The following is a 144,179-nucleotide window of genomic DNA, read 5'->3' on the forward strand; positions in this document are numbered from 1 at the left end:
TCTGTATACTACAGCATCATCCGCGAAAAGCCGCATGGAACTTCCGACACTATCTCCTAGGTCAGTTATATATATTGTGAAAAGCAATGGTCCCATAACACTCCCCTGTGGCACGGCAGAGTTTACCTTAACGTCTGTAGACGTCACTCCATTGATAACAACATGCTGTGTTCTGTTTGCTAAAAACTCTTCAATCCAGCAACACAGCTGGTATGATATTCCATAGGCTGTTACTTTGTGTATCAGGCGACAGTGCGGAACTGTATCGAACGCCTTCTGGAAGCCAAGGAAAATAGCATCTACCTGGGAGCCTGTCACACGATCGCTGTTTCCGGAATCCATGTTGATTCCTACAGAGTAGATTCTGGGTTTCCAAAATCGACAAGATACGCGAGCAAAAAACATGTTTTAAATTTCTACAACAGATCGACGTCAGAGATATAGGTCTACAGTTTTGCGCATCTGCTCGACGATCCTTCTTGAAGACTGGGGCTACCTGTGCTCTTTTCCAATCATTTGGAACCTTCCGTTCTTCTAGAGACTTGCGGTACACGGCTGATAGAAGGGGGGCAAGTTCTTTCGCGTACTCTGTGTCGAATCGAATTCGTATCCCGTCAGGTCCAGTGGACTTTGCTCTGTTGAGTGATTCCAGTTTCTTTTCTATTCCTTGGACACTTATTTCGAGATTTTGTGAACAGGCGAAGCCCACTTCCATCTGACAGGATATGTCAATACACAGAATTGTTGAACATGAGCAACGGAAAATCCGCACGCATATCAACCAGTACCATTTCATCCTGAAAAGCTCAGTGTGTGGTGCGGGTTTGCGGCATCATTTATCGAAGGGCCACATTTTTTCGAAGAGCCAGGTGCTTCCGGTCCTGTTACCTGCACCGTCACAGGCAAGTGCTATGAGCGCTCCAGTGTCACTCCAGCTCTCCAACAGCGTGGATCATTTTTATGCAAGGTGGCGCACCTCCGCACATTGCAAATCCAGTTAAGCAGCTGCTGAAGTGGCATTTCGGAAATGGTAGAATTAGCAGCCGCCATTTCCCTACAGTCTGACCGTCCCGATCACCTTATCTAAACCGTGTGACTTCTGGCTGTGAGGCTTTCTGAAATATATTGTGTTCAGTGTTCCAACTGCGATCTTAGCTGCAGTGAAGGCGTGCATTGCGCAACACATTCTGAACATGGCCCCGGAAACACTTCGATCAGATGTAGAACATGCTATTTCTCAACAAATGGTTCAAATGGCTCTGAGCACTATGGGACTTATCTTCTGAGGTCATCAGTGCCCTAGAACTTAGAACTAATTAAACCTAACTAACCTAAGGACATCATCACATAGATCCATGCACGAGGCAGGATTCGAACCTGTGACCGTAGCGGTCGTGCGGCTCCAGACTGAAGCGCTTAGAACCGCTCGGCCACTCCAGCCGGCTGCTATTTCTCGATTTCAACTTGTTGCAGAAAACGGTGGACAGCTTATTGAACATTTTTTGCGTCAGTCACACGGAAATTAATAATCCGATTTGATTTTCACTGATGGTTTTTTATGTGGTTTTTGCCTCAGGACAATTAAAAACCGATTTTTCCCATACAATGTGATATGACCTTGCCGTGGTGGATGGGCTTACGTAACTAACACCCATGTGCACTGTGTAGTACAGTTTGTTTAACGTCAAACGTACACCTTAGAGATTGTTGTATGATTCATTTGTCATCGACCATTATTAAATTATGATGCTTACAGCGCCATCTATTGCTACTTTTGTAAATATTTATTTTTCTTCTGCGATACGTTTTCCCCCTTCTCCGATAATATTCCGTTGCAATTTGACATTATACTGGCCAGTGGTGTTGTTTCTACAGCGATTGGAAAGTTTAACTTTAATTATAGTCACCCTGTATTACGCTATACGAATTTCAGTGGTGCAGTGCATAATTACTTAATCCACACAGCTACTCTGCATCTGCATGTAATACGGATAAGTAGCGATCCCCGTGTGAATATTAGCTGACAGTGGAGACATAGCTGTGCAATTTAGTTTAATTCTGCGACAAATGGCACGCTTATATTGGAAAGTGAACGTCACACATAGCTGCATGGAGCGCTGATAATTAGTGCAGTGAGAGCCAGCCACGAGCATTCCCTCAGAAAACGGTACACAAACGAAGCGTGCCAACACCGCTGAAATCACAACGAGCGTTCAAAGTGAACGATGAAACGTATAACGGCAGAGCTCAACAGCGATGTACTGGGCCGTTAAAAGAATGCGACTGATACAACAGCGAATGGGACACAAAGGGCACACGAAAAGGTATCTCTGACACTGAGAACGAACCGAAAGAGTTGCCAGGACCGGATGGAATTTCACTATGGTTTTACAACGTGTATTCCAGAGTCTTATACCTTGACGTTAGTGTATCCAGAAACACATGATTTTTCCTGACCGCTGTGTCAACATAATGACTGATTTCAGAATTACGTGAAGGAATACGGGCTAGAGTCCACCATAAGCAGTTTCCGGCAGTTTGCTCGGTTTTTGTTGTTGTTAGAGAAGTGGTTGCGTTTTATGCAATATTTCGAAATATTTCACGTTCTACGCGTTTAAGTGCTCTATATTACAGTCAGGTGACAAAAATCACGGGGCAGCTACATTCAGACATACAGATGGCGGTACTGTGACGTCTACAAGGTACACAAAGGCAGTGCTCTGCGGAGATGTCATTTGTACTGAGGTGACTCGCGTGAAAAGGTTTGTAAGACGTCCATGACTAAGGAATTTATTGCTAGCGCACTCAAGCAGATGTAATTTCGATGGATTGCTCACGCGCTGCCTGTGATATGTAAGCTACAAGAGAATCTCAGACCAGAGAACAGTATTGTATGCAGTAAGAGCAGTGTCTGTAGCAGTAGCAGTATGTAGTAGGGAGGAGTCGTGTGTATGAAGTTGGTTGGGCCGCTCGTGGGGAGCGATGGCGGAGCCTGAGCGATATAAGGTAAAAGCAGTCTTGCGCATATGTAGTATTGTTATATCAAGTCCCACGTAAATGTTTTAAAAAATCTTTTAATAATAATGTTTTTTATAAAAATTAACTTTTGACAATCATTCATCTGAATTTAAAGAATTTCCTAATTTCTCCAATCCATGGTCATCCCTATTATTGTAAAAAAAAATCAGCTGTTTCCTTTTATACATGACAAATCTATCGGCCAGCATTGCACTGGGCTGTTCCTGAAAAATTTATTATAAGAGGAGATATATTTGGGTTATCCGGCGACCTTATTGAAGTAAGAATTTTCAATTTATTCAGAATGAATTTTCAGGGCCATGACGCAGCACTGCTGACGTCCAAAATTTACCAGTTTAAATCCACAGTCAATTATTGAAAGGTTATAAGTGAGTCACAATTTTAATTAGGAGGTTAGTCGCATTTTTACTATCGGTAGGTTACGGAATTTATCTGCTGGGTAGTTACACTGAATGTGAATTATATAATTATATTTTTTTTTACTGTTGGGAGGTTATTATATAATTATCTTTGGGGAGGTTACAGGTTTTCGACGTGATTATGGCCGCACGACGTGATTTAACAGACTCTGAACGGGGAATGGTACTTGGAGCAGAAACATGGGACATTCCTTTCGGAAATCGTTTGGAAATTTGTTTATTTGAGATCCAGAGTGTCAAGAGTGTGGCAAGAACACCAGAGTTCTGGCATTACCCCTCACCAGGGCTGACTGCCTTCAGTTAACGACCAAGAGCTGCGGCGTTTACGTAGACAACCAGCACTGCGTGAATTAGCCGCAGAAGTCGATGTGGAACGTACGACGAATGTACCCGTTAGGACAGTGCGGCGAAAGCTGTCGTTAATAGGGTGTGGCAGTAGAGGACCGATGTCACTACCTTTACTAATAGCACGACGTCGCCTTCTGTGCCACTGCTGGCCACGTGCCCATATCGGATGGACCGTAGACGACTGGAAAGCCGTGGACAGGTCAGGTGGGTCCCGCTTTCAGTTGGATCTCATGGCAGGGTTCCTAGGTGGCCCATACTCCACGAAGGCATGGACCCAAGTGGTCAACAAGGCACTGTGCAAGCTGGTGGTGGCTCCTTAATGGTGTGGTCTGTGTTTACACGGAACTGACTGGGTCCTTGGCTCCAGCCGCACCGAACTTTGATTGTAAATGCTTATGAACGGCTACTTGGAGACCATTTGCAGCCCTAACAGCATGACAATGCCCCATGTCATCGGACCGCTATTGTTCCTTATTGGTTTGAAGAGCATTCTGGACAGTTCGAATGAATGACTCAGTCACCCATACCGCTCGATATGAATCACATCGAACGTCTGTGGGACGTAACACAGAGGTCAGTTTGTCCACACAATGCCGCACCGGCACCGCTTTCTGGACGGCTACAGGGGGCTTTAACGACTTCTTCACTTCGTGCTACGAACAGCTGCTGTACTCTGTCACGGAAAAGAAGATCGCCCGATATTAGCACGTGCCAATGTCTTTCGTCACCCCAGTGTATATTAAAGTTTTTTGGAAGATACTGATAATTCTTCCGATACGGGATTTTACTGTGGATAGAATCTTATATATTTTTAAAAGTAGTTCTGTAATGTGTGGATGGTTAATCCAGATCTCGTCCCCCGTGGATCATCTTTTGTCTTGAATGGGAAAAAGGTCTTCCACCATGGAACATGTGATACTTGTCAAACACCTTACGGAAATTCAGTCAGGTAATATTCACAGCGACCGCCTATATTTCGGCGGGATTTCACCTCGCCATTTTCAAGGCACAAACTGCGACGAACGGGCAATATACGAGTAAAATTAAAACCTCGGTACTTGGAGTAATTCAGGAAAGACAACACACACACTGAACACTAGAGCCACCAAAGATGACCGAAGTCAGAGCTATCGATAGTGAAAGACTACGAACTAGCACGAACAGAAACTTCCACCCCTGTTTACAAAGTTGCTCTCTAATTTAATCTCAACAGCTTACTTAATACAACTGTCCCAATAGCTGGACGGGCATGCCAATATCTCGGTATCGTTATACAACATAGGATGACCAGTATCTATACAATGTTCGGCAATAGCAGATCTACTTGGCTGCTGTAATCGTGTGTGCCGTTTATGGTCAGTACATCGGTCCTCCACGGTCCTGATAGTTTGACCAATGTATGCCATGCCACAGCTAAAATGAATGCGATATACACCCGCCTTACGCGAACCAAGATCATCCTTAACAGAACCCAAAAGCACTCTAATTTTAGATGGAGGTCAGAAAACACGTCGTATTTCCGTAAAATACCACCGGTATTATTGGAAATGCTTTCTGCGTAAGACAAAAAGGTGGGTGAGGTGACTTAGGTGTCGACTTAGTATTATCATTAGTCACCCGATGCACAGTTGCTCGATATCGCAATGCACGTTCAATCAGTCTTTCACTGTAACAATTCTGACGAATTGTAGTTTTGATATCGGCCAGCTCAGCTGGCAAAGTCTCAGAGTCGGAAATGACATGTGACCTGTGTACCGAGGTACGAAGTAACCCTTCACGCCGAGCTGGGTGGTGACAACTAACAGACTGCTAATACAAGTCAGTGTGAGTACGTTTCCAGCAAACTGCATGTCATAATGATCTATCAACCTTCCTACCAACCATAACGTCAAGATAGAGGAGGGAACCATCCTCTTCCACCGCCATCGCAAAGCGAATATTCATGTGGATGGAGTTCAGATGTTCTAAAAAGGCATTCGAATTCTTCCTACCATGAGGCCAAACAACGTAGCGCTAGGTAGTCAGCGTGCCGTCAGCGGATATCGCACCAATTATTCCCTGTCTGGACACTGCACACCACACAGCCACCGGTTAAGGGCCAGGAGACTTCTAGATCGCAAAATACGGATTCTCAGTCACCCAGATGCGCGAATGTTGCTTATTGACGAACCCATCGAAATGAAAGTAGGCTTCGTTCGCTAAATAAAACCATATTCACATCAAAGTCCTGTTTGCAATTCTGTGGACAATAGCGTTGGCAAAACACAACAGCTCTTCCATAGCGCTGAGCCTTAATGGCTGATAGGGTATAATTTTCTATGGGAAGAGACTTCAAGAATAATTTGTCGCATCTGTTGTGCAGCTCGTCTGATCGATTTCCTGGGGCTGGTTTGAAACAGAACGTGTGCGTTTTCACTCTTTGTGGAGGATCGACAGTGCCAACACTGTCATCTAGAACACTACCCGTTCTCTCAAATCTGCGAATCAAATGGTTCAAATGGCTCTGAGCACTATGGGACTTAACATCTATGGTCATCAGTCCCCTAGAACTTAGAACTACTTAAACGTAACTAAACTAAGGACATCTCACAACACCCAGCCATCACGAGGCAGAGAAAATCCCTGACCCCGCCGGGAATCGAACCCGGGAACCCGGGCGTGGGTAGAGAGAACGCTACCGCACGACCACGAGCTGCGGGCTGTCTGCGAATCAAATTCTTGACTGTTAGCACACTTGGACCGGTTGTGTTCAGCTTGCACTCGGTAGCAAACTTAGTTTTAGCCGCAGCTCGGCTGTTATTGCTAGCATAGTAGGCCTTCATACGTACTATACGCTGACATTTTCACGTGGAAATAGCCGACAGCACAAGCCATTAATACCCATCGTGCCCTGCGGCCAACCGTGCAGTTTGAATGTCCTGACACAAACCGTTCAGAACGTATGACGATTTTATTTCATATAGTTCAATTAATGTCACCCTGTATGCGAGCCGGCCGCTGTGGTAGAGCGGTTCTAGGCGCTTCAGCCCGGAACCGCGCTGCTGCTACTGTCGCAGGTTCCAATCCTGTCTTGGGCATGGATGCGTGTGATGTCCTTAGGTTACTTAGGATAAAGTCTAGGGGACTGATGTTGAGTCCCATAGTGCTTAGAGCCATTTGAACCATTTTTGAACTTTTATGTGAGCGGCAGGAATACTTTTGCTTTCCGGAACGTCGTGTTCATAGTCAGAAGTGTTCCAGGGAAGAGTGACAGAACTGCTATGCTCCTCTATACATGCTTTTATAGGCTTATACGAAGTTGTAGAAGGGACATAGTAGATACATTTTTGATTGGAACCGCGTCAGGAAAAGTACCGTTCGTATACGAAATAAGTTCGACGGTCGGATCACCTTTGAATCGGCTGAGTAGTGACAAGTCTGACGCAAAGGAAACCATGGCCTGCCTCGAGTAATCGTCGCCGGGTGCCCTTCTGCGTGACGAAGGACGTTTACTGGAAGTTTGAAAATGGTCCTATCTTCAAACTTATTTTATATCGAAATGATACCGGCCCGGAAACAGGTTTTTTATGAAAACTTTATCTACTAAGTCTCCTCTACAGCTATCAGAAGCCTGTCATAAGAATCGAGAAACAGCATGTGTATATTAACTAATTGGCAGATAGGGAGAGCAAAAATCTGCCATTTTCTGCTGGTGACGCTCTAGCGTTCGAGAGAGTGCCATCTTCGAGAGACCATAGGGAGATAAAAGACGACTCGGATAGACTTTCTATTCGTTTTTCATGTATGGCAGCTGTGTAGAAAAAACAGCCCCGTACCGTTAGAAACAGTATTACTTGTGTCTATTAATTACGTAGGGGTGACAATGTGAAACGAAAGTACAGCATTACTGCTCTGTGCCGAATAATTTGGGCAATGTTAGAAGGAGATAAACCTTCGCTGACTGGGGAGAAATTACAGAGTCCTACAGGTTTCAACTGTGGGTCCAGTCCTGTTCCTTAGATATGAGAATAACATTTCACTTAATATTTGTCAAACATAGCTCGCTATTTTTTCTGACATTACTAGTGTTGCAATGAACCCCACTCTAAAAGTAGACTTTACCTAAATTTTGAGAAATCACGCTGTATTCAGCTCTGCACAACAATCAGAAACATAATGACAATTAATATAGCACACTAAAAGCGGTCAGTAAAGAGGGTAGGTTGTTCCAAATATTTGGGTGGAGTTACTGACGAAAACTTCACTACAAGGAGCTTATTGCTCAGCTGCTCGAACAATTAACTTCAGCTGCTTTCGCTTTTCGTGTAATTGCTTGACTTGGAAACAAACGACTCAACCTCCTAACATAATCTGCATATTTTCAGAGAGTTTCCTATGGAAAAATTATCTGGAGCTACTCATTACTCACAAAGGAAGTACTGATTGTACAAAATCCAACAGTACAAATAACATGTGGTGTTCATTCGCATTCATCTAATGCGTATCTCTTTAGGAACGTAGCCATTTTAAATACAACTTCACAATATTATTATTACCTAATGAAATTCATGATAATTAACCCAGTTACAATTACAGAACAATGGTGATGTTCGTATCGACGACACTATTAAAACTCAGTGGCTTAGAAAAGAATTCAATACGCATCAACAGAAAACTTTCATAATCTGACCGACATCATAAAATGTTTGACAGGTACCAATGAAAGTTTTAAATTTTACCTTATGCCATTTGTTCTGGGTAAGTACTTCTATTACAAGCCGAAAATTTTATTAGAAAACAGTAGCCTATAAAAACGAAATTAAAAGCTTAGTTTTTATGTGACGTTGCATAAGTAGATTTGAACAATCATATGTTCACTAATCTAAAAAGAAATCTTGAACATATAGAATGTAAAGTAATTCGTTCCACATAATTTCGGTAAAAGATCCAGTAGATAATCCATGGAACATCTAACTATCTAACTGTGCCTATGTGAAACGTGATGTAGTGTCATCTCGTCCGTTATATATTATAGCCAGCTTCCTTGATCGGTTACGTAACAAGTAGAAGAAGTTCACAGAATTCTCTCCCAACAAGATGTTACTCATTCGAGTTTTAATCCCAATTCAGAACTAAGCTGCAAACAGAAGAGGTGTTTCTTAGGTAAATGACCATGTAATTATGGTTACGCTTAACTTAATTTGCTAACGCTGAAGTCTGGTATATTTTTTTTTCTTTAGAATTCGGTTAGAACTAAGGTACCAGACAGTACACAAAACTGAAAAAATGTGCTACTTGTAAACAACATTAATTTTTAAGAAGCCGCACGAAAATAAAGGGAATACAACACTCAAAGTTCACTGGACTCTGAGAACGAACCACTTTTTTTTGCGTAACTGGACTTTCACCATGTTGGAAACAAATTTGTTTTCAGACATCTGCAGGGGATTAAGTAGCAGAGGGCTGTGCCTAAAATGTAGCAGTCAGACTGAAGTCAGCCACAAATTTCCGAAGGCGACAGTGTAATCGGCTTTACAGCTGCACGACCGAAGCTGGGACTGTCGCATATAATCCTGAGTCCGCTTCTTATTGGCAGCGAGTTTGAATTTTCAGCATTTTCTGGATTATTTCAGGGGTTTTGTCTTTTCTCTCGAGATTATCGTCGATAGGTAATTATAAAGTACAGCATGGATTAGAGGCAAGAGCAGGTTTGATTGAAAATGTAAATAAGTTGGTACATGCTAAAGTGGGCGCCATTTACGACAACGGCCGAGTTTAGGTTCGTTCTGCGCATCTCACATCACAAAACACAGTCAGCCAATGAACATAGAATGACGTTGCCAGAGTTCGACTGCAGTGCAGAGCACGGACGAGTGTCTTCAGTTTTAGAAACGGTCAGTCATAAACAAAGTAACTGAACGAAAGCAATGACTTAATAGCAGACTTTCTTTTATAGAAAGTTTGGAAAAAGCATTCTTCATGTCAATTGCTTCATATTCTATTAATTAATTAAACCAAACAAGCAATAAGATTCCTAATTCAGGCAATAGCAAGGAAAGGTGTTTGTCTCATTCTCACGAACCGCTTTTTCGCAATAAAGAACAGCGGTGATTGTTTATTTCCCAGTCATACCAACAGTGTTTGTCGGTATTTTGCGTGATATTTTAAAGTCCTTTGGAAGATCTGTTGCATGATGAGTTGCGTTAGGATAGTGGTTAAAGAGTTTGGCTGCAAAGTGATAGGTTCTGAGTTCAAACCTTTTATGGTGCTTAATATTTTCTTTATTTAAAAGCAATATCGTAGTGTCGTACTTCATGAATTTTATACGTTTCAATGTAATTTTTTGTAATTACTAGTGGCAACTAAAATCGACCATACGGAAAGAATACGCTATGGACTTTTATCTCTGTAAACTCTTCAAAATTTCGTGCAATGGTTTACTACATCTAGTGCTGCAGAATAACCGCGTTGAACATCGAGATAAAATTAAGTCATTTATGGGCGGAAGTTATCAGTCAAGAAGATGTGTAAAAATCAAATTTTTGGTCCAAGTAGTTTTTGTGAAATCGAATGATAAAGTGTGTCAAAGCAATCGAAACACCGTGTGTCTGCACAGGCGAGTAGTGCAGTGATGACAAAATCGCGCACAGCGCGGAATGCGGGGAGCACGTCTCTGTAGCAGCGAAAGGGTTAATGCGGCCGTGGTGGCTTTACTTCATAAACTGCGAGCTTGCGAACTATACTGTGGCGCTGCTTCTCTGGGCGCGTGCAACTGGCAACGCAGCAATCTCCCGCGTCTGGGCGGGCATGCGCGAACCGCCAATATAAAAGAATTGAACTTTTTTATAGCGATAGTGACATAGGTGGCACAGGCAGCAGCAGCTGAGGGCTTTGTAAACAGTTTGGCCGCTTGGCGTTCACTTTGTGTCGGCTGTGTGATAAAGGCTGTGACTGATGTAGTTGCGAACGAGATGTAGATTGCTGCACCGCCGCTCACATTCACTTGCCGCTTACCATCACCTCTAATTCAGGTACAGCACAAATGTTGACCAATTTACAGGCAGCACCAATATGGTATAAAGTGCTAGTGTATAGTATAGCTACAATCAGAGATGTGAAACATGTATCAGAAACTTAAATGTAAAATACCTATTTTTATACTGCATTTGAAATGCTGTTTTTTCAGAAAGCGATTTTTATATTTTATTTGATATCCTTAAAATACACTTTTTTGTATTTATAAGATACAAAATGCTTCTCTGGAATTTTTTTCATTCTTGATAATTTTCACTGATTCAACGCACCATTTGTTTAAACAAAAGTAGTTTCAAGGCGGACACAGATGGTGCAATAATCGCCAAAGGTACACCTATTCTGAGAGTATGACCATGGCCCTAATCATTAGAAAAGTCAGTAAGACTTGAGTAACGTTATATGTTCACCATCACTGTTGTTTAAATAAAATTTACCGAAATCATCTGATAACATCAAAGAAGTTCAATAGAAGAGGGAGCGAGGTCACACAGATAACATTTAATAGCTTCTACAGACATGTATAAGGCCCATTCCAAAATTTACGATGCACCCGTGTCAAAATATGAAGCACTTTGGAAATTCGTATCCAGTACTCCTCAAGTTCGAGGAACCTGTTCAGAATCAACTGGAAACTCCCATACTCGTCCACGTCCACCATGATGGAATTCATACTACAATTATATTGTAGATCTACTCACCGTCGAGGAGCGCTCTGAAAGAAACTTTAAGGAAACCCTAATTAGCAGCTTCTAAGGAAATTTAAATACAGTTTCTCAAAGAATACACCAGCTGCTGAAAACCTATTCCTGATACCATCAGATGCTTAGAAGAGGACAACATACGTACTATAGATGCCTTGAGCCGTAATTAATGAGAATATAAATAATGTTAAGGCGCTTGCAAATGGATAATCCTACATACTACGGTGTGTTGATACAAGTTATCGGCGGAAGTCTTAATACACGTTTTGAGAGATTCTGTTAATTAAGAGAACGGATGGCATAAAGACTTCCATGTCTTATCCTTTTTTCAAACTGAAACGGGTACCGAAGGGTAGCAGTGAAAATGTAAAGGAACTGTTTACATCAGAATTGAGAAAGATGAAACAAGGAGAAGAAGGTGGGAAGAACTTGTAACATTCTGATAAAAAAAGAAAAGGTTCAATCTTATTTCATGAATGTTGAAGACTCAGATACTTCTACAGTTGGTGTTAGTGACAACAATACAACAGATATGGAAACACGACCGTGTTAAACGTTAGTGACAATAGTTTAGATTCCTTGAACAGATATCCAACTCTAAAAGTGTTTCCCTTAAGTATAATACTTAGTTACAAAGTTATGCTTCTGTTGAAGGACTTTTTTCCTTTGGTGGAGTAATAATGAGATCACATATGTGAAACATGAAGCATCAATTATTTGAACAATTACTGGCGTTAAAATGAGTATATACATCTCGTGTAAAATCTTCACAAAATAGAGATTTTTATTTGAATAAAGATATTTTGAAAACACATATTTTGCATTTTGTACTTAATACTTTTATTTAATATCACTTTGTATTTACATTTGAAATAAGAAAAACAACTAACTATTTGCATTTCTAATTCAAATATTTTAATAAACTATTTTGCCACATCTCTGGTTATAACATCATGCAATACTTTAAGTATTTCTCTCTACGAAAAAATAACTTCTAGTAAGTGGTCAAACTGACTCAAAATGCGGCATATTATACATGATGTAAACATAGCCATTTGAACGTATCGTTTACAACTTATCATTTGTTGTTGTAAACATGTAGGGCAGACTTCCACAAGTATCATGCTTACAAGCCAAACCGCTCGAGGAACGCTACAGATAACGATGAATTAATTTTGCACTTAAAGCTGTTATTTTGGATAGAAGGGGAGGGGAGGGGGGTTACAGTAGAGGAGCAGAAGATTGGTAATGTGATGGCGGCCCATAATTCCTGTGCGATTGAAAGAACACCAACCCAGACTAAAACCGCAAACGACGATGAGAAAAAAAAAGATACAGGTACTGCTCGATAATTACTCGGTAAACAATGCTGGTGACAAAATACCGACGTACCACACATTAATACGTGAAGAAATAAGAAAGGTGGTAGACCTCTACGTTATATGAGACTGTATCAATTACTTGCACCAACGTATAGTAAAATTAGCCGTTTGCCACTCAGATTAGATTAAATATATGTTACAGTGGAAACCATTAATTGGCTAAAAACTAAAAAATAGAATGCAAATGACACTGTCAAGTCAGTGAACGCATTGGGTATACGTTTGTAGTTAACCAATACTGCTTCCAGAATGTAGAAGGGAAAATGTAGGAAACAAAATGAATATTTAGAATAACAATATGTAAATGAGAGACATAGTGATATTGTCACTATAAAATAGAGGCTACTTATTATCCTACTGCCTCTCCCTCTGACATTTTTTAGCTTGTGGATCATCCCACAATCTGACCTATTTGTGGCCTACGGAGTGTCGTTTCGTGTTCTTCAGAGTGATGTTTGCGGTTTCTCTTAGCATTTTCTGATTTCATTGTGTGTTTTTGTAATTGTCTTTAAAAGCTGTTATAAACGGATGCTTCCTGCTTTGTAACATTTTATTAGTCAGTAATCTATTCGAATATGAGGACTTGTCGCTAAAGTGACCTACTGTTCACTTTGCCTAGGTAGGTAAACCAGGTAGCAGACTCCGGTCCATTGTTACGGAAATGATATCAGGACAGAATTTTTTTTTTTTACAAAACATTAGCGCAGGACTAACTGCGGTTGCTGTTGTTGTGGTCTTCAGTCCAGAGACTGGTTTGATGCAACTCTCCATGCTACTCTATCCTGTGCAAGCTTCTTCATCTCCCAGTACCTACTGCAACCAATATCCTTCTGAATCTGTTTAGTGTATTCATCTCTTGGTCTACCTCTAAGATTTTTACTATATAATTAAATAATGAAGTAACTGTGAATATGATAGCGTTAAGATTGTACTGATTCTATTTTCAATTTAATTTTGGAATTTTCAAATTATGTTTTATTGTTGTCTGTAGGATTTAAGGTCAGTATTATGTAGTCAGTTTTCGCTACACACAATGAGTAATTATAACTCTTAAAGCGCATGCTAACGACAAAGCCATGTCTCTAACAGCTCGTCTGGCACGAGTTTCCGTTTTAAATTCATGTGAAGTACTTCCTCTGCATTATATAGACTCAAGGCCCACTCAATCACAGTTGGTATTTGTAGTGCTGCACAATGATGTCAGAACGTTCTGGAAAGAAAAGTTTGCCGCGGAGCATAAATTAGCGCATCCACAGAGTTGTGTCATCCGGTATATTGTAGTAAGACAAAGATTTTCGATCTGCCAGTTCTCTCAATTATAGAATATTCGCTTATGTCTGATTATACACTTTTTATCACTGACAGTAGTATCCGAATCAGTTAATTATGAGATCAGGATATAATTCTAATACCGCATCAAATGACAAAAGTGGAATAAATTTTTCCATCGCAGAACCCAAAAATTTTGACCTATCTCGACGTTTCGTTCCTGAAATTAGCATCAAAAATTTCGACGAACTAATTTAATTCGAATCATAAGTTATGTGAGTCTGGTACGACCTGCAGGAAAGTATCAATCATTTCCAACACAATTGCCGATACCCACTATACATTACGCTGATCAGTTGTCAAAATGGGCACAAGTAGAATCTTGATCGTGTTTAGCACCACAGCTGACGATGTTAATGAATTATGAAAACCACCTTAGCTGTATTATTACCTATTTATTGTGTTACGACCGGTTTCGTTCGCTGGAATATCTTCTGGTTGCCGAATTGTGCTAAAAACGTGACACAAATGGCCTGGTTATCGCATATAATGTTAACGACAAAATCGTGAAACACTGACCGCTTACCGCCTGACGGAAGTATGGCGAGCAAACGCGGCGTGCTGCGTACAGTAGACTGCTCAGACAAGACCCTGAATACATTTACACCTGCACAGTGATATGATTATTACAATGAACTGTGTAGCACATTAACTTGTTGTAATGTTAGGATGAATTAACAAAGATTTGGTAAACGAACTTCATCGCAAATATTTTACACCGTGTAATACAGGGTGTCCGTAATAGACGTTCCACTTTGAAAACGCTGCAGAAAGAGAACCACCGCTCAGAATGACGTCAAATTTGAACAGCATATTATTGACGCTGCGCGCAACCTCATGAAACTATCAAATAAACGAAAATTTGATCAGCAGATGGCGCTGTGGCCGTCAGAATATGCACACGTACAGATGCGCGGCGCACCGCAGCTACTTAGTTTGCGTCCGAGACGCACAGCCTGAGTGTTTCCACGAAGGATAGCGCGCTGCTAGTAAAGCTCTTTTATAAAAAGGGTTGGCTGTGCGCCAGTTGCCCTGCAGAAGTTCCGGGCGCGCAAGGGTATGAAAAAAGGCATTGGTCCGATGTCTGCTCAGGACCAGGCGAAAATGATTACCAAATTCGGAAAGGCAGATTCATTCGAAGTGCAGTGTGGCAGAGGGACAAAAGCAGTTGCTCCGACGGCTGTCGAGTATATAGTTAACGGCATCGCTTATCGTGGGGCCTTTTTTTTTTTTTTTTTTCTTCGAAGTGATGAGTTCTGCGGATCCCGTAACCCGTACCGCTACTGGTAAACGCTATGAGAAACTTTTGCGTACCAACGTCATTCCAGCCCATCAACAGCATGGATCCTTTTTATGCAAGATGATGCTTCTCTGCATATCACACAGCCAGTGAAGCGGCTGCTGCAGAGGCATCTCGGAAATGTTAGAATTGTCACCCGTCATTTCCCTACAGCTTGGAAGTCCAGATAATCTGACCATTATCCATTACACTTCGTGATGGGGGGTTATCTGAAAATCGTTGTGCTCAGTGTTACAATATCGAACGTAGCTTAACTGAAGGCACGCACTGCATGACGAGTTCCGAACGTGACCTCCGAGACACTCTGATCTGTTGTGGAACACGCTGTTTCTCGATTTCAACTTGTGGTAAAAAAGGGATGGACAGCATACCGAACATGTATTGTGCCAGTCACACGACAATTAGAAACAGATGTCATTTTGGGTTTTGTGCGGTATTTGGCCACAGGGCAATTGCAAACCGAAGTCATTTCGCTTGTCATGCAGTTTTTAAACCAAGACACTTAAAATCGATGTCGTCTTGCTCTTTATACGGTTTTTAGCCCCAGGACAATTAAACACTGATGTCATTTTGCTTTGTATGCCGCATTTGGCCTCAGAAACATTAAAAATCGATTTTTACCATCCGATGGGGTACGAACTCGCCGTGATGGATCGCCTTACATAAGTAACAGTGCCACAACTGTTTACTGCCGACCTTGCGCAGTCATGCACATTGAACAGTACGCATGTGGAATCTGTAGCTCAAACCACAGTTGTCGTATTGTGGTTCACCTGTCATTTATAGCCAACCCCATTTTACGTTAAGTCGCGTGTAGCGTCGTCTGTTGGTGTAATTTTCGTTAATTTTTTGTTCCATGACGTTTCCCCTACATCAATAATGTGCACTTCGAACTGGAGGTCATAGCGAGCAGTGGGTCTCTTTCTACAGCATTTAGAAACGACAACAATTGACATCTCATTCTAGCGGAAATGTACCACAAAACAACTGAAAACTTCTTTTTCAGTTATGAGGACGGATAATTGTAAATTATGCAACAGATTAAGGATATGACTGCCGAGCGGGATTAGCCGAGCGGTCTCAGGCGCTGGAGTCATGCTGGTCCCGGCGGAGGTTCGAGTCCTCCCGCGGGCATGGGTGTGTGTGTGTTTGTCCTTAGCATAATTCAGGTTAAGTAGTGTGTAAGCTTAGGGACTGATGACCTTGGAAGTTAAGTCCCATAAGATTTCATACATACTTGAATTATTTATTTATTTATTTTTTGAAGGATATGACTGTTTATGCTGAACTGAAATTTGGGGATGAGCGTCTTCTAGGTCCCTTGACTATGGAATGTACATTATGAGGTCCAACTTCACCCGACGAAAGAGCGAGACAAGCGCAAGCCTACCACCACATCTACGGCGTACCAAACAACTAAAACTGCTTTACAAAATGTTAATATCTGGAGATGCCGATAAAAGGCTCGCCGATGCGAAGGCAGACATCTGCCTGTTGAGCTATGTTAACGCGCCTAACCAATGGTATTTCTGCTACAGAAATGGACATTTAGGTGCTGGAGCATACACGGCAGGAAACCTTGGCCTCAACACCACTAGAAGCGCAGCCATTTGATGTCATGCTGGCAACTTACGGTGTGGGTAAACCAAAGTCGGCAGCATCGTTTCTCCCTGGGCTGCTACTTCGTCCAGTCAGCAACAGGCTCTTCATCGAGTCTACAAAGAAAACAAACTCTGCTTTCATCTTTTGTTGTATTCGTGTACAAGAGATGAACGAAATACATTAATGTACGTGAATAATTCAACGCTCATAAATCACGTCCCGAATAAATCAAGCGTAGACCCTGGACCTGTCCTAAGTCCAAACGTGTTGAACTACTGTGATATCTGTTACGGAATTTAATTCATAATTTTTAACTGTATCGGTTATTCCAGATAACAGTTGAAGATAACGTGTTATAAAATTGCTCTGCACTAGTTGCACCTTAGCAGATGCTATGCATTATCTGAACAGTATTATCAACATTACTGATAACGCTGAAACCGTCCATCACAGATGACTTATCAGCTCCACTCACTTGACTGGTGAAAATCTGCGTTTACTAACAATAATTCTCTCCCTGAGAAAACTGAAATAACACTTTGGACAGTGCAAACTTAGGACGTGTAAACACTGTAGATCAGAAAGGTTGGGCCACTGGTTTTATTCGTGGCATATAAGCAACGTCAGCGCTGTATTTACGGCGCTACTTGAATTAACAGCAGTAAACAGACGTGCATTCGACCAGGCAGTGTGAAGTCGTGGAAGTGCGCTGTGGTGTATCAACGTGGTCGTGTCAAAAAATCCAGTGGAGTAACGTCTCTAAGTCAAGTGTTCAGGACATTCCCCACAATGAGGAAAGTATGCAAAGTTCGCCACACTCGTCTTAACTCCCGAGCAGAAACAATGATGCGTGAACGTCTGCAACGACTAGACTGAACTGGTAAACGCGGGCAACACGTCTCCGGAAAAATTCATCGCTGGCCACGAGACTTTGTCTTACCAGTGAGAATCTATCACAAAACTCACAAAGAGCAGAAATTCACAAGAAGAGCCAATGCTTTGATGGCATAGCCCATATTCAAGCCAACGGGGCTCGCGATTTGGACAGTGTCCGAAAGAAGGAGTTTTCTGACAGCTTCACGGTGTATGAACGTTCCGTGCGCTGTACGCATGTTCGAGGGTAGGTAATGGGGAAGCATTAAAACTCTGAGGTTATGTAACTTAATCGGTAAAAAATGGACCCTTATAGGATCACTTACTTATCCGTGGGTTTGTCTGTCTACCCGACTGTTAAAAACCGTTTCCCTCAGGAGCGGGTAAACGTATCAAGTCGAAATATATGTATCAAATCGAAAAATATATATTACATATTACGATCTATGGTCTCCTGGCGTACAACAAATGTTAGCTTCTAAGTCAGCGCAATGAAAACAGACTCCCATTTATTTCATTAATTTTTATTCTCATAAACTCACTCATCAAAACTGCTGCCACATTTGTAACTTAGAAGGAGATTCCTCAGAGTAGTCAAGCAACTTACATTACTTACGAAAAGCAAGACTGTATACCAATTGGGTTAGTTTCAAGGTATGCTGATGCAATAGCTCTGTACTTAACATTCGCCGAGCGGTTCTACGCACTACAGTCTGGAACCGAGTGACCGCTACGGTCGAAGGTTCTAATCCTGCCTCGGGCATGGATGTGTGTGATGTCCTTAGGTTAGTTAGGTTTAAGTAGTTCTAAATTCTAGGGGACTGATGACCTCAGAAGTTAAACCCCATAGTGCTCAGAGCCATTTGAACCATTGAATCATATACGACCGCTTCCTCGACGAAAGATTCGTATCCAAACACTGGAAAGTTGCACAGGTTACACGAAGATTCGAGAAAAGCAATAGGGGTAGTGCACTAAATTGCAGGTACTTGTCATTAACGTCGATAAGCAGCGGTATTTTGAAACATATGTTGTGTTCGAACATTATGAAGAGAATGGTCCATTGACACGCAGTCAACATGGATTTAGAAAATATCGTTTTAGCTCTTTATTCACACCAAGTGTTGAATGCTATTGACAAGGGATTTCTAATTGATTTTGTATTTCTGGACTTCCAGAAGGCTTTTGACTCCGTATCTAATATCTGACAAACGGCTTGAAATCAAATTGCATGCTTATGGAATATCGTCTCAATTATGTGACTGCATTCGTAATTTCCTGTCAGCGAGGTCACGGGTCGTGGTAACTCACGGAAAATCATCGAGTAAAACAGAAGTGATTTTTGGCGTTCCCCAAGTTAGTTTTATACGCCATCTGCAATTCCTTACCTACGTATAAACGATTTACGGCACTGTCTGAACAGCCGTGATCCGTGGTCTGCAGATGATGCTGTCAATTATCGTCTACTAAAGTCATCAGAAGATCAAAACAAATTGAAAAAATATTTATTAAAAATATCTGTAAAGTGTCGAAATTGTGAACTGGCTCTAAATAACGAAAGATGTGATATCATCCACATGAGAGCTTATAACGAATCTGTTAAACTTCAGTTGGACTATAAATCAATCAAATCCATAGGTCGTAAGTTTAACTACACATTTATCAATTACATTTCCGAACAACTTATATTGGAATGAACGCACAGAAAATTTTGCAGGAAAGCGAACCAAAGACTGCGTTTTATAGGCAGAATACTTAGAAAATGCAGGAGTTCTATTAAAGAGACTGCCTACACCAGCTATGAAATCTTCACGGGTTACCAGCCGAGTGGCGTCGTCTTCGCCTGAAGATGATGGATACACAGTCCACTGAAACGTTGCGACTAGAAGACGACGCCACTCGGCTGATAACCCGTGAAGATTTCATAGCTCAAATACGCCGAGAAAACCTGCAATTGCATATGCCTACACCAAATTTTCTCGTGCTCTTTTGGAGTGATGGGAACATTGCCAGATACGATTGACGGAATACATCGAGAAACTTCCACGAAGCACAGCACGTTTTATATTATCGCAAAATAGGGCGGAGAGAGTGTCACTGACACGATACAGGATTTGGGATGGATGTAATGAAAACAAAGGCTTTTGTCATTCCGGCTGCACCTTCTCACGAAATTTTCATCACCAGTATTCTCCTGCGAATGCGAAAATATTTTGTCGACGGCGACCTAAAAAGGGAGAAGCGATCATCTTAACAAAATAAGGGAAATCAGAGCTCCCACTGAAACACGTAGGTGTCTGTGTTTTCCCGGCGCTGTTCTAGAGTGTCATAATAGAGAATTAGACGATTCGATGAACACCTGCCAGCCACTTTTAGAGTGATTTACAGAGTAATCCATGTAGCTATAGATGTAGATGGAGTTAAGTACTGGCTAATCTCTGCATAAGTCGAATATATTAATTCTTAACTTCTCCCTGTTTATGAGCTGTGTCTTCAGAATTATTGTCGTTGCCTGATCGTGTTTCTTCAGGTTTATACCCAAGCACAATAGAGGATGTTTCAAAGAGGTTAATTCGATTTCAAAGTAAATACCTAAACTTAGAATGAATTTTAACATACGTATTAATATTACTAAGCGAATACCCGGGGAATGAAACCAAGCTCACCAACAACGAACATCTGCTTTTCAATATTTCATATAAATAGGGAACTAATTTAAAAATGGAAAAAGATCACATAATCCACTCAGTAATATGTATGACCTTAAGTGAAAGGGTCAGTGCAACAAGACAATTTGCAACAAACTATATTCGTAAATAGCTGAGTCTCCTGGACTGTTAGGGTATGTACGAGGGTTGGAACTCAAATAGTGGCAGCTATTTACTCACAACCGATACAAAAGAGTTACATGTTTTCACCTGTTGCTGTCCTTCAAAGTAGACGCCAGCGCTATATAGAAACCGTTTCCAGCGACTTGGAAGGCGTAGTATACCGTTAGCAGAGCCTGTTCTGTTGATGGTGTGAATGGAGCGGTCTGCTGCCTGTCGAATCTCTGGAACAGTTCTGAAGCGAATGCTTCCTTCATCTTCGGAATTAAATCAAGGTCACAAGGACATAAGTCCGTGGAGTATGGTGGATAGTTCAGTACTTTTCCAGTCCCATCGACCGAACAGAGCAGCCACAGTTTGCGCCTTATGCGCCAGCGCATTGTCGTGCAAAACGATGGGTGGGCTGCGCAGAAAGTGTCGCCGCTTCTTTCGCAAAGCTGGTCGCAGGTGACGCTCCGAAAACGAACAGTAATACTGTGCACTGACGTTCTGCCGTGGAAGAACGTAACGCATTAAGATAACCCCATCGCAGTCGTACACGAGAATCACTATAGCTTCAGACCGCTCCATTCGCACCATCAAAAGAACAGGCTCTGCTGAGGGTATACTACGCGTTCCACATCGCTGGCGACGGTTTCTACACAACGCTGGTTACTACTCCGAAAGACAGTAACCTGTGCAAACATGTAACTCTTTTGTATCGGTTCCGAATAAATAGTTACCATTATTTAAGTTCCAGTCCTCGTATTTACTCCAGTCCTGTATTAGTCTATCTCCTCCTTCCCCCTGCCCCCTCCCACCACCTCCTGTCTCTTCACCTCCTCCAACTCATTTCCGTCCACCACCTCCACGCCTCACTCTCTGCCCATCTGTTCTTCTCCCCTCTCCGTCCATTTCTCCCATCTCCTCTCCCTGTCCGCCATCTCTTCCCCTCTATCTCCTCCTACCCCCTTTGCTGGTTGTCCATCTCCTCCCTTTCCTCTTGGCGTTATCACGCTCACCTCAATAAGAGATGGTTCTTACCCCCATAAGATTTCTTTCCACAATGAAAATAATATGTGTACCAAATTTGCCTGAAATCGTTCCACGAGTTTACGGTGAGCTTTTTACTCGCGGTCTTGGCTACATACGCACAAGTCAAATATATTTCACGTATATTTAATATATTTCACACGTACTGGTTGATCAAAAAGTCAATATAAATTTTAAAACAGAATAAATCACGGAATAAAGTAGATAGAGAGGTACAAATTGACACACATGCTTGGTATGACATGGGGTTTTATTAGAACCAAAAACAAAAATACAAACGTTCAAAAAATGTCCGACAGATGGTGCTTCATGTGATCAGAATAGCAATAATAAGCATAACAAAGTAACACAAAGAAAAGATAATGTTCTTTACAGGAGATGCTCAATATGTCAACCATCACTCCTCAACAATAGCTGTAGTCGAGGAATAATGTTGTGAACAGCACTGTAAAGCATGTCCGGAGTTATGGCGAGGCACTGCCGTAGGATCTTGTCTTTCAGCATCCCTAGAGATGTCGGTCGATCACGATACACTTGCGACTTCTGGTAACCCCAAAGCCAATAACCGCACGGACTGAGGTCTGGGGACCTGGGAGGCCAGGTACAGGATGACGAAAGTGGCGGCTGAGCACACGATCGTCACCAAACGAAGTGCGCAAGATATCTTTCACGCGTGTAGTAATACGGAGTGGAGCGCCATCCTGCATAAACATCGAACGTTCCAGCAGGTGTTTATCAGCCAGGCTGGGGATGATGCGATTCTGTAATATATCGGAGTACCTCTCACCCGTCACGGTAGCAGTTTTGCTGTCCAGCGCCATCTGTCGGATATTTTGTGAACTTTGTTAATTTTTTTTGTTCTAATAAAACCCCATATCATTTCATGCATGTGTGTCAATTTTTACCTCTCTATTCACATTGTTCCGTGGTTTATTAAGGTTTCAAATTTATACTGACTTTTTGATCACACTGTATTTGTACACATATTTCACTTGCACCTCTGGCGAATTTCGCCTTGCAGTTCTATTTTCACCTAGGTCAATTTGTATGACGTCATTTCTCCCTAACTATGTGTCTTACAGGAATGTAAATTTGAAGGTACATTCAGCCGGCATATTTGGATACTGTTTGTGAAACTGTTGCGAATACAGTCTCTAGTAGAGGTAATAAATCAGACGTCATGCATGATGCCACAGTTTTTCAAGTATCCCATATTTTATGACGTCATATCTTTTGAACTCCGAGTATGTGTCCTACGATGGTATAGTGTTAGAGCTACATTCAATGGTATATGCGCATACTGTCTGCAAAATGTGTTGCGAACAGCCTTAGTAGGAACGAAGTAATAAATTTAAATACCTCGCATGACGTGGCCGTTTTTCAGGCATCTCAGTGTTTATGACGTCATATCTCCTGATTTTTTGGTACGTTCTGTGGCGGACTTGAGTTCTGTCTACAAAACATTCCATGCATACAGTTAGTGATAAAGAAGTAATATATTAAAACGTCATGCTTGATACTGCAGTTTTACTGCACGGAACAGCTAAAATTTAGCAAGCGATAAACTTGCTTCCTTTCAACACTTTATGTGAATCATCAGCTTACATGTAAGACTTGTTGCACGCCTGTATGTGCTCTTGTTCTCAAACACTGTACGATTAAATTATCGGTCTTCACATGTCGTGGATTAAAAAGCCTTTTCAACAACCCCCCCCCCCCCCGTCCCCCCCTCCCCGGTCCTTTCATAGGCAGATGGTTCTTGTCCCATAGTGATGATTTCCGGACGATAATGATATGTGTACCAAGTTTGGCTGAAGTCTACGCAGTAGTTTAGGAGCATACACACATACATATACATGAAGCATCAAACAAACTGGTAAAGGTATGTGTATCCAAATACAGATATACGTAAACAAGCAGAATACGGCGCTGCGGTCGGTAATGGTTCAAATGGCTCTGAGCACTATGGGACTTAACATCTGAAGTCATCAGTCCCCCAGAACTTATAACTACTTAAACCTAACTAACCTAAGGACATCACACACATCCATGCCTGAGGCAGAATTCGAACCTGCGACTGTAGTAGTCGCGCGGTTCCCGACTGAAGCGCCTAGAACCGCTTGGGCACCGCGGCCGGCGGTCAGTAATGCCTATATAAGTTAACAACAGTCTCGATCAGTTGTTAGATGGATTGGTGGACTGCTGCTGCTACAATGGCATGTTATCAAAATTTAAATGAGTTTGAATATCAGGAATCCGGTAAAACATCAAATCTCTGACATTGCTGTGGCCGGAAAAACATCCTGTAAGGACGGGCCCAACGACAACGAAAGATAATCTTTCAACATGACAGAAGAACAAGCCTTCCGCAAACTGCCGTAGATTTCAATGCTGGGCCATCAACAACTGTCAGCGTGAGAACCGTTCAACGAAACGTCATCGACATGGGCTTTCGGAACCGAAGGCTCACTCACGTACCCTTGATGACTGCACGACACAAAGCTTTACGCCTTGGCTGGACCTGTCAACACCGATGCTGGACAGCTGCTGACTGGAAACATGTTACTTGGTCAGGGGAGTCTCATTTCAAATTTGATGGAGCGGATGGACGTGTACGGGTATGGATATAACCTCATGAAGCCATGGAACGTGCGTGACAGCAGGGGACTGTTCAAGCTGGTGGAGGCTCTGTAATGGTGTGGGGCGTGTGCAGTTGGAGTGATATGGGACCCCTGATATGTCTAGATACGACTGTGACAGGTGACACGTACGTAAACATCCTGTATGACACCTGCATTCATTAATGTCCATTGTGCATTGCGACGGACTTGAGCAATTCCAGCAGGACAACGCGACACCCCATACGTCCAGGTTTTGTACAGTGTGGATCCAGGAACACTCTTCTGAGTTCATACTTCCTCTGACCACCAGACTCATCAGACATGAGCAGGCCGTGGTGGTCAAGCGGTTCTAGGCGCGTTAGTCCGGAACCGCGCGACTGCTACGGTCGTAGGTTCGAATCCTGCCTCGAGCATGGATGTGTGTGATGTCCTCAGGTTCGTTAGATTTGCGTAGTTGTAAGTCTAGGGGACTGATGACCTCAGATGTTAAGTCCCATAGTGCTCAGAGTCATTTGAACCATTTTTCTTCAGAGATGAACATTGCTGAGCATATCTGGTTTGTCTTGCCGCGTGCTGTTCAGAAGAGATTTCCAACCCCTTGTACTCTTACGGATTTATGGACAGCCCTGCAGGAATCATGGTGTCAGTTCCCTCCAGCACTACTTCAGACATTAGTCGAGTCCATGCCACGTCGTGTTGCGGCACCTCTGCGTGCTCTCGGGGGCCGTATATGATATTAGGTAGTTGTACCAGTTTCTTAGGCTCTTCACTGTATATCTATATCAATTCCTATAATATGTATGGATTTAAAACCTTTGGGAAAGTTTTTCTTCCTGGCACCGCTCACAAAATGATGCAAGGAAAAAAGTGTATCGCTTACGGCATTTTCGATGTCCATGCAGTGAAACCTCCGAACCAACCGTGACATTGTAACTTATTACTCCTTTGTCACTAACCTGCAAAACTGTACCACTGTACAATACACGTATTGTTAACTGTAATGGTTCCGAAACACGCTGTGCTCTAGAGGAAAGAGTACAGAAACGTTCAGCTGGAGCATTATGCAACAACGCACTTGATGCGACCACGGCTAAACAGCCCCTAGAACAGGACTGGCCAGATGACAGCAGGACGCGCTGGGAAGTGACGGCCGTATTGTGCCGGCCAGCGGCACGTGGGCGCCGCAGCCAGCCGCCTGCCGTGAGCCCCACTGGCCGCGATAACGGGCCCGGCTGACTGAGTGACGGCGGGCGCCCGGGCTTATCTGGGCCGCTAAAAGCTTGTCAGTCCGCGAGCTGCAGCTCGGCCACTTGTGTCCGTCACGCGCACCCGGCTGCCGACGGGAGCCGCTGCTCAGCGCCCTCCGTGCCTCCGCTGCCGTGTTCAACAGTTGCTTCTAAAACAACCAACTCAGAGAGGCCAGAAAACTCGCACTCACTGCTGATCAGTAGCATCGGTTCACTGGTACAGTATGGAGCCTGGGCGCTGGAAGTGGAAACTGCTCCTTTTAAACATGCACATGTAACAAATCAGTCTTATAAGCTGAAAACTATCAGAAAATTACTCTTCGGTGCAAGAACTATACTACCGTGTGATCAAAAAGTCAGTTAAAATTTGAAAACTAAATAAACCAATGAATAAAGTAGATAGAGCGGTAAAAATTGACACACATGCTTGCAATGACATGGGGTTTTATTAGAACAAAAAAAGTATTGCTAGACACGTGAAAGATCACTTGCGCGCGTCGTTTGGTGACGATCGTGTGCTCAGCCGCCTCTTTCGTTATGCTTGGCCTCCCAGGTCCCCAGGCTTTGGGGTTACCTGAAGTTGTAAGTGTATCATGATCGACTGACATCTCTAGGGATCCTGAAAGACAACATCCGACGCCAGTGCCTCGCCATAACTCCGGACATGCTTTACAGTGCTGTTCACAACATTATTCCTCGGCTACAGCTATTGTTGAGAAATGATGGTGGGCATATTGAGCATTTCCTGTAAAGAACATCTTCTTTGACTTCTCTTACTTTGTTATCCTAATTATTGCTATTCTGATTAGATCTGCCGGACATGTTTTGAACGTTTATATTTTTTTGGTTCTAGTAAAACCCCATGTCATTCCAAGCATGTGTGTCAATTTGTACCTCTTTATCTACATTATTCCGTGGTTTATTAAGTTTTCAAATTTATACTGACTGTTTGATCACCCGGCACAATTGGCCACAGCTTAAAAGCCAGATGTATTTAGGTAAAATAAGTGACAAAAAATGCAACTTTCCCCTAAAGTGCACTAAAAGGCATTTACAAATGAGTAGCAGTTATAATTTTAAACACGACTGTCTCTCAGGCACCGTATATAAGTTTCAGCATAGCAATCACACAACCAACGAGTTGTAAATAACTGTTTGGTAGACTCACCTAGGTTTCAACAGCTCTGAGGATGTCTTCATCTGAATGAAATTTTAAGGAACCCCATAAAATAACACATAAGAAAATTAAGGTTGACAAAATTATTAACCGAGGTCACGGTTGTCATGGCATGCAAAGATTCCTTATGTAAAATTTCATTGCGAGAATGTAATGGTCAAAGTTCGAGCAGATATGCTCGAGTCATAAAATTAAAATTGAACACGTTCATGCCTTTGGCACGTACGCCTTGATAGGACCATCAGACTAACCGGCCCAGTGGCTTACGATGCCGCTATGAAAACAATACAAGTTGCGCGTATGGTGACATGTGCCCATTTCACACCTTACAACAGAAATAATTGAATTAAACAACAGTTTACAAAGGAAGAGAGTCGAGAAAATGAAGAATAACAGATCCATTTATTTTTCCCCTCATTTTGTTCGTTGTTGATCGCTGCGTTTGGTCGTTGCGGACCTCACGTGACATCCGTTAGAGCTCTTTTATTGATCCTTCCACTCAGTTCTTTTTATTACAGAGGCCAACCACCTCTCTGATCGAACACGCCGAGCTACCGTGCCGGCACTATTGGGCTATACAGAAATTACCATTACGCAAAAGACAGAGTATTAAAGAAGACAAAAAATTTCTGCATGATGTTAATTTAAGTAGTATACATCTATGAGATTAGGAGGTAAAGGTGTTTCGCAACTAGTGGCGCAACTGGTACTCATTTCGTGGCAGTAGTTTAAGCCACTCTGTCGATCTTTCTGATGTTGTTCCTAGCAAGGCATAGCTGCCAAAGGCTGGGATGTGTATAATTTTAATTTCTGACTTGAGCATGTCTGCTCGAAACTTTGACCACTGCTTTCTTGTAATGTTATTTTACGTAAGTAACCTTTGAATGTCATGACAACTGTCACCTTGGTTAATAGTTATGTCAAAATTAATTATCTATGTATTATTTTATAGCGTTTCGTAATTTTCAGTCTGATAAAGACATCCTTTGGGTCTTGAAACGTAGGTCAATGTCCAAACAGTTGTTTGCAATCACTTGGCGGTGTGATTCCTGTGCTGGAAAAAGGAGTAGCAATTAATTTCAATTTTTAGCACCTAACTTTCAAACACAACTTTGCGAGGCCATACAGTACAAGCAGACATTATACTCGTATACTGTAAGTAGCGTGTCAGAACTCTCCATTACATAAAACAATATATACAACTTAAAGCTATTCTTTGCATTGTGTAAGCACTCAGATATCGATAGTAACGATCTAAGGGCGAAACATGGGCGCACGGTCCTAAGCATTGTTGTGAGACGAGGTCTGTCTGCGAGAGTGGAAGCTCGGACGTGCCGTCACGTCGGTGGTGGTAGTTCCGACCACACACAAGGCCTGATTTCATTTATATGGCCACGAGAGATTTAAATGGCTTAACTACGCTTGAAGATGGAATTAAACGTCAAATTCGCAAGCATAGCGCAAAAGCAATTGCAGTGTTAGGCTCGTGATTGTTAGTCCGAGTTTGCAATAATCCCACGTTTTGCTTGTCAGTGAAAGAAGCCTCCTTACTCTCCAAATAAAAACAATTATTCTCCACATATCAGTAATATGCTGCGGTTACTAAATGTTAATTTAACTTTGAATTTGAAATACTTTGTTAATCTGACACAGCCATTATTAACATGTCCTTTGTCATTGTTCATGATGATTCTGTAGTTTTAAATGTACTTAATTAATGAAATCCCTTCTCAAAAGTTATATGGTATTTAACACGACCCAAGAAAACTCCTTTTTATTAAATTCATTCTTATTAACCATAAGCTTTAGCCGCAGCTGCTGCATGCTGTTGCGCATTGCTGTAAAACACATTGAAAAGGGCAGTCATCTTAAGAGGTGAGTGTAAAACTTATGGCAAATACAGAGACACTGACACATCACAACATATCATGTACTTTAGTCCAGTAAATTCCGCTGCACAAGTTAGATTCTGTATCACTTGTAGATTCTTGTTCAAAAAGGCACTCAAATAGCTTATCCAAATGTTTTAAGTTTTTCATGTAACTATCTGTAGAGGGTTAAATCATGATGAAACCTGGAACTCATACAACACGCACAACAGTGTTATGCAGGTTAGACCTCGTTTACTGATAGCTCAGGTTGCTTATCGAATATATATATATATCCTCCACAAGAACAAAATTGTTAGACCAGATCCAGAATACCTTACTTTAAACCAGACATATTACACAAAATTAAAATGGAGAAAACGACAGACTGGACACAACTTTCACGAAGAATCCGAGAGGCCATGAAACTAGCACAAGCACCACGCACACGGAAACACCGCTGGTGGAACCACACGTGTTGACCAACGAATCAGTGCATGGAAGACATTTAGTAGCCATAAATCCCAAGAGAATTGGATGAACTTCTTGAGAACACAGAAGCAATCAAGCAAAAACGATTTGGCGATTGTCACGAAAGCTATAAAGGAAACAAAATACGCTATTGAAAAACTGCACGAAATGGCTTCCAGAACTGGACTACAGATCTCTTACGAAAAGACACAGTTTATGAGCACAAAGAAACTCTCATCCCTGAACAAAATGTATGGCACGATTTACAAAACGGCAAACTTCAAATACCTCGGTGAAACACTACAAATGAGTGGACATAACAGAGACTCCAACGAAGAAAGAATGACTTATCTGGACAAGGCATACAAAGTAGTGTGGAATCATTACAGCAAGAAGTCTATCTCACAAAAAGCCAAATTACGCCACTAAGACACGGTGGTGCTCCCCGAGGCACTATATGTAGCAGAGACCACACTAATCCTAGGACATACACGTATCAGACAACTAGAAGAAGTAGAACGGAAAATACTTAGGACAATATTTGGCGCAACTAACAACAATGTAGTATGGATCAAGAAACCTACAGGGGAACTATATAAACATACGGAGACAATCACAGAAAAGATTAGAAAACGCAGACTACAATTCTATGGACACCTATACAGAATGCCATCACACAGGCTGACCAAACATATCTTTAACTGGTAACCACTAGAAACAACAAATGGGTGGCAGAGGTAAAAAACTACCTGAACCAACTCAACATAACAGCAGACACAATAAACAACAGAATAAAATTCAGAAACATCATTAAGAAAAGTAAAGTACATGAGATACAATGCGACAAACGAACAGGGTAAAATGGACAGAAGAACGCAAGCAAGATCACAGCCGGAAGATGAAAGAAATATAGGCAATCAAGATGAAGTCGAAGACACAAAGCCGACAAGAAGCATGAACAGAGGACTGGAAACAGAAACACAGCGAGCGAATGAGGGATGTTTGGGCACCAAAGAAGGCAGCAAAAGGAACTGGCCATGCAGTTTAGTCCAAATGCGCTCTTTAAGGGCAAAACACCAACAATAATATACACTCAAGCAGTGCATTAGTTGTGTATCTCTGTGGGTAGCAGTCGTCCTGCAACCACCTCACATAATGTACTACTTGATGTTTCCTGCACGGTCGTAACTGCATCTCTGAGGTCGACTGTACAAACACCGCTGACTGGAGATCTCTGTTCAGGACTTTGTTCTACTGCATAACCCAAAAAACTTGTATCCACGAAAGGAGGCTCAGTGCTGACCTAAGATAGCAGAAAATATTGCAACATCATATGCACTCCTGGAAATTGAAATAAAAACACCGTGAATTCATTGTCCCAGGAAGGGGAAACTCTATTGACACATTCCTGGGGTCAGATAAACCACATGATCACACTGACAGAACCACAGGCACATAGACACAGGCAACAGAGCATGCACAATGTCGGCACTAGTACAGTGTATATCCACCTTTCGCAGCAATGCACGCTGCTATTCTCCCATGGAGACGATCGTAGAGATGCTGGATGTAGTCCTGCGGAAAGGCTTGCCATGCCATTTCCTCCTGGCGCCTCAGCTGGACCAGCGTTCGTGCTGGACGTGCAGACCGCGTGAGACGACGCTTCATCCAGTCCCAAACATGCTCAATGGGGGACAGATCCGGAGATCTTGCTGGCCAGGGTAGTTGACTTACACCTTCTAGAGCACGTTGGGTGGCACGGGATACATGCGAACGTGCATTGTCCTGTTGGAACAGCAAGTTCCCTTGCTGGTCTAGGAATGATAGAACGATGGGTTCGATGACGGTTTGGATGTACCGTGCACTATTCAGTGTCCCCTCGACGATCACCAGAGATGTACGGCCAGTGTAGGAATCGCTGCCCATACCATGATGCCGGGTGTTGGCCCTGTGTGCCTCGGTCGTATGCAGTCCTGATTGTGGCGCTCACCTGCACGGCGCCAAACACGCATACGACCATCATTGGCACCAAGGCAGAAGCGACTCTCATCGCTGAAGACGACACGTCTCCATTCGTCCCTCCATTCACGCCTGTCGCGACACCACTGGAGGCGGGCTGCACGATGTTGGGGCGTGAGCGGAAGACGGCCTAGCGGTGTGCGGGACCGTAGCCCAGCTTCATGGAGACGGTTGCGAATGGTCCTCGCCGATACCCCAGGAGCAACAGTGTCCCTAATTTGCTGGGAAGTGGCGGTGCGGTCCCCTACGGCCCTGCGTAGGATCCTACGGTCTTGGCGTGCATCCGTGCGTCGCTGCGGTCCGGTCCCAGGTCGACGGGCACGTTCACCTTCCGCCGACCACTAGCGACAACATCGATGTACTGTGGTGACCTCACGCCCCACGTGTTGAGCAATTCGGCGGTACGTCCACCCGGCCTCCCGCATGCCCACTATACGCCCTCGCTCAAAGTCCGTCAACTGCACATACGGTTCACGTCCACGCTGTCGCGGCATGCTACCAGTGTTAAAGACTGCGATGGAGCTCCGTATGCCACGGCAAACTGGCTGACACTGACGGCGGCGGTGCACAAATGCTGCGCAGCTAGCGCCATTCGACGGCCAACACCTCGGTTCCTGGTGTGTCCGCTGTGCCGTGTGTGTGATCATTGCTTGTACAGCCCTCTCGCCGTGTCCGGAGCAAGTATGGTGGGTCTGACACACCGGTGTCAATGTGTTCTTTTTTCCATTTCCAGGAGTGTAAATCCGCTATCGTCACGATTATCACGCTTAGAACGCAGACATTAGTCATACACCGTAGGTATACAGTATTTATTATCTAAAGAGTCGTGTTATGAAGATGAGGGAAAGTAAACAGAAAAAGAGCCAATCTTCAGACTTCTACACATACAAAAAAGATTTCTTTCCTCGAAATCGTACTGAGCCAAAATATTGGTACGACAGAAAGCGAAGAAAGAAAAGGCTGATTAAGCTACTGCGACCAAAAGAAAAATGTGTAACTATTTTTTTGTTTTCTGTTTTTTGTAAATACATTATCAAATAATTCCCCACACATTGCACTTTAACTCCTATTAGCTTCATTTTCTGTTGTTTCTCGATTTTTTTCATAGAATTATTTTCATCCTCAAGTAACTGAGATGCTTTTACAAATTTTAACAAGCTCTGATTAAGCTTTGTATCTAAGGTTACTTGTAAGTTTAACGAAAACATTAGTGACGATTTCTGAATATCTCTGCGTTCTTGTCACCAGCAGATGTTAGGAGGGGATGTGGGTACTGTCCACAGCAACTAAAATATCAGGAAAACATGGTATTTGCTAAAAAACACGGTGCATTTTCAACATGTTATTCTTTTCCTTTCGTAGGTATTTTGATGAATTCTTTCTTTAGTGAGCCAATGCAGATCGACACCTTGAGGACAACTCAACAAGTTGTTGCTGTATCTGTTTGAACATATCGCCAACCATCATCTGAAAGCTTCCTGTGGCACAAAATCTTAATGTTAAACGTAGTATGAACATGGGAGCCAGTGGTTGGCTTCTTTTCGTTGTTTCACCAAATCTGTACTGTCTCAACCTTAGTTCTTACAAGTGAGTGGTTTTTTTTTCCAAGCTTAAACGATTTATCACTTAATTTCGAGAATGAGTTCACCCTTTGTCGTCCTCAGCAGACACACTGTAATACTGAGGTACCTGCAAAGTAAACGAAGAGAAAAAGTATACCGTAATTCACGTCGTGTAAGTTTCTTGCACACAGAATACTGCCCACCACACTGTCCAGAACACTCGGAAAACGGAGAGTTACGTGGTTTCAGGACAAAGCAGTGTTATTAATCCTTATGGCCAATACAGCAGTAAAAGTAGTATCGGAAGGGAAAAAATTCCTAGATTTGACCTGAATATGAACCTGAGGTACCGAAACAGTTCTACAGGTTCTAATGAGCCTCCCTTGGCCAATAGAAAGATTATTAAGTATTCCTGATAAGAGCAAAAAGAACAAACAGACAGGCAGCTTCGAAACTTTCTGCTACAAAATCAGTTGTATCTACCGTTCCCTACTCTTACCAGGTCCTCTTTCCTTCCTGGTAATAAATGATTTAAATAAATCTGTCCTTGGTGTTACTTTTTAACGTGAAAACTGAAATTGACATTTTAATCGAAAATATAATTTTTAGTGCTATGATCTTAATTACTATCTTCTTTGCTGAAAAAGAGTAAATTATTAATTTTTCAGTAATTCGTTGCGTCCCAGGAGTACAATCAAGCGCACCCAAGCTTAAAGCTATTCTTAGTACCCAGCGTAAGAAACAGCTTTCCAAGATCTGCGACGTAATGCAGCTATGAAAGATTTTTGACGTTGTTATTGAAGAGCAAGTCAGACGGATACGATTCGGAACAACTATGATAGTCTGCGTCGGTGGGGAAAGTTCCACAAATTTTCGCTTTTCACCAAAGAGAATCTGTTCGTTCCAAAAGATCGTGATATTAAACAGGGATCGCACTGTGCTCCCTAGCATTCAAAATCCTGTATTCTTCTTGCTTGCACTTTGTATTGTAATTACTACGAGAGGAAAGGAGAGCATAATATTCACTTCAAAAATGAGAAAAATTGTTGTGGTCTTCATCCTTGAGACTGGTTTGATGCAGCTCTCCATTCTACTCTATCCTGTGCAAGCTCCTTCATCTCCCAATACCTGCCGCAACCTACATCCTTCTGAATTAGCTTAGTGTATTCATCTCTTGGTCTCCCTATACGATTTTTACCCTCCGCGCTGCCCTCCAATGCTAAATAGGTGATCCCTCGATGCCTCAGAATTTGTCCTACCAACCGATTCCTTCTTCTAGTCAAGTTGTGCCACAAACTCCTCTCCTTCCTAATTCTATTCAATACCTCCTCATTAGTTATGTGATCTACCCATCTAATCTTCAGCATTCTTCTGTACTACCGTATTTCGAAAGCTTCTATTCTCTTCTTGTCCAAATGTTTATCGTCCACATTTCACTTCCATACATGGCTACAATCCATACACATACTTGCAGAAACGACTTCCTTATACTTAAATCTATACTCGATGTTAACAAATTTCTCTTCTTCAGAAACGCTTTTCTTGATATTGCCAGTGTATACTTCATATCCTTTCTACTTCGATCATCAGTTATTCTGCTCCCCAAATAGCAAAACTTCTTTACGACTTTAAGTATCTCACTTCCTAATCTAATTCCCTGAGTATCACCCGACTTTATTCGACTACATTCCATTATCCTCGTTTTGATTTTGTTGATGTTCATCTTAAATCCTCCTTTCAAGACACTGTCCATTCCGTTCAACTGCTTTTCCAAGTCCTTCGCTGTCTCCGACAGAACTGCAATGTCATCGGCGAACCTCAAAGTTCTTATTTCTTCTCCGTGGATTTTAATAAAAAAATGCTTCAAATGGCTCTGAGCTCTATGGGACTTAACATCTACGGTCATCAGGTCAAATGGTTTAAATGGCTCTGAGCACTGTGGGACTTAACATCTATGGTCATCAGTCCCCTAGAACGTACAACTACTTAAACCTAACTAACCTAAGGACAGCACACAACACCCAGCCATCACGAGGCAGAGAAAATCCCTGACCCTGCCGGGAGTCGAACCCGGGAACCCGGGCGTGGGAAGCGAGAACGCTACCGCACGACCATTAGATGCGGGCGGGATTTTAATACCTACTCCAATTTTTCTTTTGTTTCCTTTACTGCTTGCTCAATACACAGATTGAATAACATCGGAGAGAGGCTAGAACCCTGTCTCACTTCCTTCCCAACCACTGCTTCCCTTTCATGCCCCTCGCCTCTTATAACTGCCATCTGTTTTCTGTACAAATTGTAAATAACCTGTCGCTCCCTGCATTGGAGCCCTGCGACCTTCAGAATTTGAAAGGAGTATTCCAGTCAACATTGTCAAAAGCTTTCTCTAAGTATACAAATGCTAGAAATGAAGGTTTGACTTTCCTCAATCCATCTTCTCAGATAAGTCGTAGGGTCAGTATTGCTTCACGTGTTCGAATATTACTGCGGAATCCAAACTGATCTTTCCCGAGGTCGGCTTCTAGCAATTTTTCCATTCGTCTTACGTATATTTCTGTATTTCTTCCTTGTTCATCAGAGGTGCCATATTAGTTAATTCACGACTTCGATAGTTCTAGACTTCATGTGCGTTCTGTAGTCACTGCTACTAGAGCCAAGAGAGCACATTTATAACAGATGTTCTGCCATTACTTACTGATGTCAATATCAATACACGTAACTTTTCACGACAAATATTGAGAATTTTCCTTTCCTACTGGGCTGCTGAGTGTTTGTAAAATGCTCGAAATTAAACACACAAATTGCGTGACTTCTCCATGAATTGTTATGAGATGGATTATTATCTGCACTCATTACACACAAAGTTGGTAAGTCCCTTGACCTAACCTTATAGATTAAAAAAAAATTTCGAGCTTCAGCTGTAAAGCAGGGGCGTAGTTACTTATTTACGTGTTGATAACAACTTCTTTATTACTTCTATTTGTATTTGAGCAAAGCTAAAGCGTTTTGTCACCGCATTGAAAAATGACGATTGTGTTTGAACCTGACCTTGAGCGCCGAAATTTCTTTTTACTTCATCGCGATGTAATCTGGGATTAACCTTAGTACAACGCAGATTTCCGAGTTCTGCTTCATCTCAGGTCATTTTCTGTGCTAATCTGTCAAATGCATTACACAATCGGCCGTCAAATGCACTATACAATCGGCCCGAAGTGGATTACGTTGTCAGCGCAGACTATCCGGTTGGGTCCACATTGGAATACCTGACCTTCTGCCCAGGGGAAAATAAGCATTAATGGCTTGCTGTTGCCACATGTATTTGGAGATACTAACCAACCTAAAAACATGTTACTCCTAAAAGGTATTACTATTAGTCTGCAAATGAAGTAAACGACGATGTACTGTTTTTCAGTACAATATCCTTAGTTGTGTGTGTGTGTGTCTGTGTGTGGTGTGTGTGTGTGTGTGTGTGTGTGTGAGAGAGAGAGAGAGAGAGAGAGAGAGAGAGAGAGAGGGAGGGAGGAATAGAGAGAGTGCGTATGATGTTATGGGTATAGATGCAGATGTTAATACCAGCTTTGATGTCAGTCTGGCTCCAACAGCACGATAAATATTTAAAAAAAGTTCAACATGATAACTTTAATAAAATAGTATGAAGGCGCCAACAGTGCACTGAATATTTAAAAACACTTTAAATAAATACTGCTTTTTGTAAAATATTTTACTCTTTGAAACAGTAAGCGTAAAAGGAAGCAAGGGGCACGAGGAAGGATCTTCATTTTTATTAAATCCAGAAACCCATCAACTTATGCTAATCACAAAAGCACTTTTCCCATCAACTTATACTAATCACAAAAGCACTGTACTGTATAGTTTCAATACACATTGTTTTATTCCCATGGGAAACCTGATACCACTCCAACAAACCAACAAACAACACCATCCTGCCCAGGGCCACAACTAAGAAAAATAGCTCTATGAAGAAACGAAATGCACCTACTGAAATTAGGAAAATAATAAATTCACTCAAAAGTAAAAGCTCACATGGACTTGATGGCATTTCCAACATAGTGCTAAAAGCTTGTTCCCAACAAATAAGTAGGATTCTCAGCCACATATGTAGTAGCTCACTGAAACAGGGCATTTTCCCAGATAGACTGAAATACGCTATTGTTAAACCATTGCATAAAAAGGGGATCGATCTGATGCTAAAAACTACCGACCAATCTCACTTCTGACAGCTTTATCCAAAATTCTTGAAAAAGTAATGTATTGAAGAGTAGCATCACATATTTGTAAAAATGAAGTACTAACAAAATGTCAATTTGGTTTTCAGAAAGGCTTTTCAACAGAAAATGCTATATATACTTTCACTGATCAAATATTAATTTCATTCAATAACCGAACCTCACTCATTGGTATATTTTGTGATCTCGCAAAGGCTTTTGATTATGTGAGTCATGAAATTCTTCTAGATAAGCTTAAGTGTTGTGATATGAGTGGGACAGTGGTTTAATTCATACTTAACTCGAAGAATGCAGGAGGTTGAAATTAACAGTACAGATAGTCTGCAAAAACGACAGAGTCCTCTATGTGTGGAGGTATCAAGAATGGTGTCCCACAGGGTTCAGTCCTGGGTCCCTTATTGTTCTTAATATATATTAACGACTTGCCACTCTATATTCATGAAGATGAAAGGCTAGTTCATTTTGCTGATGATACAAGTATAGTAATCACATCCAAGAAGCAAGAATCAGCTGAGGAAATTTGCAAATAATGTCTTTCAGAAAATTATTGAGTGGTTCTCTGCAAATGGACTCTCACAAAATTTTGAGAAAACACAGTTTATACAATCCATTGATACATATAGACAATGAACGGAAGTCTGTTGCTAGGGCAGAATGCTCAAAGTTTCTGGGCGTGTGCGTTGATGAGAACTTAAACTGGAAGAAGAACATCAATGATCTGCTGAAACAGTTAGGTTCAGCTATTTATGCTATTAGGGTTATTGCAAATTTTGGTTATAAACATATCAGTAAATTAGCCTACTATGCCTATATTCATTCACTGTTTTTTGGGGCAATTCCTCATTAAGAGAAAAAGTATTCATTGCACAAAAGCGTGTAATCAGAATAATGGCTGGAGCCCAACCAAGATCACCTTGCAGACATTTATTTAAAGAACTCGAGGTGTTCACAGTACCTTCGCAATACATATATTCACTTATGAAATTTGTTATTAATAACCCATCCCAATTCAAAAATAACAGCAAGTACATAGCTACAACACTAGAAGACAGGATGATATTCACTATTCTGGATCAAACCCCACTTTGGCACAGAGAGAGGTGAATTATGCTACCACAAAAATATTTGGTCATTTGCCAAATAGTTCTTAGACATGAAGTAGTGTCTGTAAAAAATTTATTAACGAATTAATTATTTTGTGTTAAGTGACATGTTTAACATCATTATAAAATGTCGTATTCATGATCTATGGATCAATGATTAAAGTATGTATGTATGTATGTATGTATGTATGTACAGAAATACTGTTGACCACCGCCAACTAAGAAACAAATTACCCTCCACCAGTACTTGCGGACTAATGCCTCTGGCAAACACATCTGACAATCACGCTTGCATATAGTTCAGTTGATACAGTCCTGAAATTTCCATTGAATAATCTGAGTGATTTTTTGCTTAAGATATGACATTGGGTTAACAATGTATGGTTTTGCGTTCAGGAAGGTCTTCCAGGCGAAAATTACAACTAATCTCGTTTTTTGCATGGCGGTTTATCAGTCATAGCCATCACTGAGGCAGTAAGGGAGAGACAAATACCCCGTCCTTTCGCTATCTCTGACGTAATGGACTGGCGCTGTAAAGTAAAAAGCTGCATTCATGCGCAGTTCCACTCTCGATGGAGGCTAGCTTTTTATGTATTCAGTGGCAGATTTACAAGCAGTCAGATCGAAACTAATAAGAAAATCCTAAGGAAACTTCTCCATCACAAATCTCGCTACTTTGTAGCTCCATAAGCTAAGAACGAAAAACTTCTGACGCTGCACACTTGATAAAGCGTTTTTCTGCCTCTGCCGCCATAAGTTTTAGTTCTTTTGAAAGTACAGTTTTATTTATGAAATTGTGGCATTGAATAATTTTTACTGTGTTTGTTTATTCTTCTCTTCCAGTTACTACATTTCCGTACATTTTGAGTATGACACAGGATGGCACATAAACAAACTGTTTCGATGTTCAGTACATTATATTATACAGGACCAGCAAAAAGTCTTGCCCTGATAATAAAAATTTATAACAGAATAACCGTTTGCCATAATAAGTTACATTTGAAGCCATTACATAGGTTACAGTAGTAAACCACAACGTGTGCTCCCTTGGTAGCTCGGAGAAACTCGACGCGGTATTCCAGTTCCCGCCAGGTGTTTCGTAACATGTGTTATGGCACAGTACCCACAGCAGCTTGTATCCTAGCCTCCAGTTCGTCGACGTCAGCAACTGGTGTGATGAAGACTCTGTCCTTGATATAGCCCCAGAAAAAAAAGTCAAGGGGCGTAATGTCTGGAGAGAGGGCTGGCCAGGGTGTTGGACCGCTCCTTCCAATTCACCGATCCGAACATTACTCCCCTCTCCATACGTTACTACCCTTGACAGAGTCTTCATCACACCAGTTGCTGACGTCGACGAACTGGAGGCTAGGATACAAGCTGCTGTGAGTACTGTGACAGAACACATGTTACGAAGCACCTGGCGGGAACTAGAATACCTCCTCGACATTCTCCGAGATACTAAGGAAGCACAAGTTGAGGTTTACTAACGTAAATGGTGTTAAAAAAACTAGTGACACTAACCTATGTAACGGCATCAAATGTAAATTATTATGTCAAACGGTTATTCAGTAATAAATTGTTATAATCAGGGCAAGACTTTGTGCTCACCCTGTATTACCAATAATATGAAACTAATATGTTTCAGTTTAAACATGGTCATGTTTCAGATACTTTCTATTTCATTATAGACAAATTTCATCGTATGATTATTGTGCTAGGTCTTAATTAATTTTCGCAACAACAGTTCAGATTTTAATAGCGTTTCTCCATCAACTCACTGAACCCAAAACTAAACATAAAAGAGAAATTAATCATAAATAATACATTCTGTCACATTATCTATCATTCTGGCTATGCTAAGGTATTTTACCGATTCCACGCCTGTGGAAACCTATGGTTTCTGAGCTAAAAATGTCGTCAAGTCTGGTCTGAAGTGCATTTTCTTGATGATTGTTTCATAAGGAGCGAGAAAGGCGAACTTTTGAAGGCCCAAGATCAGAAGTATAAGCGTGTTATGGATGACTTGCAAAAGAAACTTCTGCAAAGCTTTCTTCATAAAATCAGCAGAGTGCAGGTGAATATTATCATGCTGTAGCAACACTTGATGCAGTTTTCTTGGCCGTTTTCCTTACACTGCGAGCAGACCGCGTCTCTGTTACCGACAACAAAAGCCAGCTGCGATGGACACATCACTGTACAGCAGTTCGTAGCGTACAACACACCTTTTGTGATACCAAACACAAAATATTATCTGTTCACAGTGTCATTCGCTCAATGAGATATCTAGTGTTATGGTTCAGTCATACGTTTCTTCTAAGACGTTGATACAAAGGCATCGCAGCTCACCACCAGTATAATACTGCATAGGAATACACAACGAGCGAAAAGTTGACGTTCGGGCAATAATGCCAATTTTGCTGCTGTGTATTAGAGCATGCATTACTCTGACACGCCAGCTGCGGTGGTCTCGCGGTTCTAGGCGCGCAGTCCGGAACCGTGCGACTGCTACGGTCGCAGGTTCGAATCCTGCCTCGGGCATGGATGTGTGTGATGTCCTTAGGTTAGTTAGGTTTAAGTAGTTCTAAGTTCTAGGGGACTAATGACCACAGCAGTTGAGTCCCATAGTGTTCAGAGCCATTTGAACCATACTCTGACACCTGACGTCTGGACGTTACCTAGCGAATGCAAATATCGCACGAAGATTAAACCACGATATACATCTTTTACCAAGACTTCCTGAATGTGGAAAGTCATTCATGCCAGGTCCACCATTCTTGAAACCAGAAAATACTTTCAGGATGTGATTTGTCCAACAGCATTCACCCCACACACGATGCAAGCGTTTACAACATCCCTCATTGCCTACACATCTCTATCAAACGCAAAGGAAATAATAAGTACTAACAGCTAGCTCTTTTTCCAAGTGTGACTATTTCAAAAAGCTTAATCAATGTTCGTAATATGCAAGTGCACAAAATCAAGGATGTCACTGAAAGAGAAATACTAGAAGGTCAAATAAGAAAATAAGATATAATAAGCTCACTCATAGCAAAGTACATTTGTTGTGTCACTGCACTTGGTTCACTCTGTTTATCGAAGCTACCTTGGGCGAGAAATGAAATCTCAATACGAAAAATTATATGCTGGTCAATGCGAGAGCAGAAAAGTGCCCAATGTGTGTCGTGTTGCGTTCACCTACTGCTGTTTGTGTGTGAGAAATCGGTTGGAAACTTTCCTCATGTCAGCACGTTGTAGGTGTCGCCACAGGCGCCAACTTGTGTGAATGCTCTGAAAAGCTAATCATTTGCATATCACAGCATCTTCTTCCTGTCGGTTAAATTTCGCACTCGTAGCACGTCATCTTCGTGGTGTAGCAATTTTAATGGCCAGTAGTGTATTAATTTTTAAAGTTTATACTACTCACATAGTATTTAACAAAGAAAAACTCAGAAACTCCACATTGTATCGAGGGAGCGTCTAGGCCCTCGCACTCGTCATGATTTTCTCCTTTGATCTGTAGTAGTGGATTTCCAGTATCTTCAAGGGTTCAATTTATTATTGGGATATTTTATATTCAGCATTTTGCCTGGTTCCTGTTGCCAGCCATAGCGGCCTTTTCCTCCATTCTTTGCCTCGAACAGCTAGCGAACAAGAGAATTTCCGAACACGTGTTTTCAGGGCATCTTGGACGCCTGCCAGTCGCTGGTGTTTCTCGTACTTCCAGAGCGATCCAGCAGCAGTGGCTGAAAGAGCGGCGACATCTAGAGGTGGAACTTCAGAGCTGCCTCACGGTTAGCTCAGCGCGGCCCCACGTGGCCCGTTTGTGATTCCACCCCTTATTTGCTGTCAAACGCTCGCTACGAACGTCTGCGACTCAACCCACTACGAACGTCTGCGACTCAACCCACAACGAACCGTGGGCACACAGCCGCGTCTGCTCTCAAGGTTTATGGACACGTTTTTGGGAGTTGTATCGTCTCAAAAGGGCTACACATGACGAGTCACTGATAGCAAATATATTTAATAAATACACTCCTGGAAATGGAAAAAAGAACACATTGACACCGGTGTGTCAGACCCACCATACTTGCTCCGGACACTGCGAGAGGGCTGTACAAACAATGATCACACGCATGGCACAGCGGACACACCAGGAACCGCGGTGTTGGCCGTCGAATGGCGCTAGCTGCGCAGCATTTGTGCACCGCCGCCGTCAGTGTCAGCCAGTTTGCCGTGGCATACGGAGCTCCATCGCAGTCTTTATCACTGGTAGCATGCCGCGACAGCGTGGACGTGAACTGTATGTGCAGTTGACGGACTTTGAGCGAGGGCGTATAGTGGGCATGCGGGAGGCCGGGTGGACGTACCGCCGAATTGCTCAACACGTGGGGCGTGAGGACTCCACAGTACATCGATGTTGTCGCCAGTGGTCGGCGGAAGGTGCACGTGCCCGTCGACCTGGGACCGGACCGCAGCGACGCACGGATGCACGCCAAGACCGTAGGATCCTACGCAGCGCCGTAGGGGATCGCACCGCCACTTCCCAGCAAATTAGGGACACTGTTGCTCCTGGGGTATCGGCGAGGACCATTCGCAACCGTCTCCATGAAGCTGGGCTACGGTCTCGCACACCGTTACGCCGTCTTCCGCTCACGCCCCAACATCGTGCAGCCCGCCTCCAGTGGTGTCGCGACAGGCGTGAATGGAGGGACGAATGGAGACGTGTCGTCTTCAGCGATGAGAGTCGCTTCTGCCTTGGTGCCAATGATGGTCGTATGCGTGTTTGGCGCCGTGCAGGTGAGCGCCACAATCAGGACTGCATACAACCGAGGCACACAGGGCCAACACCCGGCATCATGGTGTGGGGAGCGATCTCCTACACTGGCCGTACACCTCTGGTGATCGTCGAATGGACACTGAATAGTGCACGGGACACTGAATAGTGCACGGTACATCCAAACCGTCATCGAACCCATCGTTCTACCATTCCTAGACCGGCAAGGGAACTTACTGTTCCAACAGGACAATGCACGTCTGCATGTATCCCGTGCCACCCAACGTGCTCTAGAAGGTGTAAGTCAACTACTCTGGCCAGGAAGATCTCCGGATCTGTCCCCCATTGAGCATGTTTGGGACTGGATGAAGCGTCGTCTCACGCGGTCTGCACGTCCAGCACGAACGCTGGTCCAACTGAGGCGCCAGGTGGAAATGGCATGGCAAGCCGTTCCACAGGACTACATCCAGCATCTCTACGATCGTCTCCATGGGAGAATAGCAGCCTGCATTGCTGCGAAAGGTGGATATACACTGTACTAGTGCCGACATTGTGCATGCTCTGTTGCCTGTGTCTATGTGCCTGTGGTTCTGTCAGTGTGATAATGTGATGTATCTGACCGCAGGAATGTGTCAATAAAGTTTCCCCTTCCTGGGACAATGAATTCACGGTGTTCTTATTTCAATTTCCAGGAGTGTATTTCTTAAATATGGTAGAAAGAATAGCGACAAACAGTTCAAGAAAAAAAATCAACGCAATATTTTGAGAAAGCAAGTCTCTTGAAATTATTGACATGACTATATCATTCTTCCTTCTGAAATTGAGAAAGTTACATATTTTCTCTGAAAAATAAAAGCTCAAATTGTTTCGATGGTGTTTCCAGTATAATAACCCCATCTTATCTTAAATATGTGATGCATTACTAAGTCACGACATTTTTCTAGAGACTGAAATATGCATTTGACAAAACTTTTCTGTAAGAAGAATGATAGCAGACGCTTCACTAACTGCAGACCTGTTTCACTGCCGACATCATTTTCCTAAAATTTTGAGATTGTGTGTCCTAGGACAGCATCTCACATCAGCAAATCACAGTCCGCAGCTCGTGGTCGTGCGGTAGCGTTCTCGCTTCTCGCGCCCGCGTTCCCGGGTTCGATTCCCGGTGCAGTCAGGGATTTTCGCTGCCCCGTGATGACTGGGTGTTGTGTGATGTCCTTGGGTTAGTTAGGTTTAAGTAGTTCTAAGTTCTAGGGGACTGATGACCATAGATGTTAAGTCCCATAGTGCTCAGAGCCATTTGAACCATTTTGAGCCATCAAAAAAACACAGTTTCGAATTCAGAGGAGTTGCTCTAGCGAGAATGTGATTTACATGTTGACTCACCAAATTTTACAGGCACTGAATGATATAATAGCGTTGGTTGGTATTTTCTGCAACCTATCCAAGGCTGTGTGAATCACGGTATTCTCATAGATAAATTGAAGTTTTTCGGAACCAGAGGGTAATGTCACATCTAACCAAACGAATGCTGAAAGTTGTAAACAGTAATTAAACTAATGTAGTCCAGGGACATTACTCTGACTGGGGAGAAATGACGTATGGGATTCCCCTATTCTCGGTCTTAGGTCCACAAATGTTCCTCGTTCATGCAAACCATCTTCCGTGTAGTAAACAAGAAGCAGAAATAGTTCTTTTGTTGATGATACTAATAATCTGTCACTGTATACGTATTGAAACAGAAGAGGTGGGAAACACTATTCCTAAAAGTATCATTGACTGGTTTCCTGCGAATGGTCTCACCCTCAATTTTAAAAAGGCAGAACATATTCTTTTCTGCACATTTAGGGATACTACAACAATGATAGGTGAAAGACATGGTGGAAAAACAACAAATACAGTAGGAACTTAGGAATTAATAGGTTCTCATACTGACGAGAATTTAAAATGGAAAAAAGCATTTTTGGGAACTCCTAAACGACTTTGTTAAGTCATATTTCTAGTTGGAACATGCAGATCTAGGACATAGATAAGTCAGTAAGTTGACGTATTTCGCATATTTTCATTCAATAATGTCGTATGGAATAACGTTTTGCAAACCTCACCTTTAAGGAAGAAAGTCTTCATTGCTCAAACTCGTGCTGCTAAGAAAATCATGTGTGGTGCTCCCTCACGATAATCTTGTAGACATCTGTTTAACAAGTTGGGCAGTCTGACTACTGCTTCACAGTGTATTTATTCCTGATGAAGTCTGTTGTAAACAATACACTACAGTTCATAAGAAACGATGATGTAAATAATTACAGTACTAGAAGGAGAAATGGCACCAAAGGGACAAAAATGGCCGCACAATGCTGCAACTAACATTTTGGTCGTGATATAAAATGTGTGACAGGTAGCAAAGTAAAGTTTGAAAACCAACTGAAAAAGTTTCTGCCTGCCAATTGCTATTCCGTAGAGGAATTTCTGTTATTGTTACGCTTATAAGGTGGTGTGCAGGAATTACTAAATCACGCCTGTATATTAGAAAAAAGCTTTACCAACTTAATTTGCGATCTTAATGTAAAGTGACTCGTTGCACGTCATTACAATTTATCTTGCAAATGATCCATGGAACATGGAACTAACAAACTTCGCTTCACAAATACGTGATCTGGATAAATGAAAAAGGTGGATAATATATGCTGTTGTTGGTGCTACAGAAGGAATGTCATCAAACCTATCGAGTGGAATCGGATAATGATTAGGCATTCTTCGAGCAATAAAGGCGGTACACATGTTGAAGTTTTTGACATCGTAACAAAAACTTTGTAATTTATTCTTTCATTTGTCACAAACCAAAAGTTCGATTCTTTTTGTAAAATAAATATTGAAAATTGTACAGACTTCAGGCCCATGCTTTACGAGGGGTGGCCGAAAAGTTTTTAGTCCGAGATAGTTATCCTAATTTCTGGCTCCAACTACACCACCTACTTTTATGGTGACACTTTCCGGGTATGCAAGTCAAATTTCACGGCTCCAGCTTCGTTAGTTTTGCCGCTGGGATGCCTCGTATACCGTAGTGTAAGGAAAACGGCGAATATGGGGGGAATCCAGAACCGTGCTGTGAGTCCATATCTTCATCTAAAGAGAATGACGCACAAGGTAACTGCGGAGGACATGTGGGATCCACTTAAGCGCAGTGATCCGTCTTATGCAACAGTGAAAAACTGAGTGTCGTGAAAGAACGAGTGTGGAAGGTGGGCCAAGGAGCGGAAGGCCTGTCATCGTTGACGCTGATGGAACAGTGACTGCAACTCACGACATGATTTTGGAGTGTCGTCGATCAACGCTGCAGCACATTGCAGCCACATCTGCAATCCCCCATTGACGTGCTCATAACATGACTTGAATATTTTGGGAATGCGGAAAGTTTCATCTCGGCGGGTCCCAGAAGACTTGAATGCAGATCAGAGACGGAAGCTTGTACAGTGTTGTGAAGAAATCGTCCGCCAGTCCGATGCGGATGAACACGGCTTTCTTGTAAGGTGTGCGACAACTGACGAAACGTGGGTTCGTTCACAATTTGGATCATGAGACGAAACAACAGGTACAACAGTAGAAACAGCCTTAATCCCTTACCCAAAAGAATTCCGGATGAAAAAGGCGTAATTATAGTGGATTACTTGCAAAAGGGGGTAACTATCAATGCACCATACTATTGTACCGTTTGAGAGACGAAATAAAGATAAGAAGGCGCGGAATAATGGTTGCTTTGCATCAGCACAATGCATCGGCGTCCAAATCCCTCGCAGCACTGGAAACTCTGCGTGACTGCTGGTTCGAATTGTTACGTCATCCGCCTATTCTCCAGATATGGCTCCATCAGACTTTTCTTTTCGCATATCTAAAACAAGACCTCAAAGGACGACGATTTGACAATGATGATGCAGCGACTGATACTATGAACGCTTGGTTGGCCTCGAAATTGGAGACATTTTATTTGAATGGTTTGTAGAAGTTATCTGAGCGTACCTGCAAGTGTATGAGTGTACACGGGTATTATATTGAAAAATAAATTGGTATTATGAAATTTTTGTCATTCTTTGTTAGTTAGGCTAGAAAATTTTCGATCCGACCCCCCCCCCCCTCCTCGTATAGTAGGCAAATGAGGAGCGTTAAAATATTGGACGGTAGAATCGTGACATAGTATTTAGTATTTAACGTATTTTAGACATTAGGCTAGTATTTAGGTGGAAAGATTTGAAATCATTACCCCATCATGTCAGCCTGACTCAAAGTGCACGTGCTTTCCTGCCAGCATATTAGTTCCACAGCTAGATAACTGCTCGTTCCTTCCACTATCTTCTACTTCAAACTGCACGTATCTTCCGTTTTATCTATTATCACGCTTATACCGTCACTTAGTACGCTGGAAATCGAGTGGTACAGCTGCGAGTGGGTTCGGCCTCTATTGGTCTGCTCCTTTAACTGGTAACCGAGTTTCTTAGGCCCCGCCTGACCGTATTTGTCGGGCGTCTCTTGGCGCGAAGCAAACACAGTTACCGGAGCTGCTGCTGCTATGAGTTTGGCTCGCGCCAATACAATTAACCCTGACTATTGTCAGCACGTGCGGCTGAGGACCGGAGCTCTTCCGGCAGCCGTCACCTGCTGTGTGTCGCACTGATGTCGGCAGTACATCATCGTCAGCGTCCCACTGCGCACCTAGACAAGGTGAAGGGTGACCAACATCGAACTGCCCGCATCTTTATTGGCTGGACGTTGCGGTGATCCACGAATCACAATGCAGGCCAGTTAGTTTTTAAACATACGTACTCCTGACAAATATGGTTGTGTCTCTATTTTACGACCTTATTCTTTACGCCAAGCAACGAAGTACGTTTCAACACGTGATCGTCTACTTTTTATTTATTTATTTATTGTTCCGTGGGACCAAATTAAGGAGAAGTCTCCATGGTCATGGAACGAGTCAATACATGAAATTGTAACACGATGGTAGAAACAGATAAAATGAAGATATAAGATACGAATTCAGGCAACAATTCGTAAGTTTAAATACAGAAAACCAAAATGTAGCCCTGGAATTTGCTTAATTTTTCAGCTTTTCCAGGAGCTCCTCGACAGAATAGAAGGAGTGAGCCATGAGGAAAAGTGTTTGGGCTACTGCTAAGATTTTGCAGTTCTTGTGGTAGCTTATTGAAAATGGATGCAAAAGAATAGTGCACTCCTTTCTGCGCAAGAGTCAAGGAAGTGCATTCCACATGCCCATTTGATTTCTGCCTAGTATTAACTGAGTGAAAGCTGCTAACTCCTAGAAATAAGCTAATATTGCTAACAACAAACGACACTAAAGAAAATATATACTGTGAGGGCAATGTCAGAATTCCCAGACAATTGAATGGGGGTGACAAGAGGTTCTCGAACCTACGCCACATATAGCTCGAACAGCCCGATTTTGAGCCAAAAATACCCTTTTTGAATCAGAAGAATTACCCCAAAAAATAATACCATATGACATAAGCATATGAAAACATGCGTAGTAGACTACTTTTCGTATTGAACTGTCACTTATTTCAGATCTGTTCTAATGGTAAATAAAACAGTATTTAGTTTCTGAACAAGATCCTGAACATGGGCTTTCCACAACAGTTTACGATCTATCCGAACGCCTAGGAACTTGAACTGTTCCGTCTCGCTTATACACTCCTGGAAATGGAAAAAAGAACACATTGACACCGGTGTGTCAGACCCACCATACTTGCTCCGGACACTGCGAGAGGGCTGTACAAACAATGATCACATGCATGGCACAGCGACACACCAGGAACCGCGGTGTTGGCCGTCGAATGGCGCTAGCTGCGCAGCATTTGTGCACCGCCGCCGTCAGTGTCAGCCAGTTTGCCGTGGCATACGGAGCTTCATCGCAGTCTTGATCACTGGTAGCATGCCGCGACAGCGTGGACGTGAACCGTATGTGCAGTTGACGGACTTTAAGCGAGGGCGTATAGTGGGCACGCGGGAGGCCGGGTGGACGTACCGCCGAATTGCTCAACACGTGGGGCGTGAGGTCTCCACAGTACATCGATGTTGTCGCCAGTGGTCGGCGGAAGGTGCACGTGCCCGTCGACCTGGGACCGGACCGCAGCGACGCACGGATGCACGCCAAGACCGTAGGATCCTACGCAGTGCCGTAGGGGACCGCACCGCCACTTCCCAGCAAATTAGGGACACTGTTGCTCCTGGGGTATCGGCGAGGACCATTCGCAACCGTCTCCATGAAGCTGGCCGTCTTCCGCTCACGCCCCAACATCGTGCAGCCCGCCTCCAGTGGTGTCGCGACAGGCGTGAATGGAGGGACGAATGGAGACGTGTCGTCTTCAGCGATGAGAGTCGCTTCTGCCTCGGTGCCAATGATGCTCGTATGCGTGTTTGGCGCCGTGCAGGTGAGCGCCACAATCAGGACTGCATACGACCGAGGCACACAGGGCCAACACACGGCATCATGGTGTGGGGAGCGATCTCCTACACTGGCCGTACACCTCTGTTGATCGTCGAGGGGACACTGAATAGTGCACAGTACATCCAAACCGTCATCGAACCCATCGTTCTACCATTCCTAGACCGGCAAGGGAACTTGCTGTTCCAACAGGACAATGCACGTTCGCATGTATCCCGTGCCACCCAACGTGCTCTAGAAGGTGTAAGTCAACTACCCTGGCCAGCAAGATATCCGGATCTGTCCCCCATTGAGCATGTTTGGGACTGGATGAAGCGTCGTCTTACTGAGATTTAGAATAAAATTATTTTCCACAAGTCACGAACTTATTTCATGAACTTCATTATTTGATAATGTTTCAATATTACACATAAGATCCAAGCTAGTGTCATCAGCAAACAGAAATATTTTTGAATTACTTGTAATACTAGAAGGCATATCATTTATATAAATAAGAAACAGCAGTGGCCCCAGCACCCACCCTTGGTGAACATAAATACCACTCCCAATATTACGGAGAATTACCTTCTGCTTTCAGTTCTTAAAGAAAGAAGCGAACCAATTGTAAGCTACTCCCGTTACTCCATAATGGTCCAATTTCTGCAGTAACATTTTGTGGTCAACACAGTCAAAAGCCCTCGTTTCAATGCCCTAATAATTCGTGTGCGTCTTGTAGTATCTGCTCGACCTCCTCCTGAACTAGACTTGCCAAGTTATTCTTGTTACTTCATTGCTATTGGAGTGCATTTATAATAAATTATATATTATGGATGAATAGTAGCAAAAGCTGCTACCAGAAAGGATGAACGTATCTCGCTTCCTTTCAGGAGATAGTTCAGTATGCGTTATCTGACAACACAGGAACAGTATTCTATGTTGCTTACCATGTTCCTCATACGAAACTTACGTATGTGTAGTATCAGAATAATGTAAACATGGAGAAAGACGAAACACTCGGAAGTCCCAATGGATGGTTTTCGAGGAAGAAGAAATGAACGCGACAACCGACAGAGAAACTGGCACTAAAGGACAACAAATTTTTACGTTGCAAATCCGCAAAATAATCTTTGATGAAAGGACATCATTCTCCTTTCATGCGAGGAAAACTATTTACGGAAGATTTTCCTAACAAGGGAAACGCCCCATAGCACTCTGCTCACATTTAGCGCTAAAATGGCCCATTGGATACCCGATCAAAAACTGAACATAGGTCAAGCATGAAAACGGGAAGGTGTACTGAACTGTAAAAAAAAGGAAAAAAAGGAAGAAAAATTGAATCAGTGAACGCTCCACGCTCACGATAGGGAACATGGAGCTCATGGCAACATCGCGCAGGCTGTTCTCCTTGTGTAGTCTTGGCGGTTGTCTTACTATACATTGGTTACAGTATATGTATCATGTGATGTATATGTATTATCACCTCAAGTAAATGCGATGAATAGTGAGCGCAGGCGAGGTGCCATAGAAATGGAAACAACAAATAAACGGATGTGAACTAAGTTGCATCGAAAAAATTGAAGAGTCAAAACTTCCAAAACGAAACGCCAGAGTCCTATCATGTGGCTAGTAGAGCAAAAACGAGGCACATACGTCTGGAGGTCCCCCCGTACACCTCGGTGTTGCAAACGGACGTTACACCACGACACAGACACATATTTGAACACGGCGAACAGACACATCAGTGACCGGACGGACAATTCATAATTTTGTGGGAAAAAATAAGGCGCGAGGGAGATTTCAACACGGATTGCTCCCGTCGAAATACAGCGCCGTGACCACAAAACCATGACGTCAAAGTAATCCTATCGAAATACGCTCGATGTTCCTCATCTTGAGCTTGGACCGTTCATTGATTCCTTTTGCTTCCTTTTTTACAGTTCATGTTTGATGTGCGTTTAGTTTTGCCGGGCTATCCATTGGACCATCTTACCACTAAATCTGAGGGGCTCCGATGGCGAGTTTCTCTTGAAAGATACTAAAAGCTGACCGACCAAGTACGATGTAGTTTGAAAATCTGACACAGCTGAGGTGTAAGTGTGCCCGGTAAGCATCTTTTCGTACGTGCTTGCCTGTGCTGCTTACTTGCTTGGTGCTCATTCATTAGTATGGCAGTTTATTCTTATCTATATTTCTCATTTACTGGATGCTGTGGTTGAGTGTGCGAGAAAACGTCGTCGATTGATTACTAACAACGACCCTGATTTTTAATTATTCACAAAACAACTAGTGCACGCAAAGGATAATGCGACACACACACACACACACACACACACACACACACACACACACACACACACACACACACGAACTCAATCTTACACACACAAAAAAGCCAGTGCACTCAGAAACGGGGGTAGTATCTGCTGGGATTATTCAGGTCTACGCCCACATTCCTACTGGGTTATCAAGAGGAGGGACAGCTAGTTGATTTGGAATTATTTAATAAAGTAATAAGGGGGTCCTTAATCTTTTGTAATTATGAATTTGACCTTGATAATAATCGGTTGGGATATGTTTTATCGTCTTATTTTCTAATCTTATTTTCCAGGCATAGTCTGATTTCAGACGTACGTGCCACAACCTCCTCTGAAGACCCACTCTACTTCATACAAAATATCTTCCAAGTTCTTTAACGCTTCTGTCAGAATTACAATGTCGCTGTCAAACGTTACAATTTATGTTTCTTATCCCTATACTGTAATTCCTTTTCCACATTTCACTTTCGTTCCCTTTCCGCTTGCCCAAAGTAGAAACTGAATAACCTCGGGGAATAGGCAACAATCTTGTAACATTCCGTACTCAGCTACTGCCTGTTTTTCCCATCCTTCGTTGCTTGTAACTGCAATCCTTTTGCTGTGCAAGTTTTAGATAGTCTTTCGTTTCCAGATTTTTTACTATCGTTTCTACCCAATTTTCTTTCTTCCTTGGGTCTCAGTAGCTCTGTTAGAAAGTCATCCAGCCTAGGTACCTTGTCCCGAATTCGGTGTTTCAGCGGTCTGCCCAATATTGTGCTCGCAGTATCGTACTTCCCATCTCATTTCCATACTGTTCCCTTCCAATAGTGTCGTCTTCACGTTTCTTCCCTATAAGTAGACCTTACATTTATTTGTTCCATATTCCCGCCCTCCCTTGTATAGTTACATGCGACCACAGCTCTTCATATTCGTACACATGCTTCTCTTTTCTGAAGACGTTTCGTTAATTTTCCTATAAGCAGCATCTGCAGCTTTTTATTCCTTCCCTGCTCAATAACCCCTTAACATTTCACACTTCTTGATAATCTCATTTTTCTCCAGCTCCATTTGTTGTACTTTCATATTTCTTCCTTTTACCAACAGAAATAAGGTTTTTTTGAGTTATTTAAGAATATCTTTTGCCGTATTTGACTGGACCCTATAGGGCCCGCTGCTGTCTCTGGTTACAGTAATAGTGCCTCACGTCTGAAAACATCTATCGTTGTTTTTGTGCAGCAGACTTTCCAATCCTTGAGACCTACACTGATGAGCCAAAACCCACCGCCCACCTAAGGCTGAATGCGTCATGGTGGTGCTGCGGCCTTGTGACGCAGGAAGTAAGTAATATAAGCGGAGTAAATACGAATGAGTAGCTCTTGTAGCGAAAACACGGGCCGCAAATTCAGAAACCCACTGATGTAAGTGGTTCATACAAATGGCACAGTGTCATGGAGCTGAGGCTGGAAATGGGAATCTCTGAAACGGCCAAGCTGGTGGGATTTTTCACTCAGAACAGTCATGAGCGGCTATGGAAAGTGGCTGAAAGACGGTGAAATTAATAGGAGGCCATTAGCTATTGGAAGCTCACATTTCATCACGTAGCGGTCGAAAGATCGCCCTCTGCGTAATACAGGGTAGGCAGCGAACTGCGGCAGGTATGACAACAGGGGACAATGGCACGTCTAAATACAGGGGGCAATGGCAGGTCTGACAACAGGGGACAATGGCAGGTCTGGCAACAGGGGGCAATGGCAGGTCTGACAACAAGGGGCAATGGCAGGTCTGACAACAGGGGACAATGGCAGGTCTGACAACAGGGGGCAATGGCAGGTAAGACAACAGGGGGCAAGGGCAGGTCTGACAACAGGTGGCAATGGCAGGTCTGACAACAGGGGGCAATGGCAGTTCTGACAACAGGGGACAATGGAAGGTCTGACAACAGGGGGCAATGGCAGGTCTGACAACAGGGGGCAAGGGCAGGTCTGACAACAAGTGGCAATGGCAGGTCTGACAACAGGGCACAATAGCAGGTCTGACAACACGGGACAATGGCAGGCCTGAAAACAGGGGGCAATGGCAGGTCTGACAACAGGGGGAAAGTGCAGGTCTGACAACAGGTGGCAATGGCAGGTCTGACAACAGGGGGCAATGGCAGGTCTGACAACAGGCGACAATGGTAGGTCCGACAACAGGGGGCAATGGTAGGTCTGACAAAAGGGGACAATGGCAGGTCTGACAACAGGGGACAATGGTAGGTCTGACAACAGGGTACAATGGCAGGTCTGACAACAGGGGGCAATGGCAGGTCTGACAACAAGGAGCAATGGCAGGTCTGAAAACAAGGAGCAACGGCAGGTCTGACAACAGAGGGCAATGACAGGTCTGACAACAGGGGACAATGGTAGGTCTGACAACAGGGGACAAAGGCAGGTCTGACAACAGGGGGCACTGGCAAGTCTGGCAACAGGCGACAATGGCAAGTCTGGCAACAGGGGGCAATGGCAGGTCTGACAACAGGGGCCAATGGCAGGTCTGACAACAAGGGGCAATGGCAGGTCTGACAACAGGGGACAATGGCAGGTCTGACAACAGGAGACAATGGCAGGTCTCACAACAGGGGACAATGGCAAGTCTGGCAACCGGCGACAATGGCAAGTCTGACAACAGGCGACAATGGCAGGTCTGACAACAGGGGGCAATGGCAGGACTGACAACAGGGGGCTATGGCAGGTCTGACAACCAGGGGCAATGGCAGGTCTGACAACAGGGGGCAATGGCAGTTCTGACAACAGGCGGCAATGGCAGGTCTGACACAGGTGGCAATGGCAGGTCTGACAACAGGGGAAAATGGCAGGTCTGACAACAGGGTACAATGGCAGGTCTGACAACAGGGGGCAATGGCAGGTCTGACAACAGGGGGCAATGGCAGGTCTGACAACATGTGGCAATGGCAGGTCTGACAACAGGGGGCAATGGCAGATCTGACAACAGGGGGCAATGGCAGGTCTGACAATAGGTGGCAATGGCAGGTCTGACAACAGGGGACAATGGCAAGTCTGGCAACAATGGCAGGTCTGACAACAGGTGGCAATGGCAGGTCTGACAACAGGGGAAAATGGCAGGTCTGACAACAGGGAACAATGGCAGGTCTGACAACAGGGGGCAATGGCACGTCTGACAACAGGGGGCAATGGCAGATCTGACAACAGGGGACAATGGGAGGTCTGACAACAGGGGGAAATGGCAGGTCTGACAACAGGTGGCAATGGCAGGTCTGATAATTCGGGACAATGGCAGGTCTGACAACATGTGGCAATGGCAGGTCTGGCAACAAGGAACAATGGCAGGTCTGACAACACGGGGCAATGGCGGGTCTGACAACAGGTGGCAATGGCAGGTCTGACCACAGGGGACAATGGCAGGTCTGACAACAGGGGGCAATGGCAGGTCTGTCAACAGGCGACAATGGTAGGTCTGACAACAGGGGACAATGGGAGGTCTGACAACAGGGGGAAATGGCAGGTCTGACAACAGGTGGCAATGGCAGGTCTGACAACAGGGGGCAATGGCAGGTCTGACAACATGTGGCAATGGCAGGTCTGGCAACAGGGGGCAACGGCAGGTCTGACAATAGGGGGCAATGGCAGGTCTGGCAACAGGCGACAATGGTAGGTCTGACAACAGGGGGCAATGGCATGTCTGACAACAGGGGACAATGGCAGGTCTGACAACAGGGGACAATGGCAGGTCTGACAACCGGGGGCAATGGCAGGTCTGACAACAGGCAGCAATGGCAGGTCTGACAATAGGTGGCAATGGCAGGTCTGACAACAGGTGGCAATGGCAGGTCTGACAACAGGGGGCAATGGGAGGTCTGACAACAGGTGGCAATAGCAGGTCTGACAAACAGGCAACAATGATACGTCTGACAACACAGGACAATGGCAGGCCTGAAAACAGGGGGCAATGGCAGGTCTGACAACAGGGGGAAAGTGCAGGTCTGACAACAGGTGGCAATGTCAGGTCTGACAACAGGGGGCAATGGCAGGTCTGACAACAGGCGACAATGGTAGGTCCGACAACAGGGGGCAATGGCAGGTCTGACAAAAGGGGACAATGGCAGGTCTGACAACAGGGGACAATGGTAGGTCTGACAACAGGGGACAATGGCAGGTCTGACAACAGGGGGCAATGGCAGGTCTGACAACAAGGAGCAATGGCAGGTCTGAAAACAAGGAGCAATGGCAATCTGACAACAGAGGGCAATGGCAGGTCTGACAACAGGGGACAATGGCAGGTCTGACAACAGGGGACAATGGCAGGTCTGACAACAGGGGGCACTGGCAAGTCTGGCAACAGGCGACAATGGCAAGTCTGGCAACAGGCGACAATGACAAGTTTGGCAACAGGCAACAATGGTAGGTCTGACAACAGGGGGCAATGGCAGGTCTGACAACAGGGGGCAATGGTAGGTCTGACAACAGGTGGCAATGGCAAGTCTGACAACAGGTGGCAACGGCAGATCTGACAACAATTGCAATGGCAGGTCAGACAACAGGGCGCAAAGGAAGGTCTGACAACAGGTGACAATGGTAGGTCTGACAACAGGGGGCAATGGCAGGTCTGACAACAGGGGACAATGGCAGGTCTAACAACAGGGGGCAATGGCAGGTCTGACAACAGGGGCCAATGGCAGTTCTGACAACAAGGGGCAATCGCAGGTCTGACAACAGGGGACAATGGCAGGTCTGACAACAGGAGACAATGGTAGGTCTGACAACAGGGGACAATGGCAAGTCTGGCAACCGGCGACAATGGCAAGTCTGGCAACAGGCGACAATGGCAGGTCTGACATCAGGGGACAATGGCAAGTCTGGCAACAGGCGACAATGGCAGGTCTGACAAGAGGGGGCAATGGCAGGTCTGACAACAGGGGACAATGGCAGTTCTGACAAGAGGGAGCAATGGCAGGTCTGACAACAGGTGGCAATGGCAGGTCTGACAACAGGCGGCAATGGCAGGTCTGACAAATGGGGGGCAATGGCAGGTATGACAAACGGGGGGCAATGGCAGGTCCGACAACAGGGGGCAATGGCAGGTCTGACAACAGGGGCAATGGCAGGACTGACAACAGGTGGCAATGGTAGGTCTGACAACAGGGGGCAATGGCAGATCTGACAACAGGGGGCAATGGCAGGTCTGACAATAGGTGGCAATGGCAGGTCTGACAACAGGGGACAATGGCAAGTCTGGCAACAGGCAACAATGGCAGGTCTGACAACAGGTGGCAATGGCAGGTCAGACAACAGGGGGCCATGGCAGGTCTGACAACAGGGGGCAATGGCAGGTCTGACAACAGGGGGCTATGGCAGGTCTGACAACCAGGGGCAATTGCAGGTCTGACAACAGGGGGCAATGGCAGGTCTGACAACAGGCGGAAATGGCAGGTCTGACAACAGGTGGCAATGGCAGGTCTGACAACAGGGGAAAATGGCAGGTCTGACAACAGGGGACAATGGCAGGTCTGACAACAGGGGGCAATAGCAGGTCTGACAACAGGGGGCAATGGCAGGTCTGACAACATGTGGCAATGGCAGGTCTGACAACAGGGGGCAATGGCAGATCTGACAACAGGGGGCAATGGCAGGTCTGACAATAGGTGGCAATGGCAGGTCTGACAACAGGGGACAATGGCAAGTCTGGCAGCAATGGCAGGTCTGACAACAGGTGGCAATGGCAGGTCAGACAACAGGGGGCAATGGCACGTCTGACAACAGGGGGCAATGGCAGGTCTGACAACAGGGGACAATGGGAGGTCTGACAACAGGGGGAAATGGCAGGTCTGACAACAGGTGGCAATGGCAGGTCTGACAACAGGGGGCAATGGCAGGTCTGACAACATGTGGCAATGGCAGGTCTGGCAACCGGGAACAATGGCAGGTCTGACAACAGGGGGCAATGGTGGGTCTGACAACAGGTGTCAATGGCAGGTCTGACCACTTTGGACAATGGCAGGTCTGACAACAGGGGGCAATGGCAGGTCTGTCAACAGGCGACAATGGTAGGTCTGACAACAGGGGACAATGGGAGGTCTGACAACAGGGGGAAATGGCAGGTCTGACAACAGGTGGCAATGGCAGGTCTGACAACAGGGGGCAATGGCAGGTCTAACAACATGTGGCAATGGCAGGTCTGGCAACAGGGGGCAACGGCAGGTCTGACAACAGGGCGCAATTGCAGGTCTGGCAACAGGTGACAATGGTAGGTCTGACAACAGGGGGCAATAGCAGGTCTGACAACAGGGGACAATGGCAGGTCTGACAACAGGGGACAATGGCAGGTCTGACAACAAAGGGCAATGGCAGGTCTGACAACAGGCAGCAATGGCAGGTCTGACAATAGGTGGCAATGGCAGGTCCGACAACAGGTGGCAATGGCAGGTCTGACAACAGGGGGCAATGGGAGGTCTGACAACAGGTGGCAATGGCAGGTCTGAGAAACAGGCGACAATGATAGGTCTGACAACACGGGACAATGGCAGGCCTGAAAACAGGGGGCAATGGCAGGTCTGACAACAGGGGGAAAGTGCAGGTCTGACAACAGGTGGCAATGGCAGGTGTGACAACAGGGGGCAATGGCAGGTCTGACAAAAGGGGACAATGGCAGGTCTGACAACAGGGGACAATGGCAGGTCTGACAACAGGGGGCAATGGCAGGTCTGACAACAGGGGGCAATGGCAGGTCTGACAACAAGGAGCAATGGCAGGTCTGAAAACAAGGAGCAATGGCAGGTCTGACAACAGAGGGCAATGGCAGGTCTGACAACAGGGGACAATGGCAGGTCTGACAACAGGGGACAATGGCAGGTCTGACAACAGGGGGTACTGGCAAGTCTGGCAACAGGCGACAATGGCAAGTCTGGCAACAGGAGACAATGGCAAGTTTGGCAACAGTCAACAATGGCAGGTCTGACAACAGGGGGCAATGGCAGGTCTGACAACAGGGGGCAATGGCTGGTCTGACAACAGGTGGCAATGGCAAGTCTGACAACAGGTGGCAACGGCAGATCTGACAACAATCGCAATGGCAGGTCAGACAACAAGGCGCAAAGGCAGGTCTGACAACAGGTGACAATGGTAGGTCTGACAACAGGGGGCAATGGCAGGTCTGACAACAGGGGACAATGGCAGGTCTGACAACAGGGGGCAATGGCATGTCTGACAACAGGGGCCAATGGCAGGTCTGACAACAAGGGGCAATGGCAGGTCTGACATCAGGGGACAATGGCAGGTCTGACAACAGGAGACAATGGCAGGTCTGACAACAGGGGACAATGGCAAGTCTGGCAACCGGCGACAATGGCAAGTCTAGCATCAGGCGACAATGGCAGGTCTGACAACAGGGGCCAATGGCAGGTCTGACAACAGGGGGCATTGGAAGGTCTGACAACAGGTGGCAATGGCAGGTCTGACAACAGGGGACAATGGCAAGTCTGGCAACAGGCGACAATGGCAGGTCTGACAAGAGAGGGCAATGGCAGGTCTGACAAACGGGGGGCAATGGCAGGTCTGACAACAGGGGACAATGTCAGGTCTGACAACAGGGGGCAATGGCAGGTCTGACAACAGGGGACAATGGCAGGTCAGACAACAGGGGGCAATGGCAGGTCTGACAACAGGTGGCAATGGCAGGTCTGACAACAGGGGACAATGGCAGGTCTGACAACAGGGGGCAATGAAAGGTCTGACAAAAGGGGACAATGACAGGTCTTACAACAGGGGACAATGGCAGGTCTGACAACAGGGGGCAATGGCAGGTCTGACAACAGGGGGCAATGGCAGGTCTGACAACAGGGGGCAATGGCAGGTCTGACAACAGGCGACAATGGTAGGTCTGACAACAGGGGGCAATGGCAGGTATGCAAAAGGGGGCAATGGCAGTTCTGACAACAGGTGGCAATGGCAGGTCTGACAACAGGGGAAAATGGCAGGTCTGAAAACAGGGGACAATGGCAGGTCTGACAACTGGGGAAAATGGCAGGACTGACAACAGGTGGCTATGGCAGGTCTGACAACAGGGGGCAATTGCAGGTCTGACGACAGGGGCAATGACAGGTCTGACAACAGTTGACAATGGCAGGTCTGACAACTGGGGACAATGGCAGGTCTGACAACAGGTGGCAATGGCAGGTCTGACAACAGGGGGCAATGGCAGGTCTGACAACAGGGGGCAATGGCAGATCTGACAACAGGGGGCAATGGCAGGTTTGACAATAGGTGACAATGGAAGGTCTGACAACAGGGGACAATGGCAAGTCTGGCAACAGGCAACAATGGCAGGTCTGACAAAATGCGGCAATGGCAGGTCAGACAACAGGGGGCAATGGCAGGTCTGACAACAGGGGGATATGGCAGGTCTGACAACAGGGGGCAATGGCAGGTCTGACAACCTCGGGCAATAGGTCTGACAACAGGTGGCAATGGCAGGTCTGCCAACTGGGGACAATGGCAAGTCTGGCAACAGGCAACAAAGGCAGGTCTGACAACAGGGGGAAATGGCAGGTCTGACAACAGGGGGCAATGGCAGGTCTGACAACAGGGGGCAATGGCAGGTCTGGCAACAGGCGACAATGGTAGGTCTGACAACAGTTGGCATTGGCAGGTCTGACAACAGGGGACAATGGCAGGTCTGACAACAGGGGACAATGGCAGGTCTGACAACAGGGGGCCATGCCAGGTCTGACAACAGGTGGCAATGGCAGGTCTGACAACAGGCGGCAATGGCAGCTCTGACAAATGGGGGGCAATGGCAGGTATGACAAACGGGGGGCAATGGCAGGTCCGACAACAGGGGGCAATGGCAGGTCTGACAACTGGGGGCAATGGCAGGACTGACAACAGGTGGCAATGCCAGGTCTGACAACAGGGGGCAATGGCAGATCTGACAACAGGGGCAATGGCAGGTCTGACAATAGGTGGCAATGGCAGGTCTGACAACAGGGGACAATGACAAGTCTGGCAACAGGCAACAATGGCAGGTCTGACAACAGGTGGCAATGGCAGGTCAGACAACAGGGGGCCATGGCAGGTCTGACAACAGGGGGCAGTGGCAGGTCTGACAACAGGGGGCTATGGCAGGTCTGACAACCAGGGGCAATGGCAGGTCTGACAACAGGGGGCAATGGCAGGTCTGACAACAGGCGGCAATGGCAGGTCTGACAACAGGTGGCAATGGCAGGTCTGACAACAGGGGAAAATGGCAGGTCTGACAACAGGGGACAATGGCAGGTCTGACAACAGGGGGCAATGGCAGGTCTGACAACAGGGGGCAATGGCAAGTCTGACAACAGGTGGCAACGGCAGATCTGACAACAATCGCAATGGCAGGTCAGACAACAGGGCGCAAAGGCAGGTCTGACAACAGGTGACAATGGTAGGTCTGACAACAGGGGGCAATGGCAGGTCTGACAACAGGGGACAATGGCAGGTCTGACAACAGGGGGCAATGGCAGGTCTGACAACAGGGGCCAATGGCAGGTCTGACAACAAGGGGCAATGGCAGGTCTGACATCAGGGGACAATGGCAGGTCTGACAACAGGAGACAATGGCAGGTCTGACAACAGGGGACAATGGCAAGTCTGGCAACCGGCGACAATGGCAAGTCTAGCAGCAGGCGACAATGGCAGGTCTGACAACAGGGGCCAATGGCAGGTCTGACAACAGGGGGCATTGGAAGGTCTGACAACAGGTGGCAATGGCAGGTCTGACAACAGGGGACAAAGGCAAGTCTGGCAACAGGCGACAATGGCAGGTCTGACAAGAGAGGGCAATGGCAGGTCTGACAAACGGGGGGCAATGGCAGGTCTGACAACAGGGGACAATGGCAGGTCTGACAACAGGGGGCAATGGCAGGTCTGACAACAGGGGACAATGGCAGGTCAGACAACAGGGGGCAATGGCAGGTCTGACAACAGGTGGCAATGGCAGGTCTGACAACAGGGGACAATGGCAGGTCTGACAACAGGGGGCAATGAAAGGTCTGACAAAAGGGGACAATGACAGGTCTTACAACAGGGGACAATGGCAAGTCTGACAACAGGGGGCAATGGCAGGTCTGACAACAGGGGGCAATGGCAGGTCTGACAACAGGGGGCAATGGCAGGTCTGACAACAGGCGACAATGGTAGGTCTGACAACAGGGGACAATGGCAGGTATGACAAAAGGGGGCAATGGCAGGTCTGACAACAGGTGGCAATGGCAGGTCTGACAACAGGGGAAAATGGCAGGTCTGACAACAGGGGACAATGGCAGGTCTGACAACTGGGGAAAATGGCAGGACTGACAACAGGTGGCTATGGCAGGTCTGACAACAGGGGGCAATGGCAGGTCTGACGACAGGGGCAATGACAGGTCTGACAACAGTTGACAATGGCAGGTCTGACAACTGGGGACAATGGCAGGTCTGACAACAGGTGGCAATGGCAGGTCTGACAACAGGGGGCAATGGCAGGTCTGACAACAGGGGGCAATGGCAGATCTGACAACAGGGGGCAATGGCAGGTTTGACAATAGGTGACAATGGAAGGTCTGACAACAGGGGACAATGGCAAGTCTGGCAACTGGCAACAATGGCAGGTCTGACAAAATGCGGCAATGGCAGGTCAGACAACAGGGGGCAATGGCAGGTCTGACAACAGGTGGCAATGGCAGGTCTGACAACAGGGGACAATGGCAGGTCTGACAACAGGGGGCAATGAAAGGTCTGACAAAAGGGGACAATGACAGGTCTTACAACAGGGGACAATGGCAAGTCTGACAACAGGGGGCAATGGCAGGTCTGACAACAGGGGGCAATGGCAGGTCTGACAACAGGGGGCAATGGCAGGTCTGACAACAGGCGACAATGGTAGGTCTGACAACAGGGGACAATGGCAGGTATGACAAAAGGGGGCAATGGCAGGTCTGACAACAGGTGGCAATGGCAGGTCTGACAACAGGGGAAAATGGCAGGTCTGACAACAGGGGACAATGGCAGGTCTGACAACTGGGGAAAATGGCAGGACTGACAACAGGTGGCTATGGCAGGTCTGACAACAGGGGGCAATGGCAGGTCTGACGACAGGGGCAATGACAGGTCTGACAACAGTTGACAATGGCAGGTCTGACAACTGGGGACAATGGCAGGTCTGACAACAGGTGGCAATGGCAGGTCTGACAACAGGGGGCAATGGCAGGTCTGACAACAGGGGGCAATGGCAGATCTGACAACAGGGGGCAATGGCAGGTTTGACAATAGGTGACAATGGAAGGTCTGACAACAGGGGACAATGGCAAGTCTGGCAACTGGCAACAATGGCAGGTCTGACAAAATGCGGCAATGGCAGGTCAGACAACAGGGGGCAATGGCAGGTCTGACAACAGGGGGCAATGGCAGGTCTGACAACAGGGGGCAATGGCAGGTCTGACAATCTCGGGCAATAGGTCTGACAACAGGTGGCAATGGCAGGTCTGCCGACTGGGGACAATGGCAAGTCTGGCAACAGGCAACAAAGGCAGGTCTGACAACAGGGGGAAATGGCAGGTCTGACAACAGGTGGCAATGGCAGGGCTGACAACAGGGGACAATGGCAAGTCTGACAACATGTGGCAATGGCAGGTCTGACAACAGGGGGCAATGGCAGGTCTGACAACAGGGGGCAATGGCAGGTCTGGCAACAGGCGACAATGGTAGGTCTGACAACAGTTGGCATTGGCAGGTCTGACAACAGGGGACAATGGCAGGTCTGACAACAGGGGACAATGGCAGGTCTGACAACAGGGGGCCATGCCAGGTCTGACAACAGGTGGCAATGGCAGGTCTGACAACAGGCGGCAATGGCAGCTCTGACAAATGGGGGGCAATGGCAGGTATGACAAACGGGGGGCAATGGCAGGTCCGACAACAGGGGGCAATGGCAAGTCTGACAACAGGGGGCAATGGCAGGACTGACAACAGGTGGCAATGCCAGGTCTGACAACAGGGGGCAATGGCAGATCTGACAACAGGGGGCAATGGCAGGTCTGACAATAGGTGGCAATGGCAGGTCTGACAACAGGGGACAATGGCAAGTCTGGCAACAGGCAACAATGGGAGGTCTGACAACAGGTGGCAATGGCAGGTCAGACAACAGGGGGCCATGGCAGGTCTGACAACAGGGGGCAGTGGCAGGTCTGACAACAGGGGGCTATGGCAGGTCTGACAACCAGGGGCAATGGCAGGTCTGACAACAGGGGACAATGGCAGGTCTGACAACAGGTGGCAATGGCAGGTCTGACAACAGGGGGCAATGGCAGGTCTGACAACAGGGGAAAATGGCAGGTCTGACAACAGGGGACAATGGCAGGTCTGACAACAGGGGGCAATGGCAGGTCTGACAACAGGCGGCAATGGCAGGTCTGACAACAGGTGGCAATGGCAGGTCTGACAACAGGGGAAAATGGCAGGTCTGACAACAGGGGACAATGGCAGGTCTGACAACCGGGGGCAATGGCAGGTCTGACAACAGGGGGCAATGGCAGGTCTGACAACATGTGGCAATGGCAGGTCTGACAACAGGGGGCAATGGCAGATCTGACAACAGGGGGCAATGGCAGGTCTGACAATAGGTGGCAATGGCAGGTCTGACAACAGGGGACATTGGCAAGTCTGGCAACAATGGCAGGTCTGACAACAGGTGGCAATGGCAGGTCAGACAACAGGGGGCAATGGCACACCTGACAACAGGGGGCAATGGCAGGTCTGACAACAGTGGACAATGGGAGGTCTGACAACAGGGGGAAATGGCAGGTCTGACAACAGGTGGCAATGGCAGGTCTGACAACAGGGGGCAATGGCAGGTCTGACAACATGTGGCAATGGCAGGTCTGGCAACAGGGAACAATGGCAGGTCTGACAACAGGGGGCAATGGCGGGTCTGACAACAGGTGGCAATGGCAGGTCTGACCACAGGGGACAATGGCAGGGGTGACAACAGGGGGCAATGGCAGGTCTGTCAACAGGCGACAATGGTAGGTCTGACAACAGGGGACAATGGGAGGTCTGACAACAGGGGGAAATGGCAGGTCTGACAACAGGTGGCAATGGCAGGTCTGACAACAGGGCGCAATGGCAGGTCTGGCAACAGGGGGCAATGGCAGGTCTGACAACAGGGGGGCAATGGCGAGTCTGGCAACTGGGGGCAATGGCAGGGCTGGCAACAGGGGGCAATGGCAGGTCTGACAACAGGCAGCAATGGCAGGTCTGACAACAGGTGGGAATGGCAGGTCTGACAACAGGGGCAATGGCAGGTCTGACAACAGGTGGCAATGGCAGGTCTGACAAACAGGCGACAGTGGTAGGTCTGACAACAGGTGGCAATGGCAGGTCTGACAACAGGGGACTATGGCAGGTCTGGCAACAGGGGACAATGGCAGGTCTGACATTTTTAATAATTGGTAGCACTGTTCTTCGTTTTGATTGCTGAGAGCTCTCTTCAAAAGATTTCGCAGGTCTTCCTCTGGGTTTTATCACGTGTAGACCTTCGTTTGTGGTTGTAGTGCTTAGAGTTGGCAAGTCCAAATCATTTTTAACCTATCTGAACTGGATTTGGTAAATCTTTCCATATTCGAACTGGATTATTTTCCCTTTTGTGGTAATTTTGAGACAAATACTTTTAAAATTTACTTAATTTTACATACACTGTCTTTCGACATTTTATATTCACTAAATTTATCCAATATGTGAGTCGTTAAGTGTTCTCTACACTTAGACTGTGATTGTTTGTAAAAGTTATCCTTTTTTAACACCATAACTAGATCTATTTTCCTTATATTTAATTCCAAGTGACTTGGTCCACTCGGACTACCTGTAAAAAAAAGAGTCTGGTGTCCCAATGCGTTGGTTTGAGCTCCGAGAATTTAGAATACTAATAGTCAAGAAATGCACAAGTGTAAATATTCAGGACAGAAAGCGGCACTAAGTGGAAACATTTTTTGAAAGTATAAGGAAAAACATTTTTATAAAATCGTCATTTACTGTTAACAAGGTAAAAAAAATGAATTTTAACGTTGTCTATTTAATGAAAACACCTGTGGCTTCCACCTCCCGATAAATATTGAGATTTTCGCATGAGATAATCAAAAAATTCAAGTTATAATATTTTCCAGTTTCGAATGCAATCTGCTTGTCAGACCCCCACAGGCCTTTATTATCAACATAACTAAGAATATTTTGCGATTGAGCAGTTACCTGAGGTGTACAATACAAGGCCGTTTAGACCTAATGTATAAGTGTGAAATTCGATTTTTGCCCGCCTAAAGTGGTCATTTTGCCGCGTGTACGCCGTTCGGAGGCCGTTGTCGAACATGGAGCTCCAAGGCACGCGACCACTGTGTGTTCCCGTGCTGGCCCTACGATGTAGTCACAAGCACATCACTGAGCTTTCGCCGTGGATCGATAGACACGTGTCGCCTGGTCTAATGACTCGCATTTCTTTTTATAACAGGTTGATGGATGTGTACTTACACGCCACCATCCATGCGAATCGCTGTTCGAAACGTTCTCCGCACCACAGACACAGCCCGGTGAGGGCAGAATTAAGATATGGCACACATTGAGTTGGGCTCCAATGGGCCCTATGGTAGTAATGGAAGACACCATGACAGCCATGAACTACGTGAACATTACTGCGGAGCATCTGCATCCCTTCATGGTTGAAGTCAGGTCTGATGGCGACGACATCTTCCAGGAGGATAACTCCCCGCGACACAAGGCCATAATCGTGCTGCAATGGTTTGAGGAGCATGATGGTGAAATTAAATTGATGTCTCAGCCAGCAAATGCCCCTGATCTCTATCGACTGGAACACATATCGGGCGCCAGCTTCGTGCCCAGAAACCACCGCCTCGTAATTTGAGGGAATTTTGTGACCTGTGAGTAGCCACATACTTCTGGAAACCTATCAAAGTCTTCCAGAATCCATGCCAAATAGAGTCGCTGTTGTACTGTATTTGAAACGTGGACCAACGCGCTATTAAACAGGTACCGTTATTCATAACGTTTTAGCTCATGGTGTATATGAAAGAGAAAATAAAACGATAACGCATGCATCGTAACATTTTTTTGTACTTAATTTCATCCTTTTCTAGCCAAAAATTTGCTTTTGAGGCTTAATATCTTTTGAAACTTCCTGGCAGATTAAAACTGTGTGCCGGACCGAGACTCGATCTCGAGACCTTTGCCTTTCGCGGGCAAGTGCTCTACCAACTGAACTACCCAATCACGACTCACGGCCCATCCTCACAGCTTTAATTCCGCCAGTAACTCGTCTCCTACCTTCCAAACTTCACAGAAGCTCTCCTGCGAACCTTCCAGAACTAGCACTCCTGAAAGAAAGGATATTGCGAAGACATGGCTTAGCCACAGCCTGGGGAATGTTTCTAGAATGAAATTTTCACTCTACAGCGGAGTGTGCGCTGATATGATATATAATATCCTTTCTTCCAGGAGTGCTAGTTCTGGAGGTTCGCAGGAGAGTTTCTGTGAAGTTTGCAAGGTAGGAGACGAGGTACTGGCGGAATTAAAGCTGTGAGGACGGGGCGTGAGTTATGCTTGGGTAGCTAAGTTGGTAGAGCACTTGCCCGAGACAGGCAAAGGTCCCGCGATCGAGTCTCGGTCTGGCACACAGTTTTAATCTGCCAGGAAGTAACATGTCGGCGCACACTCCGCTGTAGAGTGCCAATTTCATTCTATAATATCTTTTGTCATTATCTCTGTGGTGCAAATGGGGGACCGACGATTAAGCATGAGCTTTTCTCAGTTTCCTTTAAAATATTTGATTAACATCATGACGTACGTACGTTTGAAGCAAGATATGATGACATACCTATTTCTGTGTATGACGGAATTTCCATTTTATTTGGCAACCATCTGACATTTTGATACGTCGTGAGATTATTTCGCCTAATCGTGTATCTCCAATGTTTTACGGTCGGTTGCCCACTACCTTGAAATGCAAACTACGGCATCTGTGTTCCGCTGACAAGTATTACTGTTGGGAAAAATGTCAAGTGTCTTTATAAAATGTTTGTGGCAAGCAAACGTACGATTCAGACTGTGGTAATGCAGTGGGTCGCAATCCTGGTAACATCTGCAGACAACAGGAAATGTTCTAACGATGTGGCTAGAATTTCAGGCGCTTCAAAGTTATTAACTGCCCAAACCGACGTCCTGAAAAAGTGTGTGTTGTTCGTAATTTTTAGGTGGTGGATATAGAAGCTGAAAGACAGAGTTCACCAACTGTTAGTTGTGAAATGTTATTTGCAGCTTGTTAGGCGAACCTCAGTCGCTACCACTGCTCTGCCAACGCACACATATTCGCAGCTTGTACGAATCAAATTCCTAGTTTAATATATTTTCCTCTAAAAAGGAGACAAATATTCAGATAACCTCAATAGCAAACTGAAAACTCTGCGTCATACCTAGAAGCTGTACAGTTTTTCAGCACTGGATCTAATTAGCAGATAGACATCTATAAATTGCGGCTGTCAGTGTATGTAACATTCTTTCTTCTTTTTTAAACTGTGTTCAGTTAATGGAATACAACAGGCACAGAACAAAAACAGTCTGTGTCGAATTCAGAACTAAAAATAAAACAGTTTCTGCTATTGTTTGGTGGCGTTTTAATTACAACAGCAAACCGTGCTACAATCGTCTGTTTTCCGAAAGAAATGTTAACGCGTAGCAACTTCATTAGGATCAGATGTGTTTCTATAAACTAATGTGAGAAGGGCGTAAAAAGTTTTCTTTTTCTAATGAGCAAATCACTGTACCATAAACATTCATTACTGAATGCTCTAACGGGACGATGGCTATCGATTCACTTTTTTCTTCGTCGTGACTCTTTCATGAACGGTTATGTACCCGACCAACCTATCTAACACATTTTAATGGGAAATAGTTGACGTGCATCCTTTTTTATTTTAAAGCATCCTCATTGACCTACGTGCTGCTTCATTTTAAGACGTTGTCCACGTTCAAGAGCTATGTTGCACTGTTTAACGTTCGATGATACCAGACTGATAAAGTGCTACTACAATTATGAGTCCCAACATAACCGGTGTTGGCCCACCTTTAGAACGCAATACAGCTGATTCTGCGTGATATGGATTCGCTGTGTCATCGGTGCGTTTCGCGTAGTATGTGGTGGCACCAGTTATCTAAGCGCAGGTCGCACGCTCCCCGTAAATTGCGACTCGGTGGGTTGTAATATGCTCCATTGGATTCACACCAGGCATATTTGTTGGTCAAAGCAAACTCATTAATACTCCACTCAAACCACTGCCTAGTGACATTGCGCTTATATTTATCCAGACGATCAGCACACCCTAAGTGAGAGGCGCAGTACCATGCAGGGTGTACCAAAAAAGGCTGTACAACTTTGAAAATTCGCACAAACTTAGTCATACGATTTACAGTCTCAGTGTTGGTGTCATCTTGAAGGAATATATATCATATTTTGAGTGTTTAGTAAGACGTCTGTGGTTTTCTAAATGGCCGCTTTCCACGCAAGTGAATAGGCCGAGTTGCGCCTGTTGCAATGGCTCCCACGTACACTGCATAGTACCTGACACTTCTACTACCAGAGCTCAGAGCTGGAATCTGTCTCGCGATTGAACAAGTCACCCCTGACATGCTGCATCGAGTTTGGCAAGAAAGCGACTCGATGAGACAACTAACGGAACTCGCTTTTAACCTTTTCGTATATGGTAAAAAAACTTGATACATTTTGTTACAAACTGATGCCAAGACCAGGTCTCTAGGTTAAATAAATAAATCATTATGAGTTTTAAAAGTTGTTATGTCTTTCCAGAATGAATTTTCACTCTGCAGCGGAGTGTGCTCTGATACGAAACTCCCTTTCAGATTAAAACTGTTTGCCGGACCGAGACTCGAACACATGACTTTCGCCTTTGACGTGCAAGTGTGTTGCCAACCCAGCTCCCCAAGCACGGCTCACGGCCCTTCTCAAAGACTTGCGATAGTTACGATATTGCAGTGCCTCTGTTATTCCAAATTCCGATGCAATGTTCCCTCAGACATACCTGTATGTGCGATAGAACAGGCACTGCGGTGACTACAGTCGCCATGAAATACATTAAATGTATTCATAGTTGCGAAAGTGGACAACTTTCAACTGTGTATTTTCTTATCATTTGGCAATCCGAGAGCGAGTCACGGCTAAACCCAAACATCCATACGTAGTCAAACGTGGATCTACAGCCTGTACTGCTAATCCATTATGTGTATTCCCGTACAGGAGAGACATTTTACTGTAAAGTCGCGTATAAATACGATGTTGTAGTGCCTGTGTTACTCCAAATGACGATGCAGTGTCCTTTTGGAAATGCATCCATGTGCTAAGGAACAGGCATCGCGGCGACCACAGCCGTTACGACGCATGGCTGACAGGATATGGAACTTTGGGTCTGGCCGTGAGTCATGAACGGACAGCCAAATGGTGCCGGCCAGGGTGGCCGAGCGGTTCTAGGCGCTACAGTCTGGAACCGCGCGACCGCAACGGTCGCAGGTTCGAATCCTGCCTCGGGCATGGATGTTTTTGATGTCCTTAGGTTAGTTAGGTTTAAGTAGTTCTAAGTTCGAGGGGACTGATGACCTCAGAAGTTAAGTTCCATTCGAACCATTTTTTGAACAGCTAAATGGTAAGGCGCCCACTTGGCGATAAGCAGGAAATCCGGCCCCAGCACAAATTTTCATTGTCATCATTCCATTATATAACTGATGGCTGTCCATATTCACAATTGCGAATATATTCCATACAATTCTAAGATCTGCTTCAGCCACTACATCTCCTACTTACCAAACTTCACAAAAGCTCTCCCGCGAGAGATGCAACTTAGAACTTCTCCCATTAGTGCCAGTCTTGCAACATTCGCAGGAGAGCTTTAATGAAGTATGCAAGGTAGGAGACGAAGCACTGGTGGATGTGAGGGCGGTTTGGTAGAGCACTTGTTCACGAAAGCCAAAGGTCCGGAGCTAGAGTCTCGGTCCAGCACACAGTTTTAAGCTGCCACCAAGTTTTTGCAACGTTCTTCTTGATACATCCTATATTACCAGAATTTATTACTACCGTATATGCAGCATGTTTCCGTACGAACTGGCGAAAATGTGCCACGACATAGAGAATGCTCCACTGAACAATTTAAGGTAGGCAACGTGGGGTCAGGGAGGCCACCTTAAGGAGATGCGGAAGTAAACTTGTCTGCCGCTTTTCCTAGAATTACTGTTTTCCAGCTGATTTACAACTAAGTTTACACGCACTGTGCTGTTTATTTACGTGTAATTTCTTTATTTCCTGCAAGGAAACAAGGTGGACGATCCTAATTACAAGGAAGTCATGATACAGGTTTTGTTTCTTTACTTGTTCTTAAAGTGGGTGCGTTGTATCGTATATACATTGTCCCATGACAGTACGTGCTATGAATCAAAGACACACCTGTTCATTACTCACTGGATCTCAGAGACGTACAGCACAGTAAAGTACCTGTACAGTTTCGCAAAACTCACTCACCTGCACTTTGTGTATGAGCAAGTACGTTGAATGCATTCGCTCCTGAAAGGCTGTATAGGGAACGATTTCGTAACAATGTTTATTGCTCTCGATCGACGAATGCGGGAGACTGGTTCATTGGACAGAAGAAACGAGAGACCTGGCAACATGAGGGCCGCTCGCACACCCGATTTCGAAGATGAGGTGCTGGAATGTGTTGCAGCGGCTTCCTCTATAAGTAATCGTCGTACTGCACGTGAAATGGGCGCTGCACATGCTAGTGTGAGGTGAGTACTCGACGAACAACAATTACCTCCAGATCACTCATAACGAGTTAATGTTTTGGTTGTGACTGACTTGGCACTAAGGGTCGCACTGTGTCATTGGTTGCTCCAACATGGATTAATCGACCAGATTTCCTCCAGATCGTGCTGTTTACTGGCGAGACCCATTTGATCGCGATGGTATTTCGAACAGCAGGAATAGCCACGTGTGGGACGAGAAAAACCCTCACGCTGTAGTAGTCACACCATCAAGTACTTTTTGCTGTGAATATGTGGGACGAGACCCATTTTGGAGGAGAGGAGTTTGTGGCACAACTTGACAAGAAGAAGGGACCAGTTGGTAGGACATGTTCTGAGGCATCAAGGGATCACAAATTTAGCATTGGAGGGCAGCGTGGAGGGTAAAAATCGTAGAGGGAGACCAAGAGATGAATACACTAAGCAGATTCAGAAGGATGTAGGTTGCAGTAAGTAGTGGGAGATGAAGAAGCTTGCACAGGATAGAGTAGCATGGAAAGCTGCATCAAACCAGTCTCAGGACTGAAGACAACAACAAAACAACATCTGGGACGGCATTCAAAAAATAGTTCAAAAGGCTCTGAGCACTATGAGACTCTACTGCTGAGGTCATAAGTCCGCTAGAACTTAGAAATACTTAAACCTAACAAACCTAAGGACATCACACACATCCATGCCCGGGGTAGGATTCGAACATGCGACCGTAGCGGTCGCGCGGTTCCAGACTGTAGCGCCTAAAACCGCTCGGCCACCGCGGCCGGCTGGGGCGGCATTGTAGGCGACAATGTCACTGGGCCATATCTTCTACCTTGCCGTCTGAATGGCCACCTGTCCTTGAGATTCGTGCGATGACTTCTACATGAGTTGTAGGAGAAGGTAACCTTGACTGTTCGTGAGAGGATTTGGATGCAACATGACGGTGCATCGCCTCACTTCAGTGTGGACGACCGTACCCACCTCACTACTGTATTTCCTGGTCGCTGAATTGGAGGGGGAGGTCCTATTCCATGGCCTAAGAGGTCACCGGACCTGAATCCTATCGGGATATCTAAAGTCACTTCTGTACGAGGCGCCAGTTGATACGGAGATGGAATATGTTGCCACAATTGTAACTGTCTGTGATGTGGTTCGAAACACACCAGGGATATTTGTCAGCGTACGTCAAAATCTTGTTCGCCGATGTCACGATTTTTATTGATGATGATGGCCGTCAGTTTCAGTACGTTTGGTAAGATACTAAAAAATCGTACGTTCACTGTGTCAGTGATTGTATTTTCTCTTAACTGTAACTAACGTAAATAAAAAAAGTACACAGTAATGTTACTTTATTCCCATTGTCTCCTTAAGCTGGCTTTTCCGACCTAACGTTCCCTACCTCAAATTGTTCAGTGGAGCATCCTCTCCATACTGTTACATTTTTGAACGCTCTTGCGGAAACACTCTGTATATATAAGATGTCCCAAAATGTTGTGCTAAACTTCGAGGTAATAGTGGTTTGACACGGTAAAGCACTCGCTGCCTAAGTCGTACCTGTGCAGAATGGACCTTGCCGCTGGTGGGGAGGCTTGCGTGCCTCAGCGATACAGGTAGCCGTACCGTAGGTGCAACCACAACGGAGGGGTATCTGTTGAGAGGCCAGACAAACGTGTCGTTCCTGAAGAGGGGCAGCAGCCTTTTCAGTAGTTGCAGGGGCAACAGTCTGGATGATTGACTGATCTGGCCTTGTAACAATAACCAAAACAGCCTTGCTGTGCTGGTACTGCGAACGGCTGAAAGCAAGGGGAAACTACAGCCGTAATTTTTCCCGAGGGCATGCAGCTTTACTGTATGATTAAATGATGACGGCATCCTCTTGGGTAAAATATTCCGGAGGTAAAATAGTCCCTCATTCGGATCTCCGGGCGGGGACTACTCAAGAGGACATCGTTATCAGGAGAAATAAAACTGGCGTTCTACGGATCGGAGCGTGGAATGTCAGATCCCTTAATCGGCCAGGTAGGTTAGAAAATTTAAAAAGGGAAATGGATAGGTTAAAGTTAGATATAGTGGGAATTAGTGAAGTTCGGTGGCAGGAGGAACAGGACTTCTGGTCAGGTGACTGCAGGGTTATAAACACAAGATCAAATAGGGGTAATGCAAGAGTAGGTTTAATAATGAATAGGAAAATAGGAATGCGGGTAAGCTACTACAAACAGCATAGTGAACGCATTATTGTGGCCAAGATAGATACGAAGCCCACACCTACTACAGTAGTATAAATTTATATGCCAACTAGATCTGCAGATGACGAAGAAATTGAAGAAATGTATGATCAAATAAAAGAAATTATTCAGATAGTGAAGGGTGACGAAAATTTAATAGTCATGGGTGACTGGAATTCGGTAGTAGGAAAAGGGAGAGAAGGAAACGTAGTAGGTCAATATGGACTGGGGCAAAGAAATGAAAGAGGAAGCCGCCTGGTACAATTTTGCACAGAGCACAACTTAATCATAGGTAACACTTGGTTCAAGAATCATAAAAGAAGGCTGTATACATGGAAGAAGCCTGGAGATACTGACAGGTTTCAGATAGATTATATAATGGTAAGACAGAGATTTAGGAACCAGGTTTTAAATTGTAAGACATTTCCAGGGGCAGATGTGGACTCTGACCACAATCTATTGGTTATGACCTGTAGATTAAAACTGAAGAAACTGCAAAAAGGTGGGAATTTAAGGAGATGGGACCTGGATAAACTAAAAGAACCAGAGGTTGTACGGAGTTTCAAGGAGAGCATAAGGGAGCAATTGACAGGAATGGGGGAAAGAAATACAATAGAAGAAGAATGGGTAGCTTTGAGGGATGAAGTAGTGAAGGCAGCAGAGGATCAAGTAGGTAAAAAGACAAGGGCTAGTAGAAATCCTTGGGTAACAGAAGAAATATTGAATTTAATTGATGAAAGGAGAAAATATAAAAATTCAGTAAATGAAGCAGGCAAAAAGGAATACAAACGTCTCAAAAATGAGATCGACAGGAAGTCCAAAATGGCTAAGCAGGGATGGCAAGAGGACAAATGTAAGGATGTAGAGGCTTATCTCACTAGAGGTGAGATAGATACTGCCTACAGGAAAATTAAAGAGACCTTTGGAGAAAAGAGGACCACTTGTATGAACATCAAGAGCTCAGATGGAAACCCAGTTCTAAGCAAAGAAGGGAAAGCAGAAAGGTGGAAGGAGTATATAGAGGGTCTATACAAGGGCGATGTACTTGAGGACAATATTATGGAAATGGAAGAGGATGTAGATGAAGATGAAATGGGAGATACGATACTGCATGAAGAGTTTGACAGAGAACCGAAAGACCTGAGTCGAAACAAGGCCCCCGGAGTCGACAACATTCCATTGGAACTACTGACGGCCTTGGGAGAGCCATTCCTGACAAAACTCTACCATCTGGTGAGCAAGATGTATGAGACAGGCGAAATACCCTCAGACATCAAGAAGAATATAATAATTCCAATCCCAAAGAAAGCAGATGTTGACAGATGTGAAAATTACCGAACTATCAGTTTAATAAGTCACAGCTGTAAAATACTAACGCGAGTTCTTTACAGACGAATGGAAAAACTGGTAGAAGTCGACCTCGGGGAAGATCAGTTTGGATTCCGTAGAAATACAGGAACACGTGAGGCAATACTGACCCTACGGCTTATCTTAGAAGCTAGATTAAGAAAAGGCAAACCTACGTTTCTAGCATTTGTAGACTTAGAGAAAGCTTTTGACAATGTTGACTGGAATACTCTCTTTCAAATTCTGAAGGTGGCAGGGGTAAAATACAGGGAGCGAAAGGCTATTTACAATTTGTACAGAAACCAGATGGCAGTTATAAGAGTCGAGGGGCATGAAAGGGAAGCAGTGGTGGGGAAGGGAGTAAGACAGGGTTGTAGCCTATCCCCGATATTCAATGTGTATATTGAGCAAGCAGTAAAGGAAACAAAAGAAAAATTCGGAGTAGGTATTAAAATCCATGGAGTAGAAATAAAAACTTTGAAGTTCGCCGATGACATCGTAATTCTGTCAGAGACGGCAAAGGACTTGGAAGAGCAGTTGAACGGAATGGATAGTGTCTTGAAAGGAGGATATAAGATGACCATCAACAAAAGAAAAACGAGGATAATGGAATGTAGTCGAATTAAGTCGGGTAATGCTGAGGGAATTAGATTAGGAAATGAGACACTTAAAGTAGTAAAGGAGTTTTGCTATTTGGGGAGCAAAATAACTGATGATGGTCGAAGTAGAGAGGATATAAAATGTAGACTGGCAATGGCAAGAAAAGCGTTTCAGAAGAAGAGAAGTTCGTTAACATCGAGTATAGATTTAAGTGTCAGGAAGTCATTTCTGAAAGTATTAGTATGGAGTGTAGCCATGTATGGAAGTGAATCATGGACGATAAATAGTTTGGACAAGAAGAGAATAGAAGCTTTCGAAATGTGGTGCTACAGAAGAATGCTGAAGATTAGATGGGTAGATCACATAACTAATGAGGAAGTATTGAATCGGATTGGGGAGAAGAGAAGTTTGTGGCACAACTTGACCAGAAGAAGGGATCGGTTGGTAGGACATGTTCTGAGGCATCAAGGGATCACCAGTTTAGTATTGGAGGGCAGTGTGGAGGGTAAAAATCGTAGAGGGAGACCAAGAGATGGATATATTAAGCAGGATGTAGGTTGCAGTAGGTACTGGGAGATGAAGAAGCTTGCACAGGATAGAGTAGCATGGAGAGCTGCATCAAACCAGTTTCAGGACTGAAGACCACAACAACAACAACAACTGTACGACTTAGACATTGATGGAAATTAAATATTAACTAGATATTGTTTATTTCAATTGATCGATATAACAACGTGCACAGTAAATGGAATCAAGGCGATACGGACGAACCTTTACCGAAAGAACGGAATGGTGAAACTGGATGTAACGAAGCATGTAGAAGATATAATATACTAAACCATACAATGCGTGAGCCGGCCGGAGTGGCCGAGCGGTTCTACACGCTTCAGTCTGGAACCGCGCGACCGCTACGACCGCAGGTTCGAATCCTGCCTCGGGCATGGATGTGTGTGATGTCCTTAGGTTAGTTAGGTTTAAGTAGTTCTAAGTTCTAGGGGACTGATGACCTCAGATGTTAAGTCCCATAGTGATCATAGCCATTTTGAACAATGCGTCATCATCTGAAGAGTTTAAACAAAGCCTCAATATTTGGAAGATCTAATGATGTGACAGCAGAGTTGGAAGACGAATTAGCATAGCCTACAATTAATTTACAGTCGAGTTTCTATGAGTAACTACTATTGAATTTAGGAAACTTGCCTACCAACACACACATCTGCTGCATCCCTTCGATAAAGAAAGAAACATAGTCGGTGAAAGGTACGGTATAACAGGTTTATGAAATATACCCAACTTTATCCTTGCGAGTTCCTGAAACAATATTGGCGCTGAAGGAAAGGGTTTAACAAAAAGCGTGTTAGTTTTTTGATAAATATGAGGAAATCAAGTTTTCTGTTCTGCAAATATATAAACTGGATGAAATTGCGTTATCCACTATTCACCAACAGTCTAAAGTAAATGCCCGAAAATGTGAAGACCAAGCGGGAGCAATTACAAGCGGGGAATGAACGACACGCGTGTGGGCAGTGAATGCAAGAGGCACAGTCATACCTCTAATATTTAAGAATAGCAGAATGCATGACGTCCTAAGAACTAGAGCTCCACCATACGCTCGCCATATGGATGGATAACGCCAGATCTGTTCTTGCCAAGGGCTAGAACGTTTCATAAAATGTACGAAAGTTTTACTGGATGGACACAGCACACACACCAAAAATTTTGAGGCAATGCAGGTGACTGGTGTTTATGGCTTAATCATGCCCTTATATCTCGCTCACACGATCACACGACTCATCGTCTGCAGTCATTGAACAGACCGTTCTTTATAACAGCAGAAAACCAACTACAACGAAGCGCCATCTCACTGCCTACGTCAAGTGCTGTGTTAAAAAAAAAGGTAACATTACAGATTTCCTGATTAATGTATAATCCAGATCAGTTTGTATGGATACAGCACTACACGGCTTTAAGGCAACAGGCTTCAGCCATATTATAGAAACGCTGTCACAGAGGAGGATCAGTTGTTGATCAGTCGGACCAAGAATGTGCCGACGGAACTGAAGCGAAAACGCGAAAATCTGGAGGGCACCTTACGTTGCAACAACACTCAATGGTCGGTTTCGACCTTCTACAATGTCTCAACAATGTGGACCGAAAACAATATTGCAACTGTTGTCGTAAGTAAATAAAGCCTTACTTGGACACTTTATGTCCTATACCGTGTATAACAACAGTTATCAAGAGAAATAATAAACGATTTAAACCAATAACGGGGTCAACATCAAGTTCTTAAACAAAGGAAACAAAAGCCGGAGAAAAGGCAAATAAGAAACGAAACTTGCGAACAAACCTATAAAAAAGAGAGAGACGAAAACTTTAGGAAGAACAAAAAAAAATAAGAAATCTGTGAACAAACCTATAAAAAGAGACAGACTGACGAAAACTTTAGCAAAGACAAAAAATCTAAAGGACAAAGTGAATCGGTTATGTTAACTGTGTAACGAAGATAGACAAGAAGGCACTATTCAGTGTAGGAATGTAACGGTTGGGCGCATTACGTATGGGCTGGAGTGAAACGTAAAATCAAGAAATATTTGCGATGTAATGTTAATTATGAAATTCATTATTGGCAATAGGCTCTTCTTGAATAGCGCAATCAACCTGAATAAATTTGAGTCACACAGTATTCTTCAGTAATTCAAAAATTCTCTTGCGGCCATGTATTGGGCCATACACGCGCTCGCTCACTTATATTTTGTCTTGCACGTATTATAACACCATTTCCGTCACAATCTCTATTTAGCTTCTACCCAACACAGGCGATTGTGCTACGCCACAGATGCTTCACAACTCGTCTCTGCCCTCACCTCTACGACTGCGCGCCCTCACGCTAACGGTTTTATTGTTATAGGAAAGAGATGTTCTTTGTGTTTCGTACAATATAAATTTCCCTGAGATTGCCAGCGTGTTTAGCACAACGATTCGACATATATATTTCCTATTCATTCTTTTGGCACACATTAGGTTTTCATAAACACCTTTTCCTGACAGAATACATAAATACATATAGTTACAAAAAAAATTTTAAATTCATGAAATCAAGCAGGTGAAAAATACGTCACGTACTGGGTTGTAGTCTTACAAGTGGACTTCCCCATTTGCTACCCATGACTTCTTTACATTGAGTCCCCTCATTCCTTTCTGTTCCACTTATGAAGGGTGAACAAGAAGACCACCGACAAGACTGTCCGAGGTGTTAGTGTGGTAAAAAATAAGAGGAAAATGCCCAGTAAACATGGACTTTAAATCCATACGATAAGCACTTGTTCATCTTCGGTAATGTGAAACACATGTCTTCTACTGCAAGCGCTTAGATTTTCATATTTTGGGAGGAGGTAGTGTGGACCAAAACAATAGGACACATATCCAATAAACAAGGGCTCTGAAGTGCATCCCTTACGAGCTAGGAACACTTGTTCGATGAAGAGATGTGTTTCACTATACTGAAGATGATCAAGTGCTCACAGCTTTCAAGAGACGCATTTTACGGTCCGTGTTTACGAGACTTTTTTTTGTTTTGGTCCATACTATTTCGCGATGGGCAGACCGTCCCAAGAGAACACTACAGATTCTGCACAAGAGTCACATGGTTCTTCTTAGCGGTACCAAATCTTGATTTAAATACATTCTTAATCATGTTTATTTACTGTTCAGACAAACTTGAGCCAGCAGTGACGTGAACACGAGGTAACATCGAATGGTGTAAGTAGTGGTGAGCAGCACAGATCCACGACCGAGGTGGCGCAGTGGTTAGCACACTGGACTCGCATTCTGGAGGATGACGGTTCTATCACTAGGCAAATGCGGGGATGGTTCCTTTGAAAGGGCAAGGCTGACTTCCTTTTGGATGCTTCCCTAATCCGAAGGGACCGATGATCTCGCTGTTTTGTCCCTTCCTCAAAATCAACCAACCAGAGATTCACCAGAACACTACAGATCGCAGTATGGATATGCCTCGTGAAACTGCGGCTCACAGAAATCACCTGCAATGCACAATCTTGAAGAAAGTGAATGGTTTCACAATCTGTTACATGTAACACTTTTCAGAAAAATTGTAAAAGCGTGTACATCTGGCAACAGTGGTAAATTGTAACTAACAAGTTTCTTCGGTATTATATGAACGTACACGGTGCAGTCACATTAAGCTGACCACTGCCTATGTTCGACGTCAACGTGCGATAACCACTCACAAACGGCAGGTGGCAGCACAAGCGGTGGGGGGTATACAAAGCATGTCGGAGCAACTTGGAATACGACGTGGTCTTTGTCACATGACACAAATGGAGCGATAGAAGCATTTCCGAAGTGGCTAAGTCTGTAAACTGTTCGCGTACCACCGTGGTTAAAGTATACCGTGCATGCCAAACTGGCGCTATCCGAAACCAGTGCACCACGGGCCACAGATGAAAGGTGTCAACGACAGCTGCGGAAATATGTACGGGCGAAGAGAGCGTTCAACTGTTGAGCAACTGACCGTCCAGATGAATCATGGGACTACCAACACTGGCTCTTCAACGATCGTTCAGCAGACGTCCGCAAGGATACATGCAGTATACATGTGTTGATCCGCTGTGCCTTCCACAAGGACTGGATCGCCAAGGAAATTCCACGAAAATACACTACTGGCCACTAAAATTGCTACACCAAGAAGAAATGCAGATGATAAAGGGGTATTCATTGGACATATATATTATACTAGAACTGACATGTGATTACATTTTCACGCAATTTGGGTGCATAGATCCTGAGAAATCAGTACCCAGAACAAGTACCTCTGGCGCAAAAACGGCCTTGATACGCCTGGGCATTGAGTCAAACACAGCTCGGATAGCGTGTACAGGTACAGCTGCCCATGCAGCTACAACACGATACCACAGTTCATCTAGAATAGTGACTGGCGTACTGTGACGAGCCACTTGCTGGGGCACCATTGACCAGACGTTTGCAATTGGTGAGAGATTTGGAGAATGTGCTGGCCAGGGCTGCAGTCGAACATTTTATGTACCCAAAAAGACCGGTACAGGATCTGCTACGTGCGGTCGTGCATTATCCTGCTGAAATGTAGGGTTTCGCAAGGATCGAATGAAGGGTAGAGCCACGGGTCGTTACACATCTGAAATGTAACGTCCACTGTTCAAAGTGCCGTCAATGGGAACAAGAGGTGACAGGGACGTGTAACCAATGGCACCCCATACCATCACGCCGGGTGATACGCCAGTAACGCGATGACGAATACACGCTTCCAATGTGCTTTCACCGCGATGTCACCAAACACGGATGCGACCATCATGATGCTGTAAACACAACCTGGATTCATTCGAAAAAATGACGTTTGGCATTCGCGCACCCAGGTCGTTGAGTACACCATCGCAGGGGTCCTGTCTGTGATGCAGCGTCAAGGGTAACCGCAGCCATGGTCTCGGAGCTGATAGTTCATGTTGCTCCAAACGTCGTCGAACTGTTCGTGCAGATGGTCGTTGTCGTGCAAACGTCCCCATCTGTTGACTCAGAGATCGAGACGTGGCCTCACGACCCGTTACAGCCATGCGGATAAGATGCCTGTCATCTCGACTGCTAGTGATACATTACGATGCAGCACAGCGTCCCGTATTACCCTCCTGTACCCACCGATTCCATATTCTGCTAACAGTCATTGGATCTCGACCAAGGCGAGCAGCAATGTCGCGATACGATGAACCGCAATCGCGATAGGCTACAATCCTACCTTTATCAAAGTCGAAAACGTGATGGCACTCATTTCTCCTCCTCATACGAGGCATCACAACAACGTTTCACCAGGCAACGCCGGTCAACTGCTGTTTGTGTAAGAGAAATCGGTTGGAAACTTTTCTAATGTCAGCATGTTATAGGTGTCGCCACCGGCCCCAACCTTGTGTGAATGCTCTGAAAAGCTAATCATTTGCATATCAGAGCATCTTCTTCCCGTCTCTTAAATGTCGCGTATGTAGCACGTCATCTTCGTGGTGTAGCAATTTTAATGGCCAGCAGTGTATTTCCTAGAACGTAACGCTACCTCCTGCGCCCTGGACCCTTTCGACGCTCCCATGTGCTCACAGCTGCTTATCGACGACAAAAGCTGGAACCTGCACTCCAGTACCTCAGCCTGGCGAACACTGGATGGCGACGGGTGGGCTTCCCAGATGAACTGGAGTCATTCTCCGTCGGACTGAAAACAAATACAGTGCTACAAACGTCGAAAGCGTCCAGGCGGAGGAGGTAGCCTTATGGTCTAGAAAATGTCTTCGTGGTATTCTCTTAGTGACCTCGTCCTGGAAGGCACGGTGGGTCGACACAAGTATGCATGTACCCTTGTCGACCATTTCCACCCCTAAATGTAGTTAGTTTTTCCTCAGCACGCTGGCATCTACCAGGAGAACAAAGCAATGTATCACACAGCTCTCAGAGTAGGTTAGCGGTTCGAAGCGCAGCAGGATGAATTTACTGTACTCTCCTGGCCACCAGTCTCCCCAGATTTAGAATCAATAATATGTGGGATCACCTCGATCGGGCTGATAGATCCTCAACCAGGATATCCTGCGCAGCTGGCCGCGTCAGTGGAGTCCGCACGGCTCCACACATTATACAGGACACGAAATCCGGTGTGAGACCTGCGACCGTTTTTATATTAATAACTGGCAACCAATGCTCTACAATCACAGTAAAGTCATGAGATGTTCAATTGACTCTTTTATTAGAACATGTTACGCGTTTCGGGATTTCACCCATCTTCAGACATCACAAACTTCAACTCCTTCCTAACCAGCCAGGCGTACAGCCTTGGCAACTCGAAGAAAGTGTCGAATAACTTATGACTGTAACTGCGGCGAGCAGTCTTGAAGGAGAGCGTATACTGTGGGATGTTGGGATAAGTGTTCTGTGGGTTCATGTCAACAATTAAACTGTCCAATCACATAAGTGTGATCACTTGTCGAAAGCCAGAATAACCACATAACATCCCACAATATAACCTACGCTCTGCTTCAAGACTGCTCGTCGCAGTTATAGTCATATGTTATTCGACACTTTCTTTGAGTTGTCAGGGCTGTACGCCTGGTTGGTTAGGAAGGAGTTGAAGTTTGTAATGTCTGAAGATGGGTGTAATCCCGAAACGCGTAACATGTTCTAATAAAAGAAACAATTGAACATCTCATGACTTTATTGCGATTGTACAGCATTAGTTGCCAATTATTAACGTGTCCACATTCCTGTCGGTACCAATAAGACCATCACTGAGTCTCTTCCTGGAGGTCGCGCAGCGGTCGTCGCTGCAGATGGTGGTTATTCTGGCTTTTGTCAAGTGGTCCCATTTACGTGACTCGACAGTTTAATTGTTGACATGAACCAACATAACACTTATCTCATTATCCCACAGTAAATTCATCCGCATAGTGACTCAAATATTGATTTTAATTTTGTGAACATGTACATTTAAGACTTTGTAATGATACTCATATTCACAGTAGACACAATAGAATTCACGCATGTGGAATGATTTTCAACTGACTGCAGTTCTATTTTCCAGCTGCGTCTTCAATGCCTGAACCTATTCACCTGATAGCTAAAAATACATGCGTAGAGCGAATATAATTTGTATTTTTGTACCGTAAAATACACAAAAGGAATGCTTTATGATGAATAAACGAAAATATATGGGTATCATGAAAGGAACAGGATTGTTATGATGAAAATTACAATCGCCGACTCTGACCTTTGTATATATATGTTTTAACATTTGCGCAGCGGCTAATGTTTGTTGTTAGCAGCTCGGGGCGCACTATCAAACGTACAGTTATCTATAATAGAGAGATCTGAAAGTTCGCAAACATTTATTATAAAACTGAGTAACACAGGAAGCAGTAAATGCGAAAGGTGCGCTGCAAATTCAACTAAAACGATCGGAACCGAACACTCTATCATAAAAACAACATACAGAGCTCCGCCCTTGTCTACTAGCGCCATGATGTTGTAGCACGTTGTAGCTGCACTAATGTGTTTCTTGGAGTGTTCGCATACGGTTTACTGTGTAAATTGTGTACAGCATATCATAAAGAGAAATAATCCTACGAATAAGGTCCAAATATTAGGGACAATGTTACAACGTGTTAAATATGGAAATGAAAAGGGGATAAAGAATAGAGAATTCGCGGACGTATCATATAATAATTCAGAAATATAATGGGGGTGAGACAGAAATACATGACGTTACGCTGGATAGATAAACTGATTTTGAAGGACAGGAAGTACCTGGACCCAAAGGTGACTCCAGAGCAACAAGAACAATCCAACCAGAATCAGTACGAACTATCTCCACCCAAACAGTCGAAGTCCAGTATATTAGAAGATACTGATGACAGCCTACTGGAGAACATTTATGAAGACTATTACAACCGTGGCTTCAGTTCCTTTAGCAATCTAATGTGGCGCTGTAAGTGCATTAAAAGTGAATCAAATTGCAGATTAATGCTAAATTATGTGTGTAGCAAAAGGCGAGTAAGAACTCGTTTACAAGAACACATACTGTCGCGATTACAAACTGTAACAGAGTATCTAATATCGCAATTTGATAGAGAAAGGTCGTACGGAGCTGCAGTTCGCTATTGACATCTGCAAACGTTGGCACTAGAAGCGTCTAAATGACTGGCTTGGCCAATTTCAAGCTTCGATTTCTTTTTTCGACGATCTTAAGGCTGAATATGGCTATTCACCTAGGCATATTACTACATTTGTCACACGTAAGGACACAGAATATGATAATAGTATACGTTAGAAGGCGCAACAGTTTGTGGAGGAAGTGAATGTGTTTATGACGGAGAAGGGTATGGAGAAGGGAAACGTTTGGAAGAGTGACCAGAATCAATTCCGTTGTGAAATGACTTCATTATCAGCGCTATCTCACAGAGAAGAAAAAATTGCAGCTAGTATTTTGCAGTTTGTACATAGCTCTACCCACAGCCAGACAGCTGATTGGGTTTCTTCAGTCCTTTGCGAACATGTAACAAGTGAAAAAGAGCCTATTGCTAAGGAATTCCTAGTCAGATCATACAGATCGTAACATTCTAGATACATGTTTTCCTCTCAAAGGTGTTATGCTGAAGATAATGCCACCGAAAACAACAAAATATTGCTGACCCCTTGATGTTTAATTCTTCTGGCAATATAAGCTCTGCATCATAACGATTGCTAATTTTGTAAGACTACATTGAGCCAAACCGGAAGTGAAACTAAATGATAGTTATTTCATCATCAAACTTTACCCTGTGATTTACCATGAATTTTCTGCAATAAAGTATACGCCCTGGTTGCAGTACACTTGGTGATAGGCATGTTATCACAGGGAGCATACCCATATCGTCATCTGAAAATGTAGTTAGTGTGGCTTTCGATATTGGACTGCCTGAACGCGAAAGTCATTCTGGATGTAAAAAAGCGCTTTTGTGCAGGTGTGCAGATTATTCCTTCCCACTTTGTTTCAACCCTGCATCTGCACTATGAGGACCAATACAATCAGTGTCGGGTGTGTAGGATGTGCGTGATGATTACGTAAAGCACAGGGTTCTAGCGATGTTGACTGACAATGTAATGTTGCACTGACGTCATTGAATTACGTATTATTTCCCTCCTTTCATATTGATACCTTGTTGTGTATTGAACCGGGGACCTAGAAACGACGGAGAGACTCCATCTCCGCCGTAGCCCGCAGTGGTTACGTCCCCCGTAACAAACGCATTGTCCATCAGCTGACCTTTAACAACTGATCTTTGTACACTGATCACCACGCACATTTCAGTACCATTCTACAGACCGTAAAACCTACACAAGGACAGAAACAAGACTGATATAAAGGGTGTTACATAAAGATACGGCCAAACTTTCAGGAAACATTCCTCACACACGAAGAAAGAAAATATGTTATATGGACATGTGTCCGGAAACGCTTACTTTCCATGTTAGAGCACATTTTATTACTTCCCTTCAAATCACATTAATCATGGAATAGAAACACACAGCAACAGAAGGCACCAGCGTGACTTCAAACACTTTGTTACAGCAAATGTTCAAAATGTCCTCCGTTAGCGAGGATACATGCATCCACCCTCCGTCGCATAGAATCCCTGATGCGCTGATGAGCCCTGGAGAATGGCGTACTGTGTCACAGCCGTCCATAATACGAGCACGAAGAGTCTCTGCATTTGGTACCGGGGCTGCGTAGACAACAGCTTTCAAATGCCCCCATAAATGAAAGTCAAGAGGGTTGAGTTCAGGAGAGCGTTGAGGCCACGGAATTGGTCCGCCTCTACCAATACATCGGTCACCGAATCTGTTGTTGAGAAGCGTACGAACACTTCGACTGAAATGTGCAGGTGCTCCATCGTGCATGAACCTCATGTTGTGTCGCACTTGTAAAGACACATGTTCTAGCAGCACAGGTAGAGTATCCCATATGAAATCATGATAACGTGCTCCATTGAGCGTAGGTGGAAGAAACAAAAATGAGCTCTAACATGGAAATTAAGCTTTTCCGGAAACATGTCCACATAATATCTTTCCTTTATTTGTGTGTGAGAAATGTTTCCTGAAAGTTTGGCCGTACCTTTTTGTAACACCCTGTATAGGGACAAGAACAATATTGTCCTTGAGGAATGAGTCACTGCGTATCTTGACCATAGAAATCACAAGGTCCTACCATCCACAGACTGAATAACATTAAAGTTGAAGTTGGACCCATCTTTCGCCTGGACTGACTGTGGGACTTATTCTAGCTATTACATAAACGTGGAGCTGCACTTAACCGTCACACACATCGGTGATAAAACGTGGAGATGGTTGGAATAGGGCCATGCCCCACGTTTCGAGATTAGATCAAAAAAATTACATCGCAACAACGAAAATTGACTACCTAGTTAACCAGACAGTTATATTCTCCGCACTACCTACGTTAAAACCACACGGGAAACGATAATCAGACCTCCGACTGTATGCAGCAGCGGACTCCAATGCGTCAGCATACCGAATAGTGTGTTTTCCTCCAACGACAACAAAACAGATGGAGGTTCGCGTGATGTCATGTTAAGTGACTCCCGAACACAAGGATCTTCAGTCGTACAAGAGGGACAAGGTTTGTGTAAGTTAGATATGTTCCAGGTTCCAAAGAGAACGCTAACTTGGCCAACGCCACTCCAACGACGTAAGCGATCCGTCGCCTGGGCAACCGATGGCTTCGTAGATCGACGTGTGTGGGCGAATAGTGGCGGTCAGCCGGTAATCAGATGGGTCGGGCTTCCAATGTGGCTGCCTGGATGGTTAGCAGCGACTTGCGGCAGTATGGCAGTAACTCGATTCTCTATTTATTAGGCGTGCCTGTGCACTTTTGTTCCGTTCCGCTTTGCCAGCGTTGAGAAAGGAATTTATGTTGGTATCAATAGCTATACAGGGACCACAAACAACTATCAGAAGTGAAGTGATACAAGACATACTCTACGATTCTGCAGTAGTTAGCATTTTGAAGCTTGTGGTGTTCAAGTACACTACAGGCCATTACAGTTGGTACACCAAGAAGAAATGCAGGTGATAAACGGGTATTCATTGGACAAGTATATTATACTAGAACTGACATGTGATTACATTTTCACGCAATTTGGGTGCATAGATCCTGAGAAATCAGTACCGAGAACAACCACCTCTGGCCATAATAACGGCCTTGATACGCCTGGGCATTGAGTTAAACAGAGCTTGGATGGCCTGTACAAGTACAGCTGCCCATGCAGCCTCAACACGATACCACAGTTCATGAGTAGTCACTGGCGTATTGTGACGAGCCAGTTGCTCGTCCACCATTGGCCAGACGTTTTCAATTGGGGAGAGATCTGGAGAATGTGCTGGCCAGGGCAGCAGTCGAACATTTTCCGTGTCCAGAAAGGCCCGTACAGGACCGGCAACATGCGGTCGTGCATTATACTGCTGAAATGTAGGGTTTCGCAGGGATCGAATGAAGGGTACAGCCACAGGTGGTAACACATCTGAAATGTAACATCCACTGTTCAAAGTGCCGTCAATGCGAGCAAGAGGTGACCGTGTAAACAATGGCACCCTATACCATCACGCCAGGTGATACGCCAGTATGGCGATGACGAATACAAGCTTACAATGTGCGTTCACCGCGATGTCGGCAAACGGATGGGACGATCATGATGCTGTAAACAGAACCCGGGTTCATCCGCAAAAATGACGTTTTGCCATTGGTGCACCCAGGTTCGTCGTTGAGTACACCATCGCTGGTGCTCGTGTCTGTGATGCAGCGTCAAGGGTAAACGCAGCCATAATCTCCTAACTGATAGCCATGCTGCTGCAAACGTCGTCGAGCTGTTCGTGCAGATGGTTGTTGTCCTGCAAACGTCCCCATCTGTGGACTCTGGGATCGTTACAGCCATGCGGATAAGATGCCTGTCATCTCGACTGTTAGTGATACGAGACCGTTGGGATCCAGCACGGCGTTCCGTATTACCCTCCTGACGCCACCGATTCCTTATTCACCTAACAATCAATGGATCTCGACCAACGCGAGCAGCAATGGCGCGACACGATAAACCGCAATCGCGGTAGGCTACATTCCGACCTTTATCAAGGTCGGAAACGTGACTGTAGGCATTTCCCCTCCTTACACGAGGCATCGCAACGACGTTTCACTAGGCAACGCCGGTCAACTGTTTCTGTATGAGAAATCGTTTGGAAACTCTCCTCATGTCAGCACGTTGTAGATGTCGCCACCGGCGCCAACCTTGTGTGAATGCTCTGAAAAGATAATCATTTGCATATCAGAGCATCTTCTTCTGGTCGCTTAAATTTCGCATCTGTAGCACGTCATCTTCGTGGTGTAGCAATTTTAATGGCCGGTAGTGTAGATTTTATGTGCAGTTTGTAGTAGTAGTAACGTTACGCTGGTCCCATCTGACCATTTTTATTTTTTTATGAAACAATATTCGTAGTGTTGAAGTCTTTAACTTTTAAACAGAATGAAGTACAAGTAATGTAATGTTAAGTCGGTATTTTAATTTAAATGTTCAGAGTAAATTTGATAACCAACGATATTCAAGTCCCTTTTCGTTTTGTATAATCAAACCCCCCCCCCCTACAATTATAAACAACACTTAATCAGCAGCGCTGCAGTTGACAAAATTACTGCAGACACATCGAGAATGCAAAATAAATGGTCTATTGTAACCACTTGAAGTTAAAGTATAAGACCAGTGATGAAAAAATGAACTGAGGAGTGATAAACGAAAAACAAATTGTATTAGCATACTAGCAAAACGTACACAATTTTATTGTCTAAAATAATCTACTGTTTCTATGAAAAGCGCTTTAAAACATGCTAAACAAAAATATAATTTCCTTTTTTCAATTATTTTTAAGTATACGTAGAAATACAGAGATTATCTGCAACCGCTGCTAAACACAACTGATGCTTTTCCATTTCTCAAGACAACAGCTTTCGTAATACAGGTTAAAATCGCTTGCCAAATCGTTCGTGTGTTACATAGTCGATGCGAGCGACCGATTGCAGCGATATTGCATGCGAAGGATCGTTCCAACACACAAGCGACGGATTTTTGGCGTAATTGCCTTCGACATCGCTTGCAATCAGTCGCTCGTTTCGACCCCTCCACATACGAGCGGTTTGCCAAGTAGTTTCATCAGAATTACAAGAATTACGAACTCCATTTTATCGAGAAATTCTGCTACAAAAAATAAAATACTTGTTGCTGTGGTGGTTGATATCTCGACGAATACTAGCAAGAACGAACAAATAAATAAATGGAAAATAAAATAAAAATGAGGAAACTGAAATTCTTAACCATATTTTTAATGCTTTTCTTAGAAACTTTAGGTTACCTTACAGAAAAGTTGCCAAGCAAGTTGTGCACTTCTTTCCAGTATTATAAAGCAATCCGTTTGTCATTTATTAGCCCGCAGTTCCGTATTCACTCGTTATTCTTGTAGTTTAACTGCCAGTATTTACACAATGCTTTTGCAGTCTCGACTTGCCTCCACGAATGTTGTGAATAACAGCACTGCTCCTTTGCATATAAACTGTATCCGGGAGAGCTACCGTCTATGAAATGGCACTATACTTCAGTATAAATGTAGAATAAATTGTTCCTGGACATTTGAATTGAAATTTACAACGAATAAGAGGGTACGTTATTCTGGTTAGTATTTAAAAACTTAAAAATGCCTATAGGTACTTCATAAATAACTCAAAATTTCCCGATGGAACCCAACAGATTGTGACTATTGCTATGAACTTCCCATGGATTACATTAAGTGTATTCGCAATTGCGAATATGGGCAACCATCAGTTGTATAATAGAATGACGACAGTGGAAATTTATGCCGGACCGCTTATCGAGAGGGGTCGACTTTTCATTTGGCTGTCCATGCAAGGCGCACAGCCAGACCCTTACTTCCATTTGCCGTCAACCATCCGTCAACAACCTGTACTCGTACATCCATTATGTATACAGGGTGCACCATTTACATTTCCATCGATAAAAATGGGGCCAATTATCCTTCCTCCCATAGCGGCGCACCATACATTAACCCGCCAGGGTTGCTGATATTCCACTTGTCGCAGCCATCGTGGATTTTCCGTTGCCCAATAGTGCATATTATGCCGGTTTACGTTACCGCTCTTTGTGAATGACGGTTCCTCGCTAAATAGAACGCATGCAAAAAACTTGTCATCGTCCAGTAATTTCTCTTGTGCCCAGTGGAAGAATTGTACACGACGTTCGAAGTCGTCGCCATGCAATTCCTGGTGCACATAAATATGGTAAGGGTGCAATCGATGTTGATGTAGCATTCTCAACACCGACGTTTTTGAGATTCCCGATTCTCGCGCATTTTGTCTGATACTCATGTGCGGATTAGCCGCGACAGCAGCTAAAACACCTACTTGGGCATCATCATTTGTTGCATGTCGTGGTTGACGTTTCACATGTGGCTGAACGGTTCCTGTTTCCTTAAATAACGCAACTATCCGGCGAACGGTCCGGACACTTGGATGATGTCGTCCAGGATACCGAGCAGCATACAGAGCACACGCCCGTTGGGCATTTTGCTCACAGTAGCCATACATCAACACGATATCGACCTTTTCCGCAACTGGTAAACGGTCCATTTTAACACGGCTAATGTACCACGAAGCAAATACCGTCCACACTGGCGGAATGTTACGTGATTCCACGTACTTATACGTTTGTGACTAAAACAGCGCCACCTGTCACAAACCGAAAAAGGTGGTCCAACTAAAACATTCATATTTCTTTACGTACTACACGAATATGTAATAAAAATGGGGGTTCGTGTTTTAAAAAACGCAGTTGATATCCGTTTGACCTACGGCAGTGCCATCTAGCGGGCCAACCATAGCGCCAACTGGTTTCCCCCTTCAAGCTAGACAAGTTTCGTTCTTTGTAGTTTTTTCGTTTGACGCTTATTTCGTGAGATATTTGGCCCGGTCACGATCAGTGGACCACCCTGTATACCCGTGTAGGCGAGACATTTTACTTGAATGTAGTTGCAGGGTGTACGCATGCATGCACGCATGTCCAAAGGAACATTCCATTGTAACATGGAATAACACAGGCACTGCAACATCGTATTTATCCGGCGACACTAGGCAAGCGACTGTCAAGTAAAGTGTCTCAGATGTACGGGAATATAGATAACGGCTGTACGACTGCAGGATGTTCTGTCGCATGGTTGACGAAATATGAAAGTTTGGGTGTGGTCGTCCGTTGCGCATGGATACCCAAATAATCGGGACGGGTGATAAACGGGACTGTCCCGATCCAGCACAAATTTTCATTGGCGTCATTCCATTCTACAGCTGATGGTTTTCCATATTCATAACAACTGGAGTCATCGCAATGCCTGTTCCCTTGGACATGCATGCATGTTAAAAGTAACAAAAAAATGGTTCAAATGGCTCTGAGCACTATGGGACTTAACATCTATGGTCATCAGTCCACTAAAAATTAGAACTACTTAAACCTAAATAACCTAAGGACATCACACAACACCCAGTCACCACGAGGCAGATAAAATCCCTGACCCCGTCGGGAATCGAACCCGGAAAAAAGTAACAAGAATTCAGAATAACACATGAAAGTCAGGGGTGGAGGTGGGGGGGGGGGGCAGTGCCAAAGATTTTATATTTGTATTACCTCTTAATGTAAATGCCAACTCGGCCTCAATTTCACATGTAAAAGTCGTTCATTCGTTCATGCTCCCTCAATATCTGTAATTTCTAGAGCAAAGTTTTAACTCAACGTGGGCGCACGAAGTGAAACGAACCAAAATAACCACGCTTGATAACTACATGGAATCGCAACCACACAGTCATATTGCTAGGCGTCGTGTATGATTCATTAACAGGCCCCAGATTTATATGTAAATACATATTTTCGTTTTAAATAATTTTCACTCCTTTAGCAGTTTTCTACATAAATCATGACTTTGGAGTCTGAAAATGTAACGTTCATTTTCCATGTTTTTGCATATTTCAAAGTGTAGTCCATATTTTTCTGTATTTCAAAGTTTTTTTCTGTCAGAATTGCATAAATCCATGTTTTCGACGCTACATTTTATAAAACGTATATTTTTAAAGCTACAAACCGCGACTCCTGGCCTCGGAACGGACGAGCCGAAATCATAAATCCATCTCAAACAACCTAGTCCTCAGATAACCTGCAAGCCTTTGTAATGTGGCACAATAAATGAAGGTGGATTTCGTACCTTACATAAGAGTTTTACACATTGTAATGGGAAGGTGAATATGACACTTAAGTTACTTCGGTGGTAATGAGCAGATTTGCCTATAAGTATCTAATGCAAAAGGGATGGCACTCAATCGACGGTATTAACACAACACTCCTTTATAATGCATGCCAATGAGCAGAAGGTGAAACAAGCAGCGAGAGGAAACGTTTTGTGTGGAAGCCAGCGCGGGCAGATGCAGAAGCCGCACCCAGGAAGGCACTACGGAAAGCTCTTAAGGGGGAGCGTACCACGGCGCGTCAGCGACCGGACAGGTGACACATACTGCAAGACGAGTAACGGACCGCCAGAAGTACGCCAGAAAAAGGCTTTAGAAAACTGCATTTTGGAATTCCAAAATGGAGACAAACAAAACCAGTGACGCATTCGATCACGTGAGCTGCAAGTGGTACACGCGTGATAGACACATGTAACTTTTTAGGCATCTGGGCCAGGCACAAAACGTCCAAATGGCGGAAACGCACTGGGAAGCAGTAAAGTGCCGAGATTGCGACGCAATTTAATGGTAGGACCCTTGCGATTGGTAGAGAGAGTTTCCACAAAATAAGAGGAACGCTCCTATTGATCGAAATAAGCCAAGACGTGGAGAACGAAAGAACCCAGGTGATGAGAGAGTTCGGCTACAAGAAACACAAGATGGAAATTTTCGTGGACTCTTCTCTGAACTGACGTCAAGTGCAGAACGGAGAGCATAACGCTTTGTACGAGGCAGAGGAAAAACTTGTGTGAACACTGCGTTCACAGCGGCTGACCGCCAGCTCGAAATTAGCTGTAGTAGCTTGGAGCTGCGATGTGGAGAAACGAATCAGCCAGTTAGTTAAATGTTCTGGCGAGAACTGAAAGGGCATTAGAACATGCACGCTGCTCCAGCCATGTGCGTGTATATCGCCATAGTCGGAGACTAGGGATGAGTTCATGTTTTCTCGCATATAGAGAAACATAGGGGGAGTTTCTGCTGGAAAATTCTGCAAAGGCTTAATTAGATTTAGTAGGAATTTCTGTGGGCGAGAGCAGCCATACAAAGACAACTCGTCGCAGCTGAGGTAAATACCGTGTGCAGAGGCGTAAACTTGTTGGTTCACCAGCTTGCGCCCACTGTAAATTCGAGTGACCCTGGCTAATCCTTTGCTCAACTTGTCGCAAAACTAACCATCCTTCGTAGACTTGACTGTCATCCTAAAAATAGCACCGAACTTTGAACCGGAATCGAATGATTTATCGTTGTACTGGCCAACATCATAACGTTATCGTAAGAATTATTTTGTAATGAAACTTCTAGTTAAAATTTAATATTTTATGTTTAGGATTATTTAACTTTCTGAGAGTTACAATTTAATACTGTTGTGTTTAAGATGAGTTCACTTTCAGAGGCCGAGATGCGTCATTTTGACAACTGTCTTAACATTGTCACATTGTAAACTGTGTAGAACCGTGTATTTCTGTGACAAAATTGCAATATTAAACAATCTCATCACAGCTTACGCATTTGTGTTCAGTCATAGAATAAGAAACCACCTAACCAAAACCTTACACCTCTAATGTTGCTTCTCACGGATTATGGGAAGAGGAAAGAAACCAAAATCTCTTCTGGGAATTGAAATGATGTTTTCGGAGTGGTGGGGATGGGTAGCAGTTTTCGATATGTCGTCCATAACTGTCAACATACACTACCCTACCAGTCATCTCCTGTTGTGAAAATGTCTCACGAAAGTTACAAGCTTTCGTAAAAACACGTTTATCAAAAAAAAAAATTCAAATGTGTGTGAACTCTTGTGGGACTTAACTGCTAAGGTCATCAGTCCCTAAGCTTACACACTATTTAACTTAAATTATCCTAAGGACAAACACACACACACACACACACCCATGTATGAGGGAGGACTCGAACCTTCGCCGGGATCAGCCGCACAGTCCATGACTGTAGCGCCCAGGATCGCTCGGCTAATCCCGCGTTTATAAACATGCTATTATCAAATGTAATCTACCCAGAATCTCAGTGTGGCTTCAGGCCCGGAAGATCAACCGTGGATGTCATCTTCTCCTTAAGACAGCTACAAGAGAAATGTCGTGAGCAGCAGAGGCCACTTTATATTGCTTTCATTGACCTTCTTAAAGCGTTTGATTTACTGAGCAGAAATGGGCTTTTCAAACTGTTGCAGAAGATTGGATGCCTACCTAAACTATTACGGATAATTGTCTCTTTCCATAAGAAAACACAAGCAACAATTTGCTTCAATGGTAAAACATCAGAAGCATTCCGTGTTAATAGCGGTGTGGAACAGGGATGTGTGTTAGCTCCTACATTATTTGGGATTTTCTTTTCCCTTCTGCTCAGATTTGCCTCTGAAGACTGTGAGGAGGGAATGTATCTACATACGAGATCTGATGGAAATGTTTTCAACATTGCTCGCCTCAAGGCCAAGACCAAAGTAAATACAGTTGTTATCCGTGAGTTGTTATATGTGGACGATGCAGCTCTAGTAGCGAACACAGAACATGAGCTGCAGTATATAATCAACAAATTATCAAATGCCTGTGAAAAATTTGGTCTACTCATCAGCCTTCAAAAGACTAAGATCATGGCGCAGAGCACTACCAACCTTCCATCCATTAGCATTGATGGCAATCCTCTCCAGATAGTTGATGACTTTACCTACTTGGGATCCACAATATGTAGCAACTTGTCCATGGACACTGAACTTACTAACAGAATCGCAAAGGCATCATCTGTTATGGCTAGACTGAAAAACAGAGTATGGAACAACGGACTGCTTACCACAAAAACTAAATTAAAAGTCTACAGCGCTTGTGTTATAAGCACCCTTCTCTATAGATGTGAGACATGGACAACTCTTTCTAGGCATGAATCTCGACTCAACAGCTTCCATCTCCGCTGTCTCCGGAAGATCCTTCAGATCTCTTGGACAGATAGAGTATCCAACACCGAAGTCTTTCATCGTGCAAGCACAAACAGCATCTTTGCACTCCTGTGTCATCGACGTCTAAGATGGTTGTGACATGTCAGGAGCATGGATCCTGAACGGATACCGAAACAACTGCTGTACGGAGAATGTCAGGAGGGTGTGAGGCCAGTGGGACGACCGCATCTTCGTTTGAAGGGTGTCTGCAAGAGAGACTTGACCAAGACCAGAATCAATCCAAGTCGCAAGGAAAGCATTGCAGATGACCGTGTCAAGTGGCGAGTAACTGTGCGCAACGGCGTCAAGCTCTCAGCGGACGAACGCACACAGCAACACATCAGGAAGAGGACAAAGCGGAGAGACAGAGCGGCTTCTGTTCGCAGTCCCTCAGATTTCACATGTCCAAACTGCAGCAGGGACTGCCACTCTCTAGTGGGACTTTTTAGCCACAGTAGACGCTGCAGACTCTGACCCAAGCATGCTACACCATCATCCCTCAAGGATGGACGGATGCCATGTGGTACTTGTTTGTAGTAATTAACATGATATTAAATTAAGGCAGCTGAAACGCAATTTCTTGGATAGCAAAGATTGTCTGTACCCCCAGTCGTAACTAAGGTGCAAGGGCTCACTAAGAAGCTTACACAGGATACTTTATACGCCGTCTTCGTCTTAGGTATGTTACATGATTTCTATTCATAACTTTAACAGTTTCGTCATTCGATTGTCTTTCACGTGGAGCGCAAAACAGCTATATTGCGTTTAAAATTTGTTGCGACTTTTGAGATTTGGCGCACCGGAGGGCACATGATGCCGTTGCCCAGGTAACACCAATGGCGAGCCAGCCTTCGCTACCACGCTGCCAGCAGTTCGGTTTGTAGAGCGCCGCTGTTGCCACGCCGTGGGTAAACGCTAACATGAATTGCCGCACGCTTGGTGCACCCACTGTTGTTTGGCGGGGGGGGGGGGGGGGGGGGGGGAGGGGGGGGGGGGAGAGAGACATTTCACGTTCATTAGCCCTCGTCAAGTGATATTTTCTGGTGCTGAAGTTTTCTGCAATAATCACGTATTGAACTGGTGTTCTGTGTTGGCATCGCATTAATAGAAACAGTGCAGCACGTCTGAGCACGGAGTTCGCAATAAAAGTGGTCGTCCAAGAACACATTCAGCCGCGTGTGAAGATGATGTGCTGCATAATATTTCCCCGAATTCGACAATAGTAATGGGCAATGCGCCATACCACTCCGATGTGATGGATAAAGCTTGCATGGAGGAAAGCGAATATTTTGTGCTGGGTACAAGGACATGTTCCGTGGGAGAAAGGTAAATATAACTGGTGTAAGAGGGAGTTAACGAAACTTTTGTACAAGCCAAAAACTCCACGTTGGCAGGTTGACGAACTGGCGCACGCTAAAGGGCTAGTTTAATCAGGCTTCCTCCACACCATGCTCATTTAAATCTGACAGAGTATATGAGCCTAGGTGAAAAGTAATGTGGGTAAGGAGACATGTATTCATGAAGGATTATAACACGTTTTGAGTAATATGTAACTTCTCTTGTGCCATGTCGTAGCTCAGCAGAGTTTACTAATATTCATCTCAGTACCATTGTAATGCAGTTGAAACTATGACAGAATCCAAAAACAGCGAGTTAATAAATTAACAACTGAGGGTAAGACAAGTCAAGAGTTATTAGAAATTCCATTATCAGTATTAAAATAAGCTTGTAACTTCTTCACTTGTTTTACTGCACAACCCACAGTAAATCTCGTTTCATCAGCTACTGATGGTCCTAAAATTTTAAATTATTTCTTCTAAAAAACTGTAGTTCCTTGAATATAGCGTTAGATATGAAAGTTTCGCATATCACTCATATGGCAAAATACTCTCCTCTTTGCGTGGTGTCATTTGCCAAAAATTTATTTCGGCATCTCAGACCGTTTATGAGATATGAGGGATTTATTAATATTTTATTATCGCTTTTTCCCTGGCACGTTTGTTCATGACAGAGCTCTTTACATACATTCCTTTTTCTCGACATTGGAGGCTGGTGGCGATATCCTTCCAAGTTTAAGAATAATTCAATATGTTATCTAACTTCCATACACAGCTACACGTGCTCTAACACGCACCCAACGTAAATTCATGGCTACACATATTTTTCACTACGAACTCCTGAATTTCATGCAGTAGTTTCCCTGATATCAAAATCTCACATGAACTATGACCATCAACGAAATTATAGGCAGGAAATCTATAAGGCGTGCGAGAATCAGAGTTCATTCACGAATAATTTCTTTAAGATCGTTTGCGAAAAACTGCAGATGCCCGGCTTGCGTGGCGTGCTCTTCACGCGATCAGCAAACCTGACAGGCTCTGCGTTCGGCACACGCTGGCAATTACGCCACCCACTATTCGCTACGTGCTGAATTGTCGTAACTTATTTTAAACGCACTATAGGCCTTACAAACAAACGGGATAGTTTATGTCAGTGATGCGAACAATAAGGCTGCAGCATTAAACGTTTTCTCACTGTTACATCCGAGCGTTTCGTTCGACTCGCAGAAGTAGTACGCCAGCACTTCACGTCCGTGTCACTCACTGCTGATAACGACGATGTTTGCCGCTACGCGCCATTGCGCTATTTACGCATCTACGTTCTTTCAAGTATAAAAGTTGTGTATCTCCATCTGTGTGGTTTTACGAGGGTGAGTCAAATGAAAATCTTAAATATTTTTTTAAATATTATTTATTATGCAGAAGTGGTCCAAAGCTGTATGACTTTTCAACATAATCTCCCCCACGTTCAATGCAAGTGCTCCAGCGCTTACAAAGTGCACAAATTCCTTTAGAAAAAAAATCTTTTCGTAGTCCGCGCAACCACTCATGCACCGCGTGGCGTTCCTCTTCATCAGAACGGAACTTCTTTCGTCCCATTGCGTCTTAGAGTGATCCAAACATATGGAAATCACTTGGGGCGAGGTCTGGTGAGTATGGTGGATGAGGAAGACACTCAAAATGCAGGTCTGTGATTGTTGCAACTGTTGTACGGGCAGTGTGGGGCCTTGAATTGACATGTTGGAGAAGGGCACCTACTGACACCAATCCACGTCGCTTTGATTTGATAGCAGGCAGCAGATGATTTGTTAGGACATCTGTGTATGATTCACTGGTGACAGTGGTCCATCTAGGCATGTAATGCGCCAAAATTACGTCTTTTTCGTCCCAAAAGAGAGACAGGATAACCTTCCCTGCTGATGGTTCCGTTCGAAACTTCTTTGGTTTTGGTGATGAGGAATGGCGCCATTCCTTGCTCGCTCTCTTCGTTTCCGGTTGGTGGAAACGAATACAGGTTTCGTCCCCTGTACGATTCTTGCAAGGAAGCCATCACCTTCTCGTTCAAAGCGCCGAAGAAGTTCTTCGCAAACATCAACACGCCGTTCTCTCATTTCAGGAGTCAGCTGCTGTGGCACCCATCTTACAGACAGTTTGTGAAACTGGAGCACATCATGCACAATGCTGACCCACGACTAATCTGTAAACATGCTGCAATGTCATTCAGCGTCACTCGGCGGTTTTCCTTCGCTACGGCTTCAACTGCTGCAATGTTCTGTGGAGTCACGACTCGTTGTGCCTGACCTGGACGAGGAGCATCAGCCACTGAAGTCACACCATTTGTGAACTTCCTACTCCATTCGTAGACTTGCTGCTTTGACAAACATGCATCATCGTACTGAACCTTTATTCGTCGATGAATTTCGATAGGTTTCACACGTTCACAACGCAAAAACCGAATAACAGAACGCTGTTCTTCCCTGGTGCAAGTCGCAGAGTGGGGCGGCCATCTTTATACTGATACTGAGACGGTATGTGTGCATCTGCACTACGCTGCCACCTACAGGCCATTTGCACGCTGTTTGTAGCACGCTTACCAACTTACAGGATAATGGCGCGAAATTTCGATTTGAGATTACAAATTTAAGGTTTTCATTTGACTCACCATCGTATATGCCTACATAAAAAAGCCGAAGGATAACCAACCGTTGTGTTTCAAACTGAAAAAAATATGTTGAAGATTCCCAAAGTACAGATGGTACAGTACTGTTTTGTAATGCTTGTGAAAAATCCGCGTCGACTAAGCAACGGTGTCTAATATCGCAGCACATACCTACCGCAAGACTTAAGGTAAATTCAAACTACAATAAATTCAAACTACAATTTTAACTGATGTAACAACCAGTGTCTCCCAAAGTTCTACCTTCTCGAAACATTTGTGTTATGCCATGATTTTTGCAAATATACTTTCATGGAAAATAAATAACCCAGTGTTTGAAAGCTTCCTAGAGAAGCATTCAGGCCAACATATTCCTGACGAATCTACACTTGTAAAAAAAAAACTACGTCAGCAGAATGTACGAGGATTGTTCGGCGTCGATTCGAGGCGTAGTTCAGGATGGTCCTGTACGGGCTGCGACCGACTACACAACGGACAGCAAAGGGCAGGGCAATGACAGTGTACTAATTTGTCGACTATTTGAAGATAAGTTGAGCAAATCCTTTCTGTTGGTGTGTGAAGAAATTTCTAAATATAAGCAACAATAAATGATGCTATTAGTGTTTTATGGCCTAATGGCGTACAGCACGAACAAGTTCCTAAAATGATCCATGTAACGCGCTTGGCACACAGGGTAACCATATCAGCTGAATCCAGTAGGATAACTTACCAAAATGTTGGTAGTTTAATGTCAAACGTAAAAGAAATATTATTGAAAGCATCCAGTAGCATCTCAAAATTTAAAGAGATGTGTCTCGATATTATTTTGACACCAGAACCAATGCTCACACGTTGGTGTACATGGCTAGAAGCACTTGATTACTGCGTTGGGCATTTCAGTGACATTAAAACAATTATGTTTCAGTTTAAAGGTAAGTCTGGTTGCATTATGAATGCTAAATAACTTTCTGGAAACGATACTCTAAGGACTGATTTAATGTACATCAAAAGCAATTATTGCTTTTTATCGCGTCAGATTAAAATTGGAAGACAACGTGAAGATTATAGAAGGCATAAAAATGAAAATTAGCGAAGCGGAAGGACCCGTTACTCAGTTGTGAAAGCAAAAAATTGAACTACGTACTTGAGAAAAATGGAGGTTTTAATCGGCTGACGAAAGTTTACAGTATGCTGTGCGGAAGAATAACACAAACGTGACGTCCCATACTCACTTCCAGAACAGTGGACATTTAAGTTTGCTCCATACATTAATAGTTTAATATTGAAAATTAAACAAAAGTGATCATGTATTTAACAATGCAAACAACCCCAGTGAGACTGAAGAAATATAAAATTATTTGTTTTTGGTATAAGGAAGTTTGGTTTATTTGAAAATGGTGATTTTCGTCCCCATACTTTTCGCATATGTTACATTTTTAAGCCCACATTATATGTACGTATTTAGTCATTTTTTAATAGATATTTACGCGAGCCCAACTCATGAAACTGCATAGGAATTCCAAGCAATCAACGATCGATCGCTGTGATCGGCGACTTGCCCACACATGAGCGATCTGCAGACAGACTGCACGTTATGGACACGGATCGTTGTGTTCCGTCGCTCGTGTGTGGTCCTTCAAATAGTCATAGAACGTGTGAACATATCCACTCCTGGAAATTGAAATAAGAACACCGTGAATCCATTGTCCCAGGAAGGGGAAACTTTATTGACACATTCATGGGGTCAGATACATCACATGATCACACTGACAGAACCACAGGCACATAGACACAGGCAACAGAGCATGCACAATGTCGGCACTAGTACAGTGTATATCCACCTTTCGCAGCAATGCAGGCTGCTATTCTCCCATGGAGACGATCGTAGAGATGCTGGATGTAGTCCTGTGGAACGGCTTGCCATGCCATTTCCACCTGGCGCCTCAGTTGGACCAGCGTTCGTGCTGGACGTGCAGACCGCGTGAGACGACGCTTTATCCAGTCCCAAACATGCTCAATGGGGGACAGATCCGGAGATCTTGCTGGCCAGGGTAGTTGACTTACACCTTCTAGAGCACGTTGGGTGGCACGGGAAACATGCGGACGTGTATTGTCCTGTTGGAACAGCAAGTTCCCTTGCCGGTCTAGGAATGGTAGAACGATGGGTTCGATGACGGTTTGGATGTACCGTGCACTATTCAGTGTCCCCTCGACGATCACCAGAGGTGTACGGCCAGTGTAGGAGATCGCTCCCCACACCATGATGCCGGGTGTTGGCCCTGTGTGCCTCGGTCGTATGCAGTCCTGATTGTGGCGCTCACCTGCACGGCGCCAAACACGCATACGACCTTCATTGGTACCAAGGCACAAGCGACTCTCATCGCTGAAGACGACACATCTCCATTCGTCCCTCCATTCACGCCCGTCGCGACACCACTGGAGGCGGGCTGCACGATGTTGGGGCGTGAGCGGAAGACGGCCTAACGGTGTGCGGGACCGTAGCCCAGCTTCATGGAGACGGTTGCGAATGGTCCTCGCCGATACCCCAGGAGCAACAGTGTCCCTAATTTGCTGGGAAGTGGCGGTGCGGTCCCCTACGGCACTGCGTAGGATCCTACGGTCTTGGCGTGCATCCGTGCGTCGCTGCGGTCCGGTCCCAGGTCGACGGGCACGTGCACCTTCCGCCGACCACTAGCGACAACATCGATGTACTGTGGAGACCTCAAGCCCCACGTGTTGAGCAATTCGGCGGTACGTCCACCCGGCCTCCCGCATGCCCACTATACGCCCTCGCTCAAAGTCCGTCAACTGCACATACTGTTCACGTCCACGCTGTCGCGGCATGCTACCAGTGTTAAAGACTGCGATGGAGCTCCGTATGCCACAGCAAACTGGCTGACACTGACGGCGGCGGTGCACAAATGCTGCGCAGCTAGCGCCATTCGACGGCCAACACCGCGGTTCCTGGTGCGTCCGATTTGCCGTGCGTGTGATCATTGCTTGTACAGCCCTCTCGCAGTGTCCGGAGCAAGTATGGTGGGTCTGACACACCGCTGTCAATGTGTTCTTTTTTCCATTTCCAGGAGTGTAGAAGTATCTGTGGAACTAGCATCCAGTTGCACAGATTGGAATTTTTGTCAACATAAATGGCCTCCAACTGTCAAGTGGCTATGGCGCAGCAGAGTTTTGCCCGTCGGCGCCCATCTTGTGTTGAGTATAATTACGTCGCTAGTACAGACATATCATGTACTCGTATCACGCATTTTATACATCCCTTCGATAAACATCATGGTAAACTGTATTCTTTAACGTGCAACTGACCTGACTTAAACCTTTTAAGAGATAAACGCAAGGGCATTTTTCTTGTTTACGACAAACGACAGCTCAGATACCGGTATTTCTTCGGAACAGAAAAGGAAGGGGCTGCCAGCATTATTTTGTAAATTGTGTGTTGAGCTTTATCGTACTGCTGCGACTTTGTTTTTATTATTTATGCTACTGTGGCGTCGCTAAATGGCTTCCCAGTATGCTGTAGTTAAAGTGTACTCAACAACGTTAAATTTGGAGTTATGACCTGCAGACACTAAGCGATTTACCGCACTTCCGAATTTTTAGAGATGAAATTTGATGTTTCTATTTTGTACATGGTTTTATACAAGGAACCTTCCTTCACTCTTAGGAAAAGTAAAACAATAATAGCACCTACTCATTTCGCGCAATTTCCTACTGTGACTACTTTACAATAAGCATAATGATTAGGTGATCTGTATAATCCAGATATAATACTTAAGACCGACCTGTGTCTAGTAAAGTCACCTCTTACTAGTATGATAACTGTCATTAGCCCTTTGTGGTACTTACCTATGAAAAGTATCTTTTCCTCCATTGACGATTTCTAACTGCATCAGCCGCAAGAATAATTCAGCACCATTGCAGTTACTAACAAATAAATGCGGAAAAACAAATAAGTGAAATATTAAAGTTTCCATGAATAGAAAATGTAAAGAACAGTGCCATACTAGCGTCACACGACTGTTTCCAAGGTTACTAAATAATAAGGTTGGGCAGTAAGCGCTCTGCTCTGCCATTGGCTGGCCTAGTGACGTCAGCGTGGGAGTAAGCGCTCACAAGCAGACGACACGGCATGCGCTTTTACGTCAAGTTTTTGGCGGAAGATTTTGTTTATACCAGAATTGAGACGTCTAAATTGCTTTTGTGCTGCTAAAATATTACAGTTAAAACTGATGAGTTATATTCTTTCGCAGCTTATGTCTTACACATCGTTAAAATATCAGATCACAACCACACTGACACACACTTGAAATTCGAAACCTCGGCTCAAATAAATCAGAAAATATTCATTTAATCGCATTGAAATGAATTTACTTAAGAGCATAATTACCTTAAATTAGCATTACATAAAGAAATAAACAAGTTTAATCACCATTACTCCTCTGCAGTGAAGCTGCGAAGCAGTGTTGCAAATATACAAAAGCGTTCGTAACATGTCTTGTAACACCATGAGAATTTAGGGAGAGGTTTACAAACAGAATATCACACGCGACGACACTCTATATCCAATTGTTCCGTCAAAAATGTACGTACCTATGTACACAACTTTTACTTGCAAAACAGTTACACTATACAGTGAATTGATTACTTTGATGACATATGCCATTTTCTCCCTTTTTTCTCTGAGCTGCCTCAGATATTCTTGCTCTGTCTTTTGATAAAAGCCAGCGCAGACGAATAAATGTGCGAGTTCTAGCATATGTTTTAATTATTTCTTTGTGTGTATTGGGGAACCGCTCAGCAAGTGCTGCACACAGCTTACTAATTGAGCCTCTTTCTGTAGACAAACTTTCACTGCCATGGAGCTGAGTAAAAGTCAGCTCGAACTGGCGTATTGTCTCCAGCCAAGTTTCTGATGCTACAAGTAAGCTTCCCTTAGGAATCGTACACAGCCAGCTGGGACCGACATTAGCTCTTCTGTGGTTGCGGCTAATGTTCTGTCGTACTGCCTGCACCGATGGGCTATATATCCGGCCAGGTACTGAAATCTCTCCACGCCACAGTCCGAACCCACGGATGCTGCGGAACTCTCATAACTTTCTGCTGTCAGTTCCATCCCCTCAATTTCTTTCTGCCCTTCAATCATCGACAGTGCTCCAGACATACCAGCAAGAACGCTGCTGAACACTGCTGCAGTAAGTAATGTTCCTTCTTCATCAAGTTCAACAAAAGAAGCATTAGACACAGGAATATCGGAAGCATTTGCACTTAACGATAATAGCCTGAATCGGTTTCTTACGTCTATCGGAGTTGGATGGTCATAAAGATGTCCCAGGCCCCTTACAAGAGAAAAGAAGTTTTCGAGACAGTCCTGATTCAGCCTGGCAGTAAGTGCGTATTTGACATTGTATTCTCTTAAGCCGCTGAATAGACCTAAAATTGACCGAATACACTTCATGAATTCTTTCTGAAAAGGTAACAAATGCCTTGATGATTCAACGTGCATCCTCTCGCAGCTGTTGTAGAACTTGCGCAGACATTGTTCTTGTGCTTCAAAATGAATTCCGAATGCACATGCCAAAGGTTTCTTACATTCGCAGGTCCTTGAACTGAGGACATCTAAAGTATCGTCGACCAGCTGTATGAAGTCAGTAGCGTGTCCTTCTTCTGGCATTAAATACCGAACGGCCTGTGAAGTTATGTGAGATAGCAATTCGCCTGCTAAGCGCACTCTCTGTCGGTCTCTTCCCTTACCAGTGATGTGTTGCTGGGTTAACTTAAGGCACATTTTCATTTCCCCACTGCCTAAAGGCAAAAGTCTCTAAAACATGGATTTCGTCACTGCCCTATTTTCTACAATAATACCTTTATCCACAAATGATTCCGTAACAGCTTAAGCAAATGTGGGACATCAGCGAACACCCACACACGTTTCCGTGTGTCGCTAGGATGAGGGAAACAACTGTTTATGTGTGTCACGTCAAGCTCATTGCAAACGCAAGCGTTTTTTGTTCTCATGTATGCTACAGAAGCTACAACCTTATACGAATTACTGTCTAAGGCGACAATAATTTCATTCAAGAGGGCAGCTGTCATGCGAACAACCTGATTTTTTTCCTCAGAAAATTATAACATTTCCGAGATATAGCACGGAGAGTAATTGATTTACAAATGTCTTCATTACTCCATCGAACCCTTTTTGAGTCACTTAATAAACTTCTTATTTGATTGGGTGAAAACATTTTTCTCAGCACACGAGTAATTTTCTTAGACACAAGAACCTCCATATTAATTTCTTCCTCGCGCAAAAGTCGCCGCGTTCTAGACAGCTGATTCCGAAGATCTATATTCCTCGCTCGAAGCTGCACACACTTGTTTTTAAGAACAGCATTCCTTCTTTCTAATGCCGCTATAGTATTCATCAAAGTAACTTTATCTGTGTCTAAAAATAACTTTCATCTGTACATGTGCTCTTATTATGATGTTTCTTATTTAGTGATAGCTTTTCCAGAGTTTCCAGAGATCTCTTACGTAGTTCTCGTTTCTTATACAGTTTCGTTCTGTCTTCTGTTGTGGGTGACACATTGACAGTCGCACTACTGCACGCAAATTGCACGAAGGAACTGCACCTGGCTTAAGCGTTCTGTTTCGGGGCAAATTAAACAATTCAGGCTGTAAATCCCTTAAGTAATCTGTTTCTGCGAAATGGCGAGAGCATATTCGTGCATGCGCAACATTGCACTGTCTTTCCTACAACATTTCGACAACCATAGTTTTTGTAATGTTTTATTACGTGGGAAATGTGATACATTACGTCAGTTCCCTTTGTGTTCCGGTTGTAGGAAAAACATCCCGTAACAGCACGGCCCGGCATGGTAAAAATTAATTTTCTCACTCACTCGTCGATTCTCCAATAAGAATTTCACAGGACGAACCATAAACTATAGAGCTGGCGAACACAATGTTGTCCCACTGTCCACTATCGCTGACTATTTCAATTCCGAATCAAATATCAATTACAGCAAAAACCGTAACACTCCCGAATTCCGAACGTTTCCGCTGTTGACTGAGTACCTAAGAGGAAAGAACTCAATAAAAACTCTCCTTCAAACACAACACAACACAACAAAAACAATCATACAATTCGAACTGTGTACTTTTTGGCGCAGCTGCTTACACCGTGACGTCATGCGCACAACTGAGAAAACACGTTGATTTCTGCGCATCGCTTTCGCCCCCCCCCCCCCCCCCCCCCGTCCCCTGACTGTTTCCGTTAATTGTTAACCACATGTGCAGGACGTTAGGCTCACTCCATAGATACTCTCTCGAGACGGACTGAGAAAAAAAAGAATCCAAAGGTATACTTGCAGTGGTCCCTAAAACTGTGCAATATTGCCGCGTTTTTCATCTGTTCCAAATCAGCGCTAGTAATTTACGACGACAGTTTCTGGAACTATCAGTCACTTTTCAAATTTTAACTGCGGGAAATAACAAAATACGTCGCTCAAGGAGTATCCGTTACTGCCCCTGGCAAGCCCAGGTCATGGTGCAAGCTGCACAATCCCACTTCTGGGTTGCCTTCGGCTTCGAGAGTCGCAAAAATTTCCGAAATGTACAATTATTGTTCCAATTTCAGAATTTAAAATGCTGTCATAATCTACCCTGGCGTATCGCTTACCTGGGCTACATTCATCCAGTATTTGAGAATGAGAGCACTTACGACATCCAATAAACGTTAAATATAATTTCAAAATCTCACGAAACTTTTTATTCTTGACTTCCTCAACAAAATGATAAAAGAGAAAATGTTTATCCAACACTACATTTTCGCTGTTCATGCAGTACAGCTTTAGCAACAGGCATGACATTTTTATTTATTACCTCTTTACTACTAATTCTGTTCGAAACACATTTTGCAGAGAGTATCCATACATACCATTGAATGTAACTGCAAGATTAATAAATTCTACGACGGATAGTCCTGGAGATGGTGTCATAAACACTGATATGCGTGGAAACTAGCTTTTGCTTAAAACGGAGTGCTAATTACCTGGGCTAGTGTCATCCAGTGTTTCATAATGATAGCACTTAGCGACTTTGAACAAACAATAAACATAATTACAAACTTTTTCTTGCTTACACGCTTAACGTCAAGTATTTAACACATTAGCTCATGTGTAAAGTAACCAGACGTTTGATGCTGTTTTGTCATAAGGGTTCCTTTCTTCATACAGTCGGACGATTAATGGCTCTTGACTTAAGCAACTGAGCGGAGAATTATTTCTCTAGTAACTGCGAAACATGTGTGTGCTACCTATGTCTAGCACGCAATTTGTTTTTTCTTATATAGCCAACTGTACTTCATACTTCGTATTTTAAAACATACTGGCACTAAGTAACAACATTGAACTAAATTATTGATCATCTGTTTAATAAGGGCTGTATCGTCTCATCTGTCTTTCAGTAAGTAAACGTAGAAGGAGTAAGACGGAGAGATAAAGTATTTTGGATGGAAAAGGGTGGAGAGAAGTGGACTGGGTATAGGGGGAGTGGGAAGGGACAAAATCGGATTTGTGCGGATTCTGCGAGCGCAGCGGAGGGGTTCACGGCTCTGCCATTCGGCGTGAGGGAAAGAGCATGCAAAAAACCAAAAAAAAAAAAAAAAAAGAAAAGCTCATCTCATGAGGACTGTTCTCCAGGTCAAGCTTAAGCAATGTAAAAAAAAGTAATTAAAATATTCAGTTAGGCCATAAAAGTTTTAATTAGAAATGTGTGTCAGCAACGGAGTATTATAACGGCGAATGCGTTTCTGGCCGTGGCGTTACGGATTTTGGGCATCACATTCAGATATCAGCAGGTGTAATACAGAAGAATTTAGAGTTAACGTGCCGTCGATGGCAGAGTCATTGCATATCGAGCACAAGGTCGGGATAACCCTCTCTCCATTTACGTTAAACAATTTGGAAAAACAATGGAGAACTTAGGTCTGGATAGCTGATCTGTAATTTGAACCGCCTCTCTCCTGAATAGAAGTCCATCCCACTACTGTGTTAGCCGTCTCCATACGACAGAAAAGCAGCGAGCCAATTTTCAAATCATATGCAGACTAACTTAGATTAGTTGAGAACTGTTGTTTGGTGAAACACAAACCATGGCGAGGGAAACGTACGGGAATGTAGTTTTTATTGTTTTATTTGTTTATCAGGTTTCGTTGAGCTATGCGGGCCAAAGATACATAGAACAAGTCAGTACGTACTTTACAGAATGCTGACTGGGAAATCTGTAGTCAAAAGAATTTAAAAAATATTTAATATGAAAAAATGTGGGAGGGCATACGAACAAATGACACTTTACACAGAGAAATTCTCAACTACTGCGTGGAACTCCTACAGAATAAGTGCTCCACAAGGTAATCTCTCACCTAGGATTTGAGTACTAGGGTGCTTTGTGTACATAGTTTTTCCATAACAGAAAATCTACGCGTCTTTCAGGCAACCGCCTCGGACTATCACAAAATTGGAGGTGGTGGTGGTTCGTGTTTAACGTCCCTTCGACAACGAGGTCATTAGAGACGGAGCGCAAGCTCGGGTTAGGGAAGGATTGAGAAGGAAATCGGCCATGCCCTTTCAAAGGAACCATCCCGGCATTTGCCTGAAAATTTAGGGAAATCACGGAAAACCTAAATCAGGATGTGTCGGAAACGAAATTGAACCGTCGTCCTCCCGAATTCGAGTCCAGTGTGCTAACCACTGCGCCACCTCGCTCGGTCACAAAATTGGAGTGTGTTATGTAGTATTGTGTGTAAGGACACAGGCAGATTAATTTAATTCACCATTCATTATTTAAATGACGGAACGCTGGAATAGCTCTTTTTTTGTTCATCCTTAAATAAAGCGTTTCCAGAACTTCCTCTCATTGTCAAGTGCTAGTATTTACATGGATGTTATGTGCGATGTTTTATGCGTGTTTTTCCGTCCCTCGTGAACTGCAGCCGTATTTGTTAGGTTATACTACAATCGGAAAACCGATATAATGAATCTTAGTTTCTTACTCGCTACTGATAGAAATAATATTTTTGACTACTTAGGTACTGTGTCTCTTTCATTAACATGAAAATGACAAGCATGCAAATCATCACTCACACTGGACGTACTATTGAGAAATACACTAGAATATCTCGGGATACTCAGTCACATCCAGAAATCGCACACGTCGAATTTAATGGAATAGTTGGAAATTTTTGAGCATCACAACAAGAAAAGGGAAAAAATTCTCAATAACAGATAGATAGTGAAGCAGTTACTTTTATCAAATATTTCTCTATTGTGTTAACAACTACGTTAAGTTCCACAAATATGTTCATTTCTTCAGAGACTCTACTGAACGTCGGCTATAAAACAGAATATACAAAGTAACGATAATTTAAAAGACAGCGATAGTGAGTGTGGGCATAAGGAGCAGGCAGATGAAAAATGAGACAGATGGAGAGAAGTAAAGGAACCGTTCACAATTTCAAAAGTAATCGCCAACGCTGTTAACTTATTTATCCTACTGTGACACAAGATAGTCAATGTCCTCATGAAAACATACTCGCAGTTGACTGCAGAACCATGATCGTAAAAAGGCGTGCATCCATTCGTCCGAAGCAAATCGACGGACATGTATTTCTTGAGGGCTCCAAAAATACGACAATCGCACGGGGAAGACGTTGGGGGTGTATGGAGGATGTTTAAGGGATTCCCAGCGGAACTTCTGCAGCGCAGTCGAAACAAGAAGCACGTCAGCTGAGTATAAACTTTTTCTTTGACTGCCGGGCCCAGCTTCTCTTTGCCTTTCAGACACAGGCCACCATAATTAACGCACTTGCAATTAATACAAAATTTGAAAAAAGAAAAAAACAGTCAAGTTCAAACGCCCAGGAACCTTAATGGATGGTATTATTCAGTTGTAGGATAATAACCTCCCACATATTGCCAAGGATATTTCGACTACGCTGCAGAAATTTCGCTGCGAATCCCTTACACATCGTCCATGAGTCTCGATCCCCCCCATGAGAATTACGTATTTCTGAGGGCCTGAAGTAAGACATTGGTGACCGACGATGTGCTACGGAAGGAAAGGTGAACACCTCGGTACAACCATGGTTCCGTAGACCACTGCATATATTTTGCCATAAAAGTACTGACCGCCTTATCTCACAGTGCGTTACATGTATTAACAGTTATAGTGATTACTTTTCAAATACTAAACAATTTGCTTGCTTTTTACCATTTGTCTCGTTTTCATTTCACTGCCCCTTATAAAACAAATTTGTAAGTGAATAGTGCATGTAAGTAATGTAATCCACAAAAATGTACACCTCTGCAACCAAACTCTTTGTGAAATCATACTTTGATAATATATTTACAATATATTTGATTCATAAAGAAAGAATGTGAGGAATGACCTGTATGGGTGTGTGCTGTTCTGTAATGCAAATGGCCTCAGTATCTGCAAGCAGACAGACAAAAATACTATTTCTAACATTAGTATACAAGAAACATTATTTTGTCCGAGTTTCCGATGCCACTGTTACCACAAAAAGACTACTTCAGTGCAAGAGAGGCGGAAAAGCACACGTGCAAAAATCACAAGCAGTTCTCATGGAAATACACTGACGGAAAAGAAGTCTCAATACCAAGTAGGAGTTGTGCGACATAAACGAAAGTTGGTTGGCGTATTTCTACATCTGAAAAATAATGTCTATTCGATTTTGCGCCAGTCGTGTAAGGGTGGCGCTATCAGCGCCATTGTAAGGATGCAGATTAGGTCTGCATTAAATACACGCTGTAACGTTGGTTACCTTTGAGATGGGACATGGAGAGTTGATGTTACTCAAAAATGCCTTTAAGGCGACAAAGACGCCATCATCTTGGGGTTGAAGCCGTTTTTTCATGTTTGCTTTAACAATACATATGTTTCTGGATAGGGTCCGTCTTTAGCAAAACACGACTTTGTTTTTTAACCCAAACATGTTTCACGGCAGTTGCAGCATCTTCACTTGGCTTTTACTTTTCATCTGTTAAAGATGTGTTCTTTGCTGTTTGTATACATGTAGCTATTAGCTTTTAAATCGTAATAACAGATATTTGGAAAAAACACATAAATTATGAATTCATACCTTTTTACCGCATGGTGCGGTTTTTCTGATGTGTTGTGTTTCTACAGTGACCGCTTTGTTCCACAGTTTGTCATCTGCAACCACTTGTACCTTAAAGTATATAAATTGTTTAAGCCAAAATTACGATTTGAAAACTTGTTTTTCTATGCCTGAAATTATATAATTCTGTATGTGTGTGTGTGTGTGTGTGTGTGTGTGTGTGTCTATTTACAGAATGATCACTTACCTTTTCCTTTCCTTCATCTTCATCACTCTCAAACACCATACATTGAGCTGCCACTGTCAGTGTCAGTGTCACTGTTTCACTGTTTACCAGCTTTAGAAACAAAACATGGCAGGCAGTGGAACTGTTGAAGGTGTAAAAACCAGATGGCTGACAGTGGAACAGTTGAAGGTGTTCCTGGTTGTTGTTCTGAATCTTTCAGAGGTGTCTGTGATATTTGTGTGTGTGTGTGTGTGTGTGTGTGTGTGTGTGTGTGTGTCTGAAAAGGGAGAGAGAAAGACAGTGTAGCAGTACAGTTGAAGGTGTTCCTGGTTGTTGTTCTGAATCTTTCAGAGGTGTCTGTGATATTTGTGTGTGTGTGTGTGTGTGTGTGTGTGTGTGTGTGTGTCTGAAAAGGGAGAGAGAAAGACAGTGTAGCAGTTGGTTTTAGGAATTTTTGTGTATGTGTGTGTGTGTGTGTGTTTTAAATTTTAAAAGGGATAGAGAGACAGAGAGAGAGAGAGAGAGAGAGAGACAGGGTGACAGCAGGTTTTAAGATTTATTTATTTATTTGGTGTGTGTGTGTGTGTGTGTGTGTGTGTGTGTGTGTGTGTGTGTGTGTGTGTGTGGAAACGGGGAGAGAGGCGGGAGGTGGAGCTAGTGTATGGTCGCGTGACGATCTAGGCAATACGTACTGGGCCGTGGCCGAGAGAGGTGGTGGCGCGAGCGGGGACCTGCTGTCGTCAGCTGCTCGCCACGTACTTTGCCCGTGCTTGACTGTCAGGGGTTAAGTCTGCCTTACCCGCACGTACGTGGCTTATAAAGCTTAGAAGCCGTGGTGGAGGAGATCAGCGCGTGGGACTGCATGTCTTCTTATCGGGCATTGAAACCACTCGCAGCGGTTGGCTCTGACGAGCATTTGGAAGTGCGGCGTGTTCCCGGCGCTGTGGTGGAGTGTGAGACGTTGAGTACTGTTTTTATGTAACAGAGTTATATATACAAAGGGGTTTTTCAAGTTCTAGTGAAGTGTATTTCTTCACCAGTGGTTTTGTTGGGGTCTTCACTCCACAGTTTTCGTTTGCCTGTCCACGAGAACGTGGTAATTGCTTATTGACCGGGCCGTTACATTCACACCTCGACTGGGTGTTTAGGGTCGGTGTCGCCTGTCACTGTGGTTCGGAGTCTGGGCACGCACCGCCCTCGCTACATCTTCTGGTTTTGGGTATCTCGGGGAGGTCGTGGCTTGTAATGGAAGTTTTGGGGCTGATCTGCTGTGGCCCTGCACACCACCACTAACTACTGCGCCTATTGTGATTTGGGCCCCTTCACACGTGTCACTCCCTCACCGAGCTAAGGAATTATTTTTGTTTTTTTTGTTTTTGGGAACTGCCTTTAATGTGAAGGTTTGTGTGCTCGCTTATTCACATTTATCTTGTAACAAATATGACGTCGCTAGGCGATGAAAACCTCGTAACCTAAATTGGTCAAATTTTACAGGAGAAACAAAAAACTAATTACAGAAATCACATGAGGACCTGATTTTCCGGCGCTGCTTAGTACTTTTTACTCCCACATCAAGTTCGTCATCGTCGTCTTCCGGTCTGTTGTTACTGCAATGGTCATTTTTGTTTTTATCTGGATCATACACATCACTACTGCCACTGGAGATGTCATCCTCGCTGCTGTGTTCGAAAAGACTTTCAAACCCAGAAGTGGAATTCGCCTCTCCGTTGGCTTCCTTTTTCCGCATTATCTGTAGTGTAAACAATAATGTCATCAATAATATTTGAATAATTTAATCACCTCAACTTCCAAACAACGATCTTACTTGAAGTTACAGCAATATGAACTACTGTTTACCTTCATTTTGTAGGTCTACTCTTTCCTTTGGTGGTGGACAAGGAGGAATCTAATTAGAATCTTCTTCCGGCCATTTTATACGATATGATCCGTTGTCGGCTTGTTTCACAAGGTGAAGAGTGAATTTACTCTTTTTACCCATGGCTGAAAACAAAGTAGTTACTGTAGAATGTATAGGATTCTGTTCAGTTCTAAATTTAGAACCTCGTATGTACCGAGTGCAGTCTGTTTTACGCGCGATGAAAAACTCGTAAGTCAACATTGTATTTAACGAGGTCATTATTAATTCTGTATATTAAAATACAATACATAAACACCTAGAAATACTGACACGTACCTGTAGCAATAAAGCAGTGTTGGGTCTGTCAGTCAAAAAAGTTACTGTCACATTAAAAAAACGTTTTAATCTCAGAGCATGTGTTCGCCCTGCACACTAACAATGGCGATTATCGGAGATGCAACGTTTACAGGACAAACTACATATCGCTGGAGATGGGAGTTTTTCATTATTGCCGCTAGATGGCAACACCGTTCAACTCGAAGAAGGAAGGTTTCAACAGCCTATGTAGCATAACTGTCTACATTTGATAATGCAGTTACGTCGATTTCATTGTCAGATGGAGTTACGAGGTTTTCATTGCCTAGCGACGGTAAGTTATGTAACTGGCGAGAGACAACTATTTCGCTTACTACAAGCTAGCTACTTGAAGTTTTTTTGAAATGGTTCCCTTATTAATATAACAAGTTAAAAATCTTCTTATTGTTAACGTCAACCCTTGCAAATATCCTTTACACAGAGGTATTTTTAAAAGAGTTTCTTAATTGTTGTTAAAATCTTATTATTGGGAAGTTGTTAACGTCATACCTTGCAATCTCCTTTTCATAAAGAAAATTTGTCAGCTATTGGAAATTGTTCTTGAAACTTTTTTAAAGAAATGCCAGACTTAAAAGTTTATTATTGAGAATATCTTTAAAATAAAAAGGCATCTTTAGCAGCGTGTGTTATTTCACCAGCACCTCCTGGCCCCTACTTCCTCGAAACGATTTGGAACAACATGTGTACTTGAGTTGTTTGTGAATCGCACTAATTGAGTGTTCACTGGGGTGCGACCTCTTATGGCAGCAGGAACACTGTCGTGGTTGTCCCATGCACACACTTGCTGCAAATTTGTACGCCGGTCTGGTAATTCGACCTGTTGTGCTGGCATTCTTGAACAGCGTTCCCGGGGGTGTTTTTAAAAAAGATAACGTTCGCCCACATACCGCTGTTGTAACCCAAAATGCTCCTCAGAGTGTAGACATGCTGTCCTGGCCTGCTCGATCACCAGATATGTCTTCAATTGAAGACATATGAGACATCATCGGAAAACTCCAGCTTCATACACAACCGGCATTATTCATCTCTATATTGACCGACCAAGCGCAACAGGCATGCAACTCCACCCCACAAAGTGGCATCCGGCATCTGTACAATACAATGCATCCACGTTTGCTTGACTGCATTCATCATTCTCGAGGTTACACTGGTTATTAACGTATCAGCATTTCACATTTGCAATGGCTTATCTGGCGCTTACATTAACCTGTGATGTTGCAATGCCGACCACTTAAATATGTTACGAAGACAAATGCATTCCTAAAATTTCGTTACTCTACATTATTTATTCTTTGGTGTTGTGGTGTTTTTCCACTGGTGTATTTGCATTTGACAATGAGGAAAATACTCTCGAAACTCGTTGTTCAGTGATGAAGAAATGCGTAACTATTCTAGTAATTCGTTATTTAAATCATTGCACAGTTGTTTTTTTTTTTTTTTTTTTTTTTTTTTTTGGCTTCTTGAAACAGATGATCGTTGTTGCAGTTTGCAGCAGGACGGTAGATCTTGTCAAATGTGCTACGAAACTGTAAACTTCTTGGGTGACATTTTTCGTGATTGAAACATTCCCAAACGGTTACGGTCACCACGTTCTCCCGATTTCAATTATCGAGATTCTCCCTTCAGGGGTACTTCAAAGGAATGTTATGTAAAATTAATCCACACACAATGATACAGCTGAAGGTTAACATAACACAGGAGATTAACACTATCAGCGTCAACGTGCTGTGTAAAGTGCCTCATATGTGCTAAAACGAGTTGGTGTATGCGTTGCTTACCGGGGCAACAATTCTGAGCGTACACTATAAATAATGTGTGTGAGGTTATGAAAAAAGACGTGTAACTGAGGTGCTTACTGTTCGATCGCCCTGTACATTGGCATGGCGTGTTGTATAGCAGCTGAGGGCCGCTTCACGCGAGACCACCAAAGGCGCTTCCCTGCAGGGCAGCGGCCCTTCACAGGGCGCTGCCCTGCTGGAAAGAGAAGTGGCCCTTTGTCGCCGCTTTGACCTGCCGCTGCCGCCGCGCCGCTGAATTACGATTCCGCCATGGAGTCTGACGAACAGGGTGCCTCTCTTCTCTCACTGAGCAAGAAAATAAAAAAAAGGGTAATATAAAAAGTGAATCCTGGGTGCCGTCATTTGTCGACGGGAGAATGGTTAAAGGTTTGCTGAAAAGGCAGCAACTGTGAGGTGGTTGCATACGGTAAACACCCGAGAGCTGACTGTGGGTCGCTGTATTACAACAACAAAATCAATCATCTACCATCTGGTGAGCAAGATGTATGAGACAGGCGAAATACCCTCAGACTTCAAGAAGAGTATAATAATACCAATCCCAAAGAAAGCAGGTGTTGACAGATGTGAAAATTACCGAACTACGAGTTTAATAAGCCACAGCTGCAAAATACTAAAACGAATACTTTACAGTCGAATGGAAGAACTGATAGAAGCCGACCTCGGGGGAGATCAGTTTGGATTCCGCAGAAATATTGGAACACGTGCAGCAATAATGACCCTATGATTTATCTCAGAAAATAGATTAAGAAAAGGCAAACCTGCGTTTCTAGCATTTGTAGACTTAGAGAAAGCTTTTGACAATGTTGACTGGAATGCACTCTTTCAAACTCTGAAGGTGGCAGGGGTAAAATACAGGGAGCGAAAGGCTATTTACAATTTGTACAGAAACCATATGGCAGTTATAAGAGTCGAGAAACGCGAAAAGGAAGCAGTGCTTGAAAAGAAAGAGAGTGAAACAGGGTTGTAGACTCTCTCGCCGATGTTATTCAATCTGTATACTGAGCAAGCAGTGAAGGAAACATAAAAATACGGTGTTGGTGTTATGATACATGGACAACAAATAAAAACTTTGAGGTTCGCCGATGACATTGTAATTCTGTCAGAGACAGCAAATGACTTGGGTGAGCAGTTGCATGGAATAGACAGTGTCTTGAAAGTAGGATATAAGATGAACATCAACAAAATCAAAACGAGGATAATGGAATGTAGTCGAATTAAGACGGGTGATGCTGAGGGAGTTACATTAGGAAATGAGACACTTAAAGTAGTAAAGGAGTTTTGCTATTTGGGGAGCAAAATATCTGATGATGGTCGAAGTAGCAAGGATATAAAATGTAGACTGGCAATGGCAAGGAAAGCGTTTCTGAAGAAGAGAAATTTGTTAACATCGAGTATAGATTTAAGTGTCAGGAAGTCATTTCTGAAAGTATTTGTATGGAATGTAGCCATGTGTGGAAGTGAAGCATGGACGATAACTAGTTTGGACAAGAAGAGAATAGAAGCTTTCGAAATGTGGTGCTACAGAAGAATGCTGAAGATTAGATGGGTACATCACATAACTAATGAGGAGGTATTGAATAGAACAGAGGAGTAGAGGAGCTCGTGGCACAACTTGACTAGAAGAAGGGATCGGTTGGTAGGACATGTTCTGAGGCATCAAGGGATCACCAATTTAGTTTTGGAGGGCTGCGAAGAGGGTACAAATCGCAAGGGAGACCAAGAGATGGATATATTAAGCAGGATGTAGGTTGCAGTAGGTACTGGGAGATGAAGAAGCTTGCACAGGATACAGTAGCATGGAGAGCTGCATCAAACCAGTCTCAGGACTGAAGACCACACAACAACAACAATCGTTTTCTCCTTATTGTTACTGGCCTTCTGTTAGTCCGGCCACAGATTCACGTTCATTGACGCTGGAGCAAATAGAAGATCGCCAGGTTGATCTGTATTCAAGAATTACCTGCTGCATGAGAAATTAATTGACGATGACAACAAAACTCCTGACACCAGGCAGTTTTATGAAGGCTGTGATGACTTTCCTCTTGTTATCGTTGGTGATTAGGGTTTTGGGTTATCATTTTTCTTACTGCGTTAATGCGGATACAATTTCTCATCAGAGCATTTCATATGTAGTCCCTGTAACGCTAGAATATATGTTGAATGTGCTTTTGGCGGTCTTGGTAAAGCGTGCTGAGTTTTGATCGGCCTTTGAATGTGTGTGCAGAATTTGCTGAAGATATTGTGAAAACTTGCTGCTGTGTGTTTCACAGTTCTGTTCGGGATCGAGACAGATACAGATCTGAAAAATCTCTTGAGTGTTCATGCTTTACATGACATGTCGACAGACCCAATACAAGCGTGAAGAAATGTGACGGTCAGAAGTCGTCTTCTCCGAACAACGTTTGCCTTCAGCTTCCGTCGAAAAATGTAATTTTTGCAGTTTAACTGATGTTCCTAATACTCCATGTTGCGTATCGATGGATTCTTTTGGTTTCAGAGATGAAATCTGGTACTGACGTCCACCTCTATCCAACAGTATGACCTACACGACCATACTACAGTACCGTAAGCAATCCCAGTAAGTGACGATCCGACTTTTAATATCCGGCGTGCAAGTTAACCTCACAAGGGACAATGCAGCTGACGTTGACACGGACGCCGACCTCACGAGAGGCACGGGACGAGCTGGTCAGCGTAAAGCGACCAAACGCCTCAGTTTAGCCAGGACGGTTCCAGTGTTTGGAGTCCAGTCCCCTTGTCCCCATCGGATTCCGCCGGGACACCTAAATGTTACGGTTTTTTAGAAATCAAATCAAATTCTCGGTCATGTGCGATTTCGACGTAACCACTTTTTGTATTTCTAGCATTCTAAAGTGTCCACACTTCAGTTCAATACCTAGTTTATCTAACATACCATGACGCGTCGCGTTATGAAACGGGTTCACACGGCCTACATGATGCAGTGTTCGACTTCGAGATCTTCAATAATACATGCGCTGATGTCGGTATTACTGAGCTGCATTTGCTTCGCGGTAACGCTAATGCTTTCATGTATATTTCGTTGGCGTGAATATTGTTGAACGTGTAGCAACAGGTTCTTTTTCAACAGGTTCTTCATTCTCATTCTTTAGGATGAACACCGCAATACCCAAACTGCACTGAATTTTCAATTAGAAATTCAGGAGAGATAAGTAATGTATTCATAATCCAGTGTCCTGAACAATGTGATATATTGGGCATAAAGCTCTCATATATTATATAATTTATTTTCTTTTAAAACAAGTATCAATCCTAATAAAGAGAGACTGGAATTGTAGGAGCTTTTAAATTTAAAGGTTAGTAAATATATGCGGAATAAATTTTATTCATCACAGAAGTACGGAGGCATGAACAATTGAATGTTAAAGCTGTGTGTAGCTTTTCAAGCTAGTATTATATCCTGTTAACTAACGTTTATGATTTAAATGTATGTAAGTATAAATGTGACTATTATGTTTGTTGTATTATCATTTGGTGCCTACGATTCATTTCGTTGTAAACTTTAGTAATGTATAGGCATTACTGCATTCCAAACAATGACCATGTTGCGAGACTGGTTATACTCACTTAACTGCATCATAAAGACATAACGCAACTCATACAACTGCTTTATTACCAAAATAACACCAAAGAACATCCTTCAAAGAGAAAACATTTCAGAGACAGAGAAAGACAATAATTACAAATGGCGGTCACTCCCGCATAGCTTTGCACTGCACGTAGCACTGCACTTCATCACTCCCCCCTTAGTGTCAATGGTACTTTGTGCTGAAACGGACATATCGTTCGGACCGGGTTACAAGTCGCACACAGGCTGCCGATGTTGCATTAGAGGCAGCCTCAGACGTCCGTGGAGGCTGACCTGTGATGTGCAGTGGAGGGGGTGGAGCTTCGGTCATGTCCGTAGTGTCTGTAGATGCGTCCGAACCAGTTGTAAGTAGGCTGTTTAGATTTTCTTATTGGTAACGCCACATAGCGCTCTGTATGAAAAATCACTGGCTGTGCTGTGCGCAGTCTGTGGCTAGTTTGCATTGTTGTCTGCCATTGTAGTGTCGGGCAGCGGCAGCTGGATGCTAACAGCGCGTAGAGTTGCGCAGTTGGAGGTGAGCCGCCAGCAGTGGTGGACGTGGGGAGAGAGATGGCGGAGTTTTGAAATTTGTAAGAATTGGTGTCACGAACTGATTTATATATTATGACTATTAAGGTAAATACAGTGTCTGTTCTGTATTAAAATCTTTCATTTGCTAACTATACCTGTCAGTAGTTAGTGCCTTCAGTAGTTTGAATCTTTTATTTAGCTGGCAGTAGTGGTGCTCGCTGTATTGCAGTAGCTTGAGTAACGAAGATTTTTGTGAGGTAAGTGATTTGTGAAACGTATAGGTTAATGTTAGTCTGGGCCATTCTTTCGTAGGGATTTTTGGAAGTCAGATTGCGTTGCTCTAAAAATATTGTGTGTCAGTTTAAGCACAGTCTTGTATAATTTTTCAAAAGGGGACGTTTCATATGTCGACCCTTAGCCGAGGATACCTCACTGGAATCTTCTGATTTTTTCCTTGTAGTTTGTGTAATTAGTGTAGCTTTTGTTTATTGCTGGTGCGTAATCATAGAGAGAATTTCCTTTGTAGTTGCAGTCTTCCATGGTTGTACAGCAAAATAGTTGTGGCATGCATGTAGTTTTGCACAAAGTATTTCGCAGCTGCGCTTGCAATTAACTAGATATTATTTTCAGTGATATGTTAATGTGTTCTCTTATTTTTGCTTTTCAAATTGTGCTTTTTTTGTGTTGTCGTGTGAAATATTGTGACAATAATGGCGTGTGAAAAACGTAATACTAGGCTCCAAAGTAAACTGAGAAATGACAGTGAAGACGAAAGCAGTGTGTTAGCGCCACCATGTAATGAATTAACTAATGTTCAAAGTAGTAATTTGGTAATTGTGCATAGGGAAATGGAGCGGGTTGCAAATAATGGTGTAGGCAGTGAAACAATTAGTGAACAGGATCGGTCGGCAACAGCTCGCCTCAGGATTCCGAAATGACAGGACACAATATTGCAAATACTGTAGATTCAGGTTTTGTGTCCTCACCGTTTTCTCAAATAAGTGAAGACACATTTTCTGTTTTTCAAACTGCGAATATTGCCGGTGCAAATGCATTGCCGAATAGGACTAAGGAACATGTTTCAGGCACCAGTGCATTGTTATTACAATTAATGCAACAAATGGGACAAAAGCTTCAAAAGTTAGACCCAATGGAACAAAATCTTCAAAAGTTAGACACAACGCTTGAACAAAATCAGAAACAAATGGGACAGAATCTTCAAAAGTTAGACACAATGGAACAAAATCAGAGACAAACACAGCAAAAACTTCAAACGTTAGACACAATGGAACAAAAGCTTCAAAAGTTAAACACCACACTTGAACAAACACGTGAAGATTTAACTAATGAGTTACATAACATCGAATCGAAATGTCAAAAAGTCTGTAATGACGTAAAAACACAAATTTGTGAACATTTCCAACCTATTTTTTCGCGGCATGAAAATGCATTACAGAATCACAAAGCAGCCATAAAAGAACTGCAAACTATTGTTCATGAAAATCATGAGACCTTGCAAGCTAAAATTGACTAAGTTGCATCTACCGATTCGGTTACGCAACTTGAAAAAACTCAAGCGAACTTAAAGGACACAGTAGATACTCTGAAAATTGGTTCAGAAGGACACACAGAGGAAATAATTTCACTGTCGGATAAAGTAGCCGAACTTTCAGATCAGTTCACTAACTTAACTTATCTACGAAGGTAGATGATGATCTGAATGACACAAAACCTGTAGCGTTCACTGACACTGAAGAGTATGAACAAATTAGGAAATTCAAACACAATCAAAATCAAATCAACACACAGTACAAAAGAGAAATGCGGGAAGTACAAGATCAGTTGGCTCAAGTAATACAAGAACTACATAATTCAGAGGACACTCGCGCCCCATTATGGGAAGAGGGACATAGCAATACAGAACAACCACAAAATAATAACACAGGGCATTTCGGAAATCATGAAAGTAATTGGCAAGGTGCACCGACTTTTGAGATGGAACTGCTGATGCGACGTAACAATGACCGATATGCTACCCGCCGACACGATGATTTTGACTATAAGCTGTTCATTACTGCACGTAAATTCAAAACATTTAAGAATTCTGGCAACGACATTCATCCACAAGCGTGGCTCCATCAATTCTCTCATTGTTTTCCTCCCAACTGGTCATTAGAACACAGATTAGAATTTATGTGTGGCTACTTGGAGAATGAACCAGCTGTAAGAATGCGATCGGTCGTTCACGATTGTCATAGTGAAGGAGAATTTTATCATGCCTTCCTCTCAGCATATTGGTCTCAAGCGACACAAGACCGAGTAAAACATAGCATCATAATGATGAAACATTTCGAACAATCTGAATTTTCCAGTGTTTTCAAATATTTTGAAGACATGTTACATAAGAATCAGTATCTTTCAAACCCATACAGCCCCTCAGAACTCATCCACATTTGCTTAATCAAATTACCTGAACATTTACGACAGATTATTTTAGCAGGACGATGCAAAGACGACATTGAAGCTTTTCAGGGACTGTTACAAGAACTGGAAATTGACACTGACAATCACGGAACGCGAAAACAGGAACACAACAATTACAGGTCACACCTGTCACAATTCCGCGATGACAGAAATAATACACGACAAGGCTATTCGTACAACGTAAATCGTGACCAAAACGGACACCACCCGTATGACAACCGTTGGCAGAGTAGTAATTATTACAGGGAAAGATCACCTCTCCGCGGTAATGACTATCACAGAGACAATCAGAGAAACTGACAATATGGAAACCAAAATAATTATTATCAAGGGAGACGGAATAACTTAAGACGCAAGGGTCCACCGCGCAGTGATAATTCAGGGAGAAATTCTCCACCACATGACCGACAAACAAGAAATTACAGGAACTACCGACATGACGACAGACGATATAATCATAATGACAGACCGGAAATCCAGCAGAACTGGCGGGATTCAAACAGGGTAGGGCCCTCTCGGCAAGGTGAATTTGTAGAAGTTAGGTCTCCTAATCCCAGTAACGACGCGCGCCAACAAAGAGGTAACAGACAATGACTCGCACCGCAGGCAGCCGCGTGCGCCGGCTGGCTCAGAGAAAAATAACATAAGCTAACCTTGAGCAAAATTCCAGTGTTCTTTACTGCCGTATACCACATGATGATTGACTTCAAGTTGATTTGCTGCATACTGAGGAAGAGTAAAGGTTTACACCACATTTCACATGTAAAACCGTTATTGAAATATAATCTGCTTTTTAACTTTGTCTTTGCCATAAAGCTGTTCACATCACGTCACTAGTATACTTTGTCACACTAAGAATCTGTTAACATGCATCAATGTTTTGAAGTTAACTATCCAGTCTAGAACTTAGAGAACTTATTTAGACAGTATTTACGAGTGCATTGTTATAGTGAACAGACGTCACAGTGTTATTGTGTGTGTACATTCTTGCTTGTTAGTTGCACGATTACGTAACGATTATAAGGCTTACATACTTAAAACATTTAACAGTACTGCTAATGAGATTTTAATGCAACATTTTGGTTACTTGAAAACACATTCTTTATTTGAAGTTCATTCGGTGAGATTAAAGATGACTTAGCATTTGGTTTCTATAATAGCTACACGATTATATCACAACGCTACTAATATGTGACACGATTTACAGTGTTGCTTTTGCGGTGTATCTGTTTTATATCTGCACAGTTTTTCTGTATTATTCTGGAAAGTAAAACATGTTTTAGTAGTAACTTTTGTGGTATAGCTACAATGAGACAGCCTTTATAATAGCATAACAATACGTTACATTATAGTACTTTCTTGATCACGGTAAGGTATGTAATAACTACGATATCTATACGGAAAGCATTTCACCTTCGTTTATGATGAGATAAGTACATTGACTTCAGCAGAACTTTGCTTACAGAGGACGATAACTACGACAGTTCCACAGAATTATCTTAGAGCAAAACGCCCATTTAGCACTACAGGGCACGCATTTGAGTGATTAATTTGGTACTTAAACCATTTATTTATCAATATTGTTGAATTAAAAAGAAAGTTTTTTGTGATACATTTCATTCCATTGCTGTAATCTGTAACACCCGAGGGTATAATTACATTATTCCTCAGGGGGGTACACGTCTACTTTGTGTACCATGTGTTTAGCAAGCACAAGGAGCCCTAGCTAATATGGTATTTGCTTATACAACTTTACACATCGGTACCATATTTCTCTAACACATAAATTACACAACTATCTGGTTATTTAACTGAGAGAGACAAAGATTTATTTTACTACATCAGTGACAGATGTTTACATAATTGCACTGTTGGATAACTTCACACTTATGAACTTGTATTTTGTCTGTACTTTGTGAACTGTTCATATTTTTTCGGAACCATTGTGATACTATGAGAGCTTTGAATGACATATTTGGTATGGGATCACGATTTTTAAAGTACGTTTGAGGCAGATGACACTTTTGACATGAGCAGAGAATTTTTTTTTAAGTTTTGAAATTATTGGAGGAAGTTACGGAGATTTTGAGAATTTGACTGTGGTGTTATGGTGTTATTATTACGACGACGATGTGAATTATGCTGCTGAGGTATGTTTAATCTGATGCTATATGAGTTATTTGGTTATGCTACGTATCTGTTATGATGAAATATTGAAGAAGTGTCGACGAATATATATATATGTGTAATAAGGTAAGAAATAATAAGTAGTGGTTAGAGACTCTGATTTGTGAAAAAGGATGTTGGAAACCGAGAATCGTACTTGAAGAGTTATGAAATGAGTGTATATGCGTGAATGTATCACTATGCTGGCGAAAATTTTTTGGACACAATTATATTTAAATGATTTTATTTCTACAGATTTGTAACGCAAATTCTTGACATGTGAATTTTTTTTATATGAGACTGCCACTGTAGCGGAAACTGGTGTCGTAAATATTTCGATAAGACAGTTAAGTGACCACCTGCATCTAATACGTCGTGGGCACCCAGCTGCGCGACAACCACCTGACAAAAGAAAGACATTAGTGTGTGCCTGTCAGAGGCACAGGTAAAAAAAAAAAGAGGCCATTATCCTCGCTATTGAGATTCCTTTGTAGAAAGCATCGCAAATACTACACGCCCAAACTTGAAAACATATGATTACACTGTGGAGCTCTTAATTTATGATATTTACTAAAATGCCTAATGAAACGACAAGAAACATTTCATGGCTATTGTCCTGCTCGTTGAGAGAAATGCTTTATGCATTTATTTACTCATTTTGTTTAATATCTAGTTTCTAACTGCACTGAAGCATTGGTTAAAATAAATTTTATGGATGTACTAATATAAATATTTTATGCCTACAGATCCAGTAAATAATAACTTTATGATGTACTTAAAAGAGAAAACGAAGTAGCACAAAAGACATTTCCCTTCACAGAAATTGCATACAGAATTGTCTTTTCAAGTACATGGTAATATTTTTTTTACAATAAATTTTTATGGTGCACCACTTTAATTGAATAGACATTAAGATGTGAATAGGCATTGTCCTCATCTGCATTGTTGTCTTTAGTGTAACATTTTTTCTGATTGAGCTTTGTCATGTTTAGGTATAAGTTATAGCATTTGCTGCAGCTGTTTGCCATTCATAGTGCTACTGAATGTCACTTTGTATTACTAGGTTAAGCCAATTTTGTTACTGATTTATTTTTCTTGTTTGCTGCGCATTGCCTTATATTAGTTGTAATATTGCTGCCTTTTTTTGCCAATTTCCATTTTTTTATCATTGCTGTTTGTGTAAATTGTTTTGTGCTGCTGCATTGCCTCATCCCTTTGTTAAGCATCTGAGCTCAATAGATTTAAGTTAGCTTAAGAGGGGGTGGTCTATATAGGAGAATGAGTTGCGATGGATTTGAAGAAATGCACTGAGAGGTTATATGAGAAAAGTACAGAAAGCAGGTATAGATAGGACTTTTTGGAAATAATGAAGAACGAAGGGAGATCTCCGAGAAGTAAAGAAAGTTTTGTTTGCAAAATACTGCAGTAAAACAAACCCTGCCCTTTCCTTGTGTTATCCCGCTATGTGTTTGTGTTCCCTTGTGTATTTATGTTCTTCCTGTCTTTATATGTTTATCTGATAAGACCTATGTTGGAGAATTTTTCTAATACTAAGCTACATTCACTATGATGAGGAATACTGTTATCCTCAAATATAATTTGCATTAATAACATGTTATTTACTTTGTAAAGATGTTTACACATTATTTATTCTGTTTTGTTCTAATGCTCATGTGTGAAGTTGATGTTTCAAAAGTTATTCTGATCTTTTATGTACGTACTTATAATTTTTGTAACACTGATGTATTTGCTATTTTGATTCTTTTGTAAAGCCTGTACTACTGCAAATTTTATCTGTATTGTTATGTTCTTTAAAGATGTGTTTTGTACCTTTGTTATTGTATTCTTATGTTGTAAAATTGTAATTGACACCAGTTCATCAAATTAAGTAACTTGTAAATTACATTTCACTGCACACATTTCTGTTGGTCATAGTACATGGACAATATGTGAGAAGTAGGGACTGATAGTGTTTGCACGTGTGTTAATAATTCAGTAAGGAACTGGATAACAGCATTTCTGGTTCTAAGGACATTTCAAAAACAATTTTTGTGAGTGCTCAAGTGGTGGTTATGGACTTGCTATATTATCTGCAAGACTCTTCAATGGTGATTGTGCGCCTTCACAGTCAAACAGATGACTGCTGGCCATCTCTACAAGGACTACAGTGGGTCTACACCTTTGATGACCCACCAATACCATTATTTCTACAAGGACTGCAGTGGGTCTGCACCTCTGGTGGCCCACCAATAGTAATCTCTACCAGGACCACAGTGGGTCTGCTCTGTGATGACCTACCTACCGATAGTCTTCAACGTCGACTGACTCTGCTGTGGCCCATTACCTGTCTGCATGTAGAGAGTCAGCACTTTCTTTCGTTGGAAGGACAACACTACTTCTTCAAGACTGCTTAGAAATCCACTACTTCCAAGTGCAATTCGTTTTATTGCTCAGACTTCGAAAAAAACACTGCACTTTTACTGTGATGAACGATCAGTACTGTCTTTATGGACTGTGAGAAAATTTTAGCTTCTGACCAACATTGTATCAATAAGTGTGTGCATTTGATATCTTTGTTACAGTAATTATGAAAAATTTTATCAAATCATTATTGGCCACTACCCAAAACAATTTGCAAAAATTTTTTGTGGGGAGCATGGGGGCTATGTAAGTAGGCTGTTTAGATTTTCTTATTGGTAACGCCACATAGCGCTCTGTATGAAAAATCACTGGCTGTGCTGTGCGCAGTCTGTGGCTGGTTTGCATTGTTGTCTGCCATTGTAGTGTCGGGCAGCGGCAGCTGGATGCTAACAGCGCGTAGAGTTGCGCAGTTGGAGGTGAGCCGCCAGCAGTGGTGGACGTGGGGAGAGAGATGGCGGAGTTTTGAAATTTGTAAGAATTGGTGTCACGAACTGATTTATATATTATGACTATTAAGGTAAATACAGTGTCTGTTCTGTATTAAAATCTTTCATTTGCTAACTATACCTGTCAGTAGTTAGTGCCTTCAGTAGTTTGAATCTTTTATTTAGCTGGCAGTAGTGGTGCTCGCTGTATTGCAGTAGCTTGAGTAACGAAGATTTTTGTGAGGTAAGTGATTTGTGAAACGTATAGGTTAATGTTAGTCTGGGCCATTCTTTCGTAGGGATTTTTGAAAGTCAGATTGCGTTGCGCTAAAAATATTGTGTGTCAGTTTAAGCACAGTCTTGTATAATTTTTCAAAAGGGGACGTTTCACAGTGTAGGGAGTGTGGAAAGCTGGTCTGAGGCTGTCGACGGAGGCGGTGGTTGATGTACCCATCACATTGACATTGAATGTCTTCTCCTCCCTACTGATGACACGATAAGGTCCGTCGTAGGGTGTCTACAGCGGCTTGCGTACTGCGTCATACCGTAAGAAGACATAGTGGCAGTCCCGTAGCACGTCAAACACAAATGGGCGACGGGTCTACTAATCCCCTGGAGCAACGGGGCGTAGTTGCCGGATTTGCGTACGCAGCTTTTGACAAAATCTGAAATTTCAATGCCATTGTCTTGCATATTAGCAAAGAACTCCCCAGGAAGTCGTATCGGCTGGCCATAAACAATTTCAGCAGTCGTGGCGTTCAGATATCCATCCAGCGACGCACGGACACCCAGCAGGGCAATGGGCAACGTCTCTGTCCACCGCTGAGAGTCGTGACATCGAAGCAACACTTTCAGTTGGCGGTGTATGCATCCAATTAAACCATTTACTGATGTGTGGGAAGCTGTAGCCTAATGCGCCTTGTACCCAGTAGGACAGAGAGCGATTTGAACAAATACGACTCAAACTGTCTTCCTTGGTCTGTTGTGATTCTTAACGGCACTCCGAAACGGGCGATCCATCCCCTGAAGAATGCATTCGCCACAGTTTCGGCGGTGATGTCGGCGATCGGGACCACCTCGGGCCAACGTGTAAAACGATCGATGGCTGTAAGGCAGTAAGTGTATCCTTCCGATGGTGGGAGAGTTCCTCCTATGTCTAGGTTGTTGTTCTTCGTCTTCAGTCCTGAGACTGGTTTGATGCAGCTCCCCATGCTACTCTATCCTGGTTCATCTCCCAGTACTTACTGCAACCTACATCCTCCTGAACCTGCTTAGTGTACTCATCTCTTGGTCTCCCTCAACGATTTTTACCTTCCACGCTGCCCTCCAATACTAAATTGGTGATCCCTTAATGTCTCAGAACATGTCCTACCAAACGATCCCTTCTTCTAGTCAAGTTGTGCCACAAACTCCTCTTCTCCACCAATTCTATTCAATACCTCCTCATCAGTTGTGTGATGTACTATCTAATCTTCAGCATTCCTCTGTAGCTTCTATTCTCTTCTTGTCCAAACTATTTATCGTCCATGTTTCACAGCCATAGATGGCACATGGCTACATTCCATACAAATACTTTCAGAAACGACTTCCTTACACTTAAATCTATACTCGATGTTAACAAATTTCTCTTCTTCACAAACGCTTTCCTTGCCATTGACAGTATACATTTTATGTCCTCTCTACTTCGACCATCATCAGTTATTTTGCTCCCCAAACAGCAAAACTCATTTACTACATTCCATTATCCTCGTTTTGCTTTTGTTGATATTCAACTTATATTCTCCTTTCAAGACACTGTCCATACCGTTCAACTGCTGTTCAAAGTCCTTTGCTGTCTCTGACAGAATTACAATGTCATCAGCGAACCTCAACGTTTTTATTTCATTTCTATGGACTTTAATATCTACAACGAATTTTTCTTTTGTTTCCTTTACTGCTTGCTCAATAGACAGATTAAATAACATTGAGGACAGGCTACAACCCTGTCTCACTCCCTTCCCAACCGCTGCTTCCCTTTCATGCCCCTCGCCTCTTATAACTGACATCTGGTTTCTGTACAAATTGTAAATAGCCTTTCGCTCCCGGTATTTTACCCCTGACACCTTCAGAATTTGAAAGAGAGTATTCCAGCCAACATTGTCAAAAGCTTTCTCTGAGTCTACAAATGATAGAAACGTAGGTTTGCCTTTCCTTAATCTATTTTCTAAGATAAGTCGTAGGGTCAGTTTTGTCTCACGTGTTCCAACATTTTTGCGGAATCGAAACTGATCTTCGCCGAGGTCGGCTTCTACCAGTTTTTCCATTCGTCTGTAAAGAATTCGCGTTAGTATTTTGCAGTAGGTCTAGGTGGACATTATCAAATCTCTGATTTGGAGGAAGAAATGTGCCAAGAGGTGACCTAACGAACCGGCTAACTTTATTCCTTTGACAGGCCACACATTGTCGCACAGATTGCTTGCAATCTTTGTCCATGTGTGGCCAGACAGAAGCTCGCTTCACCGTGTTGGTAGTGGCTCGTATTCCAGGGTGCGACAAGTTTTGTAAAGAGGCGATTACCTGTGGGAGAAAGTCAGTAGGCACCGAAGGTCTCGGTTTGTTGCTGGCGACATCACAATACAGCAGCACAGTTGAGAGTGGCAGTGTAATACGGCGAAGCTGTAGCCCCGATGGTTGCTCCAACAAATCTCGGAGTTCACTATCAGATTGTTGTGCTACGGCGAGAGCTTCAAAATCAACTACTTCAATCCTGGCGAGTGCATCAGCTGGCACATTCAGTTCTCCTTCAACGTGGACAATATTGGTGGTGAGCTGTCCGATACAGTCGAGCTGTTACAGCTGACGTGGCGATACCTTCTCAGGACGCTGGCGGAAAGCATATGTTAGTGGCTTACGGTCTGTGAAGAGAGTGAACTGCTGTCCTTCCAACATGTGACGAAATTTCTTAATAGCAGCATGTGCAGCATACAGTCGCGATCATATATGGATCAATTCTGCTGCGATGGCGATATCTTTTTACTGAAAAAGGCAAAGGGCTACCAGTGCCCGTCTGTTTGCTGTTACAGTGCAGCACCGATTGTAGTGACAGATGCGTCGACCATCAGGGCTAGAGCCGACTGCGGAACTGGGTGTGCTAACAATGTAGCTTCTGCGATGGCAGTCTTCATGCCAACTCGTCCTCACCGTCCGACTGGAGTTTGTCTTTCGGCTTCGGTGAACCTTGCAAGAACTTATTCTGTGGTGCAGCTAGGAAGGCATCATTGCTAACGAATCGACGGTAAAAATTGGTTCAAAAATGGTTCAGATGGCTCTGAGCACTATGGGACTTAATTTCTGAGGTCATCAATCCCCTAGAACTTAGAACTACTTAAACCTAACTAACCCAAGGACATCACGCACATCCATGCCCGAGGCAGAATTCGAACCTGCGACCGTAGCGGTCTCGTGGTTTCAGACTGTAGCGCCTAGAACCGCTCGGGCACTCCGGCCGGCAAAAAATTGGTGATGCCAAGAAATCTACATAATTTTTAACCGCCATAGGCTGGGGAAAATTCAGTAAGGCGTCTACTTTCTCCTGTGGTGGCTGTATGCCTTGACCGTTGATTGTGTAGCCTAGGAACTGTACTTCAGCTGCTCCAAAAATGCACTTCGACAGGTTGATGAGCCGGTAATGTGCACGTAAACAATTGCAGATCTGTCGTTAAGTGTGATAGGTGTTCTGCCTCTGAATTTGAAGTGACCAAAGCGTCGTCAATCTACACATAACATAAGTCTAAGTCACGTGTCACTTCATCCATGAACCGTTGAAACATTTGTGCAGCATTACAAACTCCAAAAGTCCGAACGGCGTGCAGACGGCAGTCTTAACAACGTCGTGAGGTGCCACAGGTATCTGGAAAAATTCACGAACGAAGACCATTGTAGAAAAGATTCGCTTACTGTGATCATTTAAGGCAAAATCTTCGATAAGGAGGGCTGAATAATGATCTGGAATGATTCTGGCGTTGGGCTGTTCGTAGTCGCCACATGGACGCCATCCGTCATTCTTCTTCGGTACCACGTGTAGATGAGATGACCGACTACTGCTCCATGGGCGGCAGATTGCTTGTGCTAGCATGTACGAGTGGTTACTAGTGGTTCTCTGTTTGGAGAGCTCCTCAGACAGTTCCCAGAGATCACATGCCACACTCCCACACCAGCACCTGTGCAGCACTCTACAGTCCACTATATTTTGACTACACCTGGGCCACCGCTACACGCTCAAACGCGCCGCTTGACACCACAGAAACTGAAGGTAGTTAAACAGGAATGCTCGCACATAGCATTACACTGCACGTAACACTGCACTTGTAATAAAATTGGTCCCATATTCGACTTGCTGAAATGTGGGTCGCTTTAATTAACATGATCTTCACTCTGCATCGGCCGTTCTCGGCTTCATTTGCTTCACAGATTACACAGTTTCCTCATGAAAATGGACACGCGTAAAATAGCTGCGTTAACATAGCGATTGTCGAAGTACAGCGGAGCGAAGAACGTTCTTGAGTCGTCGGTGGCTTTAACTGCGAATTTCTGATAGAGAAACACTACCTAATGCTGCACGACTATCTGAGACACATACTAGGATGAATTATTCGTTAACCCAATTGAATTTTCACCCCACGTTTGGTTTTAAATTGAAAATAGTTAAGGTATGCTGAGCAATGTCAGCCTGTGCATGCAGAATATCCGTATTCGCCAGGTTGCATAGTCTGAAACAACGTACTGCGTCGCATAGGTTTCAAGGTCGAGAGTCGTTTCGCAATTTCATTCGAATCGACGAAGAGATTTTGTCGAAGCTGCTCACCATCAGCGAGAAATATATTTACAGGAAATATGCTAATATGAGCCAGTCTATTAACCCAGAGATAGGTATATGTAATTCACAGCGAAAACTTTCAGTGTATAGCTTGTGTTTACTTTCGGACATGACCTGGCAGCCACAATAAGATTTCTGGCCACTGAGAAAACATTCCAGGCCTTTCAAATAAGAATTGCAGCAAATACGTTATTTATAATAATAACATCGATTGTTGAGATAATACTTCCAGTAAATGAATAAAGAAGACGCAGGGTCTCTTAGAAAAGAAAGGACGAAGAAAATGTTTGGAAGATGGCAGACACGAATCCACTACGTCTTTCTATCCACTGCGCTGCAACTTCTAAATAATAATCGGATGTTCTTATGTGATCTACAATGTGTAAAGAGTGTATTTACAAATCTCATTATTAGATATTTGATATGCAAATTGTATCTGAAAGACGCGCTTTTGATAGATCATCACTGTATCGTAGCACTGAAACGGTATACATTGGTAACACAAAAGTTATAATACTACATAGTCAGCTATATACCCATAGGTAGTTTCCTGTCATTTTATTATAAAAATGACGTGTTTTCGAGGGATCCTTTTTTTACTGGTGCTTTGAAACAGCTTATACTCATATTTCGTACTCTACCGGATTGATTACCCACCAAATGCAATCTTTAACGCCATATAATATGGCAGTTTCTATACCCTGCTTTTAACGTAAAACGATGTCGCATTTCACTGGCCGCATTCCTCTCCACAAGGCACCAATCTGACGTGCCAGGTCCTTTATTTCATGCTCTGCATGAAAGTGGAGTTCTACGCTGTGCCGTCACTATCTTCTCTGCCACGTGCGTTTTCACGTCCCGTGACAGGATGCCTTTAACAGTGTGGAGTCTGGCCACTTAGAAGAATATCATTTCTAGCAAACCGGTCATATATTACATTATTTACAACGCTACTGGCGCATAAGTAATTGATGTACCTTTCAAGAGTAACACATATTAAAAATAGGCGAAGTTTGGGGTCCTGCCCACTCGTCTCTTATAGGGTGCCTAAGGGATGCTCCTTTCTCGGATAGCCATACAACAATTCAAGCAAATCATATTAATGGTTTTTATTACAATAAAGTAAACTGACAATAACCAACTTTGGGTCGCCAGCAAATGACGACATGTCAATAATCGAAGTCCTTTGCTAATTACAATGTCCATGCAAGTCATTCACACGCGCTCTGAAGCCACTGCTCTTCTAGTCCTTTCTGCTAGTGCCTCTGCCAATGTCCGTCTCCTACTGTCGGGCCGAGGCTGGTAGGAGCGGCACTTACACAGGAGGAAAAGTATTTAAACCGACAAACTCTGGGAGGTTGTAGGGTCGATCAAAACAAATATTTTTCCTTAATGTCATTTTCTTCCTATGAGGATTATTTAAACCGGTGGAGGCCCTATTACGCTCTTCACTTGTTAGAGGCTGTATTCCGATCTCCAGTTGTTAGAGGGCGTATTACGCTCTTGAGTTGTAGATAACTGCTGTCCACCAGTGTAGTAGTGCATTGTCTCTGTTTGCTAATGGAGCGATACACCTGGAGTGAGTACACTGACATGCTTGGTGCGTACTACCTAGCGCACCACAACGGTCGAGCTGCACAGCGGGTTTATCAACAACAATATCCTAATCGCCGTAGCCCGCATCATGCGACCTTTGGTGCTGTGTACCAATGTCTGTGTGAGACCGGGTCATTTAGCAGATTACCTGCACGGCGACGCCGTCGCACGGTAAGAACACTGCAATTTGAGGAAACTGTCTTGCAGCATGTGGAACGGGATCCTTCAATCACCACTCGTGCAAAGAACAGTCCTTCGAGAGCAAGTGTTACGTCCATTTCACTTACAGCGTGTCCACAACCTGGAACCAGTTGATTATCTACCCAGAGCACAGTTTTCGTAGTGGTACCTGGGACACCGTGAAATGGATCCTACATTTCCATCCCCTATGTTGTTTACCGATGAAGCAACGTTCGGGCGTGATGGGGTCTTCAACACGCACAATTCGCATGTTTGAAGTGAGGATAACCCACATGCCACAGTTACTAGCGCTCAAGAAATGCGGTTCTTCGTTAATGTGTTGGTCGGTGTTGTTAGGGACTCTTTAATTGGGCCGTATCATCTACCTACGCCATTAAATGGCAGGCAATATTACAATTTTCTCGCCAGAGCATTGCCGGAATTGCTCGAAAACGTCCCGCTCCCTACAACACAACGCATGTGGTTCCTACATGACGGGGCGCCGGCGCATTTCAGTCGTCGTGTGCGTCGATTCCTGGACCGACGGTTCCCAGAAACGTGGATTGGCAGAGGTGATCCTGTACCATGGACTGCTGGATCCCCAAATATGTCTCCTCTGGACTTTTTCGTTGGTTTAATTTATTTGTCGCCAGAGAAATCTTCCTCTACCGGTTTAAATACTCCTCATAGGAAAAAATGATATAAGGGAAAAATATTTGTTTTGATGTCTCCCACAACCTCCCAGAGTTTGTCGGTTTAGATACTTTTCACCCTGTATTCTCTTCGGGTAGACGGTTCTCCCGTCGTGGTGAGGTCCGAGACAGCGTGCTATTGGCTGACGTCGTCTCACAGCACTCTCTGCGCTTGTCGATACGCCGAAACTCAAAGCTATAAGATTTATTTTTCATATTTACTTCAGTTCTATGATGGAGCACATATTTTTAAATAATGACGGGAGGTGGGAGGTGAGCTATTGAGCAATTTCGTCCTCTTGAGCTTCAAAATAACTGCTCACTCAACAAACACGAAATATTTGTAGCCGAACGAGAGCAAGTTGTGAAACTAGACGAGTGTATGCACGAAATTACACCACTGCGATCAAATTGGTCAGCCATTCGTGACAAAAGCAGCTACGTTCGGTAACGTTTCTCTCGAAATAATTACAGAAATTGACAACAGATGGCAGTACCGGTCAAGGGCCAGGTAGCGAAGCTCCGTACATTGCTCTCGTACGAAATGAGACCAGTTTTTGAGCGATAGGTGGTTCGGGTACCGAGAAACTACAATTGGGAGCAGTTTTGGACACAATGTGCTCGGGCTTGGTCTCTAAGGCAGGGGTGGCCAAGATTTCGGCTTGCGGGCCATGTCCTGGCCCGAGTGCCCAAGTGCTCAGCCTTACTTCACTTTCCCTCCACTACGACGCCTCGCTGTTTGAGCGTGAGGAAAGGGAAGAGGGGAGAACAGCGAATGTGCCACATTTAAATGGCAGCAAAGTGGTACTGCATACGACTTGGTTTTATATTTCACATTTCTCAGCAACACAGATCACAAACAAAACGAGTTTTCAGTATTAATTAATTATTTTGTCTCATGAAAGACCTAATCCACACATTAAAAAAAGATTTGCATCACCTCGGTTCAGAGAGTTCCGGGACCTGTACAGTAAACTGGAACAGAGATAAGCATCATTTCCACCCTTTTTATTGCTCATGGAAACCACACACTGCATGTTGAACCACCAACAAGGAAACCTTCAGAGGTGATGGTCCACACTGCTGTACACACCGGTACCTCTCAATAACACCCTGTAGCACGTCCTCTTGCATTGATGCATGCCTGTATTCATCGTGGCATACAATTCACAAGTTTATCAAGGCACTGTTGGTCCAGATTGTTCCACTCCTTAGCAGCGATTCGGCGTAGATCCCTCAGAGTGGTTGGTGGGTCACATAGTCCATAAACAGCACTTTTCAGTCTATCCCAAGCATTTTCGATAATGTTCATTTCTGGAGAACATGCTGTCCACTGCAGTTGAGCGATATTGTTATCATGAACGAAGTCATTCACAAGATGTGCACGATGGGGGCGTGAATTTTCGCCCATGAAGGCGAATACCTCGCCAATATGGTTGCACTATCGGTCGGAGGATGTCTTCACGTTTCGTACAGCCGTTATGGCGCCTTCCATGACCACCAGCAGCATACGTCGGTCCCGCATGATGCTCCCCCCCCCCCCAAAAAAAAAAAACAGCAGGGAACCTGCACTTTTCTGCATTCGCTGGACAGTGTGTCTAAGGGTTCAGACTGACTGGGTTGCCTACAAACAAGTCTCCGACGTTTGTCTGGTTGAAGACATATTTGACACTCATCAGTGAAGAGAATGCGATGCCAATCCTGAACGGTCCATTTGCCCTGTTGTTGGGCCCATCTGTTCCGCGCTGCATGGTGTCGTGATTGCAAACATGGACCTCGCCATGGATGTCGGGATTGAAGTTGCGCATCATGCGGCCTATTGCGCATAGTTTGAGTCGTAACATGACGTCCTGTGGCTGCACGAAAAGAATTATTCAACATGGTGGCGTTGCTGTCATGGTTCCTCCGATCCATAATCCGTAGGTAGCGGTCATCCACTGCAGCAGTAGCCCTGAGTAAGGCATGCCATCGACAGTTCCTGTCTCTCTGTATCTCCCCATGTCCGAACAATATCGCTTCGGCTTACTTGAAGACGCCTGGACACTTCCCTCGTTGAGAGCCTTTCCTGGCAGAAAGTAACAATGCGGACACGATCGAACTGCGGTATTGGCCCCTGGGCATGGTTGAACCACAAACGATACGAGACGTGTACCTCCTTCCTGGTGGACCACCTCCGTCTAATAGGCGCTGTTCGTGCATGGTTCTTTACTTCTTTGGTCGAATTTAGTGACATTTGTGAACAATTTTGGAAATTTGTGGTAAGGTCCTATGGGACCAAACTGCTGAGGTGTTGGTTTTGTACTAATTATCTGCATACGTACAGATGCAGAAAATTTCACAGAGTTTCACACTCAAATTGCCATGAAGACGTTCTGGTCAGTTTTAATGAAACAAGCTTTGAACTAAAACTGGAATTACGTTGCAGGTCAAAAACTTCCATCTGCACACGCACATGGAGGTATTCAACTGAAACGGTAAATGGTCTCGAAACCAACTCGAAAAGAGATGTAAAATTGACAGTGCCCTCAACTCCCTTATAGAACTGTCGTTGTAATTCTTGCAAGAGCTCAATGAATTCTTCAAACTTCGCGCTTTCTTTAACTCCAGTAAGCTTAGGGAATTGGACTGTCCTCGTCAGAATGAGTCCCTTCTGCCACGTGATTCTCTTTTTAAATGCATCCCCACCAAATCAGAAAAAAAGTTATGTTGCAATGTATCACTGTGGGAAGTGCGCAGTCAAGCCAGCGTCAAATGCAAAGTCTGCAACCCATAACAGATGTTTTTGTTGTCGTTGCGGCACTCCTTCTTCATTCATAAATTCAACAATAGCGAGTTTTAAATAGAAAAATCGTTCCAGGTAGCCCCCTCGACTTTACCAACATACTTTGCACTAATATATGAAGTCCTCGTACTGTTTGTTAAGTTCCACTGAAAATTGTTGCAACTGACAGTGCAATAATCGGTGTGAGTGGAGAAATTTTATTATTCCTACCACCAGTTCCTTCACAATACCTGAAAATTTAGCACAAGTGCTTCACGATGGACAGAATCCCGTTTATCGATCCTTGTAATTTTTTGCTCTTTCTTTGTATACTAAATATTTCAATTCTTTCTGCATGTTATTGTATTGTCGCTTCATAGTAAATACGTAGTAATCGTCACTTAACCGAATCGAGAATTCTCATCCCTCTCTTCTGTGCTTCCCATTCATGCTGAAGGATTGCGACTCACTAGGCTGCCTCGTTTTATTATTCCTACCACCAGTTCCTTCACAATACCTGAAAATTTAGCACAAGTGCTTCACGATGGACAGAATCCCGTTTATCGATCCTTGTAATTTTTTGCTCTTTCTTTGTATACTAAATATTTCAATTCTTTCTGCATGTTATTGTATTGTCGCTTCATAGTAAATACGTAGTAATCGTCACTTAACCGAATCGAGAATTCTCATCCCTCTCTTCTGTGCTTCCCATTCATGCTGAAGGATTGCGACTCACTAGGCTGCCTCGTTTTGTGCGAATATTCACTGGACTTGCTAACGACCATCATACCACGAGCAAATAGGGAAGGGTAAACAGCGCGGCACTACGATTCTGTCGAACTCGGATAGTTGTGCCAACCGCGGAGCTGTGCCGACCGCAGAATACGGCAGCGCAGTGCTAAATGAAACGCCGCTCCGTTCCGATTACTTCCGAGAAGGACCGAACAAAGCCGAGTGACTGGCCGGGTCTTGGCCCGCACGCGGTCCGCACACGTGGAGTTCGGTACGCCGTGGCCTACTCTGCTCTGTTTGACGGCAGTTCCCATTAAGCCGTGACACGCGGCATCGCCTGCGGCAAGCGCTTTCCGCGGTGACGCGGCGGCTCGCATAATTGGCGTTCCCATCCGAAGGCGGCCGACGCTAAAGTGCGCGTCATTTATGACGGCGGCCGAGTCTAATTGTTCGTACTGCGCATCTGACGTCACAAAACACAGTCAGCCAATGAACAGAGAACGACGTTGCCAGAGCTCGACTGCTGTACACAGTACGGACGAGTGTCTTCAGTTTGAAAAACGGTCAGTCATAAATAAAGTAACTGAACGAAAGGAATGACTTGATAGCAGACTTCCTTATATAGAAAGTTTGGAAGAAGCATTCTTTATACCAATTGCTTCATATTCTACTAATTAATTAAACCAAAGAAGCAATAAGATTCCTAATTCAGGCCATAGCAAGGAAAGGTGTTTGTATCATTCTCACTAACCGCTTTTTCGCAATAAAGAACAGCTGTAATTTTTTATTTCCTGTTGCACTTCGACGAAACGTAATTCATAGGCATACCAACAGTGTTTGTCGGTATTTTGCGTACTCGTTTAAAGTCCTTCAGGAAGTATACTGAACGATGAGCTGCGTTAGTGTAATGGGTAAAGTGTTTGGCTGCTACATAAAAGGTCCCGTGTTCAAACCTTGTACAGTGCTTAATGTTTCCTTTATTTAAAAACAATATCGACGTGTCTTACTTCATGAATTTTATTCTTTGAATGTAATTTTTTGAAATTTCTAGTGGCAACTGAAATCGACCACACGGAAAGTATACACTATGGACTTTAATCTCTGCAAACTCTTCAAAACTTCGTGCAGTGGTTTACTACATTTAATGTTTCAGAATAACTGCGTTGAACATCGAAACAAAATTACGTCATTTATGGGGGGAAGGTATCAGTCAAGAAGTTCTAGCATCGTACCTAGGGTTGATTGCGGTCCCCTGGTTTGGAGCAGAGTGGAAGGTGAAAACTAGCGGCTCAGACGACTTTGTGACAGTATCGGACCCGAATTTCTCGAGCTCCATTATAGGGTGCACAATTATGGTGTCCTCCTTAATAGTTCAGGCGTGCAATACATGCAACAAGCGGCTGCTTGAGTAGTGGAGTATGTGTGGCGTGCACCAGGGGCTTTTTGAGGTTAGAGAGCCCTCCCTTGGGATCAAAGACGATTTGCCTCATAAATTAGCCACAATTTCCTCAGAGAATGTTCGTCGTCGCAGACCAGAGACGTAAAAGCTTAATGTGGTTTTACTAAATTGCCTGAGCATCGAAGGAAATATCCCAGAAGTAGTATCCCATACTGAAGTTCGTAATGCACAGGTAGTTTTACGAATAGAAAGTTGGTACAACCTGGACATTAATAATAAAGGGTTCCTAAATTCGGATCGGAATATTTATCGTAAGGATAGGTTAGTCGCAAATGGTGGCGGTGTTTATTGCAGTAAAGAATCCGATAAAATCTAGCGAGATTATCAAGGACTCCGATTGTGAATCGATCTGGGTGAATCTAAGTAATAAAGATTGGTCAAAAATGGTAATCGGATACCTTTATAGGCTGCCTCGGTCAGGAGCTCCAGTTGTAGAGCGCTTCAGACAGAATTTGCAGAGTATCGTTCAGATAGAAACCCAGTTGTAAGAAAACAACAGAAAGCAGAAAGGTGGAAGGAGTATATAGAGGGTCTACACAAGGGCGATGTACATGAGGACAATATTATGGAAACGGAAGAGGATGTAGATGAAGATGAAATGGGAGATACGATACTGCGTGAAGAGTTTGACAGAGCACAGAAAGACCTGAGTGGAAACAAGGCCCCGGGAGTAGATAACTTTCCATTGGAACTACTGACGGCCTTCGGAGAGCCAGTCCTGACAAAACTCTACCATCTGGTGAGCAAGATGTATGAGACAGGCAAAATACCCTCAGACTTCAAGAAGAATATAATAATTCCAATCCCAAAGAAAGCAGGTGATGACAGATGTGAAAATTACCGAACTATCGGTTTAATAAGTCACAGCTGCAAAATACTAACGCAAGCAGTGAAGGAAACAAAAGAAAAATTCGGAGTAGGTATTAAAATCCATGGAGAAGAAGCAAAAATGTTGAGGTTTACCGATGACATCGTAATTCTGTGAGAGACAGCAAAACACTTAGAAGAGCAGTTGAACGGAATGGATAGTGTCTTGAAAGGAGAATATAAGATGAACATCAACAAAAACAAAACGGGGATAATGCAATGTAGTCGAATTAAGTCGGATGATGCTGAGGGAATTAGATTAAGAAATGAGACTCTTAAAGTAGTAAAGGAGTTTTGCTATATGGGGAGCAAAATAACTGATGATGGTCGAAGTAGAGACGATATAAAATGTAGACTGGTAATGGCAAGGAAAGCGTTTGTGAAGAAGAGAAATTTGTTAACATTGAGTATAGATTTAAGTGTAAGGAAGTCGTTTCTTAAAGTATTTGTATGGAGTGTAGCCATGTATGTAAGTGAAACGTGAACGATAAATAGAAGCTTTAGAAATGTGGTGCTACAGAAGAATGCTGAAGATTAGATGGGTAGATCACATAACTAATGAGGAGGCATTGGATAGCATTGGAGAGAATAGAAATTTGTGGCTCAACGTGACTAAAGAAGGGATCGGTTGGTAGGACATATCCTGAGGCATCAAGGGATCACCAATTTAGTACTGGAGGGATGCGTGGAGGGTACAAGTCGTAGACGGAGACCAAGAGATATCCTGAGGCATCAAGGCATCACCAATTTAATACTGGAGGGATGCGTGGAGGGTACAAGTCGTAGAGGGAGACCAAGAGATGAATATACTGAACAGATACAGAAGGATGTAGGCTGCAGTAGGTACTGGGAGCTGAAGAAGCTTGCAGAGGATAGAGTAGCATGGAGAGCTGCATCAAACCAGTCTCTGAACTGAATATCAGCTTACCAGATATAGATTGTGAGTGTCATGCTATCAAAACTGGTGCCAGTGACGGGGATTCGTGTGGCATTGTTCTGGATCTCTTCTCCGAAAATTACCTTGAGCAGACAGTTAGAGAGCCAACTGGAGAGGTGAACGTCTTAGACCTTCTGGCAACAAACATACCTGTAGTTACTGAATCAGCTGACATAGGTGAAGATACAAGTGACCATAATGCTGTGAGAGCATCTATGACAACCGGTTTTGCAGAGAGTGTTAAGAAAGGTAGGAAGATATTATTGCTTAGCAAGAGTGACAGGATACGAATTTCAAAGTACCTGAGTACTCAGCATCAAATATTCGGTGATGTGACGAAGATGTACAGAACAAATAGAACAAATTCAAAGGCATCGTGCAATGTGCCCTAGACAAGTGTGTTCCGACTAAGGTCACAGTGGATGGGAAAGATCGACCACGGTTTAATAGCCGTGTCAGGAAACTGGTAAACAAAGAGAACATCTCAGGTGCAAGAGAATTGAAAACCTACCTGACAAGCAAAAGTTGAACGACGCGGGAATGAGCATAAGGAGAGTAATGGGAGAGCCGTTCAATGACCTTGAAAGTAAAACTTTGTCAACCGATCTGAGTAGAAACCTTAAGATGTTTTGGACGTATGTAAAAGCAGTAAGTGAGACAAAATCATGTATTCATTCACTTGAAACGTCCCCTTAGAAAAATTAACGAATTACTGTGCTGGTAAACCTCTTACGTTATTTGGTTTTCAAACAGCTGAGCAGAACTGAACGTAGTCAGACATTTCTCTGTTTACTTATTCTGATCACCACTAAACTGACACAGAATATATTTAGCGCAACGCGGTCTGACTTTCAATAATCTCTACAAAAGAATGGCACTGACTAACAGCAACCTATACCTTTCACGAATCACTGACCTCACAAAAATCTTCGTTACCCGAACTACTGCAATACTGCCGTCTAAAGATTCAAACTACTGAAGGCACTAACTACTGATAGGCGTAGTTAGCAAATGAAAGATTTTGGAACAAACAATGTATTTACCTTAATATTGTTCAAAAGTCATGATATATATAACAGTTCATGACATCCAGTCTTAAAAATTTCGTTTTCCTGACGGACACACGTACAGATCATCCGCTCTCAAAACTCTGCCATCTCACTTCTCACATCTACCACTGCTGGCGGCTCACCTCCAACTGCCAAACGCTACGCGCTGTTCACATCCATCTGCCCAACACTACAAAAGCGAATATTGCAACAATGCCAACCAGCCACAGACTGCACACAGCACAGTCAGTGATTCTCATACAGAGCGCTACGTGACGTTACCAACATAAAAACCTAACAGCCTACTTACATACTCAGTGGCCATACTCGCACAGAAACGTAAGATAACAGAGAGAAGGGTGAAATACTGAATCCAGTCTTCCGAAATGTGTTCACCGCGGAAGGTAGTAACAAGGTCATTCCTTTCAACCGTCGTACGAAAGTCCAAGTGGCAGATATTGAGATAATCGATAGCGGAGTAGAAAAAAAAAAGCACAATCGCTTAGTAGCGGAAAGGAGTCGGGACGTGATTAGATACATACAAAATTCTACAAAGATTATGCGGAAGAACTTGCTCGTCTTCTAGCAGTAATTTATCGTAGATCACTTGAGCTACGAAGGGTACCTAGCGACTGGAAGAAAGTGCAGGTCATCCCCGTTGCTGCCTTCATGAGTCATTTAGGTTTCGATTGTAATTTATAGAGTTAAGATTGGTTCAAATGGCTCTGAGCACTATTCGACTTAACTTCTGAGGTCATCATTTGCCTAGAACTTAGAACTAATTAAACCTAACTAACCTAAGGACATCACACACATCCATGCACGAGGCACGATTCGAACCTGTGACCGTAGCGGTCGCTCGGCTCCAGATTGTAGCGCCCAGAACCGCACGGTCACTCCGGCCGGCTAGAATTAAGAGATCCTAAGATCTGCTTCAGGGGTTGGTCTGACAGGGCCAAATCTTCATTGTAGGGTTTACTATTTTCTGTTGCGCACATTCATTTTACACTCGCCTGGAGTAGCATCTCGGAGTTTTGCGCATAGATAGGAAAGAAATCCACTGTTGTACGGTTACATTATTGATGGCGCCAAACCGCTCGAAACAGCATCTACCATAAAATATCTAGGAATGACTATCCAGAGCGACCTTAAGTGGAATGGCCACATTAAACAAACAGTGAGAAAAGTAGATGCCAGATTCATAGGAAGAATCTTAAGGCGATGTAACTCATCCACGAATGAAGCGACTTATAAGGCAGTTGTTCGAGCATTCGTGAGCATTGTTCAGCTATCAGGTATCACCACCAAGTAGGACTGGCAGAAGAGACAGAGAAGATCCAACGCAGAGCGGAGCGTTTCGCCACGGGACTGTTTTACCCGTAGCGAGAGCGTTACGGAGATGCTCAACCAACTCCACTGGCAGAAGTCACAAGATAAGCTTCACGGAGCGATTT

The sequence above is a fragment of the Schistocerca gregaria genome, chromosome 7 (assembly GCF_023897955.1).
Source record: "Schistocerca gregaria isolate iqSchGreg1 chromosome 7, iqSchGreg1.2, whole genome shotgun sequence".
In the NCBI taxonomy this organism is placed as follows: Eukaryota; Metazoa; Arthropoda; class Insecta; order Orthoptera; family Acrididae; genus Schistocerca; species Schistocerca gregaria.